The sequence below is a fragment of the Halichoeres trimaculatus genome, unplaced genomic scaffold (genome assembly GCF_033239565.1).
Source record: "Halichoeres trimaculatus isolate MK-OKI-2021-1 unplaced genomic scaffold, fHalTri1.1 fHalTri1_scaffold_12, whole genome shotgun sequence".
NCBI lineage: Eukaryota > Metazoa > Chordata > Actinopteri > Labriformes > Labridae > Halichoeres > Halichoeres trimaculatus.
This window is the reverse complement of record NW_027437190.1, coordinates 26008548-26113265: the sequence shown is the minus strand read 5'-3', so window position 1 is coordinate 26113265 and position 104718 is coordinate 26008548. Positions and strand designations below refer to the sequence as shown.

The 104718-nt window shown below is 40.7% G+C and overlaps 2 protein-coding genes across 10 annotated transcripts; both read left to right on the top strand.

Annotated features, from left to right (window-relative positions):
- Positions 1–5829: 5829 nt before the first annotated feature.
- map7d1a (MAP7 domain containing 1a) lies at positions 5830–50286 on the top strand. Of its 7 annotated transcripts, none has more exons than XM_074682794.1 (19): positions 5830–6214; positions 23768–23977; positions 27357–27425; positions 27976–27996; positions 31089–31252; positions 31443–31554; positions 34059–34163; positions 35343–35465; positions 35583–35698; positions 35790–35920; positions 38866–39104; positions 39759–40041; positions 41260–41440; positions 42298–42402; positions 43810–43860; positions 43950–44010; positions 45776–45857; positions 46159–46388; positions 49344–50286. In XM_074682794.1, exons 1-19 carry the CDS (start codon positions 6145–6147, stop codon positions 49352–49354), a joined length of 2364 nt encoding a protein of 787 aa, XP_074538895.1. In that variant the 5' UTR covers positions 5830–6144; the 3' UTR covers positions 49355–50286. The 7 variants fall into 7 exon arrangements, with proteins under 7 accessions (XP_074538895.1, XP_074538893.1, XP_074538892.1 ...); XM_074682792.1 differs by having other exon boundaries at positions 35553–35698; positions 46162–46388; XM_074682791.1 differs by having other exon boundaries at positions 35553–35698; positions 49344–50285.
- Positions 50287–86219: 35933 nt separating this feature from the next.
- Positions 86220–103549, top strand: thrap3a (thyroid hormone receptor associated protein 3a). 3 transcript variants are annotated; one of them, XM_074683650.1, is made up of 11 exons: positions 86220–86353; positions 92323–92479; positions 95115–95999; positions 96357–97034; positions 97243–97415; positions 97607–97718; positions 98033–98117; positions 100488–100669; positions 100790–100970; positions 101588–101737; positions 102051–103549. In XM_074683650.1, exons 2-11 carry the CDS (start codon positions 92346–92348, stop codon positions 102279–102281), a joined length of 2811 nt encoding a protein of 936 aa, XP_074539751.1. In that variant the 5' UTR covers positions 86220–86353; positions 92323–92345; the 3' UTR covers positions 102282–103549. The 3 variants fall into 3 exon arrangements, with proteins under 3 accessions (XP_074539751.1, XP_074539752.1, XP_074539753.1); XM_074683651.1 differs by lacking the exon at positions 86220–86353 and having other exon boundaries at positions 92066–92479; XM_074683652.1 differs by lacking the exons at positions 86220–86353; positions 92323–92479 and adding an exon at positions 93882–93988.
- The last annotated feature ends 1169 nt before the right edge of the window (positions 103550–104718 follow it).

The window sequence follows — 104718 nt, the reverse complement described above, 5'->3', positions numbered from 1 at the left end:
TAGTGAAACGGAGCGATTCATGCACTCATAAACAGAGAGTGCGGTGGAGCAGAAGGGAGGTGGAGGGGCTGTGGGGTCGAGGGAGGGAGCAACTAGGAAAAGGAGAATAGGAGAGGGGCCCCGAGGGTGAGCGGGAGAGAGGAGCCAACTCCACGTGTTTTGGCCCCGCTTCTAACTGATAGCACGTTTTAGACCATTACGTCATGGTCTGCCAGGCTGTGTGCTGTTTGAGACACACTGCTGTGGATTCACATTCCTCATGGAAGACGGCGTAATGAGCCCAGGGCTAATGCCACCTGTTGTTAGAGAGGACTGAAGGACTGCTTAAGGAAGATCAGTGTGTGGGGCATTTATGAGCAGTATGATTGCGCTGATGATAGCTTACATCTGAAGCTTATGGGAAACAGTTTGAAGTGACTGAACTGTTCAGACTTTGAGATGCAATCCTGATGATGTCACCAGAGCTCTATTTGCATCAGGGAGTTTGACCTTTTCTCAGTTTTATTTCTTGATTAGATTTAGTGTCACTGTAGTACCTTGAATTGTAACTTCAAGCTGGCTGCAAAAGCCTAGGTAGTCCCATTGGAATGCATGTTGAAATTAAAGACTGTATCAACATAAAGATAATCTCAGTGATTACGCCTATTGGTTGCAAAAGTAAACTGTTGAAGCCCAGCAATGTCAGCATATCAAATCAGCTGGGCCCCTTAATTTTCCAATTTTGTGAAACTTGTCGCCTGAATATCCTGAAAACTGATCAGAAGTGAAATAAATTCATAGCCCCTAAACAAACCCAGTCAAGTTAACAAACTAATGTTCTTACCGCTAGACTATGGCGACATTCAGTGGCTGCGCTTGTAGGTTGAAATCAACAGTATCAATGAATTTATCATGAGAAAACAATATTTGTTCTGTTGAGATAACGAAATAATAAGTTGTTATCACATGATAATAGTGCTTAAAAATGGAAAAACCCATGGCAGTTCTCAGCTTAGCTTGGGTTATACAAATCTATAGGATTTATAGTGCATATAAAATTGCATTAGAAGAGGCAGAACTGAATCGAGGTTGGTGGGTTGTAATTATTTTCGGGCACACTAAAAGCCAACCTCTGTTCCCCCCAGTCTTGGCTAACTGAACGTTAGGTTGAGGCAGCATCTCCAATAAAGCTACTACCTATAGTAGGCTTCATAACACTGCTTCAGACTTCAATGGCTACCATTAAAAAAAGATGTTATAGATATTTTATAAAGTCTACAATACAAATCATTAACCAAATAGTATCAATCCAGGATCCAAAACATTAAATTACCAGACCCCAAAATTTAAAACTTCAAAAAGGTTGTCCATGGTGAGTGGAGTGAAGTCATCGAACTAACTGTCAGTGAGCTAACAACGAAATCAACTCGAAACACTTTCGCAGCGAAGTCACAACGCTGAGACCCTAACCCACTGTAAATCATGCAAATTAAAAGACTCTCAGACTTACAATATATCCAGACCTCCCAACTTGAGTCAAAATCCTATACCACAATGAAGGCAAACTAGATTCAGATGATTCATACCAAACAGTCTTCTATTTCCCAGCACCCCAGAGAGACACACAAAGAATCAGGAGACTCTCCCACACTCTATCTCTGCCTGCTGCTCTGTCTGCACTTTACACACACAATTTCCCAGTGTGACATGTGATGTAGTGTCTGATTAAATCACACTACAGGAAACAAAAGACAACAAGGTCGTAAATTATTTGAATCTATGTGCCTCATTACAGGTGCAGGTGACCCTTGACCCTGCTCAGCCCAAACAATGATGAAAAAGAAAATGGTGTTGCTTTCAGAGCCCTGGTTGGACACTTAACCAGGAAATATTATAAAAAAGTAATATGAAAAACTTTCTGTTCAGAATGTCTCAGCAAGAACAGGGAGCTCCACCAGTCATGTTTCTCCAGCAAATTCATCACCGTTAATCAGCGTCACAACCACCCATCCCTTATGCTACCCCACCCATGCTGCTGTTGTCATGTACCATTAACTAAAAAGCAGATATAGTGTATTCAGTAGTCTATAACATAGGCTTGGTCTTTACTCTCCAGGGACATTCTGAACATTCCTGCTATTGTTGTTCCATTACCAAGCTGTGGGTTACCCTTACCATTCACTATGGTTGACCTCTAGACTAACAGGCGGTGCTGCTGGGGACCACGCTCCTGAGAAAAGATGGGTGTGAGCCCTTTCTTTGGCAACAGTGATGATGCAGAAATGTTATGGTAGGTGCTAGAAGTATTACTGCTTATTCAATTAAGATTCCTTTTGAATCTTATTATGTAAAAAAAGAGCTTCCATTGAATCAGAGAGGTCTTTATTTTCTTACTGGCGAGGACACCAGAAATCCAGTCAGAAAGCATTAAATACACAGTAAAATCTGTATGAAGAGACAGACATAAAAAGAATGAATAAATACATAGAGCACAGGTAAGTTTTAAACAGGTGCAAAATAAAAAACAAAAAAAAAAAAACAACCTAATTATAATATAATAAAATTATTGATTCTCTTGTCAGAGACTGGGTACATTTGCTCTGCTGGTTTGTGGAGGTCACATCTTTGGCTCTGTACATTAAATTTGTTACTTGTTCTTCCTAATCGTATTTCCTACTTTCTTTTTCCTTGGATTGAAACAGATTCGACCAATATTCATACAACCAAGTCAGTTTACTACAGGTATGCAGCAAAATGCACTTAGAAGTTACATACATGGTATTAAGGCCCCATGACATCTACAGACGAAGCAATGGCAGACATTACCAAAACTATGTCTTACTTACAGCAGTAATCTATTATTTTATATTTATTATATTTGAAAATAAATACTGGATGAATTGTTAAAGATTATTTTTGGCCAATAATTCTCAGAGAAGGACACTCGCTTTAATTCAGGGTCACTATGATACTGACATTCAAGATCTTTAAGGGAATATCATGAATGCAGTAGAATATTATTTTACTTTGTAATTTTGACTACAACGGTGTCCCTTACACCACATTTCATGATCCACTTCAATTAATGCCCAAATGTTATACAGTGATCCTATCTTTTCACAGCATGTAAGCTGATTTTTAAAACAGCCTCTATCAGAACAGTAAGGCCGCATTCAGGTTTCTCTTCACTGTGTTGTATATTTATCTTGTGTTCTTTCTGCAATTTTCTCCTGACAACGGTGTTTGGATACTATCTTTGCAAAGATGAGCATACATCGGCAACTCTGTGTTATAACATATTGTCTATAGCATCTGTTTCTACACCCAGAGCCCCCTCTCCTCTCTTAAGATCTTTTTACCTTCTCTGCTCTCTTATCTCCTCAGTTGCGTCCCCTTGTTTTCTGAATGTATTTACTAATCCAATCAAACCCTCAGAGTAGTAATGATTTTTTTTCTCTCCTCTGTTCCCAGTGTTCTCTGCTAATTCCCTTTTCAAAGGCATGAGGTGCTCTCAGTGATAAGTGGTGGTTTAATTAGACGTGTGAGTGTGTTTGAATGTATGGGGGTCTCTGTGTGTTGGGACGAGGAGTGCAGCTGCAGCTCCAAAATCAAGTCCTTTCTTGAACACCAAGGGATGGAAAAGGGAGGAGGGAGTCCCTGCTTCCTGTGTGCAGTGAGGTTGAACGAGTGGTTTTACAAATGGAGATGACACAAGTTTACAGGTTTCTGCACAATGTGGCCTAAATTCAAATGGAGACTGGTGCAGTGTAGAAGACAGATAAAAGCACTGTTAGGCTCTGATGTGTCAATGTTTTTTAGACATGCAACACTTCAGCACATCAAAAATTCAGCTAACGGAGACCAAATGGACCTTTTTCATCTTTCTGCCTCCACCTTATTTTGAATGGCTCATTAACAAAGCAGGGTACAGTGGTGTGAGATAAATGGACACACGCCTCCTGGCTCTGAGGTATGCTTTTATCCTGAGAGAATGCTTTAATTTTCCTATCACACTGCTGGCCCAGGCACTGGGACATCTAACAAGTGTGCAAGGTTGAACAATAATGACTTACCGTAACACTGGTAAGTCATTTTGTCCACATGATACAGTACACACAATTAATGCATAACACAAGTGTATGCATACATTGCTCTCAGAGTGATTAAAAAAGGAAATAAGCTCACTAACAGAAGCTTAAATTTTATTACACAACATTTTTGTGTGCATAAGTGTTGGCATACAGAGTGGGGTGAGATGGGGGGAAATGTGCTTTTTCAAGAGCTGAGTTTAAAGAAAAGAAGTGTGAAAGAAAGTTGAAGAGGGTCTCAATTCTCTTTCTCAAGAGGATGCTCAAAATCAAAACAATGCATCTGAAGTATTTGTTGAAGTCAACATGTTAAACCAGATGTTAAGCAAAATCCACCACAAGTAACAAATAAAACCCTTTCAAATAACTTAGATTTCAGAATGTGTCTCTTGTTTCCAAAATGGAAAAAAAAATGCTGTGAGGAAAGGTAAAAAGGCTCAGTAAATCTTGGGTCTTGAGTATTTAAGTACCTACTTATCTAGGATTTAATTAAAGGTAACACACAGCACAGGCTAATGACTTCAAAGACAGATCTTGATCAAAACTGCATCTATGAAGATGTCAATTTGGAAAAGACTATAAATCAGAAGTATTTTTAGATCAGCAAAGTTCACAGTCTCTCATCTGGCTCTAATTCTGGAAAACCTATCATCCACTCATTCATGAGCACCCCCAACCCCCACCTCTTCAACATCCCCCACTTTCCAGTTGCAGTGACAGGTGGCTCTTGGGGGTTTGGGGTAACATGGCTCAACAGCTGCACAAAAGAGCCCTACTGAGGTCCTTTTGAGGGGGTGTCCACTCTCAAGTGTGCCGGTCAGCCCCTGGCCCAGCCCCCACCTTGGCAGATGCTACAAGACATCCACAGGTGGTGGAAGAGGGGACCCTCTACTTAAACTGTTATGTAACAAAGAGCCCTGAGTTTGTGCTGTCTTTGACTCTGACTTTACACAATATCTAAAAACACACGATGACACTTTTCAAAGGTGGAGTAACTTGTTTAACACACTGAGCATCCATCACCCAAAACAAAACCAGGCTGACAGGAATATCCAGTGTTTGTGTTCCGCCAAAAATAAGCATGTCTGTTCCAACAAATTAACACTACATTTATTGTTTAGACTCATTAGGTTTTCAAAAAAGATATTAGTTTGATATTTGTCTGGTTTCTACATGTCTGAGTACAGAGGAAAGCTAATATCACCAATTTCTTCTATTCCTGACAATTGCCTGAAATAGTGTTCTAATAGCTTAAAAAAAACAACAGTTATTTTGTTTGACAGCCATAAAAGGCTGCACAGATTTTATGTTAGTGTTTGGATATAAAACTTTTCTTTACCGATACAACTTTTTGAGAACAAGCTCCATTTGAAAGAAATGTTGAAAAGGAAAGACTTTCACATGAAAATAAAAACTGCAAGACATACGATAAGCAAACAGGTCAAAGGTTTTGAAAGGAAAACGTCTGTATTGAATGTGAACTGTGAACACTGGCTGGAGCGTTGTAGTTTTGTGGGAGGATAAACCAATTCTAGGTGAGGGGGGGTACTCTCTCTTCACAAGACGAAATCAATCAATAGTACACGAGTTCAAACAAAAGTCACTTAATGTTGGGATTAAAGGAGAATTCTAGATATATGTTTCTTGCGTGTTGTATTTTTTCCCGAGAGATTCAGAAACAATACGGTTTGGAACAACCGTACCCTCCTGTAGGTAATGGTACATTCCGATCCCGAGTCCAGCGAGGGACCGTTCGCACGAGCTAAGCATCAGCTGTGGTGTGCCGGAGAGTGAGAAACTTCCCTCACTCCTCCTCCACTGCTTTCCCTCTCCCAAATTCCCTCAGATTCAACGCAGCCACCGGTGCTTCGGTTAAAAAGCTGGTACGAGCAGAATTATTATTTATTAATTTATTTTGAGGCTATCCTAGATCCCTATTTGGACTCAAGGTTCCCTACCCGGTTCGTTCAGGACTTTTGGTGCAACTGGAGTGACTCGACCAAGTTTCTCTCCCCTCCATTCTGCCTGAGGAATGAGAGGAGTGCCGGAGAGGAAGAGCCGAAACTCGCATGTTTGAATGAACAAAAGAGCAGAAAGTGAGGGTATTACCGCCGAAATGGAGGAAAATATCCTGCCAGGAGCAACATGTAAGTCTCGTTTAGAAATGGCACACGGGTGCTTTGTCATTCATGTCCTCTGTCACATTGCAATTAAATGATATAAAACGTTGTATGGCGGGTGTTAACTTTATGGGTTGCCTGTCAGGCTTATTGTAGGGCTGAAAAACCCTGGTGCAATTAAGGTGAAGCAATAGAAAGCGTAGACTGGAGTACATGTGTGTGATGAATTATGAATAATCCATTATGTGGTGTGGTTGCAGACAGTCCATAAGTCACAACGCTAATGCAATCTTGTTGTTGTCCACAAGCTTAACACCTAAACCACATGCAGGATTTTCATCTTGATGCCGATAAAAGATGGTTGAAAAAATTGCAGTGATCATCAGCTGACTTCACATAGCTGTCTGTTTAGAGATATGTTATCTTTTCTCTTTCACAGTGCTCAGTCAGCAGGGTTATAATAACACAATTTGCGCTAGATGAGGTAATCTGACTAGTACCACCCCATCCCCCTCCGTATGTTGTGTTTAGCCCACTACTAACGTGATGCAGTCCTAGGAGGCGGTCTGGCATCCTTTCCGATCTACTCTTTGCTGCTCCACCACAGGATGTTTTCCAAATGCAGAGGATAGTTTGATGCACAGGTGCAGACACAATCCATTTTCCTCTGATGCATCAAACTGTATTTGCAAAACCTTGGGGAATCTAAGTCAAGATCCAAAGTGCAGGAGGAGTCCACCTAGATGTGGCTTAGTTACAGTTTTATATGCAATTAAAACCATGTGATCTTCAAGTGTCCTCTCTGCACACTCACTTTGCAAAAGCAAGTGTCTCCATTTGGAATAGGATTGAAAGTTGGAAATCAGCCAATCTGAAGTTTAAAGACACCCAGCTGTGTTCCAGTCTCATTTCTTTAACATTGCATTGACTGATTCTGGAAATAGAAGTGGACAAACAATGTGACCTCCTCCTCCTCCTGACAACAAAAAAACTTCCTTCCTGCCGACCGGGGTCTTCATGTAGGAAGGTCAGCCTGTTTTGGCTCTGCATCAAGCAGGAGGGGAGGCGTGCTCCACCCTGATCGTGGGAATCTTGACCGGCAGACAGAAGTATCTTTTAACTACCATAGCATAACCGAACATAAGCATAAAGCTAAAGTGGGCCTGGGAGCATGTATATACATCATGACTCACAGCAGAGGTTGCCTTTTTTTTCCTGTGATGTCACACTGTTTTGCTTCCCGATTGTACTGACAATGACTTAGAGTTGTTTTTACAGCTGTCTCTAACAAGTCAGAGTCTTATGGTCTTGTGCATTTTTCAACCTTAAAGTCGCCCTTGAGAAAGACTTCACCTCTGAAACCCAGATATGCTTTTCTTCCACACCCATTCTAAATAGCGTGTTCCTCCTGCAAAACACTACTTTTCCAGTGAGCCTCTTTGAAAAAGTCTCCATCTTTTGTGAAAACATGAGCACAAAGAAGCTCACTTGATCTGTCTTGCCTGAAAACTAGGCCTTAAACCAGAACTGTTGAAAGCCTGACCCAGCATGGTGAGAATCTGCTGTCAGGACTTTTGGAGGAGATTTTCTAATCCCTCTTTTCTTTATGCTGCTTTCTTCTCTCTGCGCTCCCTGCTCTTCCACCCTTTGACAGTCGTTTCTGTTTAGTCGCTCTCTTTAATCTCCGTACCTGAACAGCCAAGCTGTGACCAGCTGAGCTGAAAGGAAACTTTTATTTTCCTTAAGGATTTCCTTTTTAAAGCACATTCAGATGAAAATGGCTGCTCAGATCAGTTTTTCAGTTGGCATGCAAAGTGTAGGATACAGAAACATTAATGTGCTATTATGCAAACTTTGTTTCTATCAGTAAAGACGTGGTACTTTATGACATCCTAACACAGGATAAAGAGCCTCGACGAGGAGTCAGACTGTGCTGTCCTCGTCCTCTGTGTAATATGGGAGAATCTACTAGCTTTAACTATGAGGTCTTTCACATCATGAAATAGATCAGCCAGCTACACATCTTCAGCTGCAGGAGTTGTTATGTAATCAGGAGACTACGTGCAACTATGCCCCAATTTTTTGGCAACAGAGCTGCTTTGGTGTCTACGCAAATTAGCAGTGGGCTGTGTCCCAAAGGGCCTCCCAAGACTCTCTGCCTAATAAAGAAGGCAGAAACAATGGGAAGAGCCATTGTTTCTGAACATGAGTGTATCATTTAAGGGTGTCTGTGTATCCCTTGGGAAGCACATCATGGCGTCACTTCATCTCCATGTAATTTTGGAGATGTATTGGTGCACTCAGTTTGATATCTCTTAAAACTGGAAACAACATTTTTTTGAGAACCACATCATTTTTGCAGCTTAATTAAATGTAGGAATATTTTTTATATTTGGAGCAATTGCGTTTCAACCAGTCTTGCTGTTTTTAATCCAATTATCCCTCAATGGTGCACAAAAAGGGAATCAACCCATGTGTGCTCCATCCTGCATAATCCATTGAACCCTTGGTTGGTGGCTGCAATCACAGATTGCTTTGTCAATCAAATAGCTTTTTTCCAGGCATGACTAAAAGGATTAAAAGAGACTGTATATACTTGATCACACTCTTCCACTAGATAGCACATTTCCTTTACAGTATAGATAAATTGATTATCCCTCTAAAGCCACTTCAGGTGGTGTTGTTGGTGGATAAACTGTGAGGGGGGACTTTCCAGTTCCTGCATGTTCAGAAGACTTCAAAGCACGGGATGGGACTTCACTCTGTTTTGAAGTTTGATGAAGTTTTAAGAAACAGACAGAATGAGAGAGCAGAAATATCTGAACCATGAAGAACTGACTGAAGTCCTGCCAGCACTGTGCAGAGAGGTCTGCTTTTGAATCTGCTGTGAAGTTTTTGGACGGTGACACATTTTAAGTGGTTTTGGCTCCTTTGGGCCCTAGCTTACTGGATTCAAAATGTAACACCAAAGAGAGGGTGTTACAGCCTTGAGAATGTTCACAATGTGTTGGTTTGAACAGTGTTGAATCATGGTCTATTTATTTTGGTCAGAGCTTCTGTATTTTGAAAAACGCAGCATGACAGTGACTGAGCCTCATTTCCTTTTCTGATGGAGCACACTTTATTTCAAACTTTAAAATTGTAAATGACAGACCAATTGCATTAAAAAAAAATCTCAAGTACTCAGGTAAGCTTCGGAGGTCAGGGCTGTCTAAAATTTTTCCTTGAGGGTCACATTTGATCTTGTGAAAATGACCAAGGGCCAGCCGCTGTAGCAGTAAGTTATGAATGCTTTATATGCTTACTTTTTGTTTTTGTGATTTCTTTGTAAAAAATCAGACACTTTGTGTTGTTAAACATACTTGAATTACGGCTGGGTGATAATGGCAAGAATCAAAATCATGATTCAGTGAATTTGATCCACCTTAATTTTGGTTTAAATCATGGTTATCCCACTCTCTGTTTGGTTTATATTGTAATTTTGAAACGAGTAACTGGAATGAACATGCACAGATGAAAAATTAAGATTTATTTATCCGAGCAGTGGAATTTAAAACAGCAAGATCGAAATGTTCTGTGAAAAAATAAGTCAAATGTATAGAGAGAACTCAAGGGGGGAATAACCAAAACAATCAACATGGCAGTCTTATGTCAGTTAGATGCTCTAATAGTTGATCTTGATTATTTTTGGATCTAGCCCTACTTGAACCATCATTATAGACTTGTCTCTTGTTACCTGATGATAGGTAGTCAGTTCTCTGCAGTGCTATGTGCTGTGTTTTGCAAACTCTGCTTCTTCTAAAGTAAAATGTTTTCCATTAGGGGCGGATATGGGAAAAATATGTCAGGATTGTTTTTGTCAGGATCAGGTTCTGGATTTAATCAGGACGGTTCTTCATGATTTTTTGGGACTATTTTGACCTGCAAAGAACATTTTTACACTCATTTTTGCTTTGACTACACCATTTTGTCCCTGTTTCTAAGTCTTGTGCCTTCTCACGTGTTTTTTTTTTATCTGGATTTACATGAAGCACATTTATACATCAGGATAAATACATTCATTTCAACAAGCAAGCTGTAAAGAGTTGTTGAGTTTCTGCAGTTCGTACAGCGCTTTAGCTAAAAGCCTATGCACAGTTCAAATGTAGTTTAATAAGATGTTCCTATATGCACTTTGTTTTTTTTAGTCCACTTGGCAGAAAATGTATGTAAACACAATTTTGAGCATGATTCATCTCATCACAATGATTAATGCACTGTAAGATTAAAGTTGGGGCCTGTGAGAAAACAAGGTGAAAAAAAAGGTTAGTTGTTCAAATTTTCTGCATGAGCTTGTAAGGATGGCACTGCACATTTTGCGGGAAAACTTTATTTCTCTCTTGAATCTTAGCCATAAATACACTGTCATCAGGCCAGAGAAAGATGAGACATGCTCTAATGTAACAAAGGTGAGAAAAACTGATTGAACCTTTCAAACTCCTCACATAGAAGAGGGACTATTCCAGTGCTGCTCCTCTCTCTCACACCCTGATGGTGTAAATCACACTGTCCAGACGCTGACCTCTCATGAGGGAACAGAGATGGATCTCTAACCCAGCACTCTGGAAAGGCAAATAATGTTGAAAGCCTTCCCATTAGCCGGCACTCAAACTGTACAAAGTCTCAACCTCTCTTTAGAGTACTTAACTGGGGAAAGCAGTCAATCTGTGCATCAGGCACAGTTCTTGTTCGATTTTTGGAATGTGAATAACAGACGTAACCTAATTTTCTTAAGGAAAAATCTCAGTATTTATTCTGAAAACATGGATTAAGAGAGGATTATGCTTGTACTTGTCTACCCTTGAACCACCTCCAGCCAGCTGCAACAATGAAGGAGCTCAAAATAACAAAGACGGATTGTGTTGCTTCACATTTAACAGCTTACTGCTGATGAAGGAGCTTGTTTTTTGGGGGTGATCATGACTAAAAAAACTGATCATAGATGCAGCTTGCTTCAAACTTTGCCTGAGGAGCTCACCTGTCTTCATGAGTAGGAGTTTGAAGGATGACTGTAAGATGTACAACCTGTCCTCACCTCCCCTGCTCAGTCAGTCTTATCCTCATAACCAGACCCTTTGATATAGAATACAGTTGATCAGTCAGAGAGCTGGGGTTTGTCATGGACCACCTATGATGACTTTGAGCTGAAGGAGTAAAAAGCAGGTCACAGAGCTCAGAAGACTTTGGAGATTAGAAGAAGAGCTGCTCTGTGATGTGAAACAAAGTTACCCAAGCTAGGTCACATTAGAATATAATACAGAATGATGATTTTGGAAACAGATTTAAGTTCAGGCGAAGACATAGTTTCTGGGATTAGTTTATTGGGACGATACACTTAAAGTGTTAAACCAGTGGTGCCCCTAGGAAAGGCAGACTTCTATACATCTTTAGAGCACAGAGGAGTTTTTTGTCATTTGCTTTACACCCAAAGAGTATTTCAACCATTGATTGAAGATTAAATTCCTTAGGGTTATATTCGAAGGATATAATCTTGGGGAATTTCTGGCAGAGGATGCTGCACATCTGCTGCAGCTGTGCAGCAAGAAAGTGATGGTATGCTAAAGAAATATGCTGCCTTTACCACCAACCCCCCTCCTTAAAGAGGCCCACACATGTGTGTGCACACATGTGGCGTTTGAAAAGCATCTGCTCTGTAGCTCCTCTCTGTCTTTCAGTCTGCCTCATTCACGCACGAGGAGCAGGCTCATGATGCAGCCTAAATTTATGTTCAGTCAGCTGTGCAGCACTTCTCCTTGAGAGATGACAGGAAGGACAGGGGAAGGGAAGTCTTGATGCGGACTGAGTCGCTTTTTTTCCCCCCAACACCTCCATCAGGTCTGAAAATATCTCAGACGATCTGCACTGTGCTCGCCTGACTGTTCAAGTCACCAGACCTGTGGGCTAATATTAGCCCAGTCCCTGCTCAGCTAAAGGGCAGACTTCTTCTACTGTAAACACATGTTGTTCTGACTTGGCTGTTGTACGGTACGCCGTCTTGTTGTTTGACCTATTCTCACAGTTATATTGAGAATACTGATGAGATGTACAAGGCACAAAAAACGTGTCAAAGTGTGTTAAAAAAATTTGGAGCTACCAAAGCAAGTGCTCTTATTGACATGCAGTATCAGAAAATTCTATTTCTTAAAGAGAAAAATTTTCATTTGAAAAATAACTGCTCTTCAACGAAACAAAAAATGTATTTTATCTGATTACTCGATTAATCGATGGGATTTTCAGTAGAATACTCGGATACTAAAATATTCGATAGCTGCAGCTGTAGCTACTTTGTATCTTTTTACAGTGTAAGTCTTTTGAAGATATGAATCTGAAGGAGTCAGAATCACCTGCTTTCTTCAAACCCCTGTTGCAAGCTGAAAAGTGCTGCTTTTATTTGGAGACAGAATGATGACTGCTTGGTGTAATTGTACGTTAAAAAGGCACCAGATTACTGCCTTCACTGTACTTTTGCCTTAGGTAATGTTGACAAAAACAACCATTTGGGAAAGATGACAAACAACAACTCTGATTGCTATACCCCAGACTAGGACACACACAGTCACAGCCCCCTCCAAATGTCAACAAGGCTGTTCTGGTAAAAAAAAAAAAAAAAGACTTGAGTGTGGTCTGAATCTTCTCATTAATTACAAAGATGCTTCAGGAGTGGGGGAGGCTCACTTTCTTGTTCTGAATCGCAGGTTTTGCAGCATTTCACTGAGAAAAGCTAAAGTTTGGCAACTCTCAGTCTCCCCAGATTGTTGAGGTTGCTTCGTTTATCCATTTCTGCTGAAGCTGGTTGGGGGCAGCAGACGTGAGCTGCTTGCACCTCTCATAAGTAATTCCTCTCATGAGCAAAGTCACTTTGGTGCATACAACAGTGCAGCAGCAGCAGCTAAATGGGAGGGATTGTTCTCAGCCAGGCCAGGTGATGGCATGAAATCTGTTGGAATAACTGACTGAGAGACATCAGTATTCAGCGACCAGACTTAAACAGAGTGCTCTCTTGTCTTTGACTTCTGAGATCGGTGTGCAGAAACTTTCATCATTATTAGGCAGACTTTAGCAGAAACTTGATGAGGCGTTTCATCAGTTTGCATCAGATTTTGTGTTTGACCTATTTTTTTAAATGCAGTGTTGAAGAGGGAAGCTGACCAGACTTTCAGGGAAAAGGAATTACAGGTTTAAACACCTTATTTGATTGAATATATGAACTTTATTTTTACTTTTCAATTTCTTTTTATTCATTCTTTGTTGTTTTGCTATAAATATATTTGGACATAGGTGTCTGGAATAAAGTAGAAAGTAGAAAGTAGAAAATGTTAATAGATGGATTTTGTAGGTTTTGATCTGCTGCTTAAAAAAAGTGAACAACACATTGAAAAAACTTAGCTTGAAAACATGGTTTAAACTTTAAAGTTTCAACTTTCTGACTAAATTCGTGATTGTTTTTTTTGTTTTTTTTTTTGACTAAAAAACGATTAAATTTTATATTTGTGGATTTGTCACTCAATTTCTGATTTCTCAATGGTGTCATGATCACAAGAGGTCAACCAGTATCTGTTTTGATTGTCTATGCTGATGCTGGTGATGAGCATTAGAGAGCATGCTGACCAACGGCTCGTAAATAGTGCTGATATTATTTTGGACTTTTTTTTCATTTGACTGTTACAATCCAATGTGCAGGTTTTGCCTATAATGGATTATTTCAAAATGCCACTAATCGGTAGACCAATAAAGCTGTCCTTTTCTTATTATGACACACAACACAAAATCAGCCAATAACAGCTTTGCAAATTGGTAAACCAGATGAAGTACCTTTTTTTCTTTTCTTTTTTTTTTTTCTTCATCTTGTTGGTAAGAAATCTTCTGTTTTTGGACTCCAGGTTATCTTAACAAGTTTCACCCTAATATTTTTGATTTTTTTTTTGGTAGAACTTAAGTTTTGTGTTTGTGAATCATGTTTGCTTTTCATTTTGCTCCAAGAATGATCCAATAGAAGGTAAATAGGCATGCTGGGAACAAAAGTATTACTTCTTTTGTAAGTGTTTCATCAAGTGTTGACTTATTGTTTTGTGATAGAAAAGGCAGATGAAATAAGATTTTTCTTTCATTCATATCAGATTTTTTCTTTTATATTTATATTGCATATATATACTTTTTTAAATAACAACATAAATGAAATAAATATAAACTATATATAAAAAAGGTTGATAAGCTATCATTCCTATCACCTTACAACAAGTTGCTAAACATTTATTTTAAACTTTGACAATATTTTTGGTGTAGAGTTAAAGTTCTCGTTTATTACAGCCTCAGTTAAATGAACCATTCTGATAGTAAAGTGCAGTTTCTGTGCAGATAAATGATGTGTATCTCAGCCTTCATTTAAAATTGTAGTCCTCAGTTGTAAGCACTTGTAATGAAAACTTTGGTCTCTAAACACACATACACACTGGGTCCGGTCTGGCATGGAGTCAGTGCTTGTTGTTTACACTGCGCTTCCTGTGTGTCTGGGCCCCCTTTGCCCCTCTTACATCACCCCTATTCGGTGCAGGAGGGACACAACGGGGTGAAGGGGCGACGGGTTAGAGGGGTAAGCGATGAGGTAGTTCATTAGTCCCCTGGCCCTTCACAAATGAGATGCAGATCCATTCTCTCTGTGTTTCACGAGTTCCTGCTTTCTTTATCCTGGGTTGCCGCCCTTTTCCTTTCCCAGTCTTTTGATTTCACACTCCAGGTCTGTTTCCTCTCCTGTTTGCCTCATTTCCATTTTTTAAGGGAATGTGCTGCGTTCTCAGCCTGTTTACCAAGTAAAGTTTAAGACTTTGCAACTACTATCTGTTGTTGTTATTTTAAGCGTCAGTTACTCCAGTCCATCGTCTGACTGTGCAGCTTCTTCTCTTCTTATCTGTTCAGCTGGAGACAGAGAAGATTGTGTTTGGCCTTATGAATATTTCATGCCTTGTCCTATATATTTACTCTGCACAGTGTCTTGAAGAGACAGCGTCTGTGCTCTGGTTGCTGGGCTGAGAATGAGCAGCACTTGTAAGTTGTAATCACTGTGACTGATCACTACGATCGTTGTAAAACTTATCACGACTTCTTTGTGTCTGCTCAACACTTGGAGTGTCTGCTTCTTTGAGTATCAGGGAGTTTTTCTTTGCTGTAGCTTTTTACAGCGACTGAAAGCATCCCTCCCTAAGCTGTTGATAAGCAAACAGTCGTCTGAATGTGCTGTCATAGTTTGCTGATTCGGTCATACAGTGAGTCATGTGTTTTGCACAGCTGAAGACACGAGCGTTTTCTTACCCTTGCTCACGACTCCCAAACATGGAGATAATTAAAGCCGCCTCTCAGACCCTATAGCCTGTACAGATACTGAAAAAAACCTGCATGTGCCTCAAATCTCCTTCCTCTGCTTTCTTATGTGTGTGTTTCATCATTGCATTCTCATAAATATTCATTCAGCGCTTGTTCAAAGAATTAAATTTGAAGTGCTCTTGTGCACCAAAGCTTTGGCTGGTGACTGTAAAAGTCTAATTAAGTGGAAACTGAGGATGCACGAGATGAAAAAAAAAAAACCAGACTCTGCTCTGCGGGTATTTATAAACTATGCTAACAAAGTAATATGCTGTGAAATTGGATTTCTGCTAAATCACATTTTGTGTGGCACTTATTACTAGTTGTCCCAGTTTCAGCTGAGCTCCTCACTCACAATGTCATCAGCCAATCTGTATTGCACTAAGGACCTTTGTGATTGCACTTTGGGAGTAAATGCTTAATGAGCTTTGCAGAGCCTGTGCTACATTTTTCCAAACCAACACCTGAAGTTGCACAGTTTTTATCCAACCAAGCAGACCTTCATGGAAAAAAGGGCGCAGTCTGTGCTATAACTACCTGCTGATTCCCAACCTGCCGCTCTGCTTCCACACCGAGCTCATGCATGCATGCATGCATACACCCACCTCTGTGGGGGTTCTTTGGCATTTGTGCTGACTTTTACAGATATCTTATTGTGTTGTAGCATGTTTTTTTGCATGCTAATGGGTTCAGCTGAGTGCCTCAGGCTTTGTTTGGCACCAGTAGTTAGAGGGGCCCCCATAGGGAAGCATGATGGGGCTAACTGAGCTGTGGTGCAAGGTGACAGTGTGATGTGCTGTGAGTGATCACGCACAGCATGCTGCAGATTCCTGCACCGCCTCTGACCTATTTTGCTAGGTCTCATGCTGTAGCTGTTGAATACCATTTTGTGGGAGGTGAAAAACAAAGCAACCATACCATGACATCATTGCTTTTATGAGCTCCAAAGACTGATTCACCATCCATTAGTGTCTCCAAATTAGAGAGTAATAAACCTATTACATGCCATTACATGACGCAGTATCACCTAAAAAACTTTTTTTTTTTCATTTTATTTTGGATTATTATGTCCTAATTGAATACTTGTGACAAGCTGCTTCACAAAAGGAAAAAACAATTTAAACAAGCTACAAAATCTTCAGGAATCAAATCAAATATATATTTTATAGGAAAACAAAAAAGATGTTGTTCCCCAAATGTAAATATTATTCTAAAGGAGCAATTAGCTCATTACTCAATTTTCTTTGTGATGTAGAAATGAGTCCACAACTTGTTGTGATGCAACTTTGCAGTCACTGCCTCTTTGCTTTTACATTTTAAACCTGTAATAGTGTAACACCAGTCTCCCAGTCTGTGATTTCACATTACATTATAGTGTTGCAGAACCACAGCAGCTAAACACACAGCAGGAGCTTCACGCACCCAGACATGCACATACACACACTTTCATCCTGCCAGCTCCGCCAACTCACAGTCAGCCTGCCTCTAAAGTCTCTGTAACTATCTCAGATACTGACACAGTGGTGGAATGACCTGGTCCCCCCATCACGCACTTGTGACATTTATACTGGAAGCGACACATATCAGGGGTTATAAATAAAAAGCTTTGGGCTTGCAACATGCTCTGACTTCAATCAGAAATAAAACATGTTAAAGAAATACTGGACTCTGTTGTTGATATATGAAACCTGATTGAAACCATCAGACCCTCTGAAAGAGTCTGTTTTTAACACCACACCTTTAAATTGAACGGGATGACTAGAGGAATGGAAAATGTCTTGTGTGCCTTTTCTCCTCTCGCTTTCCAATGATGAGCCCTACCAAAGTGTTTTTCCATGTTCTTGCTCAGAGGAGACAGGAGCATCTTGGAGGAAGTTGGTGAACATTGATTTATGACAATGAATAATGTAAGTGATGTCACAGGGGAGGGAGGGGTTTGGGTGGGGTGTCTAATGGTTTGTGACTGGAGTCGTCCCTTGTGTGCAGAGCGTTTGGAAACTGAAGTGTAAATACTGTAAGAAGGCAGTTACTCAAGCTGGTTTGTCTTTTCTCTTCTCTATTACAAAACTTCTTTACTAATTTGATTAGCTTGGCTTAGCTCCCATTTGTTTTTGTCTTTGACTGCAGAGAGGACACAGAGTCCACAGACTGCTGAACAGATTGTGTCACTACATCGAGTACATCTGTGTAAATATTACCTCAGCATTCTCCTCAGAATGTGTCCCAGTTTTGTTTGCTGAAAGTGTTCACTGAGCAAACAGTTTTTCAAAGTTCTGTACCGATCATCATGTCAGACTGGGTCAGGCATGGTGTAGGAATCAGTCATTACACTTAGCGTTTCTTCAGTTACAGGAAAGCGAGAGTTGTTGACCAGCATGCATCATTTGAACCTTAAAGGCCCGGGCCTGTATGCATGACAAGCCATTATCGGGAAAGACAGACTTTGTACTAGTGGCGAAAAGAAAAATTGATTAGTGGTATGCATGAGCCAGGTTAACAGGGTAAAAGACCCCACCACTACAAGTGCTAACAGCAGGATAACAGCGCCTGTTCAGCTGTTTAAAGACAGACATTGCGCGATACGTTACCGTTTGAGACAAGATATACAAAGACAATCCTTTTGAAAGGTGGCAAGGTGTCAAGATATGTGTGGTGAAATGTTGGAGTTCATAAACTGCTTTAAAAGTTATTCATTGAGGTACTGGGGCATTGCTGGAGCGCTTGTTTCACAAAGCAGTTTTCATATTATCAATTTTATTTTAGTTTTTCACTGTGCGCTTGGAAACACATCATGCATTTACTCTGTTCAAGATCGCCAAACTTTCCCTTTCTCTTTGTTTACCTGACTGACTCACTGATAACAGCTGTTCATCCAGGTTTAGTCTTGTAAAAAAATTTCCATTTCTCCAGCTAAAAAATGTTTTTCTTGATACTCTCTCAGTTACACCGTTACAACTCGCAAAGTTTATAGCTGTTTGAGTGAAGGGGGTGCAGTTCAACTTTGTTTGATGGGCTTTTCTAGGAGGTTCCCTATAATGATGATGTATCCTGCACCTATGCCGCTCCCATGGTGTGATTAGTTAACTGGCCGATTATTTGCTAGGACTAACGGTTTGTTAAATGGCAGGGCATGCATACAGGCCCTGGTAATCAGGGCTTTGTTGGGCTGTTACACAATCATTTTAACATCTGTTTCTGTTATATATTTCGAAATTACAAGAATCTGCTAACATTACAGGTGATGTTTCATACAAAATGTTACGTAACTTAAAAAAACATAATTTCATTGCTTTGCATCCTGCAAAAATATGTTTTGAAATCTTAGTTTAGAAAAGAAGTTTAAATTCAGACTAGCTTACTGGTCTGGCAGTAAGAAAGCACTCAAAAACCAAAATTTAACTCAATTAATTCAACACAACAACAATACAGTGTAAAATTGGTTCAATCAGTGTGGCTGAAGTTAGCTGCCACTGGCCTTCAGTCCTCCTATAGGTAACAGGTAACTTTGTTGACCAGTATTCCACCGAACTGTGCCGCGCTATGAGTAGGGATGGGTACCTTTCACATTTGAAACAATACGGAACCAAGGCCCGGTACCTGGCTATCGGTAGCGGTACTCAACGATACCAATTTTTGGTACTTTTTTGTGTGTATGTGGTAAAAAATATTAATTTGTTCAATAATAGAATATATATTTTTTACAATTTAACAAATATATTCTTCTATATATAACCTTGAAATGCTGTGTTCATGTCCAGCATGGAATATCGCCTACTTTTCCACTCCCTCGCAGTCACAAGGATGCGTTTAGGTACCTAAACATGGTACCTTTTGATTTTACATGGATCGATACCCGGTACTTCTGACAGAATTTGGTCGGTATGTAAAAAAGTACCTAATTAGGTACCCATCCCTAGCTATGAGATACCATTTTTCATCTGTGTCCGTTTACATCCAGGTAGTAGAGAATTACAGCAATATAAAGATAAAGATAAAAGATAAAAAATACTTTATTAATCCCAGAAGGGAAATTCATTTGGTTTTTAGCTCATCTTCCAAATATTAAAGAATTGAAGACTGACGATATATGACGATGGGTGACATTCCACTGGAGCTGCAGCCTGGGCTTGTGGCAGGAGACTGGCTACTCTTGGATGGCATTTTGGGTCTTCAGTAATAAAAGATATGAATAATTTGTGTCTCTAACAAGTAGTTCTGGTTCCAACTTTTCTTCACACTCTCTGGTTTTTTACCATTATTTCTCTGCTTTACTCTCTGTTCTCCCTCTAGTCTACTAGTGCCGACAGTCGGTGCTGCATCAATCAGTCCTTGTTTCAGTCTCTTGCTGTGCAGCAGCAGTCCTCTCCCTCTGCTCCCATCTCTCATTTTCCTTCAGAGAGCTTCAGGTTTCATTGGTATTCATTGTCAGTGCCACCAACATACCAGAGTGTGTTACAGTTCCATTCTCTTTGTCATTGACCGTCTAGATCACAGTGATTGTCTGACCATCGCCCACAGTGCTGTCAGCCAGCCAGGTCTTTGTGGCTGCTGTTCTCAGGTGTACGGGGAGCTCTTACACAATACACCTGTCTGTCAACTATTATCAGCTGTGGTATTCTATAGCTGTCATATCTGCCCTGTGAGAAAACAGTGTGAATGATACACCCGCAGACTTACGAGCACCTGAGCACTCAAAATGGAACACCTGTGGTTGTGTAAAGCATCATTCGTTTGCAGAAAAGCTGTTGGGATGTGGTAGATAATTTCAGATCATGTATTACATAAAGTCTTCTGTCTTTTCTCGGTGCAGTAGAAGGATTAGTCACAGAGGAAACAGCAGTTTTAATGGGTTTAGTCGTGTTTAAATGAAGCTGTTTGCAACCCTGGGGTGCTGAGTTTCTCTCTGGCTTTGCACTTTTTTTTCGTTCAGAAGACAATTTTATTTTTAATCTCTCATCCCTGAATAAATTACTGGCTCCAGCACTTAGCTTCTTCCCACAAAGATGCATTCTGTCACTAAATTGGACTGAACCCATCCCAGCGTTCATCTCACTACCATCCCCTCTCCCTCCTCCTCTCCTCTCCTCTCCTCTTGCTGTCATTGCGATGTTTTGGCTGCAGTCCCGTTGCCATGCAGAGACCACAACAATGGCCCCTCTCTGTCAGAGCACATCGCCGCCCGGGGAATGCTTATTTAATAGTGGCATGCTTCGACAGGGGAAACACAATGTCTTGTCTACCAGCTGAACTCTTTCATGGACTCAAACTGCTGTTTTCTCTGCGGCCATCAGGGTTCGTCCAACTCAGGGTCACCAGCCTCTGCCTCCATTTCCCAGAAGACTTTCCATGAGTGTAGCTGAACAAAAAAAGTCTTTGCTTCTAGTGTTTACTGTTGTTGTAGAAGTATGAATTTGACGTGTTTATTTAGCCGACAGCTTCTCAAACAAATCTTCGTTCAGCCTTGAGCCTCTCTGCCTCGATTGCTTGATCTTGTCGATATGCCCTCTACAACATCAGGGGGATCAGACCTTACCTGACACACAGCTTCTGATACAGGCCCTTGTGATATCACGCATCGACTACTGCAGTTCCTTCCTAGCAGGCCTCCCTGCGTGTCCATTTAAACCTCTTCAGATGATCCAGAATGCAGCAGCACGTCTGGTCTTTAACCAGCCCAAAACAGCACGATACCCTGCTGTGAATCTCGCTTCACTGGCTCCCAGTGGCAGCTCGAATCAAATTCAAAGCTTTTCTTCTGACTTACAGAGCATTGACAAGAACAGCTCCTGCCTACCTGGGGTCCCTCATCCAGGTCTACACTCCTTCTCGCCCACTACGCTCTGCTTGTGAAAGACGCCTGGTGCTCCCAGCCCAGCACAGCTCCAAATCTCCAGCCAGACTCTTCTCTTCTGTTGTGCCCAAATGGTGGAATTAATTACCTTGATTCTCATTAACACTCATTTGACAATGTTTCCCTCGCCCCATCCTTACATGCCCACGACCTTGGTATCCTCTTTGACTCCCATCTTACTCTGGATCACCATATCAACCAACTTACCAGAACTGCTTTCTTCCACTTAAAAAACATTGCCCGTCTTCGTCCATCTCTCTCCTTCTTCACCGCTGAAAACCCTCATCCACGCCTTTATCACTTCCAGACTCTACTACTGCAGTAGAATTTTCTACGGCCTCTCCTTGAAACAACTCAATAAACTACAATACATCCAAAACTCTGCTGCCCGCCTGCTCACTCACACCTGCTCCCGAGATCACATCACTCCTGTCCTTCCAGAAACTTCACTGGCTCCCCGTCAAACAGCAAATACACTTTAAAACCCTCCTCCTCACATACAAAGCCCTCCATAACCAGGCCCCTTCCTACCTCTCTAGCCTGCTCCACCACTACACCCCCTCTCGAAACCTTCGATCATCTGAAGCCAACCTCCTCGCCCTTCCACCTGACACCAAACACTGAACCTGGGGGGACAGAACTTTCTCTGTTGCCGCCCCCACCCTCTGGAATACTCTTCCGCTAAACATCCGTACCTGTCCCAACCTCTCCACCTTCAAAAAACTTATCGAAACCCACCTTTTTAAAGACGCTTTTGATGTCTGATTGCCTCTGAATTTACTTCGCTGTTCTTGTCTTTTTGTCTTGCTTCTTCCTGTTTTATTTTCTGTTATTTTATATGCTTTTTTATTATTTACTTGAGTAAAGCTTTTTTGAGTACCTTGAAAAGCGCTCTATAAATAAAATGTATTATTATTATTATTATTAATATATTAATTACCTGACCCGCAGAGTCCCTTTTGACTTTTAAGAGATGTTTGAAAACTCATCTGTTCAGGGAACACTAAGGCACTTAAGCTGACCCTTCTATTCTTTGTCATCAGTGGTAGAATGAGTCAGAAGGTCTCAGATCGAGCTCTTAGGGAATTTTCAGCTCTAATTTCTGAATGTTGAAGTATATTGTTGCAACAATTAATTGCGGTTTGTTGGCTTGATTGTTCTACACTACCTTAAACAACAACAAAAAAAATCCTGCACTTAATGGCAGTACCTGCAGCCAAACAACTTGTAGCACTGTTGTTACAGGTTTTCCTTCTGTCTAAATTCTTGCTTGCGTTGTGCGTATCTTCTGACAAAAGCGTCTGCTAAATGAAACTGTAGAACTCTAAAGGGAGGCAAAAATTGTCACATAGCTTGCTTTCTTAGAGATTTTTACACAGCTGCACACTCTATAGAAAGCCATAACCAAGTCTCTTTGAGGCTGCACAGCATCAGCTTTTCTTTGCAAACTCTTGAATAATGGCATCCGTAGAGTGCATCACTGTCCCAGAGTGACGCCCCCCTGCTGTTTGTGTAGTTTTTAGCCAAACTCTGAATAATTTACAGCATGTTGCCCCAGTGTTTACCTCCAGAGACTATGCAGAAGAGTCTGTTCTCCAACATGGGTTCCACAGAGAGCGCAGGGGTACAGTGCTGAGTGGACAAAGCCAAGTGTCCCCTCCCATGAGAGGCTTTGTTGGGCCGTCAAAGCCTGGGCAAACTAATGTTTGAGCAGGAGATTCAAGTGCAGCAGCCTGCCAAATGTGAGTCATGGAGCTGCTCTCACAACAAACCAGAACAGCTTTTCTTTCATCACATAACTTGGAAATTCTCAGACGATACAGTTGAGTCATGAGCATAACCTGTCTCTCCCTCTTTATTTCTCTCTGAGACATTTTTATGTCAGAAAGAAGTTTGCCTTCTTCTAAGAAGATGATCACTCTGATTTTGTTTTCTTCAGCAGTTCACTTCACCTCAATAGAGGCATCAGGATGCCAAAAAGCAATTACTGTGTTTTGTCCTGCCAGGGAGTGGGGCCATTTGCTGAGGCTGCTCCGTCAATAAATCAGCAGTGCAGAGAAGAAATAGCTTTCGACGTAGAGTTAATGGTACAAGTTTTAGCAGGAGATAAAGTTGAGCTTAGATTCTGTCTTAGGAGTCATTTGTTTCACTCTACCCCTCACACTTGATGCATGCAGCTCCACAGGAAGTTTGCGTCACCCTGATGGATGACTTCACAGGCCTGGTCGTGAGAGGAATGAAGGCTAACTGGTTGAGTTCCATCTCTGTGTGTCTTACCTTCTACCTTGTCGTTTTCTCACTTGCTTTTCTTCTTTGTTTTTCTCTTCCACCAGCTCCCCACTCAGATCTGAAAACAAAACCTATGAGGCCTGATCCAGAGGGGGAAAGCAGCCCTCCGAAAACAGAACACATCCTTCAGAGGATGGAGTCTCCAGCTAAGAAAGACGCAGAGCGGAGGTTGACGACTCCTACGAAATCTGACGTTATCTCTCGATCACCGGGGTCGCCTGCATCGCCTTTACCCAGGATGAAAAGGAAGGAAGGTAAACAAAAAAGAAAGAGTCTTAAACTGCTTCAACTTACATAGAGTTTAACTGAACTGAAGCTATATTTAGCTTCCATGAAGCAGCTTCTCTAATGGCACCATTACACTGCTCAGCTCTCTTGAGGCAAAGTAATGCTTTAGTATCTGACTGAAAGTGACCACATGCTTTCAGATGCAAAGTTAAATCCAATAGAGCTGCTTCAGTTTCTCTTAAGTGTCAGGAGAAAAAGCTTTTATATGGAAACATCTGAGCTCCATGATCAAATACTTCAGAGAGAATTGAATTTGTGAAGAAAATATGCTGGAAAAAACATGGATGAATGAGCTTACACACTGCCTGAATGAAAGGTAGGCAAGGGAACTGGATTCAAAGACATTTAGTTTGACCTGGCGCCGCAGATATTTCCACAGTGCCGCTACTTGAACTCTGCACATGAAAACTCTAAGGAACATGTTTGAAGGATTTTGGAGAATAAGCCTCTTTTCTCTCCCTCCTTTATTCTTTATCCATTAATCCATTCTCTGTGGTCATGGTCTTTATTCCCTTACCATGAGGTGACAGGGATAACCCCCCTTCCCTTCAAAGTCCCAAACTGCTCCCAAAAGTGTGACAAGACTTCCAGTTTTATGCTATTCTTTTATTTCCTCCAGTCCCGTCTCTTTTAGAGAATTGTAATAGTGTACGGTTGAGTCGGTCGTTCCCAGTATGACCCACACGTCCCTTTAGTCTTTCCGTTTCTGCCGGTTTTGTAAAGCTCATTACTTGTGAGGTTTTGCTGCACCCCGAGGAGCATAATGACGATGGGAAGCACTTTGTGGTGCTTTTTAATTAGTAAAATGAAACTGAGGTTTTTCAGTCCAGTCGTTCAGGTGGGGGCTGTTTGAGGCTTGCTGCAAAGCTGGTCTGAGTCAGATTGGGCAAAAAAACCATCAGTTTCAGCATTGAGGGCTGCATCATCGACTGTGTGTTTTTACCCCCGTTTAGAGTTAAACGAAACAACCCACAGATGACAGTTTGAGACCATGCCAGAGTGTGTGAACAGTGGCTGAATCTAAAAGTGTTTTCTGGGCCGCTCTGTTTTCGTCTCTGCTGCTTTGTCCATGTGACGTTATGATTAACATGGTGCTGGTGGTGAGTTGCGAACAGCAGCACATCACACGGACCGACGCTGTACTGAGCTTTACATAGTCCTATAAATATCAAAGTGGGTCAGAGGTTTTTCTTGGAGAGGGCTGCGTGGCAGATTGTTCTTATGTTTATGATTCACACCTCCACCTATTAGACGCTGAAGGTTGAGTTCCTTTGTGTTTGATGGTGAACATCTGGTTGTAGAAGAATGAGGAGTTGATGTGGTGTGAAGACTCAAGATAAAGACTGTTACCTGTGTCAGACTCCCTGCAGTGCAGAGTATACCTTATATAAAGGTCTGTTATTGCTTTATAGTCTCACTTTGTAGCTGTTTTAGTCAGTATACAATTCAAGCTGATTTATCAGAAAGTCATAAACACATACAGAGATTGCTGAAAAGGAATGACACTGCATAACTGTTGGCAACTCAGCTAGAATCCAGTAGTGCTTTAGGGTAATTTTGAGCTGTTTGTGAAAAGACCCTGTGATACTTTACAAGTGATCTTGAGACATTCTCACAAGGGATGGGTACCTTTCACATTTAAAATAATATGGTATCAATGCCTGGTACCTGGCAATCGATATCGGTACTCAACAGCAACGATTTTAGGTACTTTGGTGTGTTTATTTGGTAAAAAAAAAATCTCTCAGTTTTTCAATTAGACATTTATTCCTCTGTCCATAAACTTGCAATGCTGTGTTCATGTCCAGCATGGAAAATTGCCTACTCTTCCATTCCCTCACAGTCACAAGGACGTGTTCTTACGTGAATCAGTACTTGGTACTACAGACAGAATTTGGTCGGTACCTATCTCCAAGTCTCACTTTTATATATTTTCATATTCACAATTGTTTCAAATTAGATTATCAGTGCCAAAGTCGGGTATTTCAAGATTTTATTTTTCTTGTCTGTGTGTTCAGGTCAGATTTTTCCAGGAGAACGTAAAGCCATTTACAGCACACAGAATCAGGGACGGATACAGAATTAGGTACTTTTATAGGTACCAACCGAATTCTGTCAAAAGCACTGGGTACCGATTCAGGTAAAATCAAAAGGTACCTTGCTTAGGTACCTAAATACATCCTTGTGGCTGTGAGGGAGTGGAGGAGTTGATGATTTTCCATGCTGGACATGAACACAGCATTACAGGGTTATATATTGAAGAATAAATATGTTAAATTAAAAAGAAATTACATTTTATTACTAAACAAATTGATATTTTTTACCACGCATGCACACAAAGGTACTGAAAATTGGTACCGCAAAGTACTGATACCGATTGCCAAGTGCGTAGAATCAGTACTGTATCGTTTCAAATGTGAAAGGTACCCATCCCTACACGGAGTGAAATTTTTATGATGACATAATGCTGGTTTAGCAGTAAGAAGCAAGATTTGTCGTTTTCTCCACTGCAAAAAAAATTCTTGGATTTATTTTGTAGCGATGGTGGACACTGAAGCTGAATAGTCAAAAAGAAAAGGACAGAAGAGCAGAAGAAAGCTAACAGGAGAGTGATAGAGCATGGGCTAAAGGCTAGAATAGGGGCTAAACTCTTTGTGATAATCTCCATTCCAACCCACATGTAGCAATTAGACTGCAGTGGTCTGTTTAGACTTTGGAGTCTATCAATAAAATGAAGAGTGAGGTCATGTTAGCTCTGCTTGGTTAGGTTGGAATTGTTGGATGAACACTGGTAGGAAATCATTTGCTTCTAAAACAAATTCACACCTAGGCAACAGTCATGTCTCCAGACAGTGGGTGATAGTGCTCATGGGAAAAGCAGTCTTTATACTGGTATAACACTTGAAATTCTGGCCAAAGATGTCACTGCAAGAAAAAAACAAACAAAGGAAGAAGAACAAGCAGTCATGACGCATGAAGGTTGCATTTTTGACCTCACCTCACTGTTTGCTTGCACTGCTGCTCCTCTCTGTGCTTCACTTCACCGTGAGGTTCCCCTCAGGTATGTAGAAGGAATGTGATGTATGAGCACACATCAGGGATGTCACAGGGAGAGGAGATATATGTCAGTGCCCCCCTGTAGGCACAACGTATCAGTCAAACATAAAAAGTAAACACCCAGAGCCAGATGGCAGAGGAGATTTATCGAGGCTGAAACGTTAGAAGCTTTGTGCGTATCACACACGCCTCAACATTTGTTTAGTATCACTTTTAAAATGAGTGTATGCTTTCTCTATGTGATGGCATTGAAAAGTTTATATGTTTGTTTTTCTCTTCTCATCGTAGACATCATGAAGTCAGAAGAGAGGCAGAAGCTAGCCAAAGAGCGGAGGGAAGAAAAGGCCAAATATCTCGGTAAGTGGACCAGAGGGGTACAAATATGTGACCCTTTACACAGGGAGAGAGCTCCCTCTAGTGTTGGGGTGGAAGCTGTTGAACTTGTGTTGCTACTGGCTCCAGGCTGCAGATGGCATGCACATGTTGCAGAGGGAGGAGAAAATGGTTGTTTGGGCTGCTGATCAAAAAAAAGTGAAATGAGCAAAAGCCCAGCCACCATTTTATCTCAGATGAGCAAGCACTTTTTTTTTCTAAATGCATGTTGTAACACTCACCAGCTGCGTCAGTACATTTGCTTTCTGTGTTTTATTTTAGCTTAGCTATGGTGCCAACAAAAGCTTTTCCTTACGATGACAATTTTAGCACGTGTGCAGCATTTTGCAGTGTAATGAACTCTCTGATATCTAAACTGTTTTTGAAACTCACTCTGTCTGACGCTGTACACTCTCCTCTACACTCTTTGAACTGGTTAAACACATGGCTGTCACAATAGCTACTGGCTGCTCTTACACTGCTTTGCATGATTGACAGTTGCCTCTGTCTTTTCTCTTACCTCTTACCCCTGCAGAAGAGCTCAGCATGTTACAAGGTAAGCCACTCACCGTTGTGTATGTGGTGCTGGTGGTGGTGGTAATGTGTCTTTATGGTCATCCTGATCCATCTGGATGTCTTATTTTATTACAGATCAGTAGTTTTTAACTGGGGTTGGGCAATAAACCAAAGAACTCACCAAAGTAAAAACACATTGCGTCATTCAACAATCCTACTCGTATTTGCATGTTTTTTTTCATTTCCAAAAGTTCTGAGTCACATGCATGCACTTTTGGTCCAGTTTGTCCATCACAAAGACTCTAAAGAGTTTAAGTATTGAGTTCTGGTCACATTGCCCAGCTCTAGCGCTGATTCATTCATTTAATCCCCCATGCTTCCCTGGTTTAAAGCTCAGTAACCTCTTTTCTGCATCAGTTCCAGTAAAATCATGTAGACATAGTCAGACCAATTAACCAATCACTCATTGGTAATGAAACATTACTAAGTTGTTGAGCTTCTGGCTCAGTAGTTGATCTTTCTGTTGCTCCTGATTTTAAGAGTATCCTGACATTGAACTTTGTCCAGCTGCAGACGCCACAGAGATCATTGGATTTTGTTTTTTAAATATGACATGTTTGAACCACATGCCACAAACGTGCTGTGATTACCGCTTTACTGGAGCAAAGTTTAGGTTAAAGGGAAGCTTGCTGCCAGATTTATCTCAGCTGCAAATAGATAAGTTCAAAGTGGTGATGTGGTTTTGTTTTCACAAACAGGGGAAAATGAAACGTATATGTTTTCTTTTTACTGTCTTTTTTTTTTTTTTTTTTTTTTTTTTTTTTTTTACTTTTTTTTGTATGAAACTGAGCTTCCTCTTTTCATTTCTGCTATGCTCTTTTTTATTTTTTATTTTTTTAATCTCTGGATACTGGCACCGTCCACTGATGCCTCTGTTAAATTATTTTGTCTATGTGTAGAAAAAAAGTAAAATTGTGAAAATGAAACTGTTATTATGAAATGAAAATCTAAATTATTAGATAAAAATGTGAAATTTTGAAATCAAAAGTCTCAAATTATGAGATATGAAAAAATAGTCATAAGACAAGGGAAATACTTTGATAAATATTTCAAGTTATGACACAAATAATAAGTTATGTAAAAAAGCTGTAATTCAGACATGGAAAGTTGAAAATAATGGAATACTCTTTGTTTTATACTCATCATCCCATAGCAACAACATATTATCTCATTATCAGGGCAAGTCTCTTTATTTGATCTTTTTTTTTTTTTTTACCTTTGGGGAAATTGACTATACTTGTGCTCTCAACTGTTGCCAAAGATCAGTATAACAGAAGTCAGATGTTCAAGTAGAGGTGTCTCTTCCCTTTAAAGGTAATTTTAGCTCTGCTTGAACTATTTTAGAACTCTAAAATAAAGTCTTAATCTGTTTTACAGAACATAAACAAAATATTTTGGTCCAATTTTGATTTTTAAACCTCTGTTAAGCCTTTAGTTAACACATTTCTGTGTGGGGAATTCACTCATACCCATGTCATTAGTCCTCAGATGACACCAATTTCACGTCATACTCTTATTTTCAGTCCGACTACATTGTCTTATCCAGCAGCGAGATGACTTTGACACACTTTGCAGGAAGGATCAGTCTAATTGGGCGATCACCGTGCATGCCAGATGGCGCAGCTCTGATCTAATACTCTGTCAGACCTGGAGAAAAGATGAGACCCGACCAAAGCTTGTGTTTACAATGTCGGCTTAAAAGAGATCTTATCAAACAAACCAGTAGGGTTTCTAGTTTGGTCATAAAAAAGAGATACTTTTTCAGAAATGCTTCACATCTTTTGTGAGAACTGACCACGCCTGCACAGCAGCATCTCTCTGGTGTTGTCTTTCTTTGGTGCGTTGGTTTAAATACTTCATGTTCCAGAGTTAGAGCTGCGCGGTGTTCATGATTTTTTCATGACCTTACTACAGTTAGCCCCGATGCTTCATGCTTCATGTCAGCACTGATTACTGTCAGGGAAGATTCAAGGAGTGGATTTAAAAACAATGCATACTAAAGGTTTTCGAAGAAAGATATTTTTGTCACTCGAAAGGATACGTAAATAATAAAAGCCAATGTGATCAAGTTGTAAATTGTGATAAGCAAGATATTTCAGATTATTTGTTTTCCTGTAATGAGCATCTTTACTTTAGACATCCATTACCCGAGCCCTCAGCTGAATTAGTCAGCTTAATTTTCTCCATCCATGAGCGTCTCACAATGAAGTCTTGTCCTCTAAAGCTTCAAACATGTCATCCATGGAAGCTTTAGCTCTTCCCTGTTTTCACCACGGCCCAACAAGTGAATAATGAAGCAGTTTCCGCTGCACTTGACTTACAATGTCTCTACAGACTTCTATCACTCGAAGCCAAAAGTACAGCTTCTCTCAAATCCAGGCTGTGAAGCCGATGAGCTGAGATACGCACTGCAGCAGACTGTTTTTTTCTGCTGCAAGGTGCTGGCAGGCAGTGCCTCTTTATAACTCAGCTGTCTGCTCCCTTCCCTTTAAAAAAGCCAAACTGTGCCTCCCTATAAATTTGAACCCCTCTCTCCCCCCCAGCATGTCTGCAATGAGCTGTCTCCATAATCTGAAATCCACAACCAGTTGCTTTTGTTGCATCAAGTGCTTTAGAGAGCTACGCCTTGCCTGCTTTGCAGAGGCTGATTCTTCATGGAGGTTTTTTCCTTTGTAGTATAAAGAAATATGGCGAGTTGTGTACACAGAGAGGCAGCTGCTAAAGGCTTCTTTACGCCCTCTTTGAAAGGCTCAGGCACAAGGAAAGGATTTCCATATCAAAGTGTGTGGTTTATTGAAGCAGACGTGGAGGCGTGATGGTACAAAAGTGTTACTTTAGAAGAAGTGTTTCTGTCTAATTCAGCATTCTGCTGTTCTGTGTGGAAGGGTCAGGTGATAACATTTGTTTTATCAAACAAAAAGCACAAATGAAGCGATGGAGAACATGATTTTTCTAGGGCTGCTTTGGTTAAAGGTGAACCATGGATACTTAAACCAAGTCAATCAAAGGATGTGAATAAAAGCATTTGTCTGTCTGGCATAATCCGGAACTGTGTTTTCTGTCCCATCTCAGCTTCTAAAAAGACACAGTGGCTGGAGAAGGAGGAGAAGGCGAAGCAGCTGAGGGAGCAGCAGCTGGAGGAGCGCCGCAGGAAGCTCGAGGAACAGAGGATCAAGGCGGAGAAACGGAGAGCTGCCCTCGAGGAGAGACAGAAACAGAAACTGGAGAAGAATAAAGTAGGTTTGAACACAAATCCATTCAGTTTGATATGTATCTCTCTTTTATTGAAACAGCAGCCAAACAGGATCACGGTTAAGGATTCTGTTCAAGGTCAAACTAGAAAGACTTTTCCGCTGAATGCCTCTAAGATCTGTATTCTGCTGCATTTGAAATTTCAATAACTCATATCCTCGTCTGCCTTTTTAGGAACGCTACGAGGCAGCCATCAACAGGTCAACCAAGAAGACGTGGGCAGAAATCCGCCAGCAAAGATGGTCCTGGGCTGGAGCACTGAGCCAGAACTCCAGCCAGAAAGAAAGTGAGTGAAGAGTCTGCAAACCTAAAGTGCCACTTTGAACCGCTCACAGATTACTAAGCTAATATCAGGCAGATGATACTTAAGTTATCCTTGCATCAGCGCGACATTGGACTCCTTAATGGCCACAGATTGGCTGTCGTTAAAAGTGTTTGTTGGTCATTACCGCCTCTTCAGTTTCAGCCATTAACCTCTGAAGTCCATTAGATGAAAATTATTTCAGCAAGTTTCTTCCCTCCTGCTCTCTGCTGTGGCAAAAGATGACTATTCTAGATGTCACAGGACAGAAGAGGTGTCTGTGTTCTTTGAGATTTAAGTTACTGAGATGGGAATTTTGTTTCCTCCAGAGCAAATATCCAGATGGTTGAGAAACAAATTTGATGTCTCACTGTAGGGTGCAGTGTTTGTTTTCGACTCACCTGATGTACTTTTGTTTTATGTTGTAGCTCTAAAACACCACTCCCCCTGGTATTTCAGCTACCACAGTTCTCTCCTATTGGTCTGTTTGCCTCCTCAGCAGTACTTCAGGGTCATTAGCCTCTGATCATGACTCGTCTGTATTGATCGTCTAAGTTAAAAATGTATTCAGCTGCTTTATTGCCATGGTGGCAGAATGCAAAGTTCTGTCGATGATATCAGGGTCTTCAGAGGTTATGGTAAACTTTCGGAAACAGCTCGATGGACTCTTCTGCCCCTCTGTTCCATCCTCTTAACTGAAGGCCCTAAATCAGGACAGTGCTGAGTTTCTCTTATGTGTTCACCAGAGGAATGATTGACTCTCTTAGTGATTTTGCATCCTTCGTCCTCACAAGCCTGTCGTCTGCCAGATTATGGGAGTAGAAAAGTGTAAAAAGGGGGCACTTGAAGAGCTTAGAATTAGGGATGGACTGATCCAACTTTTCTGGTCCCGATACCGATACCTGGGCTTTGGGTATTGACTGATACCAATCCTGATCCGATACTGGCATTAGATAATAACCTGCATGCTCTACTGTAGGATAAGAGTGGTAATGTTTTGAGTAAAAGACAAAAATGAGTTAATATGGAATTACTGAAGTTAATATCTATTTGAACTATAAGTGTTTAAATGTTTAAGAGCAGTTTGGTTTAAAAAATGCTTTAGAATTTACAGAAATTACTATTTGATTGTAAAAATTTGGACCTTGTAGACTAAATCATATTTTAGCCTTAGTGTCAAGTTTAGACTGATTCTTTCCCACCGATACCTGATCCAGCTTTGAGGGACTGGATCACCGCCGATACCAGGATCGGATCCGTGCATCACTACTTAGAATGTGCGATATTGTTTGGAGAATTCTCCAAGTACCAGTTTTAGCTTTTGTGAGAAGGGCACACTGCTTGTCTACCTTTCTGGAAACATGAGTGGAAAATCAAACTGAGGTCCTGCTTTAATCCTGCACCTCTATTACACTAATGCTCTCTGAACCATGTGTGACGACAATTGGTAAAGGAGATGAGTGTTCTCTTGTTCAGGGTATGAGAGGATATATAAAAATTGGGATTCATGCAAGTGTTGCACAAAGGAGTCAATGTTTTGTGTGTTCCCTGAAGTGCCACGTCATTGATGGAACTTGTCCCTCTTGTTCGGGGTAATGCTTTTTTGCTCTTTGCAGCTTTAATAGGATGTTTTTTAAATCCTGCCCCTGAGGGATGTTTACACATTTGTTTAAGTTAAGCTTTTTTGTGAGTGAGACAATCATAAAACAGTCACATGAACTGACTTACACCCACACTTTGAGAAAACAAACTTTTGTCTGTCTCTGCTGAGTTGCCTGGAGTTTAATTTTGTGTGCCCACTCTGTTGAAAAGAAGACAATTTTAAGTATAAATTGGAGAAAAAAGATTCTTTGCTTGCTTGGGATTGATAAAAAAAACTCACTGACAGCACTTTAAGTAAATAAATCTTTTGCAAAGAAAGAAGAATCCCAGTGGAAACAGTTTGCAGAGTGCTCTGTGGATTATCGAGAGTAATGAGGTCACTGTTTCTGGAGAGGGATTTTGATAGAGAAGTTCAGCTCACATTGTTTTAAAGACTGAAGACATAATTAACAAAGCCCCGGGAGTCTCTCTTGTGTTTATTTAAGTCTATTTGTTGGTTGTGCAGCACACAACTACAGTTAATACATCCCAACATCTTGGCAAAGAGAAATCCCTCCCCAATGCTGAATACAACAAAGTATGTGTGTTATTTTGGTGAAATGGTCCTTTAAAAGTTGTACCCTAAAACTATTTGATATCATGTTTGACGTTTGTTTTTTGCTATAGTTGCCTTCCTCTTTGTATGTAAACAGTCAGAGTTGGGCTGTAATTATGGTCACTCACCTCACAAACACGTTATGGCAGTTTCCCGTCCACTCTGAGGCGTTTGTTTGTAGATGCGTGATTCAAGTGTAACACATGACGCCGCAGAACTCCCCCCACCTTCCTCTTCCTCTCAACCATATGATTTGTATGAACATCTGTGTGGCGCTCTCTTGGCTCTCTAGGCAGATGCTCTTTGTCGACGGTCAACCTGCCCAAACATGTGGACACTGTTATAAACAAGAGACTGTCCAAGTCCTCCGCCACGCTCTGGAACTCGCCCAGCAGAAGTAAGGCAACATCTGGAATGACCACCTCCTCCCGTGTAACTGTGTCCATCACTCTGCCACCGCCAACACCTCCGAACCCGTCCATCATTATCCTCTTTTTCAGTTCTTCCCCTTTCTGATTTCAGCCACTGTCCTGTGCTTGATGGTTGACAGCTGACCCATTTCCATCTTCCAAATCCACTTTGAGTTCCTTTTTTTACTCTCCAGAATCTGGGTCAGGTCTTTGTTTGACATGCTCCGCATGCATGTTTTATTCTATGGGTTATTTATGATGTTCAGTTTTGGTTTGGTTGTCTCCTTTGACTGGTTCATTCATGTGTTTGCATCGTCCAGTGGATCCTTTTGTGCTCATTTTCTGCATAACAAACCTGATATGGGATGTCTTTATATAATCTTAAATGTTTTCTTGATTGATGATCCTGGAGGTGGGTGTTTAAATATTTTAATCAACCTTTGAGTCATCTTTTGGTGATGTTTCACATGTGTGCAACTCTCAAACCAGGTCACTTTGTACCTTTCGCACAGGATGAGAAACTTCTAAGGTTAAAAAAAAGTAGAGGTAGAGAGTGAGTCAGCATTTTCAGGAGATAATATATTCTCAAACACTCCCTGCAGCAGGTGCTGTTCCTGTGGTGCCTGGAAAAAATAGATAGATGACTACTGTGTCCCTCTTATTGCCCTCCTGTTCGCTGCTATAAAACTCCAAACCCTGTCTTTGAATATTCAGAAAACATCTTCTGCACCTTAGAACTAAAGAAGAAGGTGTGCCCCCTAAAATAAAACACCCTCCACTCCTCTTTCTCTCTGTTTGTAAGCTCAAGGCTGTGGTTATAAATAACTGACTCAGTGTCTAGACGAGCATTTCAAATAACTTTCTCTCCTGGGTGGTACTGATGCAGCTCAAGGTTATAGCACACACAGTTACTGTGCTCATCTTAGTTCTCTTATTTTCTCTTTGGGTGGCACTGAAGTGTCTGACTGTGGGTTTGTGAATAACATGGGGTCTTTATGGGCTTGTGGGCTTATTGGTGCATGAGCCACAACCTGATTCATTCTTATTCCCCTTCAGTGACATATGAATTTAGACCTCTGGTGAACTTGTGAATACATTGGGATCCATAAAGATCTGTCCTTGAATTTACTTGAGAATAATACATTTATTTTTTTTCTCTCCTGCAGCTCGTGGCCTTGCACTCAGTCCATGGGAGAGCAGTATAGTCGACCGTCTCATGACACCAACGCTGTCTTTCCTCGCAAGAAGCAGAAGTGCCGCTAGTGTCCTAAACAACAGCAAAGATGGTCGTAAGTTGAAAGACAAAATGTTCAATCCTGTTTTTTTCTGCATCACCAACATCCACAAGCTTCAATTATGAACCTTTTTTGCATCAGACTCTCCTCTTTGCCCCCGTTCGGCCTCAGCCAGTCCCCTCACCCTGTGCGCCCACCAGCCGCACCACCGCTGCTCAGACCGCTGGAGAGTGACGTCCAGCACGCCAGACATCACTCAGCGGCAGCACAGACGCAGCTCAACACCTGTAAGTCTGTGTGATAGCATCTGGTGTCATCTTTTTTATTCTGTCATAATGCAGAGCTCAGTTTAGTAACACTCTTTCTTCTGTCATACAGATGGATAAAAACAAGAAAGAAAAGAAAGATAAGGAGCGAGAGAATGAGAAGGAGAAGAGTAATCTTAGCAAAGAGAAGGTGCTGAAGAAGCGACAGTCTCTACCCAGCATGAGACACAGACCAGATCCAAGGTAAAACATATTTTCAAGTCATCCCTAGTTATTATCTCTTCAGTTTAGCACCCTACAGCTCCATTATAAAATGCGTAAGCTGTTTTAGATTTCATTTAAGATTTACAATCTGAAAAGCTTTAACAGGTTCCTCAATTGGTCTGCTTAAATTTGTCTCTACTTGTTAGCTCTGTGATTGGCTGAGGACTTATCCAGGGTGTGCCCTGACTCTCACCCAGTCACAGCTGGAAAAGGTTATGCTTTTCATGGCATAATGTGAAAATAAAGGTTTATTTGGTTTGTAACAAAAAAAAATAATCAGAGGTTGCGAGGAAATAGTGTGATCACTGGAACTATAAAGCCCAACACAAGCATCATGTAAGGCCTATGTAACAAAAGCAACACTACAGAAAGTGAAGCGTTTATGTCTACATGTCAGAAGGAGTGATCTTTTAAGACTAAATATGAGCTGGTCTTTACATCTGAACACATATTTAATTTTGTTATTTTCTGAGTCTTTAAAGACTGAAGTCAAAAAGGTTTGAATTGCCCCCACTGGTCAAATATAATTGAAAAATGGCTTATTTTGTGATGTCAAGAGACAAAACTGATGCCTGATTTAGTTGCGAAGAGTAAAATTTCTGCCAATGGGGTCAGAAAAATCTGCTTGTTCAGTTTCATTTATTTTAACATTATTCTTATTTCAAGAAACTTGAAAAGTAAATTTTCGGTACCCATATGTAGTCTGCGCGGCAGTATTTAAGTACAATTAATATCAAATACTTTATACAACACAGCTACAGCTGCTTGTGCTGGAGTTCTCCTCTATTTGGAAAACTGGGTTAGCCTTAGTTTAAGTTAGTTTACAAACCATGTCAAGCACAACGTTCATAATCACACAATGACAAAAATGTTTCAGTGATGAGAGAAATAACTGAATGGAAAATGCTAACATTTAGAGATTTTGTGTTTCAATGTATGATTTAACTCAAAAATACAGCATAAATTAACGTTAACTGACACAAATTGGAAACCTCAAATCCTGCTTTTGTTGACTGGATTGTTTCTGAAAATTGCAGCTGTCAATCAGTGTTTCTACTCTTTGTCTTTCAGTAGGCTGTCAAAAGATCACTTTGATTGCTTTTCAAACATGTTCAATCAATCGTGCAACAGCTCTTCCCCGTTTTTTTGTTTTGCTTTTAGGTTCAGATGGTATTTATCCAACGCTGCCACTCATCTGCCTCTTTCTGTCACTCAGCGGGCGTAACCGCAGTGACTTCCACTTGCTGTGACATCATGTGTATACCCTAGGTGTAAGAAGATAATTAGTTACTAAAAATAAATCACAAACATTTGCTTTGAATTCAGTTTTTGCAGTGTGGATTCCCTCTTGCAGAAAATATCCTGTCCCTTTAAACAACCAAAGAACAGGAGGAAAAATCTGGCACATCTGCTGTTTTGATATCTGTAGACGTCCTGAAAACAGACCCGTATACACCGTTCACCTCACATCCTCCTGACCCACAGCTTGTTTGCACTCAGTGGTTCAGCCCAGGCGACTGTGTTTACGTCTGCAGTATAATGACCTCATGTTTAGTGCTCTGAGCCTTGGCAGTGAGTGAAAGGTCCCAGGACGACTGGTCATTTCCTCTCTTACCCTCAGGCCTATGAAATAAGTGGCATTCCATGACAGAGTGGATGGTATAGGAGAAAAAAAAGTTCTTTTGATTCAATAAAAAGGCAACAAAAAGCTTGGCAGAGCTGTCAGGGCCTCAGGGCCAGAGATGAAAAATCCTTGGTATAATGCAAGAGTTACATTGCTTGTGTGTAGCTGCACGATAAAGCACTCTGAGGATGACGCAATGTTTGTGCCTGTCATCTGCTCAGGACAGGTTTCTTCAGGACGATTGTGTTTTGAACAACTTATCAGTTTGGGACTCAGAGTAGTGAAAAGAGATAAAACACAGGGATCTGTGTTTTTTCTCTGCTAAAAACGATTTCTGAGTCTAATTTTGTAGTGATGGTGGACACTGGAGCCTAACTGTCAAAGCTAAATGGAAGAGTGATACAGCCTGTAGCTCTCTATAACACAGAGGCTAAGCTGTTTGTAATAATATTCATTCCAACCCACATACAGCAGTTATTCTGCAGTGGTCTGTTCAAACTTGAGAGTCTATCAATAGAATTAAGAGTGAGGTTATGTTAGCTCTGCTTGGTAGATGACTGGGAGGACATAGCTAAAGCACCGGGCTGCGGATGTTGCTAACATGTAGCAGGCTACTACAACCTCTGCCTGAAGTCACATTTTAAACTGTAGCGCTATGTAACTCAGGGTGTCCGTGGGGTCTTACAAAGTATTAAAAGTTGATAAATCATTCGTGGGAAAATTAAGGCCCTTGAAAAGTATTAAAAAGTCATAATTGTGGTTTTATGAGGTATTGAATTTTATTGGTATTCAAGCTTTGGCTCCAAAAATATCCATGAATATTTATTTTTCTTCTCCTGACTGTCTCCTGACTGTCCCCTGATTGGGCCTTTAAGCAATTGGCCAGTGAAGTTGTCAGCTATTGGTAGCTTAGCAAGATGGGCATGCAGGATTTCAGACAATGAACCATGCAAGTCCATCTAGAACGTCTCGAAGCCGCCCACTTATACATCATCAGTGACGTGCCGATGTCAATAAACCTGCCTTTAGTTTCATTTATTCTTTGAAACTTTATTCCTTATTAGTTTACCTCATTTCTGTTCAAATGCAAACCACAACTGTTAAAGATGGGTTGCTGACAACAGCTTAAAGTCGGGATGAGGCCTTAAAACCTTTTTAAGTCTTAAAAAGGTTTTGAAATTAACCTCAGGATTTCAGCATATACTCTGTAAGTGTATTGATAAATACCTTATCTCAGTGCGTAGTATCCAGTATAAAGTTGTAAGTCTTCATCTTACCTCTGTCTCTCTCCGTCCTCCAGTCCCAGTCCTTTGTCAAGACAGCGGCCTTCATCTCCAGCTACGCCTAAGGGCAGAACTGCCTCACCAAGCCCTGCTGCCTCCCCTAAGCCTCCATCTACACGCGGAAGCCCGTCAACGCCTAAAAGTCGACCCAAAAGGGCCAGGACCCCTGCCAGGATAGACCACCGCACATCCTCTCCTGCCCCCCTTGAAAGAGTGAAGGAGCCTCGCAGGCCTGCAACACCTGAGGAGAGAAAGGGTGAGGACTGGAAACAACGTTAGTGTGAAGAGAGTGAACAGGTTAATGGGTACATAATAAAAAAACACCATAAAAAGTAGATAGTAGTAATACTAGTTCCTTTTTTTGGGCCAAACAATATGCTGTACAGTGTTCTGTGTTTTATTACATCCTCCCTGTCCCTTCAGTAATCCCCCATCCTGTGATGACAGTACTTCTTGGTAGCTTCCTCCATGTGTGACTCACACTGTGTTATTGTATTCTATTATAATGCTTCTTCGCTGTCTGGTTTCCTGTGACCGGCCAGAAGAAAAGGATTGAATGGAAAAAGTGAACGAGCGTCTGGAAAATCTTTCTCTCTTCAAAGAGCCAATAAGCAGAGATTACATCAGGCTTAATTAGCCATGCAAATGTATTTAGAGAGCCACACACAGCTTCATGGCCTGTGTATTGTCAGAGAGAGCGCTGGGAGGCTGTGCTAATCAGCCCTAATTATGTCATTACTGACTTCTGAAGCTATGGCTGTTTACTGTTTCCAGTTGCTGAGAACAGAACGGTGCTCGTGGAGAGAAAGAGCATGTATTAGTGATGACTGATGGGCTTCTCCTTAAAAGTCATCATTCAGGATATGATTGTTCTAGTCTCCACTAAAACAGCTGTTTCCCCTTGTTCAAGGTTCTCCTCTGGTCCCTGCTGTAGTCGTTTCCACAGCTGCTGCCTCCCCGCATGCACCGAGCACACCGGCGACCACCACTGCAGCCTCTTCCTCACCTGAGCCAGCACATTCAGCAGCGTCTGTTCCTGCAGCGTCACCAGCACCCTCTCCTTCAGCCAAGCCCATGGCAGGCACAAACGACCCGGAGGAGGCGGCGCGCATCCTGGCAGAGAAACGGAGGCAGGCTAGAGAGCAGAGGGAGAGGGAAGAGCAGGAGAGGCGTGAACAGGAGGAGAAGGAGAGGTCAGTAGTGAAAGTGCAGAGTCACTGTATGAATGAAAAGAGACTGAAGACACATCTGTGTCTGCAGTAAAGGGAAATAATTCCCAAGCTGTGTTTCCACTCAGGGAAAAATCAGTAATGGGTTGTTAAAAGACCAACCGGGACCAACACGGGAGACTAAAGGAGCTGTAGTTGTCAGCCACAGACTTGGATATGAGATTCGCATGCTGCTAGATGTTGCCGTTGTTTTCACGCTGCAAAACAAACCTCACTCAGGACATTAAGATCCAAAAGGCATCTGTAAAACCAAGCAGCAGATGCCTTTCTGAATGAGCCCTCACTCAACACTATGGCTATGGCGTGTGGAAGGATTAAGAAGCTGATAGCCTGTTGACTGATCCTTGCCACAACAAGTGAAGCCACTGTTCACAGCTTGGGAGTGGACCTGAGCCCCTCTTGGCTCACATTCCTTTGATTGTTTCCATTTCCTGAAATAGTTTTTCGTTGCTGGCACTTTAAGAGGGGAAAGTATCAAATGAAGAAGAAATGTCAAAGTATTTTTAATTGTGGGCGGAATTAAACATGCTTGGAGAGTGATTTAGTGGAAAAGGGTTTGCCTTGAATTGCCTGGTGTATATTTCTTCAGATGGATTGAGACCTTAACGTACGCTGCAAGCCCTGTGATTGGTCTGCTGAACAGGATCTTTCTACAGTTCAACATAACATGCGCAAAATATCTGTGATAAACATTAGGGGTGGGAAAAAAATGGCCAACTAATTATGGGGATTTTTTGTTTGACAATGTCAAAATTGTGATTCTTTGTCAAAAAATCTTTTTTTTTTCAAATTCAAATTCTTCTGACTTACATGATGTGCATTTTATAGAAAAACGTGGCTCCTGATATAGTCTGCAGATATTATCGTCCTTATTTAACTTTTACACATGGTCTGGTGATAAAAATCAAGCTAAAAATCTCAAAAATCGTAAATATTGAAGAATCCCAATTTGAATAGAATCAGCACCCCAAAAAATCAAAATTGAATCAAATCCCAAGATTAGCATATTGTCCCAGCCCTAATTAACATGCAGAGAATGTAGCAGGAAACAGGTGATCTCTGGCTGGACGCTAAGGTGTAGTGCAGAGTGTTGCCCCGACGCAGAAGTATGTGATGCCCACAACGTCGAGAGCTTATGCAAAAGTATAAACCAGCCTTAACTCCCACTTCGAAACTTTTCAGGATCCTTAGAGAGGAGAGGATAGCGAGGGAAGCCGAGGAGAGGCGACTCCGGGAAGAAGAAGCCCGTGCCATGGCTGAGGAGCAGCGCAAGAGGGACGAAGCCCAGCGCCTGCAGGAGGAGAAGGAGGCTCAGGAGAGAGCCAAGGCCGAGCAGGAGGAGAACTTACGGCTGCAGAAACAGGTACGCTGACTTTCATCGCCCTGAGCAGAAAAACTGTCAGGTGTCAGTGCTGCGCAGAGGACGGGCTGAAGTAACTCATAAACACTTCAAGCTGCTGCAGTGACAAGGACCATAAAGCAGCAGCGTAAAAATGATTGCTGCCTTTGGCATAAAGGTCAAGTCACAGTCATGAACGCACGCTGAAGCCTCACATTATCCCCTCTCCGCAAACTTGCACACTCGCCTCTCCCAAGTAAACAATCTGGTTTGAAGCATTTATCTTTTTTACTCTTTTTAGCTTAGCTGCTTACCTCATAGTGTTTTTTTGATAACTAGCTAAAATAAAACAGCTTTTTCAAGGCAGGAAGGTTAAATTGTCTTTCAGCTACTTAGAAGTTTTTCTGTTAGATGGATGCTTTAAGCAGATTTGTCTCCTCCTTTGTCGATACAAAGTTACAGAAAATGATGATACTCTATTAGCAAATGTCATTGCAATGTCAGCCCATCCTGTAAATCTGCACAGGAGCCCTGGCACTGTCTTCCCTCTTTACATCACGCTCTCTGACTCCCCCCTGTGGTCTTTCACTGAATTGGCACATGTGCTTGAGCAGGATCCAACATGGTTACACAAAGGCATAATTAAGCAAGTATTTTCCTTCACTGTGATTGGCCCTCATGGCTGTAAACTTAAAAGAAAAAAAGATCTTTTGAGCCCAGGAATACAGACAAATATTCCTCTAGTGGCTGTAAGAATAGATGCAAAGAGCGACCACACCCTCGCTACGTTAAAGGCATGTTATTTTGGCTGAGATTTTTTTTTCCCTCACTCTGCTGGCATTAAAGCTTCAGTTGGATTCTCGCCTGTGTGTGTGTTTCAGAAAGAAGAGGCTGAGGCTAAAGCCCGGGAGGAGGCGGAGAAGCAGCGTCTGGAGAGGGAGAAACACTTCCAGAAGGAGGAGCAGGAGAGGCTGGAGAGGAAAAGGGTAGGGCGAGACATCTGTGCTCTAATTAACGCTCCGTCAAAATCACCTTTTTGAAATCAAACTCTCAGTCCTGTTTCTCTAAATCCTCGTGTGGATGTTCTGGGGGATGAAAGAACGTTAAAATGCCTAAATGATTCATTAGACGCAGCGTGAGCCCCAGCTCTGCATACATCTCACAGTAACACAAAATTAATTCTGCAGCCATGACACAATAAGCTCCCCTGCTTCAATGAAGGTATCATGTTCCCGGCTACATAAATCTGTGGTCGGCCTCCTGACATGACAAAAGCAGGCTTGAAAGTTGAGTCCCTGAAACCAAGATGAATGATGTTTTTGGCTTATCCAGGATTGGGTGTCTGCATGCCACGATTTAATGGAGCTTAGGCTGTGTGCGAGCATGGAGCTATATATAAACAGCAATAATGGAGGCCTTGCTGTGCCAATCATATGTGCGTGTGTAGACCTATGTGTGCTGATGTGTGCTTGGTGACCGTGACCATCCACTTGAGTATACCACCCACATCTGCCTTGGTGTGCTGGCTAGGGCTTTCTTTCCCTCGCCTCATCTTCGTTCCATGTGTGAGCAGCTCTTATCTAGAGGTGCCAGGCCTGGTTCACACAGCCTCAGCCTGGCTCTGTGCTGGATTTAGCCCTCAGGAACAGCATGTCCTCTGCTCCACTTTGTAAAACTCTGTTTCACATTGACGGACTTCTATGAAAAACTGACCATCCTACTAAGGAGGAAGACTTTGTGGTCAGTTATAATAGTGTTAGATGCATCCTGATAGGCAACAGAGCAAGCAGATGGACAGGACTCTTGTAGCTTGAGGCAAAAAGTTCTGCAGCTGAATTAGTTTCCACCAGTGTAAGCTAACCATGAAAAATGTTTCACTTTTATGAGTGGCAGCTGCAGTCCCGGCTCGTCTGTCTCTGGCAAACAGTGTCCTCAGATTCAGGCTGTCATCTTCTGTCAAATCTCCTCCTGAACTATAAGAGACGCACTCACTGTTCATTGTTCAACCGTCCTACGCTGGTGTTCCAGCTGAAAACACAAGAGCTGCTTCACCCTGAGCTCCACCTGGAGACACAAGGGCCTCTCCCTGACACTCTCCATTCATCAAGCATAACTGCTGAACATACCAGCTTTTTTAGCTTTACAGAGAGGTAATGAACAGTAAAATATGAGCCTTGGCCTCACAAGGTGTATCAGCCCAGTCTCATCAAATTCAATAACGCTGTTGTTCTGTGGATGGGGTAATAATCCCCCCCTTTTAAGTAGGGTTACGGGAATTAAATATCTATTTCTGAACTCTAGAAACACATTTCTTCTGGCTCCCTCCTGTGTCCTTAAATAAGTCCTGTTTGTGCTATTTCCTTTGTCTTATTTCTCCCTGTTTTTCCCCTCAGCGTCTGGACGAAATCATGAAGCGGACACGCAAGACAGATGGAGGCGACAAGGTACATTCACTCTTCTGTTTAATCTAAATCAACAAACTGAAACTTGATTTGAAAGTCAAAGTGACCTATATTACCTGGCGTCTTCACAGAAAGAGACCAAGTCTCCTCCTTCCACGAATGGCAGCGACAAAGAAGTGGAAAGCGGGAAAGGTGAGCGGGATTTGTTTTACAAGTCATACCCAAGTTCAGGAGAGACTCTGAGATCCTCTTTCAGATAGATTTCTAACTGTTGATGCTCTGATAGGCCACATCGAGTCACTACTTCTGACTCATTGTCTTCATTAGACCTTTAACTGTGTTTGATAACTTAATTGCACAATCTCCCCTCTGCGTCAGTCACTTCTCCCATATGTGAGATTAAACAAAGTCACAGGTATTTGTTGCTCTTCATTTCTCATTTCCCCTCGAGCCAGCTTCCCTCCAGAAGATTTTGAAGAAAAAAAGATTTTATTAGATTATGTATCTGTGCCTCACATCCTGCACAGCTGCAGTCTGACTTGTTCTTCTTAGTTCAATCAGACCCATGTGTGCTTGCTTTTTGTCTAAGCCGTGGGACTGAGGGACTTTGAGAGGAAGAGCCTGCAGCTTTTACCAGATATTAGCTGTTGACACAAGCTATCCTTCATGGACACGCGTGGTCTTGTAACTTCTAATAATGGAACCGTGATCTTGACAAAACTAGACGGAGAAGCATGGGACCAAGCTTCAACGTCACGTACGGTAGATGAGCTAGATGGGGTTGGGGAGGTTCGCTGTTTGAGGCAAAGTTCCCCTACAGAGGAAGACATGAGCCAGCCACTGATGTGGTCGGAGGCCTGGCAGGCGCACTCTCATTGTAGTGGGGTGTGTTGGGATCTGTTTCAACCACAGCCATGTCCTCAGCAGAGTAGGGCTGGGGTGGGGGGTCTGGACTGCACAGAAAGGAAGCCCCTGGAAAATTTCTGCTCCCTCTTCCTACCAATTTAAGCGAGTCTGACACTGTTTAAAGATGATTGTTGACAGTGGATCCTTGTATGTGTACTTCTTTGTATAGACCTTTTGCATGTGCGTGTGTCCTCCTGCCCTCGTCTGGATGGCAAAAGAGATACGCTGGTAACCAGATGCTAGGTGCCTGACTCTTGTCCTCAAATTTCCAGCAGTATATTTTTATCGATGTTTTCAACATACAATTGTAGGTGGAATCTACGGAGTACTGACGCCTTGTGCTCCCAGCTCAGTGCGGCTCTAAATCTCTAGCAAGACTCTTCTCCTCTGTTGTGCCCAAATGGTGGAATGAATTACCTAACTCTATACGATCTGCAGAGTCCCTTTCTACTTTTAAGAAATGTATAAAGACTTATTTGTTTGGGAAACACTTAAGCACTTAAGTCAACCCTCCTACTCTTTTTCCTCTGGGGTAGAAAGAGTCAGAAGGTCTTAGACCCAGCTCTTAGTGAATATTCAGCACTAGATTGAATGTTGTTGAGGGTTAAACTATATTGTTGCGGTGATTAACTGTGGTTAGCTATGGCTACATTATTCTACATGGGGAAAAGAAATTCTTCTTGCACTTAATGGCAGCACCTGCAGCCAAGTAATGTGTAGCACTTTGTTGCACTTACTACGGTTTTCCCTTCTGTCTAAATTCTTGCTTGTGTTGTACGTCGCTTTGGACAGAAGTGTCTGCTCAATGAAACTTTAGCACTGTAGAACTTTTTAATGGCTCTCAAATACACCATAAAGCTAATTATTAGCGTTATATTAGCACCACTACTTCTGCAGCCCATTGTAGCAGGTGACATCACAGAAACCAAGTGGTTGCACGTGGCCAATGGCTTTAGTGCAGCGGTAGTTTTATGTTCTATTAAATGTGTAACAGCGACTGAAAGTTTGGTGTGTCTGAAGATATACCAACATCCTTCTCTGTTTTCTCCAGTGTCTGCTGAATATCAGCCAAAGCCTGAAGTCAACCTGCCCAATCACAAGACAGAAAATGGACAAACAAATGTCAAAGAAAGGTAAAACTATTTCTCTGTTTCTGCTGATTTAAGACTCTTTGTTGTCAGGATCGTCAAGTCTGGTGTTGACTGAAAGTTCAACAGAGAGCCCAAGCAGCCAAACAGTAAACAACTGCAGAACGAGGAGAAAGATTTTGTTTCATGAAGTGTTTACTCTCTCTATTTGAAGACCCTTCATGGGGAAGATTTAAAAAAAAACTTCTTGTAATTGGACAACGCTGAGATGACTCATTTGTTGTATGAGTCACTTGGTCCCATCCTAATTAAAACCATATTCTTCTGCGTGCTTCCCCCTCTCCAGCAGCCCCTCCGCACCAGTGGTCAACGGGGTCCAGCCAACGAGACATGAGAACGGTCTGTCCACTAAAGGGGATGCTGCTCACTTCAGTGATATCCTTCATCTCGCCAACACCACCAACGGGGCACGGGATAACTCTGAGAGCAGCATGGACGCTGAGCCCATCCTGTCGTTTGAGAGTGAGGATTCATTCATGAAGAAGGCCGGTCCCATGAAGCCTCAGCATGTTGCAGGTACACAGTTACCAAATGCAGACCTCGAGTGAGCTGTTAGCCAACATTAAATGGGAGGAAAGAGACACCATGAGAGAATCAGGGCAGATGATTAACTAAGCAAAGTTAAGAGAGAGAAGACATAGACTGATCGGAAGTGTCGGGTATCAGTGCCCCTCAAAGCTGGATCCGTATCGGTGGGAAGGGGCCAATCCATGATGCTGATCCGAGCAACCAGCTCTATGCCTTTTTTGTTCCAGCGGTCTTGGCCACTTGATATGAAATGTTACCTTTTGATCAGATGCACTTTCTTTGTCTTTTACTGCATTACCAGTCCACAGGGTATAAAAGTTTACAATTAAATATAATTTCGTTACATTCTGAAGAATCGATTTGCTGGTAAACAACCCACAGTAGAGCATGCAGGTTCTTATTTAATACTGGTAACAGATCGGTATCTGTATTGATTGTTACCATAGACTGTATAAAACATGGACGTAGCCTCCGTGACCTCATCCGTTTGTTCCTGACACTTGAAATGAAGCCAATCCAGGGATACAGCCACATTTGTTATGACGCCGGCTGTGAGTTTCCTTTCGAACAGCTACAGGGCACTTGTCAGTCACGTGACCTGAGCTGTGTCTCTGATTGGACAATCAAACAATCCTAATAACCTCTAGTTAGAAAAAAATTCACTCACCGTGCAGTGTGTGCCAATGGTGAAATCTGCGTTTTAGACCCCAGCTGGTTTTGAACCAGTCTGTGAATATGCTTTTTAATGCTGTAAAAGTCTGTTTTTAAAGCTGGGTGTGTGCGTGACTTCTGGTCTTTCTGCAGCCAGCCTCAAGTGGATTTTCACTGAAAAGCAGCATTAAGCACTTCCGTGTAGGCTTCATTTTTACTGACCGGATGTTGCCCCTTGGTTGTAACCCAAAGCTCAGGTATCGGTATCGGTATCAGTATTGAGACCGAAAAGTTGAATTGCTGCATCCCTAATTAGAAGTTAAATCTAACTTCATAAACAGAAACAGAAACAAAATCAGCTCCATTGCCCAAGAATGTGTGAACAACACAAATCTGACTCTCATTTACAGTGCTCAAACAAAAATATGTGATGTGGAGATTGTGCAGTGAATAAAAAGTACAAAAGATGGTTTATTTAACCATGGTTATAAATACTGAGGAGAAGAAGTGAAGCATCCATCCATGTTTGGGGCCTAACTTCATTAGCAGATAAACAACCGACCAATTCTGCAGCTAGATTTCAAGTCAGTGCAGGTTTTAAGAGGTACTTTTCTTCTCAGCGGATCCTACTCTGCACATTTTCCTCCTTTTGTCCACTGCCAAGAACATGCCTGAATTAGACCTTGTCTCTTGTTATCAGCACAAACACAAGTGACCACTTAAAAGCAGTGGAACATGAGCTTTTAAAACCCTGCAGTAAATGAAGTCTCAAAGGAAAAGCTTTTTCAGAAGAAGAGGCCTGATTTTGTTTTACAAGGTTTGGGAAAAGAAAGTATAATATTATATTGATTACTCAAGGGACAAATTCATGGTTATTTGTATCTAAAACAAAGATTTCAGCAACAGATACCATCCTAATCCCAGAAAAGCAACTCAAAAAAACAACTGAGAGGACCGGTTTTGTTTTCTGTCACCACAAGGATAAGCCCAAAATATGGGCCTGGTTGTGTTTATGTTGTGTAAGAAAGAAAACATCCAGCAATAACAAACCATACAGAAAAGCACATTCATGGGAGGCTACATTGTGCAAGAGTGTAATTTCTTTTTGCAGCAGTATATCCTTCACCAAACAGCCATGTGTTGTGTTGAAGGATTGGGTTAAGCCAGTAGCATCAGTGTGCGAGTTCCAGTTTGTTTTCCAGTTGTAAACAGGAGCAGCAAACAGCAGTGTTCTTATCCGCCCTGAGCCAATTTTTCACTTCGCCAGAATCACATTTCCAAATGAAGAGTGCTGCACAAAGAACCACAGCAAACCCCAACTTGCACTTTGACCGGACGTGCAGGTCATCACACTCCCCAGGAGGTGATGGTGTGGAGACTCCACTTACGCCTACAAAAGACTGGAGACAGGACCGAGGAAGAAATAGTGTGGGGAAAGAGGCGAAGAGGAGCAGGGTATCTTTATACTGATGACAGCTTTTATTCGGCAGCTTCTCTGACAGGGAGCCTGCGAAGAATTCCCAGAATGTCCGAGGTGACGAGGAGACCCTATCCACAAGTGCTTCTCGGCCAAGGGTTAGAAACAGGACTCCAGGGCAATTAAGCAGCATATCAAGCCTCACTCCGCCAACACCCTGCGGCAACGTCAGCAGCACCCTACTCTCCTCTTCCTTGGAGATCTGAACCGGCATCTGATAGCCTGAAGACAAGCCAGAGGGCATAAATATTACAGAAAGCAAATAGAGACTTTTCTTAAAATCACATTTTCCTTTAAACTTTCTTCCTTCTCCTCGTGTCTATCCTTTGAACTCAGCCACGTTAAAATCAGGCCGTCTCATTTTCACTCTTGTAAATGTGGACATGTGAGACGGCTTTTACCAGGTGGGACATTTGTGAAGACGGAACGACGCTGAGGATTGATATCTGAGACTAATTGAACTTTATAACATAAATTTATTTCAGGGTTTGTTTGAGTGTTCATACTTTTTTTGGCACATGGCAACGTCAGTCAAATAAACATGTGTGACATCCATTAGTAACTACTTTTATACGTCTCCTGCAGCTTCTTAAAACACATTTTGTTCAAATTGATTGTTTTCAATTACATTATTTGCACAGGGCCAGATCTTTTCGCTCTTAAAGTCAGAGGTTAACAGACCATTCGCTTACGAAGATCAAAGAGTGTGACCCCAATTAGGCTGCAAACTTCACCCCTTTCTGTCCGTAAGCATGTGACAATAAATCCTCATTGACTGCCAACCTTTAACCTTCTGCTCTCGTCCTCCCTCACAGAGGTCCTGTGACACGCTCGTGTTGAAGCGCTCGTCGCCTGAGGCCGCTGACCTTCCCCAGCTCTGCCAATGCTCGCATGGGGAACCCTGTGACCTGTGCCAATCAAACACCTTTCTTTTTTTATTCTAAGCCCCTGAATGCAATTCATTCTGGAGATGAGGAGAGCTGCAGAGAAGTGACAACCAAGCATTGTGACGCAAGCAAGAAGACTAAATGCTACAACAGGTGTCACCTCATACAGGGTGCATCGGTGATCACCCGCCACTGAAATCAACGATATCTACTTTGTACATTACAGTACAGCTGTGTAATTTTGATTACAACAAGCAGCAGTGTTTGTTTTTATTTGTTCTTTAGTTATTTAACTGAAAGAGAAATATAAAAGACTGGGTACTTTGTGAATAATGTAAATGAACTGTGCGTGACGGACAGAGGAACGGGGATTAAAGTCGAATGAATGGGACCCATTTTATTCTACTCCTCTCTGAGTAGAAACCAGGTCTGATCACCCTGGTGTGTGTGTATAAAGCTACCTGTAACAGTTTTTGTAAAAGTCAACAGAAACCTGGGAAGAGATTTGAAGTGTAAGCTCTGCTTCATACAGTGTGTACATGTGTCTGTTCAAACCTCAGCTTTTGATTGATTGTAAGCAGAACTGGATGTAAAAACGAGAATGCAGCCATGACGAATAGAGAAACGAGAAGTTTTCTGAAACCCTTAAAAGAGGGATTTACTCCACTATTTAACAGTTCAACTCTGTTTTTATTTCACTTCTTCAAGCATGACACAGTTTTGTCTCATTTGCATTGAGACTCCATGGACTCATATGTGGTTGAAATGCTGGTGCGTGTATATGCTATAATTATTTTGATGTGCGTTACAAGGTCAGTGGGAGTATCTTCAGTCTTATTAAAGACAAGCTGTCCAGTCTGAGGTCTCATCTTTCTTTTTATCCTTCAGGATCTGATGAAATCAGGGGATTTTGTGGGGACGGAGAGGCATGCAGATGTTCTAAGGAAAACCTTTCAGGTTCATTTGTTCATCTAAAACAGGCATAGAAACAGTAATGTGTTCTGAGTTCTGAGATTTTGAGGTTTTTCTGTTTTCAACTTCTTCAATTAAACAATATTTTGACTTTTCGAATGGAAAAACCCACCACCTCTGAGCGCCACAAAAGACATGTTGTACGCTACCCAGCAGGAAAACAGATTTAGAGATGGTACCACAGGGCCGTCCAGATGATATACAAGGCATGTGAGTTGGCTCAGCTGTCCATTTCAGTTTGGATCTCCCTTTACAAAATCCCCACAGGGGGTACATGCCACTCATCCGAATGCCCCCCCTTTCCTTTCCACTATATTCTGGTGTCCAGCGCAAGGCCTGGCACACTCCAAGGTTTCCAACCTCCAAGGCAGCTGAAGTGCACTAAAAACACAATTTATGCCCCCTTCTATAAAACACCAAGACATAAGTCTTGCATGATGATGAGTGAGGCATGAGATGTAAATGACATAGCTGCCTCTATCAGTGGTGGAGTCGAGCAGTACAAGCGATTAGTTTTGTTAGTTTGAACGTGTGCTGCATGGATGGCCTTCTTTTCCTTCCACTTATTATTTCCCCTCTGTGTGACGGAGAGTTTTGAGGCTCTATTTTAACTGAGTGTCTCTGAGAGGGATGTTTTCATCAACATGTTTCCCAAAGATGGGCAGGATTAACAAGCGAGGAGATCCAATGTGGGTTTGACCGCAATCTTAAGTAAGTGAGAACTTTGTTTTTCTGTGTTCCAAGCTTTAAAAAAACAAGCCAGTTTTATTGCACACTTCAATTCCCAGCATGCTTTTATTCCTACAAATGTCCACTTTGAAGTGCTGGCAGACTTGTAAGTGTTATCACTAAAGGCTTCACCTCATATAGCTCACAGTCAGATCCTGTCACAGCAAGTTGGCTTCCCAAGCTTCCTTAAGAAAGATGTAAACTCCCCCGACAACTAAGTGTGAGTTTCGACAACACGATCTCACTGGTTTCGTGTGTTGCTACTGCGGTTGTCCACATGGGTCCTCTGCTAAAAGCTGTATTCATCAACCCCAGCAGAGGGTGCAGCTCTGCAGCCAGGAGGTGACAGACGGCAGATTACATTTCTCTGGTTTCATTCCTCCTGTTTTGTGGTGTCATACAACAACGTGTCAACACGGTTATCACTTATTTTGTGTCTTTTTCTATTCTGGGCGAAAACAGATTTATCTTCAAGTTTGTAAACTCAAAAAAAAAAAAAAAGGTTTGAAACAAGTCGATCTGTGAATCCAATGTCTGGTTAATGTGTGGTGCTTCTCAGAGGGGGCACAAGGATTAGTGGGCACTATTTTTAGGGAGGTGTCAGCGAGGCAGTGCACAGTTACAGGATGAGTAGTGCCAAGTCTCTGAATAAATTCGCACAGAATGAGGATGGAAGAAAACCAAATTGGACATATGGATGAGACGGATGCACTGAAGTGATCCACTGGATTGTCCAGAAATAGTTTTGCTTGGTGGAATTGCAGTACCCCGTCATGTTTGCGCCACTTTGATTGATGGTGTATTATCTCCTCAGCCTGTCAGTGTGCTGATGTGTCACTATTCATGGCTGGATTGTAATCATCCTCCTCTTGAGGGTTGGATCCTTAAGAACAAAGAGTACAAAAGATCTCTGTTGCGTGTGACGGCTTAACAGACTCACTGTCAAACCTTTGTGCTCGGTGCAGAGCGTGCAGCTGGCATACTTTTGGACACGCTTAGCTCTCTGCTGTATCACATATAAATCTCAGCACTTGAAGACTTGGAGGAATCTTACAAATGTTACAGAATGGCGAGTGTGTCCACTGAGACTCCATTTTGGACAAGATAGGGGGGTCATGAGTGGGTCACGCCACTCCAGATAAGACCACCAGGGCTACAGTTATTCATACGTCCCAACCATCAAAGCCCTGAGCCCCAACCTCTTCCAGTGTTAATGCTCACGCCCCCTGGCCCCTCTCACGTTGTGCCGTCTCGTATCTGCTCAGCAACAGGCTTTCCTCACACAGCTGCTCTCAGATGGCAGGCTGTTAATGAAAGGCCACTGGGCAGCCGCCGTGAGCAGCGAGCTGGCTTCTTGATCCCTGTCGGAACCGGTCATTGCGGGGCGAGCTTTCTGTAATGTCATGTGATGAGAGATAGAAAGATTTAAGAGAGACCACCCCAGCCCCCAATTAGACCCCCACTGAGGCTGACCAGAGAAGCCAGAGCCTTGTTCAGTAGTGGCCACCATGAGACAGAGAGCAGCTGTTACATCCTTGTCTTAACATGTCCAATAAAGACACATTTTAAAGAGGTGTCACCTGACTCTCTGATGTCCAGAATTTAAGAGTCTGACCTGAGTCCACTCTGCGTTCATGTTATAAATGATGTTTTCATTCTCAAATAAAGTGGGAACAGATTTATTGGAGAAGTCAGTGTTTACTTTTATGGGTTCATCTGCTTGGCACTTTGTCAGTATTGAGATTCTTTTGTTTACGGCTTTGGCGAAATGTTGACCTGAATAACTTGTTGACTAATGTTGGAGCTGCCTCACGCCATATCCATAAAAAAATACAATTAACTTGAACTAATTTCTGCAAATTAAAGACCTTGTTATAAAGTGCTTGTAAATCTTTGACCATTATGCCAAAGATCTACATCCCCAAATCCATAAAAGCTGGGAGCCTGCGAAAATGTTGTTACTGAAACACATTTCAATGTTTTGCACATTTAAAAAAGTTGGAACCGACGTGTGTTGCATCACCTTTTGTTTTAACTGCACTCTGTTGAAGTTTGGAAATCCAGGAGACCAGTTCCTGAAGCTCTGTGAAATGTCTCATTCTGTCTGTCATCATATGCCAAATGTTTTCAGTGTGTGGAGACAGACTGATTTAACACCTGGACTCTTCTACTACAGCACAGTCTGCATCTTCACCTCAGTCCATCTAAAATAGGTTTGGCCTCAGAGAAGCTGCTAAAGTGTCCAGATTATGTTTATCTTTGGCTTCCTTTTGCATGGTGCACTTTGAAGTTGCATTTAAGGATTAGTTGAGAAAAAGATTTGAGCCAATGCGGTTATTTCCACTAAAGAGTTGTGTAGGATTTTGATGCAGCCTCAGGGCCAGAATTCTGGCCATACGTTACTTTTTTTCACTTTTGTTCCTTTTGAGCTGACTCCTCATGATTCTCTTTAATGACATTGAATACTCTTGATGATGAAACCCCTGAATTCTTTAAAATTTGAGAATGAGGAAAATTATTACAAACTATTTTTTCAAGCAGTCTCATATAGTGGCTCAACCTCCTCTCATCTTACTGCCCTTTCAAACACTTGTGATGTTATTAACCTGTTGCAAACTGACCTGATTAGTTGGGATTTCTTTTCCAGGAAACTTTTTGCATGACACAAATAGTGCTGTCAGGGGATTATTTACAGGATTTGTAAGAAATTAATCCAATTAACCCCATTTTAATTTCATATCTGCTTAAGGTCCCCAAATGAAGAATCTGAATTGTAGGGCATTACAAAAATGCAGTGCAATACTAATCAAATGAATACATGAAGAAGAGAAGATTTGTAAATCCACATTTTTTCAAATGGCCAATATTAAACTGTCAGTGTTCGCTGCCATTGACATCCATAGATGTAAATTCTATTGCAACCGTTTCCGGCGTCTATAGAAGTAAATTATGTTTTTCAGTGGGAGGAGGCAGGGTCTGTCAGAGCTTGTCAATCAAAATCATGCTCGTAAACTACTGTGGGTGAAAGCGTTGCACTCTTTAGATGAGAGCTCAGCATGGATATGAGGAGAAGATGTAAGATGACAGAGACATAGCGAGACACTCAAGTCAGAAAAGTCCAGGCAGCTTATGCTCCAACTGAGGATGTGTCAGGGTAGTTCAGAGAGAACGAGTGGCGGGATAGTGAGAAAAGATATCGGAGATCATGGTGAGGATCAAAGGATAAAGCCCCCAAGATGAATTGGGATAAAAAAAAAAGCATGTTTTGTCTGTTTTTTGGATCAGAAACAGGAAGAGAGCCTTAAAGGAAGATAGTCCACTCTTCTTAGGTAGTTTTTTCTATTTAAATAGTCATAGAAAACCATATTATTTGGGTCCTAAAAGATCATTAAAGATTTCAAGCTTTGGAAATGGCTGCCAGCAAATGAGTTTATCACATTAAAATTTTTAACCCATTGATTTTTTTTAACACATTAATTTGCGGTGTGATTAACTTATCCAACCCTAGACACAAATTTTTTAGTTTCCTGTCCCTGCCCCAACTTTTCTGAAAAATGCTGCTTACGTCAAATTTAAGGTGGGTTGTAAGTTTTTCCCAGGGAAAATGAAATTCTTTCCATATTCAATTTTTGATGTTATTTTAGCACCATGTCCAGTCAAACCAAGGATTTAAAGTTTTTTTCTAACACTCCCTCCATTTTTTTGTGTTTTTGTTTTTGTTTTTTTTTACAATTGACAAACTATCCTAACTTTTACATGTACATGAGAAAAAAAAACAAAACAAAAAAAAAACTAGTGTAATGTCCTAAAAATCTAGAAATCCGAATTCTACCATGCCATCATTAGCACTTAGATTTCCCACATGATTTGAGGAAGTGAGATAATTTGTAACACATTTCATACTACATGGAAAAAATTGACCCAAAATTGGCCCGATATTGTGGTGTGTCCTTTGCGAAAGGGAATGCAAGTATTGATCTTCTGTTAAATTCAAGTGACCAAACAAAGTGTTGTTGGCACAGGTGAAACTGTGTTTTAGAGCAAAAGGCTGACATCTACATGCAAGTAAGTTGCGGAAAAAGTACTAGCATGTTTATAGCAGGTAGTCTACAACATTTTTAAGCTTTAGCCTATTTTTAAGCATCCTGGTATAAGCTTAATGAAACTCAAAACTCAAAATATTGGGCTTATCTATGTCCATCTTAGAACACATGAAAATCAACCCAAAAGTCAAGTGACCCAAATGTCACAGCTAAACAAATAGTTAGCCTCAAAGACAGGCTATGAAAATAGAAGATGGATCACCAAGTTAGCAGGTTTGAACCTGTTGGGACCATGATTGTCCGTACAGATGGTCCAAGCCATCCATCCAAGAGTCCGTCTGGACCGAATGCTGGAAAAACTGACCAACACTGACGTACGAACCGCCGAGCCTCTAGTGGCTAAAAAGCAGCACAACAACCAACACCTGAGAGGTTTCACATTCAGACATGGACACCGTTTTAATTTCAAAGTTGTGTTGTCTCTTCATCTTGGAGCTGACAGCTTAACAGCATCGCTGCCAATCAGAGCACAGAGGACAAGCGGCTTCAATTTTGCCAGCTTGCAAGCTTGGTTATTTTCAGTTCGTGGGATAACTGAGAATTAATCCCTGATGCACACTCACTGCCAGCTACGCTAGGATCCTTGGATCCCACAGTTTACTTTTTGTTCCATTTGGAAAGAAAACTCTCAAACGGGGGCTCAGGAGGAGGGGCTGAGGCCAAATGTTTAATGTAGAAACAGGAACCTCCCCAGTGTCTCTCTGTGTTAGCATTGGCTCAGCCAAGAGGAACCCCTATAGATGATTTATCTAAGTGTTGCCTTGGCACCACCTGTAGTGTCCAATGTCTCTCTGAGGTGTATGTTCACTCCGCTGAAATGTTGTGTCTTGGTTGCTGTGACACTGTGGAACATTACAGGCACCTCATGAGGCTGTGCTTACACATTTTTTTCCATTGGGAATTTTTTTCTGTGTGATTTGATGATGGGAGATTTTCTACAATTTTAAGTACTTTTGGAAATTAAGCCTGTGTTCTCACATTTTCTGCTCAACAAAATTTAAAACCTCCATAATAAGAAGTTCAAATAATGACTCAGCAACTGGGGAGTCTCTCTCTTTTAAATTAAAGTTTCCAAAGCACTCAATCTTCTCGTTTTTATTTATCCTGCTTTATAAAAACTACACAGAGACCTTACCGTGTCAGAATTGCTTTAATTTACTGCTGTGAGGCTAACAAGGGGTTGTACGAGCATGTCTGGGTGTCTGTCTGTGTGAGAGCAAGGAGAAAAAAAAGCGAGAGAATGTGTGTGAATTTGTGTTTGCATTCCCACAATTCTGTTTGTGTGTGCTTTTATGTGTGTGTGCACATACTGCAAAGGGTGGGAGTGTCTGTGTGGCAAGCGTGTGTGTTTGCATGATACATGAGAGCAGCCGTCCAGGGACCCTGGAGAGCAGACTGAAAGGGAGAGAACACAGAAGAGGGGGGCTGAAACTACCATCTGCCCCGGCGACAGTGGCCCTGAGATGTCAGCGCCGTCAGAGAGAAGGCATTCTGGTAGTGGAAGGAAAGTTTAAAAAAAACACTGACACATTTCTGTTTCACACCACACTGGGCTAAAGTCCACGCCTGCTTGAACAAAGCGATGATGGTGTGAAAGACTGAAATTTCAGAATCATTTGCACAAACTAAATTGAAACACCAGGTCAGTAGTGACTGATGTTTGAAAAACTGAACCACCACCTGCGTGGGAACTGGAGTAAAAGAGCGCTTCTGGAGCCAACACTTGTACATCTTCTGTGGGTTTGATCTTTTTTAGTTTAGGGGGGGTTGCAGACAGAAGGATTTCTGCAACATATGACTATGCAGGTTTGAAAATGTGCAAATGTTTGGTATACATCTCCATTCTACATTCGAGAAGCCCAACATCTATCTTTAAAATATTCAAAAATAATGTGTTGTAAAATTTTTACCTCCAGAACAATGTGTGCCAAAAAGTTAACCTGTCTAATTTTTGAAAATGTTTTTTTTTTTTTTCTTTTTTTTGAATGGGTGTTGATGATGACTAAACTTAAATTTGTGACACTTTTGAATCAGCTTTCTGTTTCAACACAGAGGTTGACGCCTGGTTTTGATATGATATAAGAAGGCTGGCAAGAATCTTTTGCCATTAAGAGTTAGCAAACCTCAGACCATAGCAGAGGGTTTTTTTTAATGCTTTAATTGTTTCCAATTTACAAAAATCCAAATTTTGTCCCAAACTGTTTCTAGCTTCTAGGTAATTAGCAGGATAACACATAGTGAATGGGGGATTATGCAAATTAGAGTCTTGCTCATCCTGTTGGCAGTCTAATTTGCATAACCACCTGTTCACTTTACATCATGCTTTACAACAGTTAGTGCACCTGCAGTTTTAGGGGCTGTTAACACAGTTTTAGGGTAAAGCGCAAAAGTATTGATGCGTTTCAGCCCTGCGTTTACACAGAAATGGCATCTCAGCCGACCTACAACGCAAACTTTTGAACACGACCTCCTCCCTGCTGATACCGTTGCCATGTAAACAGTAAGCTGACAGTGGAAACGCTCCCCTTCACACAAGCGCATACAACAGTACAACAGTACAACGGTGCTTTTGCGATGATTGTGGATGGTATTGTGCTTGTGCTGCTCAATCAGCTGAATCTGCTGACTATCTTTAAACAAAATGTGCATCTGTTGCTCCACTTCTGCACTTAGCATTCGCCAATAAACCAGATGATCAGCTCAACTCTACTTCACTGGAGATCTCCCAAAAGCGGCTTCTGGACAAGACAATTATGGCGCCAACTACAGGCCTGGCATGCTAACTACAGTGTTTTCAGTCCCTCAGCGCTTCTGTGTAAACACACATTTTTTTTACTGTGTTTTAGTGTTTTCAGATAAAACATTGTGTAAACAGGGCCTTAGTCTCACAAAAAGTTTAGCACAAAAAATGTTTTGGGTTGTTTCCCATTTATACTTATGGTCAGTTACTATCAAGCCTGTATTTTAAAAGCAGTTCATCCAAAAAGCCTGGAGAAAAAAGACTGGCTGTATTAAGACATATTATGCCATCTTAACTGTTACAAAAGTTCAATTTAAACCAACAATCAGTCACCCTTTGCTTTGAATGTGAAGTTTCACTCCTGAGTCATGCTCTATAAACTCCACTGGCAGAATTACCAACCTTATAGGTATGCAGGAAGTTATTGATATTTTCCTTCATTCTTCAAACCCAGCTCTCTGCAAACTCAGGAAACAGCTCCCAGCTGTGTTTTCTGTGAGACCAGTACAAACCAACATGTCCACCAATGCGTGTAATTTAACTACAGCCGTTGGGTGGAAACTTGAGAAGTTGGATCAAGTCAAAAACTTGTAATATAGATAAAAGTCATCTCTTAATCATGTGTATAAAACCAGTAATAAGATAATGAAGCTAACTTGGCATCGCTAAGAAGCTAGCAAACTATTTCAGTCGCAAATCTGTGACGAAGCCAATCATTGTTGTGATTTACTACGCTCTTTCTGTCCGATCTCCCAGTAGGGAAATCAGACGCAGCTGCTTCTCACTCTGAGAAGTGGAAAATCCCCCTTTGTGCATCATCGAACCATCACTTTTTTTCAGTTTCTTGATCCTTTCTTTTCACAGTGGGCTCACCAGCACTGTCATCTGTCTGGGCCTATAGTCTGGACCTGCTAGGACTGACGTGGCGGGACCTTTTCTCGCCATATCTGTGTCTTTGCAGATGGCTGAAGATGATGTATGGTTTCTGGAAGCTGCTGCTGCTGTTGACCCACACTGCCTCCTTTTGAAGTCAAAGTCTTCTTTCAGGAGGAGAGAAAGTTGGGAAATGGTTTATTTGCATCATGTTTGTTTATCTGACGTGTAAACCAACATTACAATAGCAAATACGACTGATGGTGCAGTTTTATTTAAAACAGATGCAATTCATTCCCTATCCCTGTGTGAACTCCCTCTGAAAATCCTGTCTCAGCGTGTGTCTGGGTTCAGGAGTAGGAGGAAAGAAGGAAATCCAGATAAGATATGCTGGTTGAAGCTCTAACTGGGAACATCTTTGAACTCACAGAAATCTGTAAAATAAAAACTTATAGATACAAGACACATGAGCAGAATTCATTGAGCTAACATGAGCATATGGTGGTGATCAGAGGTATGCTTTAAACATAATGGCTGTCATGTTGTCTGACATGTATTTTTCACCATTCCAGCTGCATGAGATATTCAGTAGTCTGGTGAAATGTCTGACAGTGCCAGTAGCATGGTTGAAAAATGCCTCTTGGGAGAATTGGGGCTCCCCAGCTAAGACAGGGAAAAGCAAGGTTACTTTCTCTAATACCAGCTCTAATTAAAAATAAATAGCAGCTGTCTGCAGGACGCCCACCGGGCGTGAGGTTCTTGAGGCCACAAGATCAGTTTCTGGATTCATGAGGGAAGCAGAATCTTTCTGTGAGGCCTTTATTTTCAAAGAAGCTTCTCAAGTGGCTTCACAGCAGGTTTCTGACCTGAAGTCATCACTTCTGTCAGCCACTCGCTCTGTGATCTCACAATCTTATCTTCCAGGGGGTTTGTGAAGAGCATAGCAGCTGACTCAGAGTCCATTCACCACTTCCCCTCCACCACCGGACTCTGCTGTGTGTAAGTTTGCTTCAGGTTTCTCGTTACCTAATCACATCAAATAGCTCCAGTCTGCTTGGTTTTATAAAGTCCTGCAGAAAGTTTTTTGTCTGCCCACAGATATTCCCAAACAAGGCAATATTTTTGTGAAGGCTGGCATTGGCACAGCGGTGAAACTGGCATGAAGCAAAGCAAGCTGGTCCTGGTTACTTTAAAATGACTGCGAACCCATTTACATTCATGAGCTTGCATAACTCAATTCCAGAAGCAGTCCAAAAGCGGCCAAGATAGGCTGAAGTAAGCCAGTGAGCTGGTGGTCGATGACATCGCCAGACTCCGATACACACAGCAGACTTTGGGATTTAGGCTTGGAGTTTTGCATATATCAGGCTTTGGGGGTTGACAGGTCTTATGTTGAAAATGCACATTGCAGGAGCAGCACAGTGTGTTCCCATATGTGTCTGATTGTCTTTCACAAAAGCAACTCTCAGGGAACAAGAAGAAAATGATTAAAGGTTGTGCTTTTGTAAAATTTTCCATCATGGGGCTCAGGGGGCAAAAATATGGAGAAATGAAGATAGTGCTGTGTAACTTTCACGCTGTCATGGCCTCACATCAAAGTCCGGACTGTCAAGTATTGCTTTTATGTAGCACCCTTGGGTGTTGCTCTGGAAGCAGTCCAAATGACTGCTTGATGTTTGTTTGTTTGTTCTCCATGCAAAATGTGATGAAAGTTTTGTACCATTTTTGCACAAAAACGAATTGTTCTGTGTTTCCCTTTCCCATAAAAAAAAATACCATGGAAAGAAAAAGCACACAAGATCCCAGAGTTCTCTACATGTGTTCTTCATCTGGTGTGAAAAAAGCACTAAATCATTGTCCTGTAAAAAAGGACAGTGTGTGTAGGTCTGCGGGAGCCGTAGGGAGGAGGAAGAAAAAGTTTGATGGGGATGGAGATCTGGAGGTTCAGTGCCAGGGTACTTCCTTATTATTGCATCCCCCCTGCACAGCCAAGCCGCTTTGCACATGATGATAATAAAAATACATTTCCCAATGACTGCCAATACATATTGCTTTGACTGACACGGAGATCATGTCCAATTTGTGCAACTTATAGGTTTCAGATGGGCAGGGGAAAAAAAACGAATTTGATCATTGAGACATCTTTACATGTGCTTTTTGGCCACTCTTGGTCTGATGGCATCATATCAATGTTACATTATGTATCAGTGTGAGAAAAAAAAAGGTTTTATGACTTCATTTCGAGTACAGTTTGAGAATATCTGAAAAATGAAAGAAGTCACTGTTCTGAATCCTCTGGAATCTGAACTTAGAGGCCTTGAGTCTGGCTGTCACGTTCCTGGTATTCTGGAGCCTTTTCTGACCATAGTTGGACGAGAGCGTGGAAACACATTGCTGCGACTCGATCCTAATCGAAAAGCTCTGATGGTGACCAGAGAATCACAGACAGCCAAGCTCTAAAGCATATGGGAATATAATTTACAAAAGTAGTGTATTATTGAACTGAGGTAGACTTGTGATGATGCAACAGACTGTATTACTGCGGTGGACATCCTGTAGTGATGTGACATTCAGAATGGAGAACTCTGTTATTGTAGGTTGTTGGTCGTATGAATCTCAATGGCCTGACAAACGGTAGTTGTTTAACTGCTCACCTATTGATAAACAGCTGCAGAGGCAATGTATAGCGAAAATGCAAAGTGATATTTCAGTGACAACCAATAAGCTAACATCAGAGCACAGCTAAGGAGAGCATTCAGCCCCTTCCTGGTTAACAGTGACTTTAGAAAACCATGGTGCTTTCTGTTTCTGCAACATCCAACAACAAGATGTTTAAGTATTTGTAGTTTCTAGGTGCAGCCCTGTTGGTTGTGGCTGCCTGCTGCTGCAGCTCTCTCTTCTTTGTCCATTTCTTGTCATTTTTTGGTCTCTTTTTCATCATATATGTATTTGGAGTGGGTCATTACTTTGTATGGTTTATTTGTTGGTCATGGACACCAAACTGGTTGTGTCTTCAGTGATATTTTTTACTATTTTTGCTCCTGTGTTTGTCTGGAGATCCTACATGTAACCATGGCCACAATGTTTGCATGTGATATCATCTGTTAGCAGCTTGTGGCATGTCAATGCTAACTAGTGCAAGGCCTGATGTTTTCCCACAATGTGAGGAGAAGGAGGTGAGGATGACGTGCTTGTTCTCAGGTGTGAGCTAAGAAGTGACGACATCAACCTGTCCTTCCATCCATAGTTATCAGGTATACGAGTATGGTCTCTCATTTTGCCCCCAGACTGAGAAAATACCCTTTATGACGAACACAAGAACAAGAGTCCCTTGTTAAACCATAACACCATTGCCTGTATTACTTTGCCACCGTAATGTTGGCTAGCTATTGTGACGTCCAAATTATAGTAACAGAAAAGTCTTTAAAAACACTTTTTTTACTGTGAATGTTATACCTTCTTAGTCCTGTGTGATTTTCAAACATGACTGTATAGAGGAAAGTGGTTACATGCTTACTTTAACTTCTAATGGGTTGTCAAATATGTTTTCTAACTTAAAACATGGCCCACCATCAATTGTTTCTAAGATTGCTTAACAATCGGAGAGCAGTGAAATGACCACTATTGTCAGGTTATCAAGGTTTATACGTCTTACAATCTGGAGCCCAGGATGATAACAATATTCAAGCTCCCCACCCTGAGTGTGACATCACAAGAAGATGGCTGGGATGGGGAAAAAAAGTCACCAAGAGATTAAATGACAGAGGATCTTTGGTCAGTGTCTGAGAAGCTTACAATAAGGTAGACTACTGTTAGAGCCAGTAGCCTGCAAAAGACTTTATGAAGAGCAAGGGCGAAAAGAAAAAAGAAGGCACATACAGCATGTCCTCGTCACTGAAGAAGGCACTTTGATCCGCATGTTTTTAGAAGGCAGTTTAAGCATGCATTTTTGCCATCCAATAATGGGAAATTTATCATGTTTTAAACAGCCAAGGGGCCAGTTTAGTGTGTTTTACTAACCATCAGGGTGCCTTAGCATTTGCTTTGGCTCCCCAAGAGGGCACTTCAGTATGAGTTTTTCAACAACTGGGACACAAGGGCTGACCCCCCTGCTGACCACTAGCAAAACTATAAGTTTAAGGAACTTATGTATTCATTTGACATGTTTGATGCAATCAACGCTCCAGCATAAATGCTTTACATACAGTGCCCATTAAAAGTCAAGCAACTTTGTGGTAACTTAAGTGTTCTTTTGAGATCTGAGAAACAAGATATTAAAAGGTGCATGGGTGAGACAATTTAAGAGAGGGTCAAGTTTGTGCCCTTCCTCTGAACCTGATATGATTTCATCATTTAAAGCTTGGGCTTGTTTATGAGGGGAACAATTTCAGAATGCTTTGCAAGTTTACAAAGGTGCAGCATGTCTCCATAGCTATTCCTGAAAGCCCAAAGCTCTCTGAGCCCTACAGCCTTGGATGTAATGCTGATGGACAGCTTTCTCTTACTCCTTCTGACCCCAAAGGGTCCACCTCTTAGAGGCAGCAGAGAGGCCACCGTTTGCTCCTGTTGTGGAAAACGAAACATGACGTGAGCTGGAAGTTGTGTGTGTCAACATGAGGGAGAAATTGATGGAACATGTGCAGCATCGTGGCTGCTCTCTGCATTATGTGTCTTAGCGAGTGTACATTCAGTCTGCAGCACAGATCAGACATGCACACGGGGGAAAGGAGGGGAAATGCCGCTTAACTGAGCCTTGGATCAGAACCAAAAGCCGCAAAAGTAGCTCTGGATCCAGGATCCCCTGAGCTCTGCAGAGACGACTTAACAGGACAGAACAGAGAAGAACAGTAGTTCTATTCAAACCAAACCATTTTCCCTGGCACCACACTGAATGGGTATAAAATGAGATCACTTTTTCTTTGCCATCACAGAAATGAATTAAAAAAAAAGATGGGAAAGAATGAATTTTTCCACTTTCCAAAACATTGTCTGAGCCCTTATATGTGTTGTATTTGAATGCCATCAGATTTCATTGTATAGGCGCTATAGGTGGATGACAAGAACAAGAAAAATGGTTGGGCTGGAGCTCATAGGGCCTCATTTTTTCCTTGTGGAGTTGTTTTCTTTTTTGCGGAAGTGGAGGGGACTGGAAACTTTTTCCTTCACCAGACTAAGTGCAGAAGAATAACTCCACAGTTCCACTTTGACACTACTGTGCACTCTGCAACTCCTACTTACACAATTTTTTTTCCAGCCAGGAGACTATTGCTTTAAATTTCTGATGCTATGAGAAAAATTGGCATGTGCTAAAGCATAAACCAGAGAAAAAAAAACTCCTCGGAAGCCTATCAAGCACATTTTCCTGATTTTACTTTCCTCATGAGGGGAAACAGGTGGGTTGGCTCATCACAACGTTCACATACTCTGTGATCTAAGTGAAGAACTGGATCTCTCTTATGGAGTTGAGAAAAAATGATTTAACATCAAAAAGCTAGAAGAAAATGAAAACGTTTTATTTTTCTTACTCTGGGAAAAAAAACATGGCCATCATTTGCCTGCAATAAATACTTCCCACAGATGAGCAGTTGGGTGGATGAACCACATAAAACACATAAACACACCATAAACAGGTCTACTGTGCATATTGAACATTCAGCAGCAATGTTATGTTAATTAATGAGGACACATATGGCACACTAAGTTAAATGTGATTTAAAAAATTGAGATGAAACGCAAAAGGTATTTCTATATCATCTTGTTGTACTGTATACAGCCATTGCGGAAAAGATGCTACAACAACATGCTAACTAGTGCTGGTTACTGTACATAGGTGATTATTCTGCCTCAAAGGGACAACATAACACATCAAAACAAAACATCATTACAGCTCACCATGAAGTTACACTTATATTGTATTTTGGGGGCATTTCAGCTTCATACATAGAACAAAGTATCGTCAGCATATTGAGAGATGTATGTTATAGCTTCCTCTGGAGTATTTATCCAACGTGGGTCCGACAGAGCAAATGGTATACTACCACAAGAGTATCTGTCTTTCTCCATCCCCAGATCTCAGTATATGACTAATGGCAGTTAATCAGAACAGCATGACGAGCCAAATCTGTTTTAACAGACCTCAAGCTTGGCACAATAGAAGCAGTAAAGTCTGGGACAAAGAGCTGTTGTATTGTTACACTCTGAAATGCATTACTCTCTCTTTTGTTTCGGTGTTTATGTGTCATACTCTCCAACACGGCACAGTACTTTCTGACTATGGCACGGATGTGTGGGAAAGTCCTGCCAATTAGATAACGACAACAATATGCAGAAAAGCTACAAAAACATACACAAGCAGGACATTTGTAATTTCTAATTATGAGTGTTTTCAGCATCAGATTTGAATTAGATGCTTGAACATGCTCATGGGAAAACATCTGTGTGCTGTCTTGTGTTTAACCTGGTTCTCCTGAGCTTGGGAAATTTTAAGAAAAATGCACAGACACAGCATAAGCTTTCATCCAGTCATGTTATTACCCAAGCAGTGCAGAATGATGCGTAATATAAGCATTTGGGATCTGCCACAGGATGTTGGACAGCCTACAATACAGCAAAACATTTTGCTTTTATCACTACTCATAAAAAATGGTCAGCCTGAAGGCTTGTTATGTCAGAGATAGTGCATAAATTGGTGGTTATGCAAATCAGAATCCTGACAGGGTGAGTTGGACATTTGGATAACCACAATCACTTTACATCATCCCACTTATAGCCTGGCTGCCAGCTATAAACATTAAAGTGATGCTCCGGGATGAAACAAGTTGGGTCCTATCACAAAGTTTAGGGCAAAAATTACCCCTACAGCAGTGTTTTTGTGCAGCAGAAGCCCAGAGTGCTCGCACCAAACACCCCCTCCCTGCTCCTCTGCCGGTTTCCTCTGCACTTAGACGGGACCATTTTTTACTTGACCAAAAACACAAATGAACGAACTCCCACTGAAAAAGTCTGATATCAGTCTGCATTCACGCTTTATTTAGAGAATTTTCAGCGCGTTACTTTTACACAAAAACACAGCTAAATAAGGCTCTAGTTCTCATCGTGTATCTTCGTCCTGGCAGACTACCTGCGTTTGTTTATATCTGGCACACCGCGTGCGCGGATTGATACACTAAGCAGCGAGCGCCTCGTAGCCAGCTGTGGCTCTGCAGTGGAGGTAGCGCCGTTTTACGACATGATGAGAACTAGAGCCTTATTTGGTGGTGTTTTTGTGTGAAAGTAACACGCTGAAAAATCTCTAAATAAAGCGTGAATGCAGACCGATACCAGATTTTTTTCGGTGGTAGTCCATTTATTTGTGTTTTTGGTCAAGTAAAATATGGCCCCGTCTGAGTGCAGAGGAAACCGGCAGAGGAGCAGGGAGGGGGTGTTTGGTGCATGCACCCTGGGCTTCTGCTGCACAAAAACACTGGACCCAACTTATTGCATCCCGGAGAATCACTTTGAGAAGTGGATGCAAAATATTGATTTAAAGGTAAATTTATTGAAAAAAATATTTATGTGTTATGCTTTGACTATGCCGCTAGTAGCACTCTCACAGTACAAGATAATTGTTAGTTTTCTGGTGGGCCAAATTCACATTAAACTGAACATTTACTTTCAAAGTAACATTGGACAAAGGGAACGGGTCTCATCCTTCCTCATTTAAGAGTCCTTCTTCCTGGATCTTCGCTGTTAGTTACTTGCGAGGAGTTGGCAACCGTAAAATGAGAATACCAGCTCTGATGCCTGGATTGCAGAACAGAATCACTTTTCCCAGTCTGGAATGGTGGTAGGCCAAAAGCCTCTCAAGCTGCACTAACATCTTTGCCCATTAGCTGTTAATATCTGCCAACACTCAAGAACAGCATGAAATTGTGACAGTTTGTTTTGGTTTCTCTCAGTAAACCAATTTAAAGTGCTTTCATTTACAAATACTTTTGCTACAGAGTCAATAGGTAAAGGTGAAATGTGCCAGAATCCTTTCTGCTGATTGATTGAGTATATTCCATTGACCTAGCTGACCTTGGTGTTGCTTTGGTGGTTGATAATTAATCACCCTTGTTCTGTATTACACAAAACTGGGTAATAATTGATGTTTTATGGCCAAGGTGAATAACAAAACTAGTAGTTCCATGCCTCCGATTTTGCTGGAGTTCTCCATTTATGGGACATAATGCTACATTTTGTGACATAATTTTACAATTTGTGCGTTTGTTTGAGCCCCTTTTTTCCCACCATGGTTTAACATGAGTAGATGTTATACTGCTTAGAACAAAGACAAACAGTAGGCCTGGTTGATCTTTAATGGTTTCTTTACATAAGCTTCATTTAAACCTGAATTTTACCAGTAAGGGCGGGTGACGTCACATTTCTGTGTCTTTGTAGAGAATTTTAACAAAGTATTACTTAGGATAAGAAACTAATGGAGCAAACAGAGCTTCAATATCCAAACAAATTAGTTTGGGTCATTTGTAAAACCCTTGGCCACGCTGAAATGTGAAAGCAATTAGATAGGAGTTCAATCTCTCCTTCCAACTCATCTGTCAGTTTGTAATCAATTAAAAACTGAGGGATTGAACTATGAGATACTTTGTCTGATGGATTCTTTTCCCATGCACCAATTTTCAATGCCTCCAGAGCCAGTAAAACACTCTGAAACCAAGTAAACTGTAAAATTAGCTTCCAAATTTCAGCGTCAAACATACCAAGAAAACAAAAACTGGCTACAAATTGATAATCTAGTGTTCCACAGCTAGCGGCCAAATTGAGTGATAATAAGTCCTTTAACAGTTTAAATAGCTCAGGCGTGATTCATGTAACTCATGATAAGAGTTCTGTGATTAAGCTACAGCTGACACATATCAGTGTTTTGGTGTTTTGATTTTGTCATATGTGTTTACTCTCAGTGAAGGCAGTGGGTCCCTGGGAAACAATTATTTTCACTCAAGTTGCTCTGTACGAGAGGGAATCAAACCCAGATGAGAGCTCTGGCTCATCTCAGTCAATGGGAGCTGCTCCAGGAAAAGAGCTGGTTAGCAAGCTGAGGAAGAGGGCTTTTCTGTACATCACTCAGAAGCCTTGGATGGTGTGCATTAAAAATGGGTTTTAAACTGTGGCTGTAGATCAAGATCAAGAACTTTCTGTCAGTCTCAGGTGAGAGCATATAGACAGGAAACAACGTGAGCTCATTTGTTAGTCCTGTAGTTATCAACCTACTCTTTTTTTCTTCATCATATTTGAAGCGGTCACAAATCAAAGAAGCATGGAAGTTTTGATAATGTTCCCGTTTCATAATATTAAAAGTATTTTGGCTGGGAAGGATGACTTTAAAGCACTCAGTCACCTTTTAAAAATGCATTTCTGATAACGGCTTGTCTTTTGAGCTGCTATTATGATAGAGATAAGTGACAGCAAATGTGGCCATAATAAAAATACGTTTCTTGATCCTTCTGAAAGATTTGTGTCTCTAATAAGGAGAAGCATCCAAGGTCATGCTTTGTGGGGATGAGTGGTTATAGTTAATGTGTTTCTCTGTGTGTTTATGAGAGAGGGATAGAGATAGTGTGACACGTTAGCAGATACAATGATTTCCCTACAGACCTCGCTGGTTGAATGTTTGTGCCACATTGTGGAGCCCTCCTTCGGGATTAAACTCTGAAAAACAATCACAAGTCTGACCTTTTTTTTTTTTTTTTTCTGGTTGCATGTGCGTCAGCTAAAAACTCCCCTCAGCTGTTGTTTGTGAACTGCAGTGTTATCATATTTTCAAATCATGAAATGTTGATCTCTTATTTTGAGCTAAATCATCAAATCAGCTCAGTGATTATTTGCTGCATGCCAAGCCTTGAAAACCCTCAAGATTTCCACCATAAAACTGAGCCATGTGATATTAATTAAAGTCACCGCTTCCCTTCTGTTCTAACAAAACCAACTTTAGTAATGCTTGTCATGTGCAAGGTTACATAAGGCCAAGAGTGTGCGACAATTCATCTACAAAACAAAATTCCCACTTCTCTTGGGCCAACCAGAATACCACCCAGTTCACAAAACGCTGACATAATTCATTGCACTTTCATTAAGCTATTATTTGAAGTATCTAAAAATTGGAGCTGTACATGAGTATCTCTTCCAAGGATGCTACTCAAAACAGATTTGTGCTTTACTTGCAAACTAAAGAGTGCTCTTTGTAGATCCTAGCTTTTAATACTTTATTTCTGAAGCTAGAGTATCACAAAGGCAACTGTCTAACATGATAATTACCAAGTAATACAATTCTTTGATAGTTATGATTCAAGACGACAGAACATTTTCTTTTAGTTCTTCCAGTGACACAAGAAAATCAAAGACAAATTGTCATGGATCATTTTGAGCTTAAGGACGGAGGAATTAGGCTGTCACATCTAAATTTAGCACAAAACTAAGGAAATTTGTGTTTGTTAGATAGTTTCTTTGTTGTAACAATGCTTCTTATAAATCTTATACTTTTGGAAAGTCTGTTTTTACTTTTTAAATGGTGCCATATTTGTGAAATGAGCAGCAGAGCTGTGAATGTGAGTTGCTTCCAAGAAGAACAAACCGAACCTTCTCTTCCAGTGACAAACATTGTGGTATGGTGATCACAATTTGTGCATTTTAATTTCAAAAAAGAAAAATATATGCATCATGTTGGGTTGAGATGATTTCCTAAAAGGCAGCAATACTTACTGTTTAACCTTTGGATTCCTGCATGTGCATTAGTCACATTTCAATTATACGAGTTTCATTTGCTTTGGCTGCACGGTGGTGAACTAACCTTGCAGAGAAGATGGACCTGCCTGATTCAGTTTCTGAGCTCCTGCAGGTCCATCTTGCCAGGCTCCACTGACCAGCGAATTCACTTGGCTAAATTCTGACCGGCCCAATCAGGGAAGGGAAGCGGGAGCTGTGGGAGCAGACGTGACGTCAGCAGACTTTCATACTTGTCAGCGTTCCTTTGATTCTTAAGTTAAATATATAAAAACGGAACCTGTCGTCTAACGCCTTTTTCACAGTTGTTTCTCGTGATTCAGTAGTTGTTCATCTATTGTTTCTTAGAAGCATTGGCTCACATAAGCTACGTCATACCGTGGCTTGATGTGGATTGGTCCGTGGTGAGTGTGTTAATCAGAACGGTCGTCCAATCACCAGCTGCTAAATTTTTTTTAAGTCCCACCTCTGAAAACAAATCGGAAGAGCTGCTACCCAGATGGACTAGTGAAATATTTCCGTGGCGGATATATGAAACTGTTTGTCTGGCGTGTCAGGTTAGTGATGAACTGGTTAGCGCCTCAAAGCAAGACGGTCACCAGTTTAAATCCCATCTCAGGCAAAGTGGGCCTTTCAGTGTGGAGATTCCATGTTCTCGCTATGCATGTGAGGATTATCTCCGGGTACTCTGGATTACTTCCGCAGCCTAAAAACATGCTCAAGGTTAAATGGTGATTTTTGCCCATAGGTATGAGTGTGTGAATGAAAGGTTGTCTGTCTCTGTTTGTCAGCCCCTTGACTGACTGGCAACCAGTCCAGGGTGTACTTGGACTGGTTTCTCAAAGACAGCTGGGAAAGGCACCCATAACCTTGGACGTAATAAGCCGCAGAAAATTAAAAATTTAGTATTCCTGATAAAAACTCTGCAAACACTAGACAGTTGGACAGAAAGTGATGAAGGAAGGATGATAATTAAGAAAAATAACCCATGATTCCAGAAGTCATCAAACCACATCTCCTGTATTAATCCAGAGTCACTTAGAGGCAAAATATCAAACTCAAAGTTTAGAAGTTGTCTGCAAGCAACAAGTTCAGTCATGTGCAACTAACTTTTCTGTGGTTTCTGTTGCGAGTCGTGCTCTAGCATATCCTGCTAGTCACTTAGCATCCTATTTGAGCCTCACAGCTTTGCAAGTGGGGTTATGACTTACTGATCACTGGTTTTAATCTTTAAACTGGCTGCAGACATCTTAGGAGAGATGTGAACCACTAAAACTTTCCGCTTTCTCACCAGCTACTGTGGTCTTTGAGAAAGAGGCTTTACTGCACTGGCAGAGCTGCTGCACAGGGAACAGTAAAAGTTTGAAGTCACTGAACAGGCCTTGACTTAGACTCTGTTATGGGGTATTTTAAGGAGAACATGACTTGAGGGGAGCATATGTGCAGAGCAAACATGACCAGATGTGACAGATGTAAAATTGGAGAAGTCTCATCTCCAAATGCTAAAAACGTGGCAAACTTAAGCTGATTTTTTGGCACAGCCACTGTTAACTAAATATTTCTAACGGGCTTAATTTGACTAAATATTCCTTCTACTTTTTTTTGGTTGTGAAAAAAGGCTGTTCAGGCACACACTACTGCTGAATCAAACCTTGGTTCTGTGTCTTTTCTGAGCTTCCACAGACAACATCCACACATCCAAAGTCAACGGAACAGCAACACCAAAAGCTATTAATGAAAACGGGAAAAGGTCTAGTTAAAACACATGTCCTGACATAAACAAGGTGCTGAAAGGACAACTCTGTAAACAGTCTTTGATTCCTGTCTGTCGTAAAGATGTCAAGTTTAGTCGCAGCATCTTGTGATCACTCAGGTTATTTAAATGAACATGATGTGAACTGTCCTTTTTCAGGAAAAGACAAGAATAACTTTAATGTCACTGCCTTTCAAGTAAGACAAACATACAAATATCACGTGTCCCAATTTGTTGTTTAAATAACAAACCCCGCCCTGCCTATTATGACAGATTATTTTTAGGGTTACTCACGAGTTACCTTGTAAAAGAAACAAGGTGTTAAACCTGGCTGACATTTGAGGTTTTTAAAATCTTAACAGATGCGAGAAACCCCACACATGATGACAAACAATGACAGATTTAACCATTTTGCTTTTATAGTGTGTGGACTGCAGTAATTTGGCTAACACAGCAAACCACACACCAACACATTCCGTTTACCAAGACTCAATGTCCTGACTTGTAAAACAGAAAATCTCCCACAGTCAGATGGGACTTTGGGGTAAACAGCTATGACAGACAATGATATAAGCCGTTTCCACCGGTTTGGATCAGTACGGTTTGGTACGTGTTGGATCGGTTAAGCCTGATCATGTTTGCTGATAGCCGCGTCAGTTACATTATAGCATGACGCCATAGCAACGCGACACAGTGTGCCCTGCTAATAAATCCAATGAAGAAGAAAAACAGTAAACAAAGAGAAATGATGGAAGACATACAGCAGTTCTTCTTTGATTTCCATGTGGCTCTTTGTTACAAAACATGCCAAAACTTTGTTTCAGAGAAGGCTGTGTGCAGTGAGTGGAAACACAACTGCTGTTGCATGGTGAGTGACAATTCTTTCAACTAATCAATGGACTGCAGTGTTTTAGCTTTCTGGGGTCGGATTAGTTTAGTCTGGCTCCTCAACGGAAGGGTACGAAAAAGTGGGAAGGCTCGGTTATTTAGAGATCTGTCCTGGGATTAGTCAGTGGAAACGCCACAAAATGCATGCCATGCTGAGACGAACCGAACTGAACCACTTGGTGGAAATGGGGCTATAGTGGTCAAGTCAAACATTGCTAGCTTCTTAGCTACCTATAGCATCCAAGTCATCTCTATTTTTGTTCAGTGTCTCCTCATTTGTTTTTCTGCAAAACATTCCCCTTTCTGCTCCAAATAAAGGTTTAAAAGCTTGAATTTAAAACTAGAATGTACCTTTATTTTACCCACCAAAAAAGGCTGATGCCTGAAAGATGGTAAAGAATTTTACTATACAAGTAATATTTCTAGTTGATTGTGCATTTCTTGCATCAGTGTTTGCTAGCTTGCTGTCATTATCATGCTTCCCTTACAGCTCATTTATTTGCATCTGTGCATGTTAAAACTATCAACTCCGTCAATAAAACTGCTGCTGCTTAATAGCATTATTAGCGGGCAAAGAATTGGTCTCTTTAACTTGTGGTGTGCAAGAAAGAATCACACAGTCAGAGGCTAGTTAGCATTAGCTAGGCTAAATAAAAACATGTCTACATGAGTTAATAGACCTTGGCAGTGAAAGCACTGATACGTTAATGCTATTTTTAAGGATTGAATGAAACATTTTTGATTGGAAAATGTTACTTTGTTAATTTTTCATTAGCCTTTCCTTGACGCTAACGTTTCCTGTGCAAATCTTGCCGAATCAGCTTTTCAGACTTGTCAATAACAAAGTGCTTATTGATTTCATTAAAAGCCTTTTGAAAGTGAGACCTGGTTAAACTGAAGCTGACACATTCACTATTTCTCATCTTGACTGGGAAAAATGTAGCCCTTGTCAGCAGGCTGTAAAAGACCCACAGTGCACCACTCCTATAGCCTTGGGGCCAATGACAGGCATCTTGTGTCCAGACAGTGGAGGAGGAGGAAGGAACACAGTGTGCGTTGTCAAGAGAGGCTTTGAAAAAGTCATCGCGTTCTGGCCACAAGTGTTATGACCATTTCTGCCGCAAGCTAAATGGATCCACACGACCCGACAATAGCAGCTGAGGACAAGAGCCAGTGTGAAGAGGGTCTGTTTGGCATCGACGTGCCAAATATCCAGTGGCTTTACAAGCATATGTTTAAATATTTTTACCTTACAGTGTATAGAAAAGCTTTATAAGCATGAGCCAGGAGAAGAAAATGTACAGCATGTTGACATTTTTCTGCCAGTGCAAAAGTAGAGCTGGCAGGGTGTTTTTGCTTTTCACCAAAAGTGACTCACTGTGGTCTTCTGAGCGCATTCCTCTGTCTCACTCCACTTCCTCAATGCCTTTTCTGAGACATTTAGAATAAAGCTGAATTCTTACATTTTTTCCTCAATATCATGAATTGTATCACTCTGGTTTTTGCTCCATTTGTTCTTATGACACTTTGCATTGGGCATCTGCCCCCATTTAGTTCAATTTATTTTATTGTAGGAGGGCTGTAATTCCCAAAGTCAGCCTAAAACAAGAGGTAGACCACTTTAGCCAAGAGTTTTGTGATTCTTCCCGAAAGCACAAGAAATAAAAAGCAAGTGGCTTCATTACCTCATCAACTCAACAAGAGCTCAAGTTACTAAAATAATCCCTAGTACTCATAAATGCCAAAAATGTAACAAAGGAAACAGTCTCACATGGTCTACCCCAGGTGAGTTATAAAGCTATAACAGTGCCAGTTCAAGAGAGAGGTCCACTTCAACCAGTTAAACTCTACAGTAAGGTCATAAAAAACAAAATGGATTGAACATTATTAGTCTTTTTTTTTTCTTTATAAAAACTCTTTGGTGGCTCTTGGTCAAATGTTTTGACGCTGATGCTCAGGGTTGGGTACCTTTCACATTTGAAATGATATGGTACAGATACTTGCAACCGGTATCGGTACTCAATAGTACCAATTTTCCTTACTTTTTGTTGTTTATGTTGTAAATTATATTGATTTGTTTAATAACAAAATTTTATTTTTTACAATTGAACATATCTATTCTGCAATATATAACCTTGCAATGCTGTGTTTATGTCCAGCATGATAAATCTCCTACCCTTCCACTCCCTCACAGTCACAAGGATGCGTTTAGGTACCTAAACATGGTACATTTTGATTTTAAGTGAACCGGTACCTGGTACTTTTGACAGAGTTTGGTTGGTACCTACAAAATACTTAATTCGGTACCCATCCCTATTGATGCTGTATTACAGTAATGTCTGTAGGGAAGTGGTTTCTCATATCCAAGTATGACATAAGACCTGATAACATAAGGCATGTGAAAAGAATGTGACTGGTCTAAGAATTACCTTCAAGTTGTTATGTTTGGACCAGAACTGCAAACTCTGTCCATCTGTCTCTCTACTGCATCTCTTTTTGTCTCTCCATCTCTATAACCCTAGAACAGTCAGTGTGGATGTCTGTTTGACATGAGTCTGGTTCTGCTCAAGCTTTCTTAATACAAAATGATCCATACCACAGTCTTGATGCTGTGTAATTCACCATGATCTGATTTATCAAATTTCAGCTCTGTCTCAAATGTTACTCAGTTGCATCAGTGACCCTGAGGGTTCTGGCTGTACACCCTCAGTTTTAACCTCCAGGAATATAGAATATCCCCTTCATTCAGTGCTATGATTAAGTTACGGCTAAGGAGACGACCTTAGAAAAAAAATGCTGCCCCCCATAAATGCCAGCAGGAAAAGATCAACAAATAAATATAATTTATACGATGTCGACTACCCCGTGTATATTTCAGAGTTGTAAAAACAGGATTCCCAGCACTCGAAAGATCCTGATGTGAAAATAACCAACCATGTTGCATTGGAACTAACTATTGTGATTATTTCAACTGGACTTGAACTCAGTGTATGCATAGAACCTCTGTTTAAGTTTTTATCGCCATCCAGACTTTTATTGTATGCACGTTTTTGTAGCGGAAGTAAAATTTAACGAGCTGCAGAAGTCAGACCAACGCAGGGTGAACATAGGGTGAACATAGGGTGAAGGCCTCACAGCCTCTCAGTTGTTAGGAAAGCATATGCCTGTTTTAAGAGGGAATATTTAGCCTCTTTCTACACTGTCCATCTCCTGATTAAACTCTCAAGTTACCAGCAATCCATCGGAACGCTAACTGTAAGCGAAACCGATGACAGCCTGTAATACTGAGTGACAGCTCAGGAAGATGGGGCACCCAAGGTTGGGTGGATTTTCACAAGCACTAAATTTATCCACAGGAGAACACGGATAGATGCTACAGAGCACGAGAGGGCATCTGTGATAGCATCTTTGTTTAAAGGAGTGTGAAAACAGGTCAGCTCTTCATCAGGAGGTTGAGCTTGTGACCTTGTGACGAGTTTTATTGATGTAGTTTGTAGATCCAAACTGGCCTACACTGGCCTGAGGCAGAGAGTGGCAGCCTCAGCTGCTCACTATGGGCAAATAGCTGCCCTAGGGTGAGCCTCCTTTGGGTTTGGGAAAGTGCAGCTGTGATGGAAGCTTGAGTGTTTTTCTTCATGCACTGTGGACTCCCGTGTGGATTTCACTTACACAAACAAATACATGTGGTGTACAGGGATGCATGCACACACTGTGCTTCTTATGTTACCTTGAAATTTACATTATGAAATCTTTGCCAAGCATCTTTCTAAAGATAAAGGAAGGAACTGGCAGACAAAGACTTTTAAATGATAAGATGATGAAATCTGTGATTAATTAATTCAAACACAGACTGCACAGTTTAAAGCACTGCTGAATGCCTCTCTCTGCAAAGTGCTGCTAGAAATCTCACACGTCAGCTACTACAGGAGTCAAATTACTCCACAACATCTGCCTCAAAGTATTTCCGATGCAAAATGTTCCCAGAGTCGCCAACGTGTTGCCATAGTCACCTACACCTCAAGCATAATAACCACCTCGAACCCAGACAGCCATGCTCACTGCTCCATCGCTCTAGAGGCTTACAGAATATCAAACTTGAGAAGCTGTAAAGCAGCGGAGGGCAATCAACAAACAGGATCCAGTTTCTGAGTTTGCAAAGTATTTGGGGAGATGCCACAAGAGGTGTCAAGTGGCCTTAGACCCCAATTTAGTTCACTTTCTAGTCATTTATTAGTTATTGGCTGTCGTTGCAGCTCTTACCACCTGCTGTCAGTTCATACCGGTCATGAATTTGGCTTACACTCTAAGCACAGCATTTTCCACATCCCACAGGTACTGATTCATCAAAACCTCATACATGGAAACCTTGAGGCCCTCACCAACAATCCCCAGACTGCTCTTAGCTGTAACTCCAACTGACCCAGCTGCCAGGTTGAGTGTACGAGCAGCATGCACAGAGAGAGTTCTTCTTTTATGAGGCTGCTGTGCTGCATCATATGGGGGAGTCTATTTAGGTCCAGGCTGCTGGCAGGGATGCTAAGTAGGGGCTTAAGAACCAAACTTAGTTGAAAGGAGAAGCCCTGCTGGGAAAACTGATCACCAGTGAAGATAGAGTGGGCAGTCCATTTGGTCAGAGGTGGATTTTATTCTGTAATGGGAGACAGAGAGTGAAGACACAAGGGAAAAAAGCTCTGTTAGGATCTGGTCCTAAGACAGAGGAAGAAATAAAATTTAATTTGAATAAATGAAAACAGTTTCTGTGCACGTCTTTTTTTGCATTTTACTTGAACTGAAGTCTGGATATGAAGAGAATATTCAGAAACTCAGACAATGTGGTTTCCAACATCCTGTGCTGGGTAACTGGGAAAAAACCCATGAGTGACTCACGATAGGAAAGTTGAATTAATTCCAACTTTGGTTCAGCTCGTCTCTGTTTGATTAGGTTATTCTATACGTCTAAGATTTCATAATTCAACACATGAAGCGAGCGTTATGAACAGTATGTACTACTGTTCTTTTTCTTTTGGAGTCCGTCCCTGACATGTGCTTTTAATGCAGCTGCTATCTTTCAGACACACTGGCCTCTTTGTTCCAAACATCATGTTCTGGTGTTTACTTCAGATCCAGTAGCTTGATCGTGATCCCATTATAAAAAAGGAGAGGGCTAATTGCTGACTGAACTAGATTTTGCAGCATGAAATCTTAGTGTATTCAAGCTGCATCAAAACACACAGGATGGTTTTGTCCTGCATTTATGATCACAATTATCACTTTGGCAGATCACACCCAGAGGCATTTTTCCACGCTGTGGCAGATCTCTGTCAATGACAGCGAAGCTTAAACCCACAGACCCTCGGAGATTAGGACATTGTCTCTAAGAAGTCAGCCATTTGTTTCTCAAGAGTAGAGTTTTAAAGCCTTTGGGCAGTTGTTGCAAAATTGGAAATGCTGACTCTACCTGACGGGTGGAACTAGCAAAGGTCAAAAGGCAGGCTTCAAGCCTCCTAAGCAACAGCTACTGTCCTTCAACTACTAAGTTATAAAATATGTCAGCCCGGTACAGTTTGTGTTGTAGGAAAAACAAGCTATTCTGACCAAAACTCTTTTTTCTTGCACCAGGCTGTAAACATATTTTTTTTTTTTTTGCTTTAAAATCAGCATTTTTGAATGGGTTTGGCACTTATGGTAGTTGACATTCAAGGAACTGCAGTTTTTAGCACTCCAGTTTTGTCGATGTTGCCACTTGCATAAACTTCCAGAGATATCTCTGGTTATTTTCATTGAAATAAAAGAAATCTCTATTCTTATTTTTATATTTGATTTGGTCTATATTTTTGGCATAAAACTCAATAATAAAATAAGCTTTCCTTTGTTCCTCTTTGCACTCAAAGTGGCAATAAAAACTCAATTGTACAGTTAAAAATCCACCAACAAATTTGACTCTAACCCCTTCCAAAGACCTTTAAAGTTGTGTTTGGAAGAGTATTTCTTTGGTCTAACAATGCTTTTCTGCAATAAACCATATCCCCTTGGAAAGCTTATTTTTTCACTTTTAAATTATGCAAAATTTGCAAGAAACATACACTTATAGGATTAGCTGAAGAGTATGTGAGTTGCACCCATGAAAAAGCTAGCAAATCTTCTTTGCCAAAACCAAACAGCACATTCTGCTATTTACTCTATTGCTGTATAAATTCTGAGGTTAAATGTTCATACATGATGCACTTTTTATATCAACCTCCTTTTGGGAAAAGACATGTTGTGAATAGGCTCATCTAAACAATCTTTATTACAATCATAGCTTTTCTGCTGTACAAAGAGAAGAACTCAATAGTTGATCTTAGTCATGTTAAAAATGCATGAACAGAAAGTCCTTACTATTTGGTTTCAAACAACTGCAAACTTGTAAAGTTCCACACCACTTTAATGACTTTTGGCTCTCATTATTGGTCCACTAATCACTTGAGGCTTCTGCTCATAATCAGAGATCCTATTAAACCCACTAAGTCAGCAGCTCCATCCATCTCTCACCTCTCTTCTCACACTGACATGGAATCTGATGGGTAAGGGTGGGACTCAAGCCCCTCAGAAACGTCTAGAAGGTGATAATAGGCCCTGGATAGGGGTCATGGAACCCTTCAGTGGCAACAGGCAGCTGTTTGCCTACGTGTTCATCTTTGCAGACTCGGTTGGGTTGGCTGTGCTGACAACAAAGAGGACAAGAGAGACATCCGTCTTGTGTTGGAGAGGTGTCAGATAGCTTGACGTATACAGTGACGGTAAAGGACGGAGGAGAGGGTGTACGCATAGCTGGTGTCTTTGCACTTTCTGTATATCATAGAGTGGGAACGCTGGACCTCAGCGGATGTTCTAAGATGAACTAGATATCAAAGCCCAAAATATAGGAGGAGCGTAAACACCAGCTGGATCAGAGTTGTGAAACTTTTATATGGAATGCTTCCAACATGACATAAAATAAACCATGTACATCAGTCAGATCAAAGGTCCTGTATTGTCTGGTCTGTTTATTCTAAGCTTCAGTCATTCCAAATTAGAGCTATATTTAATTTGATGTTAAAATTAATCAAACCAGTTATTATTAGAAATCAAAACATGGGTATGCTAACAATCAGGGCCCACAAGCTTAATTTTAAATCACTTTCTAGTTTATGTGAACAATTGTGGCACCTCTGCTTTTCTCAGTAGTGACCATTAAGTCTGCTTCATTTTTACATACAAAATCTGAAATCTATTGATAGAAATCATGCTGTTAAATTAGCAACATCTAGACCAAGAAATTGTAGGATTCTTGTTCTCAAAGTCAGCTTTAGCATTCGCACCTTCTTGACTTTGATTGGTCAGTGAAAGTGACACTGACAGGCAAGGTCGTCTTAGGCAAATTGATCCATTTTTAACCAAGGGCACTATAAGTACAACGACACAACTCTGCTTCTGATGCAAACGCACTGAATGCTAAAAACTAAGAACTGCACTTAAGATACTAGAGGCCTTCAGTGTTAAATTCTTTCCAGGCACTTTAATTTAGATGTAAATATTAAGCTTGACGTGAAGGCCACTGTTCAATTCAGAGGGAGCCAATGAAGATCCAGTGTTGCTTTTCACTACGTTTGTACTTTCTCTGAGGAGGGATTTTTATTCTTCTTCCACCACCAGTGTTTGTAATTATGTTAATACTCCCAATCATGAAACCACCATAAAAGGTCAGCCTATTGTTTTCTAAAGTCATCAAACACAATGCAGGGATCTTCTCTTTTAAAACTGACCTTTTGATTTCAGTGGACCATTGAAAAGCCGTAAAAACTAAATATCAGGGCTGCATTTAGAGGAAGAGCCAGGGTTGTAGATCCTACAAAGCGAAGTTGACAGTGAACTTGGAACTAACGTGGGATTTAACACAGACTCATTCTGTTGAGTCATACTGAATCCAACCATGTGTTCTCACCAGCAGTGATGTTTTCTCATCATAGTGTGGAAATGATTTGGCTATTTGAATATGGCGGGGACTGAAAGCTTTAATTTTGAGAACAATTGCAGCATTATTTTGAAATTCAAATCATGAAATGATTACCAAAGTGCCCCTAAAGATGAATTAAACGATGAGTCAGACAGCATCGGCTTTACAAATCTGAGTTTGGCTCTTTATAAAAGGTAACAACAACCAGATGGATGAGATCAAAGTCAGGTTATGCAAAAGGGCTGGCAAGGAATGTCCTAACAAGCAGTTGTTTCTGCCTGGCACTGGTTTTGTTCACCTAAAACTCCTTCTGACATTTAACATTCACAAAACCTATCACTATACAAAAAACACTTAACATGCAGACTTGTTTCTGTTAGTATAATTTAAATAAAGCTTTAACGAAGCTAAAAATCTCAGTGAATCAAGTCATTTCTTTTGAACAGCAGTAACATTTGGCTCCTCCACAGTCCTTCACCCCTGAGAAATCTTTGATGCAGTAATTAGAAGTAATGCTAAAGCTCTGTGAGAGCAGATATGTCGGAGGGAAGATGGACAGCTTTAACAGGTGGAGAGGATTTATCCCGGCACAGAGGGAGAAAGTAGTGTCAAGGGATTGCCCAAAATAACCTGCCCGGTGTCTGGACAGTGGCGATATGATGCAGAGCTCAGAGGCCAGAGAGATGGATGGGAAAGGGCTGCTGGGAAACTTTAGGTGCCAAAGCAGGGCCATCACAGCTCTGACTTTCAGCAAAAACAGTGTCAAGGTTCTAAGGAGACTGGAAATATGTTTTTTGAAGATACTGTATTCTTCAAGGTCCCTGTAACTGTTACGCAATGGAGAGCAAAAAGCTAGCTGGGAAAGAGTTGCATCTTTTTTATTGCAGTGGGATTACACTTCATCAAAGCATGAAATAGCTGACATCATAACCACTGGAATTGGACAGCTGAGGCTCACAAAAAGAGTATCCTGAAATCAAACCAAGACAGGGAAAAGACAAACTGACAAATTAGAAAAATGTGCTTCACAAATTAACTTCCAAAAACAAAATTTCTTGAGTTTATGTGATAAAAATCGGCAGAGTTATAATAAAATCAAAGACTACAGCCATGCCAGCAGCTAGTCAGGGTACTTTTAGACAGGCTCAGTGTTGGTTTTATCCTGCCAGCATGCTCAGAATGACAGTGCTCGGTGATGATGTTGTTTGCAGGTATTATGTGTTCCATGCTCACCATCTTAGATTTCCTTATTAGAGGTAAACGCAATCGACAGCTGGGGATAATGGGAATGACATGAGGTTTTTGGAAATTTGCTTCCCAATGATTGACAAACAGGATGAAATATAACCAGATGATGGCTCTCAAAGGATTATTGGAAATGATTATAATTATCCTGAGACGTCGGGGTACTGGATTGTAATAACTGCACTGCAACAGTTGCTGAGAAAATGTAACCAAAACCACTCAAATCCTCCTCACAATGGGGCTTATATAAGATATGTCAAGGGTTGCCAAACTCATCCTCTTGGAACCTTGAATGTCTGGGCCATAATTTGTGGCAGTCCTCCAAATTCTTGTTGAGGCACAAATGTGGAAAGATACAGCGCTGGTGCTGGTGACCTCAAAAGTCAAATATTAAACAAAACACTTTCCTGTTTTAACTAATGTTTTTAAGGGACTTTTGGATACCCCATTTTAGTGATAATTATTAACTTTTGCAGTTACTAGACCTTCTGAAATGGTCTATTCATGGGGTTCACTGGATTTTTGTGCTGTGACATGATATGAATGTTTTTCCAGTAACCATTAATCAAGAGCATAAACACAGATGACGGCTGACATCTTATTTGGCAGTATTTCAGGAGAGAAAATGGAGACAAAGCTGTAATCAACATATTTTTAACTAGAATAACTATTGGACTGAACCTATGCATATCCAGCACAGGCATGTGGTCTTGAACCTGCAAGGAGGACTGAATGCGGAACAGTGCTAGCTCTGCTAATGTAGCCAAACATCACAAAGCAGCTAAATATAATTTACTTGCAGACTTTTTAACTTGACGTATTTAGCTGGGATAAATCAATTGTTTTCAAGTTGGACTGTTCTGTAAATGCTTTCTCATATTTTGACCAGATGGAACTTGAGGTTTCATTCAAATGACTACAAAACTGGTCATGTTAGAATGAATCCTCTGACCAGGATGCAAATCAGTTGACGTGGATGAAATGCCAGGCTGAATAAAGAAATGATGTGGAGTTAAATGAGTTGATCAGACAGTCTGATGCTATTATTTTTACAGTTGCAGAAGTATACAATACCATTTTAACCTACAAAGAGACTTGAATTATAAATATAGAAACTAATCTGAACCAGATTATTGCTTCTTTTCATTGGAGTCTTTCCAAGACAGAAATAACACATCTAAGTGTTGAATAATAAACTGAGAGTAATGTGAGCAGCTTTTTCTCGTTTTCTATCATGTAGAGCTCTTTATTATTGGCTTCACAGCCTTTCAAACAAAACAGAGTTTGTCTTCCCTTGGCAAACATACCCTGTCGAGTAAAGAATACAAACTTTCCACTTTCAGCCTAATCCGTCCCATATCCTCTAACCACTGTATTGATATTTATTTGAGTACATTAGCTGACTTATTCTTCTGTGTCTGTTTCCTGGTAGCAAACGCTTTGAATTAATCAAATGAGCTCCTCAGAGAGACTTCCAGGATGTTTCAGTTGACATGTGCACACAAACTGTGGCCATTTATTTACAATGCAAACATACACCACTGCTGTTTGCTGTGTTACAGGGTGTCTGGTACAAGCAGGAGATTCATGCAGATAACTCCTCGATATCTGTAGTGAACTCAAAAGTTAAAATACAGCATTTAAAAGTCACATTTATATTTAGTATTTCAAGTTACTTTATATTAAAATAAAGAAAATGGTTTTAAAAAATGCATGGAAGGTGTTAATGCTCCAAAGTGAACCTTATCATTGGTCAGTTTTGATTCCAGACATCAGAAATAGATTTAATAGAGCATATAATTCTATATTTCCATTTCCTGCCTGTAGTCTGTAGGATATTTAATAATAGATCTTGGCTAATGTCTTGTTAGAAAAGAACAGATGAAGTCACCCACCATCACCATGCAGACCATCAGTAATACAGATGACTGCGAAGCCACATAAGTCTCAAATTAAGCTTCTGTAAATCCAGAACAAAACTCTTTCTTATTGCTGCTTTTACAAAAATTATCACCCTGTAAATGCTGTCTGGTCTGTACAAGATTTATAGTAATTATCACAAGATCAAAGGTCTAAATCCAACAGGATGTTCTTACATGAAGTCAACAAATCCCAAAGTATTTTGTTTTTGCAGACTAGGATTAAGTGTTGTCTGGACAGAAAATATATGCTAGTGTCATTTTGAGCATTATAATACCCATGTCAGGTTTGATGGATGTCTGCAAACATGTCATGACGTTTTATTCCTGTTGTCAGGCTTATTAGCAGCAATTCAGCTCCCAGTGGGGCTGTGAGGCGTATTATCCCAGCAGTAGTCGCTTGCGTTGGCGACTGTACAAAGCAGACATGATAAGAGTAATAGATCTTTTTTGGAGGACATTCCAGGGAAAGGAAAACAAAGCTCACACAGCAGCCATATGAACTCACAACTGTTCAGAATCAAAGACATATTGATACCAAAAGTAATCCAAGGGAACCAGATGATATGGGATCCGTGAATACTGCACAAAGTCAACATTCCTTATTTCAAAAAAGAAAAACAACCACTCAGAGGTTTTTAAAGGTTAATTATAATTAATTTGACACTAGATTTTTAAATGTGGATGTTAGCTGGTTTTGCTACCAAAGAAATGAACCCCAGCCAGTTTCCACAACAAGGTTGTATGTTTGATTACAATCATGAATATAGTTCTCACTTATTTCTTATCGCAAATAACAGCTTAAGGCCAACTTAGGCCTAACTTAGAACATTTTTATATGTGGATTTTAAATTCCATTTCTTTAGCATTCAATAGCTTCAAGGTTTCTATGTTCACAAGAAAAAGCGAGGGCAAATCCTAACAGTGTCTTGATTTGGATATCCAATGAATGCAATAAAAGGTGCTGTTTGGTCTTCACCAACAGTTAGATTAACCATTAACCAGTGAATGATACACTGCTATATGAGTGTGGTTTTAAACCATTCATAAGTCCATATCAGCATTGTAAAGCAATTCTTAGCTGTGTCTTGATTTGGTTTTGCCCTCGTGGCTATTTGCACACTCAGCTCTGCAAGCTTTGCTCACTGTCTGACAGTCTGTGCCTATATGCTCAGCTCATGTAGTAGTAACTCAGATTTAAAGCACTTTCGCATTATATTTGAATTCCATTTGACACAAAGTGACAATGCTTTTAACATGTCAACAAGGCTACCTTTGATTTTTTCAAAATGAGTGGGAGCAATTCTAAGGTTTTTTGGATTTTTTTCTGTCACAGTGGCAGGAGGACTGTGGCTTTACTATGGTGTGCCAAAAAGTACAAAATAGAAATAGTAGGTTTTAAAAAATGTTTATACATGACCCTTATTGTCGAACATCTTTTTAAACAGTAGGTGGTAAGCAGATGATGGATGGTTCTACAAACATTCTTTATTGCGTCAGCCTCTTGTGTTCATTTCAATCATTAAGCTACTTACATTTCTCCAAAAGTCATTGGGACTTACTAATATTTGAGAACTCGTGCCTCACCCATAACCCTATAAATTTGTCGTTAAGATAGCAACTACATAATTGAAATGGTTCATAACACCAGTCTTAAATGTTCCTTGGGAAACAAAATAAAGTTTAACATTTTGTAAGAGCCTGTGACATCTGTCCTGAAGCAAACATAAAATCCTTTGTGGGATGATTGCACGGAGAAGCGTCATCTCTGCTGAGTCATACAACCTCCAACAGGCAATAAAGTAAGGCAATTAGCCTGAACTTCTAGCTCACTTTGAGTTCAGGAAAAAAATTAAGAAATACATGCGGCTACAACTTTAAAAGAGTGCAATAAAGAGGACTAAAACTATTCAATACATTATGAATTAATATGGCCCAGATGCTCAAACTTGTAAGTACTCAGAGAGCTGAGGGGATCTCGTGCTTCCGCTGCTTAGTCATAGAAACAACTGCAATCTATTATAGGTTGTGTTTTTACTTTGCCAGTTAGCTTCACTTTTTTTTTTTTTTCCTGTTTTGATGAAACTGTAGTAAGTGTAGTAAACAATGTCCAGAGCTCAAGTGATTTAAAAAAGATCACATTCAAATGTTTGGTAACACTGCTAAGCCTCAGAGCAATTTACTGAATGTAACCTTTTTGGTTTACTTCTCATCCTTTACAACGTGATGCCTGAATTTAGAGCTGCTTTTTGTTTTCAACTTGGCAGTTGTAAACAAATGCATTAACCATTAATGTTTTAGCTCTTGTGGTGCCTTTTTATATTTGTGGCATGTGTTATATTGATTGTATTATTGTCAAGGTCTCCATGACACCCTAGAAGTAATACAACATGATTTGAGGCTATCCAGACTGTATCTAAATGAAATGAAAAGGGGTCCAAAACAGATGAGGGTGAACTTTGGTTAAGTAAATGTGCTTTCTGGTAAATTACACTGCAGAAACAAATGTTATATCATAAACTCAAAATACTGCTTCAAATAGGCTATTATCCATCACCGCAGTAAGGAAAAACATGGTGACTTCAGTAGTTTGCAAAAGTCATTTTAACGGGGATTATTAGTCTCTCATGTCACTTGAACTGGCCCTGTTATAGCCCTCTGTTTTTCTCCTCCGCTCCTGTTCACTGCCATGTCCCGGAGGGAGGCAGACGGACAGCGGTGAGCAGCAGCGGTAGAGGCGGAAGGGGAGAGGAACTTCTGAGCCGCGCGGAGCGGTAACGCCCCCTCTTTCTGAACACAGCAGACTCCAGTAGACACACAAACTCGCTCTCACACTTTACACACACATACACAGTTGACATAAGCGGCGTACAACAGAGCAGACTTACAGAAGTCCTGGGAGAAATTGTCTTTTACTCCTTCAATACTACACCGCGCTGGCTGAATGTGAGCGGACGTCATTGAAGGACTACACCGACCGGTACGTCATCAATTATTTTTTTCTGTTTATGAGTTTCTTTCCAGAAAGTCTTTGTTTCAAAGAGTGATGGCACGTTTTGAATTTATACGGGTTTAAAGGCAGCATAAAGAAAAGAAAAAAATGACACAGTCGTTAGAAGGGAAGTTTGGCAGGCGTCACCAAAAAGCCTTTAAAAACTCATTTTAAAGGGCGAATTCTTCTTCTTCTTATCTTTTAATGCCAGTTTAGTTTTAAAATATAACCTAAAGGCACAAATACCTCCAGGAAATGTATCGAGAATATCACAGTTTCGTTTGCTTTCTTTTTGTAATACGTGTTCCTTACATTTTTGTAAATTTCTGTTTCTTTCAACGTCTATGACGTACATGGTGCAACTCCAGAGGATGCTGCCTCCGTCCCATCCCATCCCATCACATCACATCCAGAACAGGAGCTACTCTAGTTCCCAACAGACTCTTACTTCGCTTAAAGTTAAATATTATTCAAATAAAATTAGATATGGGCTAGATGCTCTCACTTAAGCTACTCTAACAAATGAAGTCATAGTTAAATGTGAATTTTACGGTTGAATAAAGTGCTCTTAGCTTAGCAGTGATATGCTTAATGTTTATCCAGATTTAGAGCGTGACTCACTAGTTTTAAAAGGGCATCTTTAGACCACCACTGGAGGGTTCAAGGAGCAGTTCATGCTCTTGTTTAGCTCTACCAGTGTTGTGACTGCTGCTTTTAGTGGTTAGCACAATGACAGCATGACTGTGGTGATTGCAGGTTTCGCTTCTCCACCTCCCATCAACAGCTACAGCTTTGAGACAAGCCCAAGAGTCATATTTAGCAAAAAGAGAGCAGTCACCTAGAAGTCATTTCACAGTTTTTTTGTTTTTTATTTCAATGCTTAGCTTGATGTTAATTTTATTTATGAGTCTGTTTTTTTTTCCTGGTCCAATGTGAATCTACTTCTGAGGAGGAAAAAATAATCTGTTTTTCAAGAGAAGTATCCAGATTGGTGAGGATCCACCTCAACAAATATCATAAGTTGGCTGTGTGTACATAAGTAGTGAGTAAAACTAGAGTTGTCTGTTGTGTACCACTTTCTAGATCAATGCTGAAATCAGCTTGACCTACAATGTGTTGCCAACAATGCCAAACGTAGCACTCACGTTTGTTTTTCACTAAGAAAAGACATACTGAGAAAGCAGATTAAACTACCTAGTAAATAAAATCAGCTGTTATTATTGCACGAGAAATGAAAAGAGCGTCTTAGTAAATGCCAATATAATCACTTCCATTAATATTGACTGTGTTTCCAGCTCTGTGCGGTCTTGAATATGCAGAAATACATAATTTTGGAAATACTCGTCATCATTCAACAGGTTGTTCCCAGCCAACCAAAATAGAGAGGACCTGCAGCTGATGAGTCCCCTCTTTCATGCAGCACAGCTCCACAGATGCAGTGTTGACAGACAGCAAAGAAGCATGTTGCTGCCATGATGCCACAGTGACACTCAGCTGTGAGCCATTTTCCAGGCAAAGTAGCCTCATGTACACAAGTACAAATAAGAATAGAGCGACACTAGATCCCATTAGCCAGTACAGACCAATGTGCAACTGGGATCCCCTAATCTTTCAACTTGTGGCCAAGCTAAATAGTGTTCTTGTCTGTGATAGTTGATGATTAGCAAAGCATAGTGTTGCATGAAATCTCAGCGTGAGGTCATCCATTTGTCTTTCTTGTAGATGTTACAGAAGCTCCCTGAAGAAAACAAGTGAGCCAAGCTTATTTGGATGTAACTGAATGAATGAAGAGATCCTGGAGGTTTTTTTTAAACTATGAGGGAGCTGAAAGTGTTATCTGTTCTTAAACAGAACTGCCAGTGGCTTTGCTATCCATTAACTGCCTCCACATGTGAAGCATCTTCAGGGAGCCCTCAGATGGTCTGCCACATTTCAATAAGCAAAGATTGTGCCAATGACAGTTGCTGTGGCTTTTCTGAAATAGCGAGCGGGGTGTCTCTGGGGGGGCACATAAAGATAGCAAATGTGATTCCAGCTGCCACTGTGGCATCCTGGTCTTAATGATAGGGCAGTTGATTGAGTGGACTGTTTCTTCTCCATCGCTTTGGACTGTGTATCAAGTTGCAGCTCCATTGTTGATCAGAGCTACTTTTGCTGTAACATGAAATAAACAGCTGATGAGGATTATACAGCTGTCATTCTCCCCCTCAAGGGGGGCTCTTAATCATGTGTGGATGTGCGCGTGGTCCTGAGCTTGTGAGCCATTACCAGTTTAATTCTGTTCTACTGTGGAAATCTGACACGGCCCACTGTAGTTTTAGTATCTTTTAGTTCTTCTTTGTAGTTTTTTTTTTCTTTTTTTTGTGTGTGTGTCATACAATGAAGACCACAGACCAGGGGTGGGCAAACTTTTTGATTCGTGGGCCACAATGGGTTCTAACATTTGACAAAGGGGCCGGACCAGGAGCAGATGGATGGAGTGCTTTGGTAACTATCAGGGTATAATTCGTTCATTCCATATCCGTTTTAGAATCCAAAATCGGAAAACGGATAACGACTTGTTATTCAATTTTTCATTTTCAAATAAAAAAATCAGAAAACAAATAACGCTCTATTTTTCGCTGTTTTGATTTTGCTTTGAAACTAAAATTAGAATATGAGAGAATGGAATTGTAATGGGATTTTTAATCCATGTATGGTTCGTTCTTTCGTTATTCTGTTTCAAAACAAAATCAAAAAAACGAAAAAACTAACTTTTTTTTTTTTTTTCTATTTTAAAACCAAAACGGTAACAAAAATATTTAGTTGTCCACGTCTTATTGAACACTCGACATTCTTTGTCCACTTTCCTTTTCTTAGGTCCGTTCATCTTTACAGAAGAGCTGATGGGTCAGAGGGTTAAGTGCAAACGTGGAGTAATAGGCCTACGCTTCACCTAAACAAAGCCAATCTATCTACAGTGTGCCATCTAGTGGGAAAACATCAGAATTGCAGGGAAAATAAAACATTAACAAGGTTTATTAATTTAATTTTTTCAAGTTTGGCAGGCCGGATTAAAATGTTTAATGGGCCACATGTGGCCCCCGGGCCGTAGTTAGCCCATGCCTGCCATAGACTGTATATAGAGTGGACAACGAGACTCTGCCATTTACCATTATATGGTTTTGAAGCCAAAATACCCCCGTCACAGGCGCAGCCATTGGTAGCTATTGTGCAGCCAGAGTCTGCGCAGTAAAGACTGTGAAGGATTCTGGGAGAATCTGAGAAGAGCCGGGTGACAAAAATAATAATTACTTTTTTTCTTTCATGAGTCTAATCACTTCCAGGCTTTCCCTCCCCAGGTATTTTACTATCCCTGAACAAAATACACAAGAACGGCAACTGTCAATCATCATTAAACGTAATTTGAAGCCTTGTTTTTAACCTCTTAGAGCTAATGAAAATGAAACTTTTCAGAAAAAAAGGAGAATTTGAATACAGGGCAGCCAAATAATATCTTCAAATCACCACAACAATTGGACATGAGAAACATTTCGACAAGGTGTATTAATTTTTTTAAGTTTGACCACAGCTTGTCTGGAATGACCGGAGAGACCGATTTTTTTTACCTATACTGCAGCCAGTCACCAGGGGGAGCAGTTTTCGTTGCGTCCTCACTTCCAGCCGAGCAAGATGACGTCTGTTTTTTTTTTACCGTTTATGGTGAAGACCTGCTTTTCTAGTTTGACACACTGTTCCTCCTGTTTGTTTAACAAAGGTGGCAAAATCATACTTATGTTTTTCTTAGTATGTCACACATACCAAGACTCTGGATCTCAAAATGCGATAGCTTTTTATTCAAGGGTGAGGAAACTGAGATCTAAGGGGAAAATGGACCACAAATCTTCAATTTAAAGCTAGATTCTGATTACTGATCTATGTCAGGTGTATATGTGTGATAAAATTGATTAGTTTCTCTGAAAACATTAGCTTAACTTCAACACTTTGCATCTTCTTATTGTTTTATAACAGCTTTTCTAGTTTTAAAACTCTCTGTGTTGGACCCCATATTTGCAAAATTAAGTCCCTTTAATAATTTGAAGTGGTTTCTTGTCAACCAACCCACTCGGTCTGACACCAGGGAAGTCGATAGGGTGAAAACTTGTCAAGTGTGATTGCACAAGTAATTTCAGCACATGGAAGATGCTTGCAGTTGTGAATTTAAGTGTGAGAAAAGGTGCAAAACAAAGGTAAAAAATAACTTCCCAACGATAAGACTCATGCTTTGTGAGTAGCTGTCTACGTGCAGATCTTGTGAGTAATTAAAGAGCAAGCTAACCGAGATGCTGGAATCTCAGTGATCAGGCTGCAGCCCACACAGTGTGGAGAAACAGCTGCAGCTAGTTATCAGTCCAGCTTCAGTGAGGTTATTGAAACAACTGCCACCATTTAAATCTTCCAACTTGATTTTTTTTGTTTGAATTAGTCAGACAAGGACAGGGCTTAACATCTGCTTTGTATATGCATGTACAGTGCATACATTGAGCCTCTCTTTGTCAGATTAAGATTTTTGTTTGTGAGTGAAGCAGTCACAAAGCTGTAGATACTCTGCCTGAGAATATAAACTCTTTGTTGACGTCAAAAGTTTCGAGGAAACTATTTTTAGACATATGAAAATGTGTGAAGCACAGCTGTGCAGGCTCGACACATTTCATTAAACAAAGAGTACATCCCACGAGAAAAAGTATTCCTCTAAAATAATAAACATTCAGACAAATTAAAAAGATTGTTCTGCTCATTTGTTTCATTATTTGATGCCACACGCTGCAAAGAGCCACATCTGAATGCTATTCTTTAAAAGTGCACAGTAAGCTAAATAAATGGTCCGTTTAGGCCGGCCCTACAGGAAATTACTCTCCGAAAAGCCAAAAACAACAAGCTGCCAGGAATGAGGAGAGTGGGAAGTTCATAGAGCACGAGGAGGAGGCTGGGGGAAGATGGATCCACTTCACTAAAATAGTAAAAAGGGTGTTCACTGCGACCACCATGTGATGGCGCGGCCTGCTTTTGAAATACCGGTCATGTGCAGGCTACTCTGCAATATCCTCCTCCCAAAGTCCCTGAAGATGACTCTCATAATGAAAGCTCAATTATTTGATCCCTGGCATTTACTGTACTCCCAGGATCATATGTCACAGATAAAAGCCATGGGGACCTTGGAAGGAGCTAGATGCTTCTGCTATAGAGGTGTATTAATAATACAATGGGAAATAAACAGGAGAAGAAATAAAACACCCTTTGAAGTTAGAATAGATGGCAAAACTGGACATCTCTCTGATACTAGATTCACAGCAGATCATTAACCAAAAGCAAGAGTGGTACGCTTCAGTAGCAGCAGAGGAAATACGCTACTTTCACATGAATCTGTGGGTTTCTTAGTGGAGTTTATCTTTATGGTTTGATCATTGAAAGAAATTCAGAGATCTATCACTGAGACAGGAACAGGACACCGCTGAGTGTCATCACTCTCTGTTTGCTTACCTCCTGTTGCCTAGTATAAACAGTTCATGTTGTACAAATAGCTGTGTTTTTTTAACTAGTGTTTCAACGGTGAACTACTCAAATGACTGACATACGACTGCCCTCTATGCAAATGATCAGGGACTAAATAAAACTGCTTCTGTTTGGATGCCCAACACTACTACAGATTGCTTTCTCCCTTTTTCTCAGCTGTTCTGTCTTTTCACTCAAGACTGCTTTTGAAGTGAAACTGATGGCTTATCTCTGTTGGATATTAGATTTCATGGACTTTTGACTCCCTCATGATGCATTTTTCTCCAGTCATGGTCAGTTGTTTAATCCTTCACCAGAAAATTATGAGGACCTTTACACAGCCAGTTCCTTTAAAAGATGGATGATCAGTTACGCTGTACGTAGCGGTACATCTCCACAGCTCTTATTTGGTTTTCTTCTGGCAGTGTGAGGTGGGCAGGCTGCAGTGATGTCCAGATCCACAAAATCAGCCTCAAGGTCTCGGAGCCGCTCCAGGTCCCGGTCAAGATCCCGGTCAAGGTCTCGGTCCACCTCTCACTCTAGGACTCGCTCGAGGTCCCGATCCAGGAAACGATATTACAGGTGAGGTCCAGCTTCTGGATGATCCTCTCTCTGAGCAGTCTGCTTGCTCTTTGTTTAAGGCGCCTGATGTGACAAAGTAATTGTAATTTCATGTGCTTGTCGAGAGATTTTATACTGTATGACTAAAACTGCCCAAAGCCTGAATGACTGTAATTCAACAAAGTCTGCTGTGATGAAGAAAAGGGAAACAAGCAGCAGGTGCAGCCTGCAAACGGCTGCTTCACAGCTCTGACATCAGTATTGATCAGCCTCTGTTTCTTGCTGAGCTCTTTTTCACTCAAATCCTTTAACATCTTAGGGACATTAAAGGATCAAACATGCAATATCCCCATAGGATTTGACTTGTAGATGTTTGCAAGTAGTTTATTTGTGACAGTGGGAGTGTCATTAGGGGATTCTGTGTTGTTATCACAACTGTTTCCTTACTGCCACACATCTGTTGATGTCTATCTGCAAACCCTGTGTTGTCCTGAACTTTACGACTTTATTCTCATGGGATCTGAAAAAGATAGTGCAGCGTATTAATGGATTTGGGCCTAGCCCAAACTCCAGAGTCGGCTTCTGTATTCAGAGGAAATTGATGCTTAAACCGGAGTTCAGCTGCCGGTTAGAGAATTTACTGAAGCAAGATTGACTGTTATTGCAGATCTTGCTGCACAGGAAGGCATTTCCATGAGTTGAACCTCGTAGTACATAAAATATTTGACCAAGCCTTTCACTAAGAAAGAACCACATTGTTGGTTCTTTTATTTTCAAAACAGCCCAGGTTGTAGGGTTACGTACTGGCTACAGTGTGTGTTAGGAAAAAGAAAAACTCCTCTCTGATGCCTGTGCTGTTTCTGGCAGAACGTCTGTGGCATTGCAATAAAAATGGCAGGGCGGCTCATTTCCTGGCAGTGCCACAGCACCTTTAAAATGTAAAAATTTGAATAAAAGAGAACTGGGGAAGGACTCTAATGGTTAAGGCTTTCTAAACCCACCTTGCACATTTGCAAATGAGTTTGGTGTGTTTGCAAAAGTGTTTACAAGCCTGGGTGCTCACATTAGTATAATTTTTCAGTGAATACACCAATGCAAACTTAAAATTTGTATGCACACAAAAAATAGAAATTTTCTGGATTACACCAACCAATCAAAGTAGTAAATCTCAAAGAAAAACAGAGACATATGTTATTCAACGAAGTCGAACGACTGAAATAATTACGGCTTTATAAAAATGTTGATATCTGCAGCATGAGGTTAAGACCTTCAAAATAGAAGCACAATCTCTTTTATTAGTTCTCTATTTAAGTTTTTACCAAAGAGTTTGAGCAGTGCATGTAGCTGGCATGCACTGAGGCGAAGGATTCCAGTAGTTTTTTTCCCTCTCATATAGTCCATGTGACTCAGTGCTTCAGCAGAGCTCTCCAGAGGAGATGTAGTATCTGTAGCTTACACTGTGAGTGTGCAGTGCTGTGCGGTGTGCTGCTTTCTTTAACCGCTCTGTATTCCAATGAAAAAACACACAAGGTGAGTCCTGTGCTGTTTTAATCTTTGTGTGTGGCTGCGTTTGCATGTACATTTTAGATAAGGCTCAGCTTTATGTGTGGACTAAGTTCGTCAGTGTTAATTTATTTACATCATGTTTTTTAATCTAACAGATTTTCATGCTCTATAATGCAGACTTGTCGTTTTAAATTTGTTATAAGTTGTGTAAAGTTGCTATAGACAGTGTTTTAGAAATGATTACTGATCATTCAATGGTAGTTGTCTAGACTGGAAGTGCTGCCAGTCTTTGGCTGTCAGCAGAAAGATATGGATGCTGTGTTGGCATGCCGTCAGACTTGAAAAGGTTTGTCTCTTTAAATCATTAATTTGTTGGAGAGAACATTTTGTTTCATGACTTTAATCTAAAGACCTTGTTTAAAGTTCAGACGAAAGAACGAATGAAGGGGTATTTTTAATAAAAAGTGCAGCAGAGCCACCTTGTGGACTGATGTGACCTTGCAGCCTGGCTGAGGATCACAGTGTGAAATCCTATGTGTTCTGCTTGCAATAACTCTTTGCTGGCTCCTACATATTTGTGCATATATACCAGTTCCAAATGGAAAGGATGGTATGGCAAGAACATCAGTTCAATATGTTCCATATGTTAGGCTTGCAGCAAACCCCACGCTGTGAGAGTGTCTGAGAAAATGAAATATAAAGGCACAAAGTGGTGAGTCTGCTTTGCCTATCAACTTCCCACAGCATTCATCTGAAGGTGCCCCAAAGATTTATAAACAACAGAGTTTTTGTTCCTATCAAACTTTTTCTATCTTAGTCCAAAGGGACACCCAGTGCTCAATAGAGCTTTTTTTCTTTGATACAAAGAACACTCTACAAGACACTGACTTTGTTGTTCTACATTTGTGTCATGTCACTGAGCTACACAAGCTATAAAGTTACACAATCAACAGGTTTATTTGTCTGCATGCACCAATCTCTGTTACATGTCAGACAGTCTAATGCCCAATTTGTTGAAACTGTGACGAAAGATTTTACACTTTCTCACTTGATACAGCAGTTAAGGTTTGGACTTTTGTGAATTTTTGTTTAACTATATCTGTTAAAATCTTTCAACAAATGTCTTTCTCCTCTTCTTCCTTTGCCCCAGATCTAGGTCTCGTTCAAAGTCAAGATCCTATTCACCAACCAATAACAGGGAGAAAAAATATCCAAGGGGATACCAGGACAGTCGAGAGTTCCGGGGCTACCACCGCGGCTTCCGGAGGCCGTACAATTTCAGAGGCCGAGGGCGGGGCTACTTCCCACGTGGACGCTTCCAGCGTGGTGGTCGGGGTGGTGGCTATAACAATAACAACTTCCGCCCAAACTGGAAGAATTACAAGCAGTACCCTCAGAAACAGCAACAACAACAACAGCAGCAGCAGCAGCAGCAGCAGAACAACTTTTCACGAGGACGATCTCACAATGTCCAGAAATGCTCAGGAAGCCCCTCTCGTGGTCACTCTCACCGCTCTGACCGCTCTTCCTCACCATTATCCAGGCACTCACAGCATTCGTCCTCTTCCTCACACTCCTCCTCTCCTAAATGCAGGCCAGCCTTGTTGCTGAGTAAGCAAGAGGAGCTTTCAGCCTTCAAGGAGGTCCAAAAGGAAGGAGGGGGAGATGGGGAGCCAGAGGAGCTTGTCGGAGTATTGGCAGGAGATGCTAATGGAGGAGGAGGTGGTGGGAAAACTGAGGGGAACTGGCAGAGCCTAACAGACTGTAACAGCAGTCCAAAGAGAACAAGTCCCCTGGCAAGCTCTGCTGTTGCAGTTTCTCAGAACGTCCAAACTACTAACCAGTCTTGTCGCTCCCCAAAAATCACAAATAGTGTCAGCAATGGCGCCCCCTCTCCAAAGATGACGTGTAGTTCATCCCCAACAAAAAAAACCTTACATGAAGGTCTAAACCCAATGCTTTCCAGTTTTGACTTCTTCTCCAGCGAGGAATACCTGGATGGAGATAAAATGGCAATCTCCATCGCCTTTGGAAAGTAAGACAGATTTTACTCTTTTTCTGAACTTGTTTTTTAAGATTTTTCTAAAGAGGTTTACAAAATGTTGTGAATCATTGTGCACAGTTGCATAGCCCTTGCCTTTCTATTGCCTTGTAAGCTCTGGTAGTACAGCATGTTTGCATTAACAGACTGAATATTTTCTTGTTATTTTTGAGCCACCTACGATGTTAGGATTGTTTTCATTGAAATTCCTACCACTTTGAGGTTTCTGTTATATCACCGAGTCTCACTTGTATGGGCTCTAATGTGAACTATTCTGCCAAAGTTTAAGTCAATGGTCAAGTTGCTTTTCCAGTTAAATTCAGTTTTTTCAACCTTTTTGTTGATATTTAGGTTTTTGGAGGAGCAAAACAAAAAAGCCAAAGCTCTGGAAAATGGCAAAAAAACTGAGGCAAATGAAGTGGATGTGGAACAAGGGAAAGTAAATGGCAAAGCACCCATGACTATCACTGACCAAGTGTCAAGAAAGTCCATGGAGGACAATGATGGTGATGTGTCTCTGAGGAGCTTTTTAAAAGCCTCCCCTTTTCTGTCAGCCGAGGAAGATGAGGAGAGGATAATCAAACCTCATTCAAAGTCCCTTGACAAGGACCAGCATAATGGTGATAAGTCTTCAAAGCCTACAAGCAGGGTCACTCACTCTACCCGGGAACTGTATGACGAATGCTTTGACAAATGGCAAAATATGCCCTACGCACAATCAGCCAACAGTGATCCTGACGCCATGGCAGAGGACATTTATCTCAGTAAAAAGCATGGTAATGCAGCTGCTTTTGCTGCAGCACTTGCTAAGAGGGAGTTTGCTGGAAAATTTGAGGCCCCAGACATGGGTGCTACATCTAGTAAGATGGTTAAATCTTCCTCAATACCAGCTCCTTCACCACCACCCAGGAGGAACTCTGAGAGAGAGATGTTTATGATCAGGGGAGATGACTTGGATTTCATGTCCCCAAGAAAACAGGAAGCAAAATTTAATGTCAGAATGAATTTTCATGGAGATACCCTGATAAGGTGGGTAATGTATAACATTTACTTGTACCTAAATTCTCTAGCTCTGTAAGAGGAGCTGCACTTTTTTTCTGTACGCCGATGATGCACTAATTTATCTTTATGTTTAATCTTCTTGATTTGACTGATTTGAGTGTATTTTTTCTGTTTTTAGCCACTTTTCATAAAGACAGAGAGCAACAGACTAAGAACATGTTGTTGTGATTTTCAGCTCCTCTGATTTTTTAGCTGAGGAGCGACAGTTGTCTCAGGATCTTGTGCAGGCCTCAAAAAAGGATCAGGAGTTTCGCTCCATCTTTCAACATGTCCATACGGCTCAGTTACCGAGGAGTCCCTCTGAGCTTTTTGCTCAACACATTGTTGCCATCGTTCACCATGTGAAAAGTAAGTCTTTTCTTCTCTTGCTGTCCTAAAGGTGTTTTAAAGAGTATAGATTGGTTACAAATGATCCTTTACAGAGTTTCTCTCTATTTGAAATACTGTTTAACAGTACTCATCCACAGCTGGTTGGTAAAACGACTAACCTTTACTGCACTAACGGCACTAACAGCTGTTTGTCTTGTGTCTCGGTGTAGCTCAGCACTTTCAATCTTCTGGAATGACTCTAAACGAGCGATTCACAGTGTACCAAAGACGAGCTGCAGAGAAGGAAATAATGAAGCCAAGAAAAAGCCCAGAGATACACAGGTAGAGTCGCCTATTGAGTGACCCTCTCACCTTCAGTGTGCTGTGGCTTCACCTCCTCTTTTAACAGCTTTCAGGTATTTTTCTCACCTTTCTTACCTGAAAATCACCAGACTATCTTGGCTTTTTTTGTTCTCATGCTCGGTGGAGGTCAGTCTAATTTTCCCACCAATTTGTCTTTTCTGTGTTCTGTTTTTGTGTTGTCTTTGCTGTTCATCGTACACAGCTATGTTTGTCTTTTTGCCGCCTGTATCTTGAATCATGTAATCCCATATTAGGTTTTAACTTTACTGTTTTAAATGTGTTTCATCTTACAGACGAATTGATGTTTCGCCAAGAGCTTTTAAGAAACACTCTCAAGTTTTTGAGGCGATGAAAAGCTCAGAGGATGGCACTTACAAGGTGACTGATCATTTTGAAGTATGAAGTATGTTGGAAAAACAAACAACAGGAGCAAGTGAAAAAGATGCCTTTAGACTGCACTCTCTTAAAGCTTTTGGCTTTTCATGAGAGGAGATGCACAAAGTCTGAGAAATGCCAATGCAAAATAAGGCACTTTGACTTTGTTGTTTGTTATATATCGCCTTCACACATGGTGATTGGGTAGAGTGTGGGCACGCGCCTGGCCAAGGCTTATGAATCATATAAAATCAGAAATGGAAGCCACTGTGCCAAAGCTGTTCAAGGGACTCTAAGCATTTGTCTTCGTAAGTATTCTTTAAAAATAAGGAATGGAAGTAACAAAAGAGAAGCATCTTATGCACCCATTCTTACATTTTGAGGCCCTATTCTCATTTACCCATAGACTCAAGACTTTCAAACTTGTTATTTTACTACTCTGTGTATTTCATGCTGCTGTGCATTCCTATGCAGTTGCTATTGGATATCTGTTTTTACTAAATAGTATAATACTACCACCCCCCATAGTGGGTGGGTTGGTGTTGTTAAGTTGGTGATATCACTTAGCATTGTGGCCAAACCATTTACCACCTTAACTCACTGGCCACAAGAAAACTTTTCTAAAGGCTTAGCTCTTGTCTTGTAAGGTGAATTTTATTCTCAGTTTTTTATGCCTGTCATGGATTTGGGTATTCTTCATTGCTCAACAACCTTTCAGGCCTTGGAAATGTACATTTTTAAATCAAGGATTTGTATCTTGTGCTGTCAACTCCTCAGCCAGATCTTATGATTACCCCCTAGGATTTGGTTCAACCTTTTGGGCCAAAGTTTTTTCAGCCTTAAGCCTTTTTTTCTCCAATTGATTTGATCAACCATTCTCTGGGGTTTAAAATTAAAACAGAAGCATATATGACAAATTTCAATCAACCATCTATCTGTATAGCTCAAATGTCACTCTGCCTAGAATTATTCTGTTGCTTTTCTTCGGGGATGTCAATGCAGCACTTTTCATACACAATCCCCTCCACTGAGTTCTCTATCAGCCCTTGGGTCCTGCCTGTTGGACATGCCCAATCAGTCCTCCAAAGGCAAAATCGCCTGTATCTGTGATCTCATTCTTTGAGTCAGTTTCTCAACTTTATGAACATAGGTGAAAGTTGACCCTTGTCACTACAGCTGTTGTGTACACTGCAATGCTGCTCACAAGTACAAAACTGCCAGTCAAACATCCAACCCCACTTTTGAACAAGACCCAAGATACTTGAAATAATTTACTTGAGGCTCTAATCCACTTGTAACCAAGATGTAGCAATCAGCTGTTTTAGAGTGCAGAACTATGGCCTAAGATTTAGAGGTACAAACATTCACCCGCACTGCTTGGCAATTGGGGGTTAATCTTTTCTGGAGAGGTAGAACCTCAAACAAGTTTTTTGGCTATTATTTTTAAAAAATTCTTCTGGAAAAAGATACATTCCCGACTTGACACATAAATGTTTGGTAACATGATATATTTGGAGTAGTGAAAGGTTGAGTTTGAATTGTAAAGCCTTGCTGTATTTGAAAATATGGCCTCAACAGTGCTGCTTACCTGGGTTGACTTTAAAGAAAAATGGACTGGCATGACCAACAGAGTTAGTCAAACATTTAAAAAAAAAAAACTGACAATGAACTGAGTAAACTTTTTTGAGCATGAACACTTTCCTCTTAAATTATCCATGGTTATAAAACATGGCTGTGGTTTTGCTTGTTAAACAGTAGCTTGAATACTCAGTGTCCTTACTTTGTAATTAGATAACAGCTACTATTTCCCAAAGCAGCAAATTTTTTTGATTGAATGACATCATTATGCCTGTTCTGGCTTCATTCTGAAAACGCAGTAAACGTAACCTTTAGTACAATGACATAGAGGTCACGTGAAAAGATATTTTACATACTTACTACTACTACTATTACTTTATTAGGGTAAATAACTTTTCAAATACACCCTTTGTTCAGATGAACAACTATTAAATTTGTATCAATATAAGACAAGCCTGCCAAACTGGAGCAAATTTTAAGTCTTTTCCTGCTGATTCACCCTTTATATTTAAGTAACTGACTTGAGGGCAGGAAAGTGATCTAAAAACAAATGCTTTGGAAAATGGTTGAGATTCTTGGACAGTACTTATACGTGCACAACAACTGGTTTAGCACATTCAGAGTACTGGAAGGTTGACTTGATTTTATTAAGCTGGCTGTTATCAGGGTTTTCCCCCTTTCCCACAGACCTTACTGTTTAGTCTACAAACCAGCTTGGCTGAGAGCAGACTGATAGCATCTACAAGCTAATCCAAAGTCTGTCCACGACGTTGTCTTCTGTTTTGGTTTGTTCAGGATGGTGGGGAAAAAAAGAAGGGTGACCCAATGGACCTTCGTTTGGATATTGAGCGCCGCAAAAAATATTCCACCCATGAAAGAGATCATAATCTGGATAGGGGAAGAAATATGGAGGAGTCCCCAGATTCTAGTAAAGACAGATCTTTGGAAAAATTCTCCACATGCCATGACCGATCAAAGTATGTGCAACCTTCCACTGATGTCCATTGTTTCAAACCATCTACTGATCAATACTTTAAGTCATCCATCTTCCATGGTAAAGAGTTTGGTGTGAAAGATTTTGCATGTATCGTTTCTAGGAAAAATAGGAAGAAGCGCTCTCGCTCAAGTTCATCCTCATCATCCTCATCCTCAAAATCTCACAAGGAGGATTTGCCTCATAGCAAGTCTGATCCCAACAATAAAGGCTTTGACAGAACCCGACTGGGTCAACGGGAATCACCAGGACCAGTTGAGAGGGGAAGGCCCCGTGGAGGATTTGTAAGTTTGCTGATTATGTCAGATCGTTTTGGTCCATTGGATGTGACTTTTACTTTTTCAGTGAATTGTTGTTGGTCCATGAACCTTGGACTATGGTTTGGACAGCGTGTGAGCTTAAGATTATTAAAAATTTGCTATCATAGTGTACAAAAGTATCATGCCTAGATTAAGTATTTTTCAAAGTGGTTGTCTCTGCTCCAAAAATAATAATTATGTATTGTTCAAGTCCTGAAACATGAGCAGCACAAAAATACAAGGGGATTCGACTGACTGAGATCCAGCCGTATGAGTACTGGAACATTCTACTTTATCTGTAATTTAACACAAAAGTAATTTTGAAATAGTCCTTGTTTAATGACTCTTTTTTTAGTTAGGCTTTCTAAGGCTTTTAGTGAATAATGGCTTTGGGAAGTCCTGTTATTGAGAAAAACAGCATTGCATTGTTATTCATTGTGCCTTGAAATGCACAATTTGAACCATGGCATGCCAAGTGAAGAAAAGTAATATGGATATCTATTCTTTCTTTTATTAATTTGTGAACCACACAGTGATATTTGAGATCATTCAACATCATAAGCTTGCTCCTTTTTAATTATAGTCTTTATCCCTCGTTACAGCAAGTCCGAATTCGTGGAAGGGGCTGGAACAGAGGCAGTTACCAGGGAAACTGTTCGCATAGCAGCAGCAACATATCAAACATGGAAGTACATCAGAAAAATGAAGATTGGGACCCGGAGTTCACTCCCAAGAGCAGGAAATACTATTTGGTAAGGTAGACCGCTTTTCATTTCACCATTACAATTCCATCTTTTCATCAAGTTGTAGATTGAAACCAACTGAGAATAGCTCCTATCTGTTTGAAGGCAAAGTTTTGAGCCAGTGTTTGATTTTCCCTTTTGGGCTTCTTGTTGTTATATAACATATATTGGCTAAACAACAAGACGTCGTCTTTTTTCCAAGATATTAAGGGTATTTAAAAGGTGACAAAAATTATACGAGGAAGTTAACTGAGTTTGGTATTGTATCAGTGGCCTACTGGCTGATACCCCAGTTAATATCCTTTCTCTATCTTTTCTTCAGCATGATGACAGAGATGGTGAGTCAGAGTTGAAGTGGACTGACAGCAGAGGAAAAGGACGGGGAGGTTTCACACGTGGGAGGGCTCGATTCATCATCCGAAAGGCGACAGGCAGCCCTAGCATTATCGGTCCCAAATGGGCTCATGAAAAGTTCCAGGCCAACGGGGAGCAGGGCGGCGAGCAGGAAGATGAGACAGAACAGGACCATAAGGGAGGAAGAATAGATGAATAGCATACTTGAGCAGTGAAGCAAAGTGCTGAAAATCTTAATTTTCCCCTGTGTTGTCATGGGATCTGACTCCAGTTTGGGATTCACTCACAGGTTAAAATATTTTACAACTCAGTCATCTATAGAAAAACTTTAACTTCAGTGTGCAAACTCAATCTTACTTGATGCAGCAAGATACACACATACAATAATAGTCTAAGATTACTTTTTAACGCACTATTTGAGATGGATTTTTTTTTTTTTTTTTGTCTCAAACAAGTTTGGATTTATGTGTAGTTTTGCTTGTTGTTGACTGTTTTTAAATGATTTCTTTCCATTTAAAGTAGAAAGAGAAAAAAATGTATTAGATCAAATCAGCCTGTGCCTTAAATGTATAAAATAATGTTTGTTGTGAGCTGGCTAAATGACAAATAGTGCAGTGAAATGTTTAAGAATATAAATCAACTATAACTCAAAGAATAGTTTTGTTCTTTAAATGACTAATCCTGCTTTTTCAATAGCAGCAGTATGTGCACTATGGTAAATATTAACATAAAAACATTGCAGTTCAGTACTCTGAAAATGACCCTGATCTGAAAATGGGACCAAACTGAATAGGGTCACAAGATCTGCTCTGCACATACAGTTCATCACATCACAATGTTAGCCGGAAGGCAAATGTGACAATAATGTGTTTGGGATTACTTTGTGTACATTTGTGTTTTGTGTATAAAACATTTTCCTGTTGAATACTATTATTCTAGAAAACTACTTTTTGGTTGATCTTGGATACCACTTTACAGTGTAGACCTAATATCAAAAGTGTTTATTTTACACAAATGTCATCAAGGATTTGTCACGGTTCTGACTTATTGTCTGATTTGTTCTATGGAGTAGACTTGTCGAGTTGCTGTGTGTACATTTTCTTTCAGCCAAAGATGACACATCCATATATATAAACTGTGCCCCAAAAAAATAAACAGTTCTACATACTTTTGTGTATAGGAAACTACAGCCCACAGTACCTTACAGTTTGAGGATTGCAATAAGTCTTGTCCTGGAACTAAAATGATATAGTTCATATATCTCCATTGTGTTTAATGCCAAACTGCACAAACCACTGAACATAAAAATTTGTGCCTTGCTGAGGGTGCACTGGTCTTATTTTTACAATGCAGGCATACTATCAAGACTCTCAATCAACAGTGCAAAGACTATCAGCTTCTCATTGGATATTGCTTTTTTAAAGAGTGTTGTTACTGCTAAGATTAGGATCCTAAAGACTGTAAATTAAAGACACTGATCACTTTCATGTTTGCACTGCTGCGTCTTCTGTCGTCATTTCCCTTTCAACTTAAGAATTAAGCTTTTTTTTTCACTGACCCCTAATAATTCTTTGCATCTATATTCTTCCTGAGTAAGGATATTTGAAGTATTTAATCCCTTCTCTTGAAATGTCAGCTGAGCATGCCTTAAAAACAGTCTCCTCCTGATCTGTCTCAGAGAAGGTGTAGCATTTCAACTCTGCCAACATTTCCCTTTACATTTAACCACACAAAGAAAACTTAAATCTCACACAGTAGCCTTCTCTCTCCTCTGTCACACCAACAAGTTTAAATGTTACAGTTTTAGCCCTATAAAGAAAGCTATAAACTTTCATCATGCTAGCATAAACTTGATTGCTCCACAAGATGACTACCAACATCAGTTGGCCAATGTTGGGCAATGGTGATGATATCAGCTGATACCACACACTGTTGCATCACTTTTGTTAAGGTTTTTATTTTTTATTTAATCTTATCCAAGGGGAAACTATTGGGAAACAAAAAAAGAGTTGTCAATCACAGGGTCCTCAAATGAGTTGAAAATGTAGTGAGGTGACTCATTTACTGTTTCCAACAGCAGGAAGTTCCTCTACTGATGACGTCTTAGCCTTATGACCGAACATAAAGTTATTCAATATGCAGTCAGTTGACCAAATAAGGCTCATTCACCACCTTAATCTGCTCATTTTATATTGGTAAAATAAGATTGAAATGATGAACAAATGCATTGATTAAAGGTAAATTAAATTTTACCCATGTGCTGCTAAAGCAGTCATACATGGCTTCATTGATCAGCTCCTTCATCTGAGACTTGTTTTATAAGTACCTGACATTTAATTGAAGGATACTAAAGGCTCACTAGTTATTAAAATTGGTTTGAAAATATATTCTCAATACAACTTTTTTACATAGTAACAGAAAAATATACTTCTAAGCTTTAGGATTGGAAAAAATATCTTGTTAATCTATCTTGTTGAGCATTGGCAGAGAAGATTTGACACAATTTTCATGAGCACATACTCAGCTCTGATGCTCAGCACACGTTCCTTATGCATGTGACAGTCTTAAAGGGACATGTACATGCTTTTCAATTGTATAAGATTTGTTGTCATGAAGAATTGTACAGCTATGAAATA

What these genes read in the sequence shown, in the direction of transcription:
- map7d1a (XM_074682791.1), top strand. Translation starts at nt 6,145, where the DNA reads ATGAACAAAAGAGCAGAAAGTGAGGGTATTACCGCCGAAATGGAGGAA. An exon ending in ACTTACGGCTGCAGAAACAG is followed by an intron (nt 41,441 to 42,297) that starts GTACGCTGACTT and finishes TGTGTGTTTCAG; the next exon opens with AAAGAAGAGGCTGAGGCTAA. An exon ending in CAAACAAATGTCAAAGAAAG is followed by an intron (nt 45,858 to 46,158) that starts GTAAAACTATTT and finishes CCCCCTCTCCAG; the next exon opens with CAGCCCCTCCGCACCAGTGG.
- thrap3a (XM_074683650.1), top strand. Translation starts at nt 92,346, where the DNA reads ATGTCCAGATCCACAAAATCAGCCTCAAGGTCTCGGAGCCGCTCCAGG. An exon ending in ATCTCCATCGCCTTTGGAAA is followed by an intron (nt 96,000 to 96,356) that starts GTAAGACAGATT and finishes GTTGATATTTAG; the next exon opens with GTTTTTGGAGGAGCAAAACA. An exon ending in ACATGCCATGACCGATCAAA is followed by an intron (nt 100,670 to 100,789) that starts GTATGTGCAACC and finishes TATCGTTTCTAG; the next exon opens with GAAAAATAGGAAGAAGCGCT.